This window comes from Lineus longissimus, chromosome 7 (assembly GCF_910592395.1).
Source record: "Lineus longissimus chromosome 7, tnLinLong1.2, whole genome shotgun sequence".
Classification (NCBI taxonomy): Eukaryota; Metazoa; Nemertea; class Pilidiophora; order Heteronemertea; family Lineidae; genus Lineus; species Lineus longissimus.
The window spans coordinates 10590674-10734852 of record NC_088314.1 but is presented as its reverse complement, the minus strand read 5'-3'; the positions used below and the strand labels follow the sequence as shown (position 1 = coordinate 10734852).

General features: G+C 42.2%; 3 protein-coding genes and 2 long non-coding RNA genes across 9 annotated transcripts; 2 read left to right on the top strand and 3 right to left on the bottom strand.

The window, feature by feature from the left end:
• The first annotated feature begins 28647 nt into the window (after nt 1-28647).
• LOC135491405 (uncharacterized) lies at nt 28648-29520 on the top strand. The gene is made up of 3 exons (XR_010447813.1): nt 28648-28825; nt 29089-29164; nt 29385-29520. It is a non-coding gene; the product is annotated as an uncharacterized LOC135491405 (long non-coding RNA).
• Nucleotides 29521-34771: 5251 nt separating this feature from the next.
• Nucleotides 34772-72037, top strand: LOC135490657 (WASH complex subunit 1-like). Of its 5 annotated transcripts, none has more exons than XM_064775971.1 (5): nt 34772-34999; nt 50088-50423; nt 51300-51525; nt 68643-68854; nt 69127-72037. In XM_064775971.1, the coding sequence occupies exons 2-5, from the start codon at nt 50114-50116 to the stop codon at nt 69825-69827; spliced, it is 1449 nt and encodes a 482-aa protein (XP_064632041.1). In that variant the 5' UTR covers nt 34772-34999; nt 50088-50113; the 3' UTR covers nt 69828-72037. The 5 variants fall into 5 exon arrangements, with proteins under 5 accessions (XP_064632041.1, XP_064632040.1, XP_064632044.1 ...); XM_064775970.1 differs by lacking the exon at nt 34772-34999 and adding an exon at nt 40807-40915; XM_064775974.1 differs by lacking the exon at nt 34772-34999 and adding an exon at nt 40818-40911.
• An 844-nt stretch (nt 72038-72881) lies between these two features.
• LOC135490658 (histidine ammonia-lyase-like) lies at nt 72882-96896 on the bottom strand. The gene is made up of 15 exons (XM_064775976.1): nt 96836-96896; nt 96472-96509; nt 96174-96299; nt 95591-95730; nt 93373-93420; nt 92863-92914; nt 91766-91861; nt 90208-90449; nt 88810-88875; nt 85692-85794; nt 84894-84998; nt 84086-84220; nt 83298-83406; nt 75092-75161; nt 72882-74122 (listed from the first exon to the last, which is right to left on the bottom strand). Exons 3-15 carry the CDS (start codon nt 96262-96264, stop codon nt 74069-74071), a joined length of 1311 nt encoding a protein of 436 aa, XP_064632046.1. The 5' UTR covers nt 96265-96299; nt 96472-96509; nt 96836-96896; the 3' UTR covers nt 72882-74068.
• On the bottom strand, nt 96876-101716 carry LOC135490867 (histidine ammonia-lyase-like). Its single transcript, XM_064776428.1, has 5 exons — nt 101482-101716; nt 97807-97873; nt 97516-97546; nt 97078-97152; nt 96876-96902 (listed from the first exon to the last, which is right to left on the bottom strand). Exons 1-5 carry the CDS (start codon nt 101714-101716, stop codon nt 96876-96878), a joined length of 435 nt encoding a protein of 144 aa, XP_064632498.1.
• Nucleotides 101717-113381: 11665 nt separating this feature from the next.
• Nucleotides 113382-114690, bottom strand: LOC135490661 (uncharacterized). Its single transcript, XR_010447750.1, has 5 exons — nt 114585-114690; nt 114426-114485; nt 114268-114312; nt 113865-113956; nt 113382-113573 (listed from the first exon to the last, which is right to left on the bottom strand). It is a non-coding gene; the product is annotated as an uncharacterized LOC135490661 (long non-coding RNA).
• Nucleotides 114691-144179: the final 29489 nt, after the last annotated feature.

Here is a 144179-nt window from a genome sequence, read left to right as displayed (position 1 = left end):
AACGCATGTACGACTTACCTACGACTTTTCTGGGAATTTGGGAAAGAAACTTTGTTTTCATCATTATTTATGGAAATTTGGCAAGAAAACTAAGTTTACACCACAGACACTACCAAAAACCCAACATGGATAATTTCTGTAAACACAGGGGGTAAGCTGATGTCATCATCATTTATGGAAATTTGGTAAAAAAAACTTAGTAATCATGCCAAAACTTACCAAATACGTAACATGGGTAAAGCCTACATGCGTTTCCCTATTACTTACTTAAGTTGGTTAAAGATATCCTCTGTTGGTTAAAGATATCCTCTGCAAATTAAAAAAATACTCTGCTACTTAAATATGAATAAGATTTACTGCCTTAGATGTAAGGGAATTACAGGTAATTCGGGTAAGTTAACTCATCACATCACTTCAAATGGACACAGATATCTACTGGTCAAGTGCGCGAAATGTCACAAAATTAAAAGCAAGTTTACTACTTAATGATTTTTTTTATTCTAAATCATGAGTGAAAGAATGTACAGTTATGTCTCTTTAGAGAAGTATTTTAGTAAAATGAAGTATTTCAATCCAATGAAACAGGTAACACCTATGAAACAAAATGGTTACATTAGACCAAGGGTTGAACCATTATTGACAATCTCTGAAGAATATCCGGACAAAGTGCACAGAGCAGATCTCGATCTTACAGTAACACCTATGAACCAGGTAACACCTATGTACCAGGTAACACCTATGAAACAGTATGATACATTCACAGGAAGTGATGCTCAATTGTGCCGTAACTGCAAACGATGGACACTTTTTGAATGCAAGAAAAAACTGAATTTTGACAGACCGGCCAAGCAACTTTACACGTACTGCAGTAATTGCAATTCTACCACTTACAGTGATGACTTTAAGAATCCAGAAATCACTATTGAGAACAAAACACGTTACTTTGACTACATCATCAGAAACCTTGGCCAGACACGTTTGTCAGATTTATTCGTAAATGATTTGAAACATTTTGTTGAAAGTAGGATTAAGGTTTACTTCTCAAGTCCAAGAAAATGGCTCTGTGCGACCAGCTATGAAAAAACAGTCCTGAATGCCTTGCGATTTGGTATTGTTAAACTCAAACCCAATGATGTCTTACCTGGTCTAGAGTGTGACACTTATTTAGAAATTGAATTCATTAACAGAGCAATTGGTAAACCTCAGTTGACCAAAGACAATTTCACAGATCTCAGAATGGTTTTCTTGGCATTCCTCAAATATCTTCATTACAGGGGAGTTAAAATTACCATAAATTACAAGCTGTTTTTACACCAAGCATTTAAAGCATTGAAAATTGATTATGTAGTATTGAAACCGAATCCAACCGATAAGGACCGACTGGATGATTTGAGATCTCTATGGTCTGGTTTCTTAGGAAGTATTTTCTTCAAAAATTACAGGCTTGAATATGAAAATGAACAAGCGATCGATAATCAAAGTGAAATTTTATTGAAGGCATAAGAGGTGCAAGATATCAGTAAATGTTACCCTTTACCATGTAGTCTAGACCTTGCCAGATCGAGATATCCTCTTTCTAGTAAGTAGGACTTTGTCTGGAAGGGATTTTCCGTTCAAATAAATGAATAATCAGACATCAACGATAATTGAGCAGCAAATGAAACAAATCGGAGTGATCCCAGTTAATGCTAGTTCAAATCCAGCTAATCCCATTGCAACTAATTACCAACAGAATGCAGCTAACTTTCAACAGAACAATGCTAATTACCAACAGAATTACACTACAAAGCAACAAGCTTCTAACAAGGCGTTAAATAGTTCAAATTTAGTCAGTTCTAGTCAAGTTCTAGTTAACCCTAGTCAAGGTCTAGTCAGTTCTAGTCAAGGTCTAGTTAACCCTAGTTGCCAACAAAGCTCGACTAACTGTCAACAAAATTTAACTGAAAATGGCCTTGAAGCTTTAACTGAAACTGGCCTTAAAGCTAAACTAGACCTTGATGTGCTTGTTGCAACAGGTAAAAGCAAGGATTTCCTAAATAAACAGATTACATTTAATGATTTAGACGCAATGAATGAGAAGGAAGTATCGAAACACCATAGAATCTACCAGACAAAGATGGCTGCCAGACTTAACGATTCATTGGGTAAGACAGTCTCTTGCCTGTTGATGACGAAGACCAGCTGTACGAAGACCTAAGAAATGATTACATTGTTACCAATGAATTGGACAGGTGGTTAGGATGGTTGAGTTTGAGAATGGGTGCACTAACTGCTCTTGCCTCATCAACACTGATCACTTTAGGACATTGTCAAGAAACAAAATCTGCTAGTGAACATGAAAATTTCATAAGATTAAATGGAAGTGGATCAGGACAAAGTCCAGGACAAAGTCCAGAGATCAGAGCCCGAGAGCATAGCTCGAGTGACGGACAGTGAAAAGCCCCTTAAGAGAGCAAGATCAGAAAAACAAATTGCATGGTCTCGAGAATTAGGTAAAAGATCTCAGGAATTCAAGAAGTCAAAAAAGGAGAGGTTTACTGGGAAAGATTATGAACCCAGGAAAGAAGATGAACCCAGGAAAGACGATGAACCCGAACAAAGTTCAAATCAACCAGAGCTCGATAAGCCTGAAAATACTGATATCAATTCGGACAAAGTCCAAAGAGCAGAGCTCGATAAGCCTGAAAATACTGGAAGTTTCAGGAGTACAACACTGTATGTCATTTTAGCTGCATTTGGTTTTGCAGTCATCATTTACTGCTATCCTAAGATTAAAACTAACAAGAAAGTACGAGAGGGTAGTAAACCAGAAGTAAGCAAATTAAAAGGTAGTAAACCAGAAGGAAAAGATAACTGTTACACAACTCCTAAAACATGTAATCTTAGTTTAATGGAGTAGAATTTATTCAAGTGATACAACAAGAATTTATTCAAGTGATACAACAAGAATCATTCAAACACACTATTCTTAGTTTCAAGTGAAAAATTTTTAGTAACTGAGCTCCCTCTGAAATTAACTATTTTACCATTCTCATCAGTGATTTCAAATTTGACTTGATTTGAACATTTTTTGTTCACTATTTTCTTACAATTGAGTTCATATCTCTGGTATTGTACCTGATCACCATCTTCAACAGGAACGATACATAAAATGTCAGAAGGTTTATTGTTGTAGAGGGTCTTAGCTTTGTCAACCAAATTTGATCTTAAGAATAGTTCTTTTCTGTAAAAGTTAAGTGGCTTGGTGGAGTAGTATTTTCCTTTCTTGGTGAATTTAGTTTGTTTAAAACCAAAAAATGTGTTTACTATTGTAAAATATTCATCACCGAGATAGTCATCTTTCAACATAAACAACCTGTCTTCAGTAAGTTCAATGATAAGATAATTGTTATTGTCACAGCTGATGTTAACATGTCCTGCAGGATTTTTGATATGCTCATTGATAAAGGAGCAAAGTTAGGACAAACTGAAATGACCATCAAATGGGACATAGAAAGAATCGGATTGTTGTCTTGAGTCATTTTCCATTTTTAACAATTCGGTAATACCCGGAACGTTATCACCAGTCCACCATGAATTGTAAAACGCTACCGTTTTCAAAGTGATCGATTTTATGTTCAATGGGTCTGTTAAGTTAAGCTCAAATATGGCTTCATCGCATTCACCCTCAAAAATTATGAAGTCCATTTTCTATTTAATTAAGGTTAAACATTCATTAGTTAAACATTCATTAAATCACTGTAATCAATGTATTTTTCATAGTACATGCCGAAAGGCAATGTAGAGATGCCATCCTCCAAGATGAAACGCTTGTCATCGAAAGGGCTTAAGCTTTTCTTGTCAATCTCTTCCAGATACATTTGATGCTTTTCTGACCTCAGATGACGCATTTTGTGATTAAAAGTCTTAGTGTTTTCAAGACAATCAACGTAGTCATCAAATGTAATAGACTTCTTCACTACATTATTAGCGATTCCCTTCAATTTCTTTGATTCTGAATTTTTGGTCGAGCCTTGCTCTCCAGACGTAGTCTTAGTTCTGTACGAATACATCTTACTCCTAAGTGCAATGAATTCTATCATTTCGTCTCCTCCCAGCTCATCCTTAAAGTGACCTGGCACTTTCTTCTTGCTAGTGTCGTAAAGGGGATGATCCTTTTGGTAATTACTGAAGTCGAAGTGATCCTTTAACCCTTTGAGGTCTGCTGTTAAATCATCGGTTTTGATCTTCAAAACGAAAGAATCCGTGTCCAAATAAAGAAGTTCTAGGTTTTTCTCACCAAAGTAAGGTTGAAGTATGTTGTAGTAGAATTCATACATCAGCAGCTTGGACAACTCCAGTACTGCAGCTCCTATGTAGATTGGCTTGTTGAACTTCATTGATGTTTTCCTCATGCAAATTGCCGCGCTACTTTCGTCAAAGATGTTAATCGATGAAAACCTGGGACTTGCCATGAAGTTCTTGGCACTTTCTCCATCTGTCACCAGTTCAATTTCTACCCTGTTCCTTACGTGTTCACATGTCTTTCCGTAGAAAGCATTGTTCATTAATTTGAAGTAATCTTTCTCGAAATCAGTAGTAGAAGCCATCCTCTTTTTAGTGTTGAAGTCTATGTATGATTTCAACCACTTTGATTGTTTGAAACTGATGACAGAATGGACCTTTTTTAGTGTCATTCCTTGCTTTAAGTAAAACTGTAAAAGTCTGTAATGCACAATGTAGTTGGTCTTGTCCTTCTGTGTGAGGATCAATTTTTCTACCCTTGACCTCTTCTCGTCACCAAGTAACTCTTTCTGGTAAGGGCTTAATTCGTCGTCGTCTATGAAAAGAGATTCTGGACAGAATGGAAAGTTCTTTGACTTGAACTTGATTTCCTCTGGATAAGCCAAATCTACTTCGAAAAGATATGCTACTTTACTGTCTTTAGGAATTGACATGATCTTCTGATAAGTTATGTTTGCTTTGTTCATGGTATCGTCAAACATTTGAAAACTGCCGTAAGGCTGACTTTCCATCATAGCCCAGCCGTAGAGATTGTTTGTGTCTATGTAGAGTAGTTTGTGGTGTTCATCTGCCTTGACATGTCTTATTCCCATCACACCTGAAATTCCACCTCTTATTGCCTTTTCAAAAGTAAGTAGAATATTGGTATCGGTAAGAAGTTCGAGATTTATGTCTGTGTGTTTCAATCCGGCCAACCAGGTCAAGCCAGGTGCTGAATAGCAGTGACAAGGATCGATCTGAAAATTGTTTATATTAACGTCCCTGAATTTGTCGAATAAATCAGCTAACAAAAGAACATCTGTTTTGAGGTACAGGTCGATGAACTCTTTATGATTTCTGATCTTGAAATGATCCCATATGTCTTTGGATTTTAGGTAAACTGAATCATCCGCCATTTCATTCTTTAATTCATCAAAGAACATAGACTTCTCTAAGTGAGTAACACTGTAACTTTCATGTGACGTGTAAAATGAATAAGGCACCGATCCTTTCTTCCTCAATAGTTTAAAATCGTCAGGATTGGGGTAAGACTGTCTTGTTATCTTAAAGTCACCATCTTCCATCGATTTGGTGATGTTGTCCAAGCCAGACTGTAAGAATCTGTAAGAGTCTAAAAATTTAAAACAACCTAACTCAAATGAAATGTACTCTTCTGCGTTTTTAGCAAGAAGCTTCAGTTTCTTGTGTGATCTAGACATCAAATCTCTGATGAAGAGGTGAGCATCGTAATTACTGAGATTGTGAAAAAACACTGGGACAAACATGGCTTTCTTCTCGCTCAAGTTGCAAGCGTTGTGAGCAGCACCTCTGTATTTTCAATTGTAGTGATTGTGATCTTGAACTCTGTCCTCACTTAAAAATGTATTGCAGTAGTAACAGTTTGTTTCTTGGGGATATCTCACCAAATCTTCGTTTGTCATGATGAGAGGAATGTTGCAGTTCAGTAGAGTTGAGAACGTCTCTTCCATTCTGAGTAACCAGTTACAGAAAACGTCAACTACATCAGCACCCCTGTGACAGAGATACTCACTGGCGTAGATTTGTGGATAGTCAGAGTGAACGTAAACTCCAACTGCTGACGCAATCTGTTTGAATAGTTTTTTAGTGGTATTAGTATCATTTGAGCACTGCTCTCTAAACTCTGTCCGAGTTGCATTATCATTGACTGTTGTGCTTATCGCTTCGAAATCAGCATAGATTACAAAGGGAACTCTGTTCTTGAATGAGTGCTTTTCAAACTTAAGTTGTGACCATTTACTATTCGGTTGAGGCAGACTGATCTTACAGTAATCGTGTTGTCCACATTTCAATTTATGTCTTTCTAGTGTAGATTTCTTGTAAAAGTAATTCATGCATCTCCTACAAATGAATACACTATTCCTGTCAGTCTTGAAGAATAGATTTATGTCTCTTATGTACATGAAATGACCCTTGAAATACAACAGATCGATTACATCATCATCATCGTGGTTCTTAAAGAGGTAGAGTGGTTCCAGCTTTGTGGCATAAATGCTTTTAGCCCATTCGTTCTCTAACTTGAACACATTAATCTTGAGATTGTTGTCTTGTTCGATCTTAGGGATATCCTTTTGAACGCACACAGGAAATGATTTGATCTTCATCGAGCTTTCCTCGTTTTGATTGGGATAGATTTCAGTGACGTTTCTGTCGTTTTTGTATTTGGCAGCCAAAAAGACTCCACAGAAAACATTTCTCATCATTTGATTTCACATTAATTACAGCTTTAGTTCGGAATGGTAAACTAGTGTAGTGACCACCTTTACATTTCTTGTGGGAACATATTGCGAGATCGCACGACTTGATTTCATTTAAACTCAGGCCGCTTCCTTCGAAGTATCGTTCCTCAATCTCGGCCTTTATGTAGTTCAATTGACTGTTTAGGGCATTAATTTTCTGGTTTCTTGAAATTATGCTTTCCATGGGAGATTGAATAGGATAGATAGCCTTTTCGCCAGATCTGTCAAATTCAGCTTTAACTGAAATACTTATTTTATGATGGTAATCAGTTAGCTTGAAGAGAATTTCTTCCAGTTTACCTCTGTACTCGAAAACGTGTTTTGCCGGTTTGCTAATTTTCAGACGAATGGTAACGACTGGCTTACCAAATTCTTTTACCACTTCGATATCCTTCACATTCTTTATGCTCTCCAATTCCTTAGCCTCGAATTCAAGTTTCTTGGTATCTTGTAGTAGAATAGGGTTAGGTAAACGCAGTGAACGAGAACGCAGTGAATGCGAGTCTGACTGGCTTGATAACTCCATTCTTTGATGACCTTTCATTCTTTGATGACCTTTGGTTTTCCTATGTGCTGAAAGATTGCTGAAGGATATCTCCTTGTTACATGTTGAACAATGTATTTTCTCATTTTTATCAACCATTTCTATTTAGAATAAACAAAATTATTAAATTTAATTTTCAACATACATCGGGGGTGCTGATGGCAATAATGCTGATCCCAGTAATGGTGACACCAGTAAATCAGTGGTTGGTAATGGTTGAGGATAGTAGTAGTGGTAATGGACAGAGTCCGAGGAGCGGTGCTCGAAATGGTGGTGGTTGATTACTGTGACTTTAGTTTCTCTATCATCTCTGTTTGTGCCAGTTTTTTCCTTCTTCTAAAAAAGTCTTCTTTAAAGATTCCACATCAACAGCTGAACTTGCCTCCCTCTGTTTTTTTCTGATGGCATTTTTCATGGCAATGTATTTTTCCTTTTCTTTGAGAATCAAGGTAAACTCATCTGTTGAAATGTGTGAATTACTCATGGCCTTACTTACCAGATCATTGATGGAGTTAAGTTTTGAAATTGCCAACATTCCAATCTTCTCATGTTTTTCAATTTTCTTCAGGATATCTTTTTTCTTACAACTTAGGACTGAGGAGATAATGGCGCTCCCAATGGTCACACCACCCAAAGCTAAACCTATTGGTGCGGTGATGACACCAGCTAATGCAGACATACTAACTGAGCCAGCTGCTCGGATCTCCGAACATTAACCAAGAGATTGACATCTGACACATATCATTTGATTCAGTAAGGTAGATTTAGGGAAAAAGCAAGCTCGCATTCAAAGATCGATAAATACGACTTTGTTTACATTTGATTCGGGCGAAACCACGGTCATTTGAATAACTCTAAATTAGCAAATAGGCTGAATAAGTAATGAATGCATTCCAAATCTTCCCTAAATCCTAATGCAAGCGTAAAAATTACGAGAAACAATGGTTTCATGCAGTACAAGACGATTTCATGAGACTTCATAGAAAATTTCCTTGGGTGTATATAAATAATGACCGATCGACTGTATGTGACTGTATGTGACTCTACAACTAGGCTAGACCTAAAGAATAATCCAGAAGTATTAAGGTAGCAGGAAGGGTTGGGCGTTTGTGGTTTCTGAGTCTGAGGGGGTTGGTGTCTGTTGACTGTGCTTTAAGAGAGACTAGGCATGGCGCCAGTCTCTCTTAAAGCACAGTCAACAGGCATTTGGTCTCAGTGTTTGGGTTTTGATTGCCATGACTGTACCCCTGTAAAAGTCAGAGGAGGAGAAGTTTGGAATGATGAAAGCATTGAAGAAGAAGAAATGTTATTATTGAGGAAAGCAAAATTTATTATGAGACGAGAAGGCAGTGTCCTGACTTGATTATTTTGAAAATGGCAGTCTGAACACATTAAAAGGTGGAACATGGCATTTTATCGACTTTGAAGTGTTCCGCAGTTAAAGGGAGACTATAGGCAGCAGCTAGGTAGGCAAGATAAAGTCATACAAATTTGCCAATAGGGGTCAGTCATATCTCTAGGCATGGCGCCAGTCTCTCTTAAAGCACAGTCAAGAGGCATTTGGTCTTAGTATTTGGGTAAGTACAGAATCAAGGCAGCGCAGAGAGCAATGATTGAACGATGATGTGGACAAGTCCAAGGATACTGCATCAGTCACGACCAACTTCTCATCAGAAAGCGTCACCACCAGCATATTCAATGTTCAGTTCCAACCTGTACCAGTCCAATGCACGCCTGTCATGGTCAGCAGTGGTCAGCTTAGCGCGATATGGAACATTCTTCCGAAACTCAAGCGAGGGAAGTCTGCTCATTAGCCTATCTCGCGCACTGCTCCTTCTTGTCAAACATCGTAGTGAAATCGTGGTACAGTGGGGCGTCCTCGAGGATTGCAGCTGGTCGGACAGACGTGAGGTGGAATGTGGGCGGCTGCACTTCTTCGTTGATGTGCGATGGCAGATAGCACAGTTGTTGCGTTGCATGCCAGCTGAAAGTGAATGTGATATCATAGAACTGAGGCGTTTGCAATGAGACTATAGGTGAAGTAGAAGCAAGGAGTGAAATGGGCCATCTTCCAGTGACTAATATACAGAGTAAGGGCACTGGGTGTTGTTAGATTCAGCATTGAATGTATTCCTCGTACAAGCGTGAATAGTGTGGACATACAGTGAGAGGTGAGAGACCCCTATTGACTACTTCTTGTAACTTTATCTTGGATATTATATTAGTATTGAACTTCTAGCCATGGAATAATGAAGAAATTGAAGTTGTAGGCATGGAATATGAAAAATTATTCAACGGTGAAAGATATTATTCCATGAGGCTTTGCCGTGATCGCAAAGGACGCGACGCGATTGGTTCACATGCTAATGAGGTATGATAATGATAATTACCTCTATAATGCTACTTGGATAGCGACTGTGTTGTTGATTGCAACAGTGGTCTATGTCAATGTGTGCCTGTAATGTCAATGAAGTATGATGAGGTGATGACGATAGTGCAATTATTAAATATTGGCAAGAGATCATACTACAACATAGGTCTTGTTTTTGACAGATGACTGTGCGACATTCCCATTGGGTCTTGTTAGAGTCAGCGCTGCATGTATTCCTTGTACAAGCTTGAATAGTTGTGACGACTTTGAGGGGTGAGAGACCCCTATCGGCTACTTCGGCTAACTTTATCTTGCCTACCTAGCTGCTAGCAATAGTGCCCCTTTATCAAGACTGAAACCCACTGTGCGGGGCTAAGAAATTACCTTTATAATCCTAGTTGGATAACCACTAGATGATTTGAAGAGTGCTCTGTGGATGTGTGCCTGTAATGTCAATGAAAGTATGATGAGGTGATGACGATAGCGGAATGACGAAATACTGAAAAGAGATCTATTCCTAGAAGAACATATGTCCTGTTTTGACTAGGTGGCGCATTTTCGAATCAGCAGTGAGCAAGTGATTTTGGGGCTTTGGTTTAGACGCATGCCCCACATGCGCCATGCGGGTTTATACGGTTCATGTGAACTTGTTGACATCTACATGATCCAGAAGTATTAAGGTAGCAGGAAGGGTTGGGCGTTTGTGGTTTCTGAGTCTGAGGGGGTTGGTGTCTGTTGACTGTGCTTTAAGAGAGACTAGGCATGGCGCCAGTCTCTCTTAAAGCACAGTCAACAGGCATTTGGTCTCAGTATTTGGGTTTTGATTGCCATGACTGTACCCCTGTAAAAGTCAGAGGAGGAGAAGTTTGGAATGATGAAAGCATTGAAGAAGAAGAAATGTTATTATTGAGGAAAGCAAAATTTATTATGAGACTAGAAGGCAGTGTCCTGACTTGATTATTTTGAAAATGGCGGTCTGAACACATTAAAAGGTGGAACATGGCATTTTATCGACTTTGAAGTGTTCCGCAGTTAAAGGGAGACTATAGGCAGCAGCTAGGTAGGCAAGATAAAGTCATACAAATTTGCCAATAGGGGTCAGTCATATCTCTAGGCATGGCGCCAGTCTCTCTTAAAGCACAGTCAACAGGCATTTGGTCTTAGTATTTGGGTAAGTACAGAATCAAGGCAGCTCAGAGAGCAATGATTGAACGATGCTGTGGACAAGTCCAACAATACTGCATCAGTCACGACCAACTTCTCATCAGAAAGCGTCACCACCAGCATATTCAATGTTCAGTTCCAACCTGTACCAGTCCAATGCATGCCTGTCATGGTCAGCAGTGGTCAGCTTAGCGCGATATGGAACATTCTTCCGAAACTCAAGCGAGGGAAGTCTGCTCATTAGCCTATCTCGCGCACTGCTCCTTCTTGTCAAACATCGTAGTGAAATCGTGGTACAGTGGGGCGTCCTCGAGGAGTGCAGCTGGTCGGACAGATGTGAGGTGGAATGTGGGCGGCTGCACTTCTTCGTTGATGTGCGATGGCAGATAGCACAGTTGTTGCGTTGCATGACAGCTGAAAGTGAATGTGATATCATGGAACTGAGGCGTATGCAATGAGACTATAGGTGAAGTAGAAGCAAGGAGTGAAATGGGCCATCTTCCAGTGACTATAATATACAGAGTAAGGGCACTGGGTGTTGTTAGATTCAGCATTGAATGTATTCCTCGTACAAGCGTGAATAGTGTGGACATACAGTGAGAGGTGAGAGACCCCTATTGACTACTTCTTGTAACTTTATCTTGGATATTATATTAGTATTGAACTTCTAGCCATGGAATATGAAGAAATTGAAGTTGTAGGCATGGAATATGAAAAATTATTCAACGGTGAAAGACATTATTCCATGAGGCTTTGCCGTGATCGCAAAGGACGCGACGCGATTGGTTCACATGCTAATGAGGTATGATAATGATAATTACCTCTATAATGCTACTTGGATAGCGACTGTGTCGTTCATTGCAACAGTGGTCTATGTCAATGTGTGCCTGCAATGTCAATGAAGTATGATGAGGTGATGACGATAGTGCAATTATTAAATATTGGCAAGAGATCATACTACAACATAGGTCTTGTTTTTGACAGATGACTGTGCGACATTCCCATTGGGTCTTGTTAGAGTCAGCGCTGCATGTATTCCTTGTACAAGCTTGAATAGTTGTGACGGACTTTGAGGGGTGAGAGACCCCTATCGGCTACTTCGTCTAACTTTATCTTGCCTACCTAGCTGCTAGCAATAGTGCCCCTTTATCAAGAGTGAAACCCACTGTGCGGGGCTTAGAAATTACCTTTATAATCCTAGTTGGATAACCACTGTGTAGATGATTTGAAGAGTGCTCTGTGGATGTGTGCCTGTAATGTCAATGAAAGTATCATGAGGTGATGACGATAGTGGAATGACGAAATATTGGAAAGAGATCTATTCCTAGAAGAACATATGTCCTGTTTTGACTAGGTGGTGCATTTTTTAAAATCAGCAGTGAGCACTGCGTGTAACATGGTGGAGGCAGCGGAGATAATAACTGTGTCGAAAGTATTGTTATGGGGCCTTCCCTAGGCCCATGGGGTTAAATTTACAATCCACGATTGAAAAGACGTAGTTTGATCGCATTCAACTATAAATCCATTGAACAGTTGTGTTCCTTTAGTCAACCGATGACCTTTTGTTGGGCCATGATCGGGGATTGTAAACTGTAAATGTATTATGGACTGGGAGACGGGGGAAACACAAGTGAAATAGACCAAAACAAGTGATTTTGGGGCTTTGGTTTAGACGCATGCCCCACATGCGCCATGCGGGATTATACGGTTCATGTGAACTTGTTGACATCTACATGATCTAGTGCTGTTATTGGTCATGTCATGGTACATGGTAGGCCTAATCATCATGGCTATATGTTTCAGGAAAAGCTCGGAGTAAAATGAACTGCCGATGAATAATGATGTTGTTCATGTTTACCATGTTTACTAGAACATAGCCATAGGGTATGCACTGGCCAGTGCACTTTCTGCACGTCGCCATGGTCATGTACGTGATACCTTGCATATTTTGTTTTTTGAATGCACATGCTTTTTGGGCAAAATCACTTGTACCAACACTAATGAATAATGTCTTCTTATCCCTATGACTCCATACACAGTGAGGGCATTGTCCCATTCCCATCAAATGGTAACTTATTGTACCGTATTAGGGTGGAAGTTGGGGAGCAAATACCTACCGTTGCACGCCTGTCATAATCAGCAGTGATGAGCTTAGCGCGATATGGAACATTCTTCAGAAACTCAAGCGAGGGAAGTCTGCTCATTAGCATATCTCGCGCACTGCTCCTTCTTGTCAAACATCGTAGTGAAATCGTAATGGAAAACGTCTGGCTTTGCGCCAGACGTTGAGACTAATAAGTGAAGAACTAATAGGTAAAGAACTTCTACTTGCGCGAGACTGCTCTGATAAAATTATCATTGCAGAGACTACGGTGACGTACACATATATTTTTTACAATCAAAAATGCCCTCAAAAGACGACATGGAATTAATTATTTTATTGATATTTCCTACTATATACCTTCAAATTATCACTTTATACAAATAGATCGGCGTTAGGTCGCATGCTTTTCTTTCCTGGTGACACTATAAAGCAAAATAGTTACAACCCCGTAAATGCGCTATAAGTCCAATAATAAGTGACGGTGACCCGTTATAAATGTTTCGCCAGCTTCGCTTTTTTGCCGCTACGCGGCGCGTTGGGCCAGGCTAGACCTAAAGAATAATCTAGTCCAGGTAACCACGACCCTATCCGCCGCAGAGCGGAGGGTAGAGGAAGCCTCGTTGGTTTACCCGAGGTGAACCATGCATTTTCAGTGCATACAGTGGATGCACTGTCATACGAAACGCTCTGGTATTGCAGATTATTCACTTGGATCGAGGTTACCCATCCTACAGAAAAACACGTGGTCGGACACCGGAATCTTACGCCCCCAAATTGAGTTGATGACGAGTTCATTGCCGTCAAGTACTCGTCTCTGTAATGAGTGAATGGAGGAGACTGGTGAAAGAGTCTAAGAATGCTATAGAGCAAAAGTAAACTGAAATCACAAAGTTTGATGAATATATAGACTTTCCATTATGACCGACAGCCCCAATTCAATCTATCATGTGCCACCTCCAATTCCCCATGGCGCAGTTTGCATCTTTTGATTTCAGTTGCCACTATCAAGACCAACTCATACCAGTTCGCCCACACCAGTCTCCCCGGAAGAAACCTCTCGAAGTGTTTTGCTAACCAACTGGCGTAAACCGCCTTGCGTATTTTATTGTCTCCTTGCTCTGTCCTTTACCCATATCTTTAATTGTCCGTACGAGTGATAATAGAACGCTATTAGGTAGCAGTACTATTCTGCGTTCTTTTCGATATTTACTTTGTTTCGACGTATCCCAATATGCCAATTTCTGACTGGAACATTGGTCACCTTCTTAATCTTTGTAACAATTTTCAAAGGGGCCAGAGGAGAGCATATGTCTCTGATAAATGTTACACTGGAAAGTAAGTTTTTGTTTTTATGTGAAAATAAAAGCGTTGATGCCTTTCGATAGTTCGAAAAGCGGCAAAAATATTTATACGGATCCGAAAAAACTTCCAACCGCATTCTCGGTTTAGGGAAGACACGATAGAGTGCAGGGTATCCATTCTTTAACCTTTTATATAATATGATATGATCTTGTCGACTGACGAAATAACGTCCGTGGGCAATGCGTTCAAATGTGTGCCAATTATTCAGTTCAAAACCACCTCGACCGCATGTTTTTATCAGCAAAACTTGGCTGAATAATTTCTCGATCATGTGTAACCTTCTTGTAAAACCTGCTTTGGGTTGGGACCATTGTCAGTTATTGCCGAAAATATACGAAACCACTATATCAAACACAAGGCATGATCATGACCACTGGGCAGTATTAATAAACCTTCCATTAATTCATCCAACATCTTACCTATTCAATCAAAGATCTGATTGGCTTTTTCAAACAAAACCATTTCAACATGAGAGAGCATCAAAACTAATTCTGTGAAGCCGAAATAGTGCCGATATTGTACAAATACATGTAATTCAATTTTATAACAAGCATTATTGCCGGATGTTACTGTAGAAGAATTATAATAAAACACACCGTGGCAACACCTTGGATACTTTTATTGAATTTCCCGTTTGTAAGCAACATATTGGCGATGATCGCTCGACCGGACAACTGATCCGGGTATTTCCGAGTATGATTAGGACATGCGAACATTGCCGAAAGGAAGAGGACTAAACTGAATAGGAGACTGTCATTTCTTCTTCGTTTTTGCCATATACGTGTAGTCGATCCTATTATCACTTGAATTACCCTGAAACAGCGTGGTAAGTGAAATTACTATACCGGCTACTGGCCGCCGGATATTGTTAATAGACCCGACGAAATTCTTTGTTGGTTGGTGAAATTAAGGGGCGAATGGTTTGAAAGGCGCTGCTGCATAGTTTTTTTGAAAATATTGTTAACGAATTTCAAAATTTCCTGCGTCTTTATATCATGTGGATGAACGAAATCAATTTGCAGAGGTTTAGAGTTTTTCTGACACTTTTTTTTCCATTTTTGGCCCACCCGGTATCATGACGAACATGTTGTAGTATTTCTCAAAACTCGTGAGTGCCAGGAAGGCAGTAGGAATCCAATTCTCCATTCAAAGGTCGGTAAGAAACGGTATTCGCATGGCATTTGGAGCCTACATGCCGTCGACGTAACCGCTCACATACCTATCCCGATGGCCCAGTGGCTCAGGCGACCGCCTCATCAATGGAAGGTCGAGCAGTCGTGGAAGTCGAAGGTACATCGTGCTTTATGAAATTTGGCAATGTATACATATGTCCTTCCGGTAATCACCTATGCGCCGTCGACGTAACCGCAATAGCACACCTACCGATCCCGACGGCCCAGTGGACCAGGCGACCGCTTCATAAATGGAAGGTTGAGCAGTCGCTGGAGTCGAAGGTACACCGTGCTTTATGAAATGTGGCATTCCACTATTAAAACACTCTCCCTGGTTCAGGAAACGAGGCAACGCATCGCTTTATTGATCGACAGAAGCATAATGTGTTTTTCACGATGTTGCATCCGATATCTCACCTGCATCGATCGAGTGCGGATTGAAAATAAGTGCTGTATTGTTGGGAGACAATGCCCTCTAGAAAATTCAATTTTTTTCTCTCTTGTAGTGAGGGAAACAAGAAATACATACATGTAGTCCAAGTTCAATATTGTCATTGCGACGAGTTGTAAATGCTTGTAGATTTACAAACTTTCAAAAAAGCCTTCTTAAAAAAGCTTACACATTTTAAAATAATAATTTGCCATAAGCTACAAAACCTTCATAAATCGTCAGAAAGGTTTTTAATACAAGAAATATGAGTCCTCAAATGAACAACGTTTCCAGGGAAACCGATCGGCTCCACCTGTTCGACCAACTATGATTTGCAAAATGCATGGCCGTACAAATTTCATGTCAACAAGTTCACTAAAAAAACGTTGTAAAATGATGACTTAATCCAATGGCCTCTCTCGGTATGCGGTTAGAAGGGTTAAAACTAATAAGGATAAGGTAGCTGCGGATAAGTTGGCCACAAAAATGCAAGGAAAGAGTGGTAAAGATTTTTGGAATGATGTCAGCTAAATCAATAGAGGAAATAGAGGGAATAACATCCCTAATACAATGGACAACGTAAATGGGCCAGAGGCCATTTGTAAGGTGTTTGCCGATAAATTTAAATACGTGTATAATTCGGTTTCGTATGATGATGATGAAATGGAGGCACTCATGCACGATATTGATACAGGTGTGCGTGATAAGTGTTGCAGAGGGCGTTGCTCTGAAGGACACTCAATTTTATTCGAAGATGTTGATAGGGGCATAAAAAAGCTAAAAAAAGGGAAAAGTGATAGTATCGAAGGTGTCAAATCTGATCATTTTATATATGGGGGGAATAGGTTAAAGGTGATGATATCTCTTCTCTTATCATCAATGGTGAATCATGGGTGTTGTGCTGGAGATTTTGCTAAAACCATTGTTATACCTATACCTAAAGATAAAAGGAAATCATTGACCGCATCGGATAATTATAGGGGCATTTCACTAAGCAGCATTATGGGCAAGATTTTGGATTACGCTTTCCTTCATAAATACAGTAATGTTTTTTCCTCGTCTGACATGCAGTTTGGTTTTAAACAGGGGTTATCTACTGCCACTTGCAGTACGGTAGTGAATGAGGTTATTGATTATTTTAATTCTCAAATTACCAATGTATATTGTGTAATGCTTGATGCCTCTAAGGCCTTTGATAAGGTACATTTTATCAAACTATTTCGACTTCTCCTACGTAAGGGGCTATGCCCCCTTGTCGCTAGGTTCTTGGCTATATTGTATACAAATCAGGGGATAAGAGTTAGGTGGGGGACTCACATGTCAGGCGAGTTTACGGCTAAAAACGGGGTAAAACAGGGTGGAGTGTTGTCTCCGGTTTTATTCAGTATTTACTTCGATGAGCTTTTGTTTGCTCTTGAAAAGTCGGGCGTTGGGTGTTATATCGGTTTACTTTTTGTTGGCGCCTTCGCCTATGCCGATGACGTGGTTCTGTTAGCTCCGACTGTATGTGCTTTGAACAAAATGTTACGTGTAGCTTCTAAGTTTTCAGTTGATTTTATGATAACTTTCAATGCGTCCAAAAGTAAGCTAATTATTTTTGGTGCAACCGTGGGTCTCAACATTGTCATTTGGTTTCAGGGAGTGGCACTTCGACCATCTCCCTATGAGGTACATTTGGGTATGATTTTTGGGCCGGACATTATGAAGAGAAAGTTTCAGGCGGCGATTAATGACTTGTACAAAAGAACAAACATTCTATTATCTCAATTTCGGTTTGCTACTCACGAAGTAAAATACAGGCTTTTCAAATCTTATTGCATGTCTCTTTACGGGTTCCAGGGGTGGGATATATCATTTCAAGGAATTGAGAATGTATACGTGGCATGGAGGGTATGTATTAGAAAACTTCTTAGTTTACCGTCTCGCACTCATAAGTTTTTACTTCCATTAATCATACATGATTCTCCGATTCAGGCTCAAATAGAGAAGCGTTTTGTTAACTTTTTTAAAACTCTTGGAAAATCTAAAAATGTATATATCAAACTATGCAAACGTATCATTGAGGGTGGGAGTCGATCGTCTCTTGGGAAAAGTTTTAATTTTTTGTTAGCAAAGTATGGTTGGGATAGGGGCAATTTGCCAAATGTATTTTTTATGACACGGGACATTGGGAGGTCAAATGTAACAGAGGGGCAGAAAAGATTGGCGGGACAGATTAGGGAATTATTATGTGGCCGGGATAAAGGGATGTGTATACTTACGAGGGGGGAAATTGATGACATATTATTGGTACTGTGCGTTTCTTAATTGCTTATACCTTTGAACGTAGTTTTTGCATGTCTTACATGATGTCGGTTTCTCTTCCTCTTTAATTTCTATTTGTAATATCGCGTTGTAATGCACTAGTGTTTGTAATGCACCCCTTGCACTGTATTGTACCTACGAGTACGAAATAAACATATATATATATATATATATAAAACAACTCCTAACCTCTTGGTAATATCCATGGAAATTAGTTGAGTTAATAGACTTTTGCCGTGCACATCAATCGTGCCGGCTGAATCATATAAATAGATACTATTAACATTGTGGCGGTGTGGTTCCCATTGTTTGCCCTCTCACTTCACAACATGCCAGTAAGTTTTATAAATGCGGGAGGGCGTGCAGTAAGAAAAATGGCCAAACTGACCTCATCACCCCGTTATTCAGATCTCAAAACAGACGGACAACTCCCATTCTGACCAGAGTTGCTGATGCCCGATTTTATATGCACCCAGCGAAGATTTTTTCACAAAGTACCAGAAAATCTCTATAAATGTCAAGAAAGCACCTGACCACGAACGATTAATGACTTCCTTCGGATCACCGAACATTAACCAAGAGGTTGACATCTGACACATATCATTTGATTCAGTAAGGTAGATTTAGGCAAAAAGCAAGCTCGCATTGAAAGATCGATAAAGACCACTTTGTTTACATTTTATTCGGGCAAAACCACGGTCATTTGAATAACTCTAAATAAGCAAATAGGCAAAATAAGTAATGAATGCATTCCAAATCTTCCCTAAATCCGAATGCAAGCATTTAAATTACAAGATACAATGGTTTCATGCAGTACGAGACGATTTCATGAGACTTCATAGAAAATGTTCCATTGGGTGTATATAAATAATGACCCGATCGACTGTATGTGACTGTCTCTGACTCTGCAGACAACTAGGCTAGACCTAAAGAATACTCTAGTCCAGTTAACCTCGACCCTATCCGCCGCAAAGCAGAGGGTCGAGGAAGCTTCGTTGGTTAACCCGAGATGAACCAGACATTTTCAGTGCATACAGTGGATGCACAGTCATAGAAAGCGCTCTGGTATCGCAGATTATTCATTTGAATCGAGGTTACCCGTCAAACAGAAAAACACGTGGCCGGACACCGCACGCTCACCCTCGCGCGATCTCGAGATTGCCGCGCAATTAAACGATCCTAAGAATGCGCAGCGCAATCTTAAGATGGCGCTAATCGGTAATTAGCGCGGAACAGATGCACTGTCATACGAAGTGCTCTGGTATTGCAGATTATTCACCTGGGTCGAAGTTACACATCCTACAGTAAAACACGTCGCCGGACACCGGAATCCTACGCCCCCAAATCAAGTTCATGACGAGTTCATTGCCGTCAAGTACTGGTATCTGTAATGAGTGAATTGAGGAGACTGGTGAAAGAGTCTACGAATAATCTAGAACATAAGAAAACTGAAATCACAAAGTTTGATGAATATTTATAGACTTTCCATTATGACCAACCTCTGAAATTCCTCAATCTATCATGTGCCACCTCCAATTCCCCGTGGCGCAGTTGACATCTTTAGATTTCAGTTGCCACTATCAAGACCATCAGTTCGCCCTCACCAGTCTCGCTTGAGTCATGAATTCACAGCTTGTGAATTCTCAGTTCTAGTTTATGTTGTTGTTTCCCCACGCAATTGATATAGCCTATAGGTCTTCGATGATTCTGTGTGATCTGCTGACTCGGAAATCCTACTCGAATGGTTTTATTAATTTCTGTGATGGCCAAACCTCTCAAAGCGTTTTGTTTACCAACTGGGGTAAACTGCCTAGCCTATTTTATTGTCTCCTTGCTCTGTCCTTTACCAATATCTTTAATAGATGTGTACATGAATATGTACGAAATCGCTCACAGCGAAGAAATTTATTCACATTTTTCATCTCGAAACCCGGCTAAAACCTTCGGTAATAAACCTTCATCTACGTTTCTACGGATAAGTGCCAGCCGGTACTGCATGATGTAGTATCTGTATCACCCTGTTTGATCACACCGCTCCGTAGTTCAAATAGGCCCCGTGTGGTGGCGTAGTAAGCGGAGCGCTGATTGGTCCATATTATGGGTGTGTGGTGGGCGTGTCGTGACGTGCATGCCTATATTTGGGAGATCAGTAATGTACACTGGAGGCGAGGTATGACTGGGTTGTTCTAAAATATAGATTATTGAATCGGATATGCGACTGATTTCTAAACTACCGTCAAATTCCGATCTGATCATGTAAAAATAAGCTCCAAATATTGATTCGTAACCACCTTAGGTTCAAATGGCATTATTTCATGTTTTTATGCATTTTTAGGACTGATTCCAAGGTTTATCACTGGTTTCAAGGTTTCACTGGTTCCAAGCTTTATCACCTACCGTATCCCAATATGCCAATTTCTGACCGAAACAATGGTCACCTTATTACACTTTGGTATAGTTTTCAAAGGAGCTAGAGGAGAGCACGTGCCTCTGATGAATATTACACTGGAAAGTAAGTTTTTGTTTCCTTGTAAAAGTAAAGTCGTTGATGCCTTTCGATGGATCGAAAGGTGAAAAAAATGCGGGAACGAAAACACTTCCAATCGCTTTCTAGGCTTAGGAAAGGCACGATATAATACAAGTAATCCTTTATCTGGCGTTTTATAGAGTAAGATATGACCTTGTAGACTGACGCAATAATATCCCTGGTCAGGCTGTTTTACTGTTTGCCAACTATTCAGTTGATAAGGCGCCTCCTGCCCGCCTATCCAAGTTATATTAGATACGGTGAGAGTCTGACGACGCCAGGTTCGTTTGAGAACACAACCTATCACAATGGTTTTTTTCAAGAGAAGCGGCTCGGTAAACACGGATCCCAAAGTTGAGCATAGGTGATGACGAGGTAGGATTATTGTATCATAACAACCAGATAATATCTCAAGCAACCAAAGGACAACCGATTATATCCTCTTCTCAAGGGAACGTGGTGGAGCAGCCATAATTTCCCGTTGTGAATATCGCTGAACATTATAGTAAAACGAAAGGAAACAGACAGATTATGAACGAGTGCGTAAACATTCCTTTGTTCAGGTTGGTAGACAAGTATATTTCTTAAAGCATGAACATGTCCTCTGTCATCTCGATGAACAAATAGTATCGAATTAGAATAGTCGTCAAACATAAACAGCCTGGCTTCATATTTTCTCAAAATGACTGATACTGCCGGGTTTAGAAACTCTGTACGTCTGGGTGCCTTTCTCCTGAAAGAGCATTTGTTAAAGAGTTGCACTGATTTTCATTTCTGTTAGAACAGTACACTGAACCTTTAAATCGGCACAGGAAAATTTCTCGACGGATATTGGGCCTTTTTGGCTCACCGTATAGGGCAATCTATTCAATACTGCAGTGTCTGGCGTCCGTCTTATAAGTGTCTCGTTTTCGATAAACGTAATGGTAGGTTCTCCTAGCAAGGATACATCACATATCAAACGGGATTTCGATTTGACCTAATTTTCATGGTCACATAGGTCAAATGGCGTAATTGGCGTGAGTGGGGAATATAACTATGTCACTCTCCCTGGTTCAGCTTATTTTTATTCACAATGTGATCTTATTTCTGTTCCTGAAAAGTTGTTTTCAGTGTATTTTCTCCTTGAAATCGATCACTTCAGGTACTATTACTGTGCATACCTAGCTAAATTAGTGTCTAGTTTCGTCTCTGATGACATTTATTTCGTAAAAATCGCTGTTTTTTTCTAAAAAGGTGTTTTTGTGGTCATTTTGGCTGTTTATTTCGAGGGTACGGTAGGAGGTCATCGTTCACTCGATAACTCTTTTTAAAATGAAATAAAAGCGTTTTAAGATACATGATATGAATTGATATTAATATTCGTTAAGTGGGATTGTCGGTGGACGTTCATTGGTGAACAGTTGTGCTGGAATTACGAAAATATATCGATATCGTTGAGAGTTCATTCATTAGGGGCCTGCTCTCAATTTTCCTTACAACGCCTCTAGCACTGGGCAATTGCCACCATCTTGAAAAGCAGTGCCGCGGATGGCTATCGCATCGCCACTACGCATGAGAACACGATGGCTGCCCTGCGCTGCATTGATAGTTCGTAATAAATTCACATAAAAACACACCAGAAGATCTCCGATTTTATTTACAAAGATCATATTTTGTTATTTATTGATAAAACAAGCCATTTTACCACAGCAGGTGACACATATTAGGCCTGAATAAGACTTTAGAATTTGAAGTGGTGGTGACGATGCCGATATCCAAGATGGCGGAATTATACCAGTGGTCAAATCTCATCTATTTTGGGTAATTGCATCATTATTTCTTTTTGTGATTGGTGATTTGTAAAATTGAGAATGATTGAAAAATCAGTATTTTTTCACCCAAAGGCATGAGTGAACATTTGATAAGTTTATTGTGATTTAATTGGTAATTTGGTCGACATTTTGACAATTATATTTAGCAATATTTCGATAAATGCGGACCTGCTTCTTCCTCTTTTCGCAGTGACGGTGTTTCGATAACTCAGGTCAGTTTCACGGCAAAAATAAGTGGTAGTTTTGAAATTCGAATGTGCATTTATTGATGTAACGATAAAGTACATTTCCGAGAATAATTAGTGAAAGTTTCAGTAGGTGTCGATTTTTGTAAAGTAGTGTATAGGCGATGGATTTTTCGGGGACCACGGAACCAGCCCGAAATTGGCGAAACTTGCCGGCTAAATAACGGAAAGAAACCCTCGTGTTTCTATTTTACAAATCTAACTCTTTTATTAGCACCTTTAAAATGTAAAAACAATAGGAGAGCTCCAACAAGTTTAGTGGCGGGAAAGACAAAAAGGGGGTTTGGTTACAAACTACAATCACAAATGGCGACACAGCATTAGGCCTAAGATTAAACTAAGAGGTCAATCTCCAACATTCTCCCCACCTTGGAGGGATCCAATATCACTCCAATTTAACCTAGAGGAAAAAATATTATATTATACATGAAAATCATACTTTCCAAGTGAGAGTTCAATGTAAGCATTACTCAAGAGCAACAAATAACCAACGTCAGAATTAGACAAACGCACTAAGGCACCAAAAACCAACAGCTCAAGACTAATCAATAAATCATGCCTACATTAAAGTCTACACCCAGAGCTACTATTATTAGACTGAAAGAAAAGGTTCAAAGGGGTCTAGTTTTAACCAGCTTCACAGTAAGGAACAAAGTTGCTTCTCTATTATACATAGCTATCTGAGAGAAATCCAAAATACCAGCGGTGCTTAAAACAAGAAATCATAAACACTAAAGATTTTAACTTTACCATACATACATGTAAAAGTGGTATGATTACAACCAACAGTCAACAAATCCTACAACTCAAATTACACAAGTATGAAACATACTACAACCCAATAGTCACAGGCTTACTGTTGCTAATTAGTAGTCAACTTAGACACACATCCAATTCAGAAATTAACCCTAGTTTACCTAAACATTCATCTCTGCATACAAATTACTGTAAACTCCAACAGGTCATGTCTGTCCACTTAGCAAATATTGACAATACTCAAACATGGCAACCTTAATTTAGCACAAATCTTACCAGCTGCCCTTGAACACAATGTAGGGGTAAAGAGACCTTAGCAGCTAACACACTCTTCTACTCCCAATGAGCATACAACTTCTCCCAGTTAGACAAATTACCTAGAAGCAGATACACTCACAAATATCCGGGTACTTACAAATGTTACACACAGTGTCCCTTATCAAACACGTCTCTACATGTATGTCACATTCTAATTTCCTCAGCAAATACAAATCTAGGAACATCCAAATTGGGTGCACAACTGGTACACGGTTTACCTTACAGTATCAAACATTTCAAATCACAATCAGAAGAAATCTTGCTCAAATGGCGCTTCTGAGTAAAACACTGTACACAATACAAAATTACACCTCAATATCACTGATTCTGTGTTGTACATGTAACACATACAGGCGAAACATACTAATAATCATGCAGTTATCATGGAATACACAAATATTCTTCACATTCACCAATAGAAACTGTCTCTGATTGTACCTATACCCAATATTGTGGCAAATTCAGCACATCCTACTAAAATCCTACAATTACTGGTAGAAGAAAGTGTATCAGACAGATAACCAATGCAGACAAATTCAAGTTCAACAGCAAGAGTACGGAATTTACAGAAAGTCACCTTTAGAAACTCAACGCACCTCAAGACAGATAGTTACACTATACCATATCTTCACAGATCCAATCTATCCCGTGGTCTAACGACCCGGCCAGTTCTAGTAGTCTTCGCTACAGCAACGCTATCATCAGATTCACAACTAGGCCTAGAGGGGGTCTCTGTGCTTGTCTCAACGACAGAGACTGCCTCAGTGTCAACATCAGTATCAAGATTTCCTCTCAAGTCAGCGACAAGGTCCTGACTGAAGGATTCATTCAAATCAACATTATTGGTTTCAGAAGCATCAGAATCTTGGTTAGGCAGGGGTGCACTGATTTCAAGGTCATGTAATCTCTGAACAGATCTAGTGAGAAACCCAGTGGCAGTCTTCAGGCGAACACTTCTCACAATGCCATCCCTACCAGGGAAGGTCTCAGTGACCACAGCTAGGGGCCAAGACATCCGAGGGACATGATCCTCTCTGATCAACACTACTGATCCAACCTTCACATTGCAAGAAGCCTGAAATTTCTTAGACACAGGGGGAAGGTTTCTCAAATAGTCATCGCTCCACACCTTCCAGAAATCATCCATATAAATATTATCCTTCAACTCCTGTACAACTTCAGAGGGGGGATAACTATCCAAGTGATGTCTTATCGTCGCATTCAGGAGGAATGGGCTTGCTTTGTTCCCAAAGGGGACCCTGACAAACTTCATGACTCGTACCCTACCACCATCATCCCATAGGAAACGATGTACATCTTGATCTTCGGGTCGGACTCCTATCTGTAGGAAAGCTTTCGTCACATCTGCTGTGATCGCTACAGGCCATCGCCGGAAGCGAATCAGGATATCTACCAGACTAGCAAGCAATGAGGGTCCAGTCTCCAAACAGTCGTTCAAGGACACCCCATTATAACCTGATGCCGAGGCATCAAACACCGGCCTAACCTTGGTAGTCAGGCTGTCTTCACGGACGACTGGCCGATGAGGCAGATAGAATGTGGGGTTGGGATTTTCCATCTCATGAGCCAGCACCTCCACTATGAAACCACTAGATTCATACTCACGGAATACTTGGTCATACCTTTGCTTCAGCTCAGGGTCTCCATCAAATCGCCGGTTCAGCTGCTTCAACCTTTTCCAAGCCATTGCCTCGTTGTTCAGCAGTCTGCCCTTGGCTGTTTCCGATTTCCAAGGCAGCGCCACCTGGTATCGGCTCCCATTCTTCTGGACGTTCTCTGAAAAATGCTTCAAAACAGGATCAATTTTGGGGTTCAAAGTTTCCTGTTCAGTGAGAGAGATCCCAACGGACTCCAAGTCCCAGAATCTACGCAGATCAGAGTCACCGACATTCCCCAAGCACATCAACTGAGGGGAGACTGAACAAGCACCTGATTGAACAGACTGAACTCCACCGCCTGAATCTGACCACGAACCTGATAAGACCCATCCAAAACACGACTCCTGAGCAACCAGCCCACCAACCTGTCTGAACCTCTGTGGCTTCATGAGTTTCCAATAAAGATCTAAACCGACGAGGATATCCACTGTAATCTCTCTGTTCTCTGAGACTGAGTCAGCCAACTGGATGTCAGAGCCGAGAATGTTCAGCAGTTCGCACGGGACCAAGGGCCTCACCAATGGGTTACAAATGACTGGTACCTCGGCGACATTTAGAGAAATGTTCTCACCTGAACCTGTGTGGCTGCCACTCTAATGCACATTGTATATATTACACTGGCGTTCCACACTAGGAGTGTTGCACCCAAAGGCTGCATAAGAAATGGGTTCTGTGCCAACCCACTCCGGTTTCACTCTCTTTACCATTGATGAGGTGATGTATGACCTGTCTGACCCACTGTCAAACATCAATGTTGCCTCAGTGCAGCCCTGCCTGCCCACTATCTTTACCTTGGCTGTCTGTAGCACAGTGTTCACCCTACTACCTGAATTAACACTGCTACCTGCTGAAATAGAATGCATATTAGCTTTCATCGTACCAGTATCCTGACCCTTAGACTTCTCAGGTGTCTTGACCCCAGTATCACTACTACTAGATTTACCTGTCCCCTTACTATCACCACTCTGGGTTTTGCTAACAGAGGGTGAACCACTTTGCCTAGCCTTGTTCACTTTACCACTACCACCACCACCATTGCACAAAATGGCATGGTGTCGACCCTTACACTTTGAACATTGTGCAATACAACCCTTGGCAAAGTGTGACTTACCCAAGCACCTGAAACACAACTTACATGACTGCACCTTCGAATGTCTCTCTGAAACTGGGAGGTTTAACAATCCCCAGCATTTCTCAGTCTGGTGGGTTTTCCCACATACACCACATGAATTACCACCAGAATGTGAGGCTACACTAGGTGACTGCAAGGCGGATGCAGTCGCCACACGTTGCTTGTCCTCAGCCATGTCAGCTGTTGCATCAATCCCATGTCCCTGGGTACCAACATTGTCAGTCTTGGTCAAAACCTTAAAGGTTTCCGATCTCTCTCGTCGATTTATCTCCCTCTTCATGAAGTCTAGTAGGAACTCCAAATCCGCTTCCCTTCCGTCACTCTCCCGTGCCCACTCCATACGTATGTCATTAGGCAAGCGTGACAGAATCAGGGGGGTCAGTAGGAAACCATATTCCGATCCCTCTATACCGAGGGCTTGGAGGCTGCGAATGTGTAGCAATAGTTCGTCCTGCAACCGCCAAAGTGCTGAAACACGATTTCCAACCATCTTTCCACCCTGTCCGTGTCCAGGCATAGACGCATTTAACAAGGCCTGAACATGTGTGAAAATAATCCTTTCACGTCTTCCATACCGATCCGTTAGCAACTTGCTTGCGATGTGATAGTTCTCCTCCGTCACTGGGAGACCCTTTATCACACACTTAGCCTCACCTTCGAGCAGCGAAGAGAGGTACGAGAACTTGCTTATCTCCGGTATACTCTCGTTTTCATCGACAAGTGCGGTGAATTGGTCCCAGAATGACTGCCATTCCGTTATCACCCCTAAAAAGGTTGGCAGTTCCAACTTGGGAAGGCGTACCCTTCCCATCGACGCCATGGAGCTGTTCGAGGCACAACTTGCCCCGTCATCGAAATCGTCATTACTGTCTTTCGATTTTGGACCCTTTGACATACGGGTCACAATCTCTTCCAACATAATCTGTGCCTCGTGCCTAGACTGCTTTGCCTCAGATATGAAAGCAAAGGCCTGATCAATGTCTTGCTCTTGTGCAAGCTCATCTTCGATTGTCATTTCAACTTCCGATTGGGCCTTCTCAAATGACACCAAATATCGATCGAAGTCATTGATACAGCTTTCTATTGCCACTTTACTTACGGCATCCTTCCCAAACGGTTGACGTGCATCCTTACATGCACGCTTCAGTGCATTGGATGCACGCGTCACCCAGCCTTTCGCCGCTGAGCGTGATTTTCGGACCGCATCACGTCCTTCAGGAACTCCGGCCTCGTTCTCCGGCATTTTCGCCAAACAAGTGTTCAAAACCTTCTTAAGTTCTTACTCTCCCGGGTTTACGGCACCACAATTTCGGGGACCACGGAACCAGCCCGAAATTGGCGAAACTTGCCGGCTAAATAACGGAAAGAAACCCTCGTGTTTCTATTTTACAAATCTAACTCTTTTATTAGCACCTTTAAAATGTAAAAACAATAGGAGAGCTCCAACAAGTTTAGTGGCGGGAAAGACAAAAAGGGGGTTTGGTTACAAACTACAATCACAAATGGCGACACAGCATTAGGCCTAAGATTAAACTAAGAGGTCAATCACCAACAGGATTGGCTCAGCCATGTGCTCGTCGTGTCAGCGGGGCGCAAGCCGTCATGGGATGGGGGATGTACACTACTACAATGCACGTGATTGATGGTTGAACATTCATTCTCGTTGACAGTGTATTATTGAAATATTTGATTGTGATGATGGTGTATTGTACTAGGCCTTGCATGCTCCCAACGTGTGGCATATTTCACATTGATACTACCAGTATCAATTACAAAAAAATAGATTGTGAGTAACAATAGGCCTACAAACAATGCTACATGTCATGAGGGTGGGAACGGGGAAGGGGGGGTAACTGTCTCGACGTCCCGTTAGGAAAAAAGGCTTATCCCGTTTCCCAATACGCAATTTTAGCCGAATCGTGACGCAAAACACGGCTTGTCTCGAATCCCACTAAAATAAGGGTGTCTATCCCGAATCCCGAGTTATTTTCGGCCCATCCCAGTGTCCCGAAAATACCCGTTCTCCCCCTCATACATAGTAGACCATATTGTCACATTGATGTTTTCTTTCATTACAGTTAGACTTCGAGATCTACATTTTCGACAAAGGCCTGGTGTAATATTATTACGTACTTGATGAAGGTAATATTAATTTCTTCAAATTTGAAGCATGACGTTAATTTCATACGCTTCTTACGGTTAGTATTGATTCATAATTTCTAGTAAAAAAGTTAATTTTGAAAGTGAAAAATATGTTACAATACAATAGACCTGCAAATACCATATACGCAAGTTTTGAACAAATATCACACATATTCCCCAGTTGACTTGTGATGATATTAATAATGGTGGTGGTGGTGTTATCATGTACATGGCTTCTAACGTAGTAAGTGTTTTCTTTTCAGCAACATTCAATAGATTTATTTACTGTATTATCATTTCGACCAAGGCGAATTCGACACTTCAATTCAATTACACAAGGTTAGTAACTTTTGTTCACAAAATCCAAATGGAGGCAAATACAGAACAATCAAACTTAGTCATTCCAGTCAGTTACTGAAGCACAGTGAAAACTGTCGGGAGCAGTGCAACTGATGGCATGTCAAACTTCCAGTGACTGTCCCTGTCCATATATTTCAAGACAGTACAAATCTTGTAATCATTTTGTTTATGCAATGTACGTTATTATGTATCATTTCAGCACAATCAAACTTAGTCATTCCAGTCAGTTACTGAAGCACAGCGAAAACTGTCTGAATTAGTGCTGCTGATGGCATGTAATTACTCTACTACCACTACCAGTGACAGTCAATGTCCAAATATTTTCAAGTGTGCGAAATTAGTACCGTACTCGTCTACTTCTTAGTGTTATTTGAATGCAATGTATGTTATAAAAATATTTTTTCAACACTATATCAACATTCTCATTCCTGTCAGTTTCTGAAAATCAGCTAAAGCAATCGCTACCAATGCAGCGGATAACAGCAATTCTTTTTGTTCCCAATGCCCATCCATGACAATATATTTCACGCATGTGACAATCATGTAATCATCGTGTTTTTTGTGTTCTATTCATGCAATAAATAAATTCAGTATTTTCAAATCATTGGTGCTACAAAACTATTCTCATTATAGATTATTCATATTTTATAAAATGCTGTCATGTCAAATTTTGTGTCCTATAAATCATAATGAAGTCGGCATTTTATATACAACTTTTGTACTCCTCCTAAATAAACATACAAATCTTGTTTTATGTAAACTTTGTATATGTGACCCGTCACAGCAAAACCAGGCGCATGTCGCTCTGAGCTTGGCAGGTTGAGACGGACTGTTCTAATCTTTCATTAGCGACACCATTTCTTACCAGAGTGCCTCCTTCATTCATACATCTTGTACTTTAACTCAAGATACCCATCTTTGAATATTTTTAATATACCAAGTACTACAATGTCAATGTATTGAAGTCATGTTCTTGTAGTGTTATTGGCTTTCTATTATCTTGTCAAAATACCACTTGGTTCTCGCAAAATCTCAATAAAAACAAATGCTATTGCATGTATTGCATATTCTAACAGCTATCCACTGTATCGATTTATCCATCATCTGTACTATTTGTCACAAAAATGTTATATTATGTAAATCATATTTCATTACATAATGCACACTGCCAATTACTGCTGAACCATTCATATGTCATTTAAATAAATAATTTTCAACTTTTTAAAACCGTCTTATAGTACTGTTCTTGTCACTTAGCTGAACCAATTGCTCTATAGCATGAAATTTCCAGAAATGCCCCAGGGACTGAAAAGTGCTGTTTTAACAGAGAGGTGTCCTAAACTGAGAAGTCGAGTTGAATGGAAACAACCAATTTGGAACCAAAAACTACTGTCCTTATTAAAGAGGTTGTCCTCAATAGAAAGGTGTCCACAAAAAGTAGGTCCACTGTATATGAAAGTACAAACCCTGGTACATGTAGTGACATCATCTACTCCTCGATGTGGACACCTGCAAATGCAGCGACAATGTCACATCAGTTATTTAATTCATCGTCCTTTGTGCAGATGGCACCACCCATCAAACATGTTGGTGACGAATAGTGTCGCAGCATTTCGTCACCGAGCTTTCACGAAAATGCACTGTCATTCATTCAGCCATAAGTGTAAGACTGTAGGATTGTTTCCAACCAAAACATGTTCGAAATGTGTCAAGCATTCGGAACACCCAAAGACTGATTAGAGAAGTCAAAATTGAATGGAAACAACCAATTTGGAACCAAAACTAGTGTCCTTATTGGAAAGGTTGTCTTTAATAGAGAGGTGTCTACTAACGGAGGTTCCACTGTATATAATGTAGGAACCCTGGTTGTGACATTGTCCACTCCTCCAGCTGCACACCACCAAATCCACAACAATGTCACACCAGTTATTTAGTTCATCATGCTTATGGTCATTGTACTTTCATCTTATGTAAAATGTAACTTTTTACACGGTTTCAATAAACGATTTGTAATTTGTAATTTGTAAATTATAAATTTCACTAATAATTTGACGCCGCCAATTCCACTGGTCTTCGAAATACGTAAGCTACACTGTTGACGACTATGACACTCCTCACAAACCACATTGTGAATCAGACGCCGATAGGCTTGTCCAGCTTATTTTCAGTCGAAGCAAACTGGACTGTAACCAGTCTGTGCCATATCTGTGTTCAGAGAATATCTTTAGTATTATGGACAGCCGTACATAATGTACATGGTCAAATAGTTCCGTTTTCAAAAATGATTACTCCAGACCTCTGAAAAAAAGTATTACTCGGAAATTTATACCCTCTAATATGTAAAGTCAAGGACTTAGTGAGCCCCCCTTTAGGTCGGGGGAGCTCCCCCGAACCCCCCTACGAGCATATGTTAAGTGCAAGCTCTAACAACTACAGCTGTTACAATGGGGGGACACCCCCAAACCCCCCTCCGTCGACATAGGTTTTTACCAGTGCGTTGGGGGGAAGCTCCCCCCAAACCCCCCCCCCCCCGGTGGACAGTCAACTAGCCCTTCTGTGTCATACGGCTGGGGGGGGGGGGGGGGTGCGATGGAACCATCCATATAGTTCCTTCCGACACATTTTTGTTTTGGTAATGTAATACATTGTGATTGTCCTTATTCACGGGAATCGGGCGTTTCCAGTGATATACGACACAAATAGGTTGTCCTCATGCATTCACTTTGGAAATGCATTTTAAAATAGATGTTACGTCCTGTTAATGGGGCACGTCATCATCGCGTACATTTGGGAAAAACTCCCTAACGAGACCGGAGCAGACGGCTGAAAGTAGTTTAATTATTGGCCGCTAGGGTGCAGAATGTCGCTCACCCGAATTTTTCACGCAACTTTTGCTAAATAGAGCTAGTTCTAGTTTGTGATTCATTTTGATACTTCAGATTTGGGCAGAAGACCAATATAACTTAGTCGTTAGTGTGGTTTTAAGCTGGAAAAACGTATTTGTTTTTCTTAAAGTGCCTTTTTTGGACGGGTGTGCGCGATTGTTTTGTTTTTATGTCACGTGACCTCGATCATGTCGACACAAAATTGAAATAAACCACCCTTTTCTGTCATTATTTAGGACGGATATTTCTCTAATAAAAATATTAATATAATTGGCCAATTTCTTAGGCATATGATGTAGCGAATTCCCATGAAGATTTAAATTAATTTAAATTAATTTCAATCAATGGGATAGCAACCACCACCGGAAGATCGCGGAGAAATCGGTAAACTCAACGGAGTTAATTCAGAAAAATACCAAAAAAAATTGTTTGTAGGATATACAATATTTACTCTCTTTATTTCTCATCAAATCAGTATATACTCCCACACACACGTGTATCTTAAGAGCCCCTCCTAAAGGGGGGCTTATTACATTCGTCGATATTCAATCTCCTGAACTGGTTGTTGTCAAAGTAACTGAAAGTTTATTTTGTACACAAAACTTTCACTGATAAATGTAGTAATTTTTGTTTAGCATTGAAATCTCTGAAAACCGTTGGTGCAGACTCGTAACAGTTTTTTCAAAATGTAAAAATGTTAAAAAAAAATTTCGAGACTGTGATTTACAGCCTGAATCCTGCGCAAGTCACTTTTCACACCCTACTTGTTAACCATGAAGAATGGACAGGTGAAAAACTTCCCCGCCGCAGCTACGTACCCAGTAGCTGCTTTCATTGAAACCAATCGCTAACTTTACTGGCCATGGCTTCCGAAAATAAACAACTGACCTTTTTAAGTGTTAGTTTTTATTGATACACCCTGTATATGCAGGTACCAGGTGGGTTTGATTATGTTTTACGATAATTGAGTCTGTCTACTACTAGTATCGCACAGTTTCTGTTGTCGTTTGCCACCTTATTGATAGTAACTTTTTAGTCCTTCGATGGTTTTGTCTTCGAAAGGGTTAACCGAACCGCATAATGCCGCAGAAAATTGAATGAACGTTGATTACAAAAAAACGCCAAATGCGACTCGTGATATTACAAAAAAGAAAGGGTAATCTGCTCATCTTTCGCCTCAATGAGTATGTATTATACGCGCCGGTCACCGATCCAAAGGTTTACCGCGCTCAACGTTGCTTAACTTCCACTCTGGGGCAACGCGCCAACCACTGGGCCATAAAGGAATTCCCTCATGGCCGGCGGGTTAAGCCGTGCCATATACCTGGGGGTACTATACAGAGTAATTTGCCAATACCGCACCTCTAGTAGTATTGCTCAAATGAAAGATCAGCATCAAAAAAGGATTTTTGATATCGTTCTTGCCAAAGTTACTCAGGTATAATACCATATCACATTTACCAAAAGATAGTGGTATTGCACAACACTAGATTATCCTGAGGGTAGGCCTAACCAATGCTTTTTCACTGTGTGAACTAATGCCGGTGTGACAGCGAATATAGCCCCCCTGGAGTCATAGTCCGGTAGCATTGTATTTGACCAAATAAGCAGCATGATCTATTGTACCGCTAACCCTAACCAAAACATTTAGCAATGCGGGCTATTGTTACACGGACTATCAGCCCTAGGACTACTATCCCCGCCACACCGGTCAACTTTGACACCGGCTGCCCAGGACAGTGTAACATTGCTCTTTGTAATTAGACTATTACAGTTTAGTGACAAGAGATCAGTCAGGTACATTTGCCCAGGTCTACCTGTACAACAATTTCATTTCCAGCAATGAAAAAAAAAAAAAACCTCATCGGGGCAGAGACATGTATTCATCCACGACCGGAAGTGTGGCACACATAGAGCTTATCAAAATGTCAAGTTGTGGTAAATACATGGCTGGGATGGACCAAAGTGGAATTAATTCTCAATCTGTGGTTGATTCTTAATCTACAGAGTCAGGCCATCACAGAAATATGCTTTTTGATAATATATTTAAGAAAATGTGGTCTCACTGGTCAGTTTAGAACTTGTATTTTGACAGGGCCATATCAATGCGCCAGTGACGTTTTGATGGATATGGTGTACGGAAATCTTTTTTTCTCAGGCAATCGGTATTGGAATGTTTTTAAACTTTATTATGCTATTGGCAAAGGGTTCTTCTTGACACATATAAAATTTTGTGCAGATTGATTGGTCCAAGGTGTACTTTTTTACCAAAACTTATGCACAACAATGTACACGTATTATGTACATAGAGTGGCTCAATAAATAATGTTACACTTACAAAATGGTTAATAAATTTTATCATTTTGGCATTTACCCTCAAACATATATATGTACTTGAAGAACAAGATCTCTCGATTAAGTTGACGCCAGCAAAATCACGATCCTTCCATGGTTGACTGCACAGGACAGATTTTATTGACTCATGTGAAATCTCACTTGCGCCTACATATGTATGTTTGAGGTAAATGCCAAAATTATAATAGATATTAACCATTTTGTAAGTGTAACATATTTATTGAGCCACTCTGAGCAGCCCACGAGTCGGCCCTGTACGCCTAAGCCAATAGTCCGACTAGCGAGGCTTCTAAACACTAGAATGAGACACTGACTGTCATTCGTTCCGCGCATTCAGTTGGCACTGCTCTGGATAGCTCCAATCGCAGAAATTGTATCTTGGATTACTTCTAACTTTGGAATATATCTAATAGGATTGATCAGTTACACTTGGACGATTCTCTGGTCACTTTTTCTGTTTAAAGCAGTTTTGTGACGAATTTCGTAGAATTCCTTTGGAGTGGTTTTAGGACTTTTCAAGGCGACGTATATTTGTGGACACATTTTTGGATCTAAAAACATATGGACATCTGAGGTAGGTCGTTATTTTAGTCACTAATCTGGGTCATGTTTCGAAAGTCACCCTATAAACTGAGTCGTGTTTCGCAAGCCACTTAACCGAGTTATGTTTCGAAAGTCACTAAACCGAGTCATGTTTTGAAAGTCACTTAACTGAGTCATGTTTCGAAAGTCACTAAACTGAGTCATGTTTTGAAAGTCACTTAACCGAGTCATGTTTCGAAAGTCACTTAAAGGAGTCATGTTTCGAAAGTCACTTAAAAGAGTCATGTTTCGAAAGTCACTAAACTGAGTCATGTTTCGAAAGTCACTAAACCGAGTCATGTTTCGAAAGTCACTTAATTGAGTCATGTTTCGAAAGTCACTAAACTGAGTCATGTTTCGAAAGTCACTAAACTGAGTCATGTTTCGAAAGTCACTAAACTGAGTCATGTTTCGAAAGTCACTAAACTGAGTCATGTTTCGAAAGTCACTTAACCGAGTCATGTTTCGAAAGTCACTAAACCGAGTCATGTTTCGAAAGTCACTTAACTGAGTCACGTTTCGAAAGTCACTAAACCGAGTCATGTTTCGAAAGTCACTAAACTGAGTCATGTTTCGAAAGTACTTCATAACTTTATTCCTATTGCTTCCGTCTCAACTTTTTGTATTACTAATTAATAAAACGGAGTTCTAGAGAGAACACTTTATAAAACTGATGGTGTCTGGCCCAGTTTTAGGGACAGTTTTTGAATTTCAGGCAAACGAAAAAGACCACCTCAGTTTTGCCAAGGAAAAGTAAGGTGTAAGTGGAATAAATGCACTGTGTTCCCCCAGAATTAGAAAAACTACTGGCCGAATCAGTCTCGAACTTAACATAGGTAGAGGAGGTACTGGTTTTAGAGAAATAAGTACATGAAGACATTTGGTGTTGTGATCCAGTTTTTTAGAAAGTTGATAATTTTTGACGCTTCAATGAACCTCAGCTGTTGCCTTCCAAGCTAGGCCCTTTGTCAAGCTGCGTCTGGGGTTTGTCACATACCATATTTTCGGCGACGCAAATGACAAAAGGCGAATTGATAATAGGCGAATTAACTTCGGGAAAATATGTAGGTTCAAGGCGAATTTGCATTAGGCAACCATTATGAAAATATGATACATAAGTATGCTTTGTTACCCAGTTTGTAAGTTCATGTTCGGTTTGAATAGGCCTCGATAGAAAATTAGCGTAATGATTCACTGGATACTCGTAATACAAAGATGATGACAGAATGAGAATTGTGATTATATAAAGTGTATTTTATATCGTTCTGGCCAAAGTTGATTAGTGGACTCAGGAATGTGACCAGATCACATTGATCAAAGGATAGTGGAGTTGCACAACATTAGATAACCCTTAAGGTAGGCCTAACCACCCATTGCTCGTCCACGGTGTCAACTAAAACCGGTCAACTGTGACACCGGCTGCCCAGGGCTGTGTAACATTGCTATTTGTGATTTTGTGACAAGAGGTCAGCCAAGTGCCTTTGGCCCGATCTACAGGGTGGCCCAGAAAACCTTCCCTCACACAATGGATACACAATGGAATTATATGTGACCCGTCACAGCAAAACCAGGCGCTTGTCGCACAGAAGAAGAGCCTAAATGACACCAGGAGATAATGGAAGAAATTGATGTGCTCATATTTCACAAAAGGCAGACAATAGTGAAATGAACAGAGAGTCCGTCTCAACCTGCCAAGCTCAGAGCGACATGCGCCTGGTTTTGCTGTGACGGGTCACATATTGTGCGAGGGAAACGTTTTCTGGGTCACCCTACATATAAAAAACACTTTATACATTAATTTAGTTCTGTACCCTTTTCTCGATTTACGAAAGTTTTAGAGTTCCGGGATTTTCACAGGCAGTATAAGGATTGAGGAAAAACTTCTTTTATTAATCATCCCATATTAGACGATGGTTTTCTTAAATTTTTATTCTGCTATATCGGATGACCCCGAATTCAAACCTAAAACCTTTTCCCTACATGTGCATGTACATTGCATATTTTGCACAAGTTAATCCCCACGACAGTGGCAAGACATATTTCTATAGTCCCTTGTTGGATATACTTATAGTAATAAAGTATCTCTCATACCGTTCTGGCCAAGGGTACTGAGGTGAACTTAGCAATGTGACCATGTCACATTACCAAAAACAGTGGTGTTGCACAGACTAGATTATTCTTAGGCTGGCCTTACCAGGCTGAAGAAACAGAGTATAGCTCCTTTCACGGTGTAAACTATGACACTGGCAGCCCAGAGCTGTGTAACATTACTATTTGTGATCACACCATTAGGGTTCAGTGACGAAAAGATCTTCCAAGTACATTTGACCTGATCTATCTGAAAAACACATGTACAGTCTTAACATTGGCTGAATAGCGCAGTTCAACCTAGCAGTGAGCTTCTAATTATTTCTCAAGCCTCGGCATTCCGCCGCATCCAACCTGCAACTTACCAGACAGTTTATCCCGCCTCCCGAAGACGAAACGATCCAGAAATAAACTTAAACGTGAAAGTCTGCATGGTTCAGTTTAGTGAATCCAAACTGATCACCCTCAGAAAGGAAACGGAAAAGGACGAACAACTCGTCCCGCTCAAACAACTAATCGTACGTGGATTTCCCGCCAGGCAAAAGGAGATCGCCCCTCACGTAAAGGACTACTGGCCTTTTCGCGACCAACTCTCAATCGAGGACGGAATCATCCTCAAAGGATCGCAAATAGTGATCCCAGACGCACTACGTTCGGAATATCTTGCCACAATACACGAAGGCCACCAAGGCATCACACGATGCCAACAAAGAGCACGGAGCGCCATCTACTGGCCAGGAATTAACCGTGACATTGAGAACATTGTGAAACATTGCATGCCGTGTCAAACGCACCAGGCGGCACAATCAAAGGAACCGCTTGATCCAATTATACCGGATGTCCCGAACATACCAATGCACACGATTGGTACGGATTACGTACAATATGCAAACAAGGATTACCTCGTAATAGCCGATTATTACTCCAAGTTTCCGTTTGTCGAAGAAATGAAGGACATTTCCAGCAGAGCAACCACGATCGCAACCGAAAAAATCTTCGCAACGTTTGGCATCCCAAACACTATCATATCAGACAACGGTGGACCGTTCATAGGTGGACATTACCAAACAATGGTCCAGAGACTAGGGATAAACCACGTGACCAGTTCACCGAAACATTCTAAGTCACATGGCTTCGTGGAAAGCCAAGTCAAAATCGCCGAAAAAATAATCAAGAAAAATGCCAACCTTCAAACATCACTACTGGCACATCGCACAACGCCCTTAGGTCCGAACCTACCGTCGCCAGCTGAGATGATGTTCAACAGGAAAATACCCAACAGTCTACCGACTCATACGAGATCGACTGCGACCGAGATCGAAATCGAAAGTAGGCAACAATCGCAAGCTAAGACCACAGCTTGGTACAACCAAGACGCAAAAGAGCTACCAGAACTGTCCCTGCAGCAACCAATATTCTATCGCGACGTGGCCAAGCGCACTTGGTCACCAGGAATCATTACCGGTATTGGCCCAGAACCACGGTCGTATACTATTACAATGCAGCATCAACGGCAGATCACTACGTAGGAATAGAAGCCTTTTAAGGTCACGCCAGGTTATTTTTGCCGATCCCCCATCAGTAGACAACAGCAAATTTGACGCATACGAGCCAGGTGGTATGCAACCGCGCAACACGCGAGAACGGAGCAGCGGAAACGGAACTGAGTCAGGTGTGGTCGCAATACCTCAAACACCTGCAACGATCATACCCCAAACACCCGCAAGGATCGTTCCCCAGACACCTTCCAGCTAAAATAATAGTAACGTGACAACTCCAGCAGCTGCGACGCCACAAGAAACTACCCGCCGATCGCAACGTGAAAGGCGACCTCCAAATTGGATGAAGGATTTCCAAATTGGAAAAGAAAATGATAATATCAGGTGATGTGCTGGTAACCTCTCCCTATATTCTTCATTTTGCATACATATACGTGTGAAATAGTTTAGAGACATATAGCCCGACATATAATAGACCCTGTACGAAGTAGAACTGTGAAATCGGACTGATAACTTTTCTTATACAAGAACATTTTGATACAATCGCATAAATGAACAGCTACTGTAAAATTGCTTAGGTACCGTCACATAAATCATTCTTAGTAAAGGGGATGTTATATTATCGAGCGCAGCGCCATCTGCGATTAGCATCATAAACCAGCATCATCGTACCATCACCTATTAGCATACTAATTAGTATATCATTAGTCATATAAGGTGAGCGTCTTCTTTGTCTTCACTTCTTGTATCTCAATGTAATGGTCAACATCTCATGTGTGTTAGATTAAAGTAGATATATACAGAAACCACGACTTCTCTCCTCCATCAAAGAAGCACGAGGAAATACAACAACTAAGTCCTTGACTTTACATATTAAGCCCCCCTCTTAGGAGGGGCTCTTAAGATACACGTGTGTGCGGGAGTATAACATATTAAGCCCCCCCTCTTAGGAGGGGCTCTTAAGATACACGTGTGTGCGGGAGTATATAATGATGAGAAATAATGAGAGTAACTATTGTATATCCCACAAACAATTGTTTTTGGTTTTTTTCTGAATTTACTCCGTTTAGTTTACCGATTTCTCCGCGATCTTCCGGTGGTGGTTGCTATCCCATTGGTTGAAATTAATTTAAATCTTCGATTAGTGACTTATCCAAGCTAAAGGCATCAGTTGGGCCAAGCTAGTCATGAAATTAATGCCTAAAAATTATGAAAATCCAAAATGAATTCATTATTTTTAGTCATGGGTGAACTTTATTCCTTTGTATATTGTAAATAAACATTGGCCTATAATCATGCTTACCAATCATGGCATATTACCAAACCATATGATTACATCACAGGGCCTGTAGTTCACTTGGGTTATTTTTGTTATAGTCTGTTTGTTATAACATCGAGTAGTCTTCCTACTCTTGATTTGAAATGCAACAAGGATTTGACTCCCTTAAATCACCTCTAAAATCCCAACCATAAGGGATCCAAAGATCGGTGAATTTAATCTCTAGGCCTGTTATTGGCTTGTAGCATCATTTAATCAATTTGCCATGATTGGAAAAAATATGAACTACATGTACATGTACTTTTAAAAACTGGAGGGAAGGAATGGTGAAATATCTGCCTGGCCGCAAAGCCAAAATTGGGGGTGCGGGGGGGGGGGGGGGGTCCCCTCCCCCGAATTATAAATATATTACCAAAACAAAAATGTGTCGGAAGGAACTATGGATGGTCCCAACAAGAGGGGTTGGGGGGGGGGGGAGGGGGGGTTCCCCTTCATTACTGTTTACTGTTTACTGTCCAAAGCGACTAATTCTGGCTTTTGTATTGGCGGGGTGAGCGAGAGCGCCCGCTAGTGACTTCCCTCCGTGGTGGGAAGCCTCGGGCGGAATACCTCTGGGGTTTCCGCATTTACCGTTTCTTCGGGTAGCAGGTTCCAGTTAGCTGCGGGTAAAAACGTTACGCTATCTTGGGGGGGAGGGGGTGCTCACCCGACCTAAAGGGGCGCACTAAGTCCTTGACTTTTCATATTATTCTTTATGCCAAAATACATCTTTTTTATCACGGATAATGCTCGGTGCATACTCCAGCGACGTTACATTTTTCACGATGACAGCGGCGCCTCTATCGGGAAAACAAGGAAAGTGGGTGTTCAAAAGTCATTACCTACATTTGTGTGATGTGCGTAAGACTTTTCAGCGCCACGCCACGGTAGGAAAATAAACTGAAATGAGGTGACATTTTCAGGAAGTTGACATCAGTCATCATTCTTTAGATTTTGAAAGCAAACATATTTAGTGAAAATTAAAGTTCTTGTGGCCCTGTAGGTATGTTAACTTCATTCGAGATCTCTTTTCTGTCAGTGCACCTATTGGTTTGATTGAATACTTGGAGCAATTGCAGAATAGCCGGGACACTCTCTGCTAAATGATAGGAATTGTGTACATAATAATGTAAATGTACAGAATCAGAAGGACACTCGAGAGCTATTAGTACTGGCTATTCTCAATCTGTTAGGCCCAAAGTTGTATGCCTGTGGTCTTTCAGTTGCCTTTCGACTCGAGTATGATCAAAATGATGATTTCCTCATGATAAATAAAGCCAAAGGGACCAAGAGTTGGGGTAAGCTGTGACGTCAGCAGATCCATCAGATGTAGGCCTAGACCGAGAATGCAAGATATCTGTTGACATCGCAGCTCATTTGTTAACATCATACGCACGCACTCCTGATCTTTTCAGTTCACGACATGGTTGGTTTTCATCACCGTGATATGATATCTATGACGTCTTAACCATCGTCCTGGGATCTCTCTCGATAACATAATGATGCTTAACCGATGGCGATGATGTACAGCTGTTATTATTGTGACAAAATGGTTTCCAAGTTGTTAGTATACATCTAAAATATCATGCAAGTCACGAGATAGGCGAAAAAAACTAACTCTTATATCACAGTGAGACCAACAACGTGTGGATGTTGATGTTGTTATGTCACGCCATCCCCTCTAGTGAGATACGAGTATGCACACGCAGTCAACAGTTAATTATCACGTCAGAATGGCGTCATTTTGTAAACAGTCATTGAAAGGAAAGGTGCGCCATCGCGCACGCGCACCATCACGTACCTAAAAGTAAAATACGATCCAGGTGCGCAAATACCCGCGCACGCCGTAGTTTTCAAAATACGAACCAGATGTTCTCGTAACCTGTTACAACTGGTCTGATTTATAAGCCCCCCTCTTAGGAGGGGCTCTTAAGATACACGTGTGTGTGGGAGTATATACTGATTTGATGAGAAATAAAGAGAGTAACTATTGTATATCCTACAAACAATTTTTTTTGGTATTTTTCTGAATTAACTCCGTTGAGTTTACCGATTTCTCCGCGATCTTCCGGTGGTGGTTGCTATCCCATTTGTTGAAATTAATTTAAATTAATTTAAATCTTCATGGGAATTCGCTACATATGCCTAAGAAATTGGCCAATTATATTAATATTTTTATTAGAGAAATATCTGTCCTAAATAATGACAGAAAAGGGTGGTTTATTTCAATTTTGTGTCGACATGGTCAAGGTCACGTGACATAAACAAAACAATCGCACACACCCGTCCAAAAAAGGCACTTTAAGAAAAACAAACACGTTTTTCCTGCTTAAAACCACACTGACGACTAAGTTATTTTAGTCTACTACCCAAATCTGAAGTATCAAAATGAATTACAAACTAGAACTAGCTCTATTTAGCAAAAGTTGCGTGAAAAATTCGGGTGAGCGACATTCTGCACCCTAGCGGCCAATAATTAAACTACTTTCAGCCGTCTGCTCCGGTCTCGTTAGGGAGTTTTTCCCAAATGTACGCGATGATGACGTGCCCCATTAACAGGACATAACATCTATTTTAAAATGCATATCCGAAGTGAATGCATGAGGACAATCCATTTAAGTGTCGTATATCACTGGAAACGCCCGATTCCCGTGAATAAGGACAATCACAATGTATTACATTACCAAAACAAAAATGTGTCGGAAGGAACTATATGGATGGTTCCATCGCACCCCCCCCCCCCCTCCAGCAGTATGACACAGAAGGGCTAGTTGACTGTCCACCGGGGGGGTTTGGGGGGAGCTTCCCCCAACGCACTGGTAAAAACCTATGTCGACGGAGGGGGGTTTGGGGGGGTGTCCCCCCATTGTAACAGCTGTAGTTGTTAGAGCTTGCACATAACATATGCTCGTAAGGGGGTTCGGGGGAGCTCCCCCGACCTAAAGGGGGGCTCACTAAGTCCTTGACTTTACATATCAATTCAGCGCTACAACTGGTCTGATTTATTTATTCAGCGCCATTTTGAAAAACCAAAAAAAATTGTTTGTTGGATATACAATAGTTACTCTCTTTATTTCTCTTCATTCATTATGTACTCCCGCACACACGTGTATCTCAAATTTCCCGCGCACCTCGCTACAGACGAGCCGACGAAACATCCCGAACATGTTGAATGTAAAGATGTAACATGATTCGTGATTGGCTGTTGTTTCACCAAATGTATTAGACCAGTGTATCGGTTTGACCAATGAAATTCCGGCTCTCTCTCATCACAACAATGGCGGAAGGGCAGGCAGTCCAGCTCTCCACTTTCCAATCGTGGAAAGTGGAGGATGCTGGCATAGTGCCGTTGATGACAAAGACAAAGAATAACTGGTGGGCCACAACATGTGAACTTCCACTCAAAAAGAGTTTTAACAGTCAAGTCGCCGAACGCCGCGAAAAACCACACACCTAAGCTCCTTTAGATGTGTGGCTACCCCCACACCTGGATTTTTTTCCTTTCAATGACTGAACAAAGATATCCATCTATAGAATGCTGAACAAAAAAGCACAGATGTACACAAAACTCATTTATTTGGAGATATTAAATAACCTAACTATACTAGAAACATATATCCAACACATGATCACCTCAATGGTTCTAAATTATCTGTTTTAGACTCTGGATAAGGAGGAAAAAATCACAAAAAGTTGAGAATATTTGGTCACATGATATGCCATGGTACCAAATATTCTCCACTTTTTGTGATCGACATTTTCCTCCTTATTCCGAGTCTAAAACAGATGAATATGAACTGTTGCTTGAAATATAGTTAAAAACTTGTTTTCATCACTCTAACGAAGTTGTTACTGAATTCCTCCAAATAAGTGAGTTTTGTGTGTATGCTTTTTGGCTCACCGTAGGGGAGTCTATACGATACCGCAGTGTCCGTCGTCCGTCGTCGTCCGTCGTCGTCGTCGTCCGTCGTATCCTAGTTCAAAAACAGTGGCACGTTTTTTAACCGCTAGGCCTATGAACTTAAAACTTTGTACACATGACCCCCTAGGTCAGATGACCGTGACACTAAATTTCTGTCCGATATGATTTTTTACTTGGCCACCAGGGGGCCAAATGTGGATATCTAAAAAGTGTGATATCTCGCTTATTAGTGACTTGTTTTCGATAAAACTTTTGTGGTAGGTACTCATAGCAAGGATACATCATATATCTTACGGGTTTTTAATTTGATCTACTTTTCAAGGTCGCAGAGGTCAAATGGCGTGAATTGGCCGTTTGAGTGTAACTATGGCACGTTTCTCAACCACCAAAGCTATGAGCTTGAAACTTGGTACATATAACCCCCTATATCAGATAACCTCTGGTGCTGAATTTCAGCCTGATCTGATTCTTGACTTTGCCACCAGGGGGCCAAAACAGAAAAAGTAAGAAGTGCAATAGCCTGCTTATTAGCAAATTGTTTTTGATGAAATTTTTATGGCAGGGACCCCTAGCAATGTTACCTCAGATGTTGCACGATTTTTCGGATTTGACCTACTTTTTAAGGTCGCAGAGGTCAAATGGCGTAAATTTGCCGTTTTAGTGTAACTATGGCACGTTTCTCAACCGCAACAGTTATGAACTTGAAACTTTGAACAAGTGACCCCCTAGGTCAGTTGACCTTTTACACTGAATTTTGGTTCGGTCTGATTATTGACTTGGCCACCAGGGGGCCCAAACTCAAAACTCAAAAAGTGTGATTTCTCGCTTATTACTGATTTGTTTTTGATAAAAGTTTCATGGTAGGTACTCCCAGCAAGGATACATCACATATCTTACGGGTTTTTGATTTGACCCACCTTTCAAGTTCACAGAGGTCAAAGTTGAAAACTTTACCGTTCTTGGTACGTTTTGTCGTTGTTCAATGTAAAGAGTTTTAATTTTGTGTAATGATGCATCTAGGAAGCCACTATTTGTATGCCAAGTTTCAGCCAGATCGGAATTCAAATATGGCCGAAATTGCATGTTTTGTGGGTTTTTCCTCGTATTGTGGCAATCCAAAGGTCGTGAGTTCAAACCCCGGTCAAGGACAGCCAAAAATATTTTTATTTTTCATCTTTTCCTTTTTTCTTTTCTGAGTTCTATCTTACATTTTCTTCATTTTTTGATTTATTTGGTGCCATAGATTTAATTAGGCGGCCATCTTGGAAATCGTTTTTTGCCGATTGCTGTAGTGAAACGAGTGATGAAATTGTTATGGTCAGGTGGATGTGTCTACATCACATATCACCCTGGTTTGTTATTTGACCTACCTGTCAGGGTCACTGAGGTCAAAGTTAAAAATATATTCACCATTGTCATGGAGTGGCACAGTTTCTTCACTATCATTTTCACCTAGACTCTACAAGCTTGGAACCACAAGTCTCGGATTCACCACTTGGCCAGGGCCGGCTCTGAACTGGTCACAGATGCATGTATAAATTATGAGAGGCCTACATACTGTAGCACTTTCTGTAACTGTCTACTAAAAATACTTACGGTGAGCACAATGGCCCCTGGCCGTTTCATTTACAGCGTTGTATACCTCTGTTTGTAAACAAACCATTGCCTTGGATTGGATGATTGCTCTACTACATGGTCAGAGTTCTAATAACTAAGTGATGAATCTTCACCGTCTTGACTCTCGAATCGTGAAATTTGAGCAAATTCAACAGGCAGACAGTGCATGTGTTCTGCGCAGTTTATAGAGTGACTGACTCAACCACTCTCTTCATTACATTTAACAGAGAGTGGCCCAGATCTGGCCAATTGAGTTGTTACACACTGGCCACCTGGCGGGAGCTTATACTGGGGACAACATAAAAACATAAACATAGGTTGGTCGTCGATTTTTAAACATGGAATATTTTATTGAATTAAGTCTGCTTGTCCATACACTAACAATCAGATTTGTGTAATTTATGACTGAAACGGACAACTCATATGAAAAACCAACTGTTAGAAAAAATTTGCGTCGTTAAAACACTATAACTTATTCCTAGCTGAAGATCCAGGCATTCCAAAATTCTGGTCAAGGAATACAAAAAGAAAATCGTTTAAGAATTAAAAGGCCACCCGGTAGCAGCCGCCTCAACGCCACCACGCGGGGCCTAATGGTACAGCCAGGTCCACAAGTATGTATCGCATCGTTTGTACCGTATTCTAATCGGTTCCTGGTCGGTCCGTAACGCTATTATTTAGAGTACGACATGACGACGACTGACAAATCGCAGACTGAACAGCGGTCAGTGTCCTAATAATCGTCAGTTCGTAGTTTGCATTTTATCGGTTCGGGTATTGATTGTCTTCAGTCTGTGTATTGCCAGTTCGGTTCGGTTCCTAATCAATACTCTTGCCGGATTCTATTGTGTCGTGACTGCGATGACCGGCATTGGCCAGGGCCCGGTCCCGTCATCGTGCGACAGAATGACAGATGACGTTCGCGGGAAAAGGACGGGTGGCTGATTATCTTACCGTTTTTAAAACATAATCCCCAATCTAACCCCTGCCGGTTTCTATCCTAAACCTCTAGTCCAACCCGGGAGTCCTGGCCACGCCGCCCGTCAAAACAGAATGCGAGGACACAACACATGACACAAATCATGGCATGCGTACATTTGTTTCCAGCAAAATTTGAGTGATCTTTGAAAAGACAAACTCTTCTACCGCAACATATTTTCAATGATGCATTCCAAGGAACACACAGGTACACTTCACTCCAAAGACAAACTGCCCAAAAAAAGGTGCAGTGTATAAGCACAGAGCAACCAAACTATAGGTTGATTACTCAAAGTTACGCATCTTAATGATAAGATACAGGTGTTTATTTGCATATTGGTTAGTTGCATCGTTAAGACCAACGCAGTCTTTGCGCCTTGCAGTTTTCGCTTCTTTTTTGTCAACAGAATTATTTTATCTCAGATATTTGTTTTGAGAGAGTCCGCAAATAAAATTTGGGTGTAATGTTTACTATTTAACTTCTTTTTTTATAAAAATAGATGGGTAATTCCTTCAAAAAAGAAGGAAAGTTGAATTTCATGCGGCCTGTCATTAATTGACAGCTGTCTCCTGACGTCATGATCAGCAGTGACAGCTGATTGGTCAAAGCAGCAGACTGCTCAATCGCCTTCCAAGAATCTAAAGATGAAGAGCACCGGGATCGAGAAAGTTTTGACAAGGATAAATAGCCGTAGATGATTTTTGCGCCGAGACAATGATCAATGTGTTCGCAAGATGTTGTATTTTTGATACGACTGACTCCTAAAATCGGGCTGATTCTAATTGAAATGGGATACCGGTGGGCGACCCTGTATCCAGGTCAAATCAAAAGATAGCATTGTCAATAGCGTAGGGAAAAGCAGATGCAGATTCTAGAGTGAACTGGATGCGAGGATGCATGTTATTTTTGATTAGGCTACCATTGGTGGGTAGTTGCCGGGTTAAGTTTGCAAGAAATTGCGCATTGGATTTTAATGTTGTTTGAAGCTTTGGATTATTATCGTCCAGGTTGTTAATTGCTGCCAATCATGTAGGTCCGGCCAAAATATCCCTGTGTTCTGAATTAAATAAATGTTTGCCCCGCCGGCCCGCCCGGCATCACGTCATTGGTCATCTTCCCCGGTTCGTGTCCATTCGTATTTCGTCACGTCAGGTCGGGTCGGTCGGTCAATGATCATCAGTCAGTATCCAAATGACCTAGGTCCGTAACGTCATTTATTTCGGTTCGTTTACTACAAAACCAAGGTCATCGTGGCTGATAGATTTGAGGTACGAAGCGCGCAATACACGAGGTGACTATCGTCGGTTCCTTATCAGTCCGTAACTGCCAAAACCGATACATACTTCTGGACCTGGCTGCACATATTAGGCTACGCATTTTACCGATCTGCACTATCTGTCATGATAAGATTGTGCTGCACATTTTTAGGATCCTATTATTGCGCGACAATCTCGAGATCGCGCAAGGGAAAAGTCATGTCTTGTCGGGGATCTTGTGTGTGTGTTGCGTGAGTTTGCCCTGTTCTCTCAGTGATTATGCAACATCAAACTGCAGAAATTTATGATAAAACATGAAATAAAATGTGATAACATTTCAACAATAATTTCTGCATGCTGCATCTCGATCATGAATAAGGCAATTGGTTTGAAAAGTCCCAAACTTTTTACATTGGACACAATCAAACATAAGTACTTAGGGAAACTTGGGGTAAAAGAAATTGTTGTCTCCTGTGTGGAATTAGTCATCCCTATTGTTCAATGATTGTTCAGGGATTTATAACTAAAGGGAGGCTATTCGGAATACTACAATGGGGTCTTATCACTCCAGCTCACCTGTAAGCAGTGTACTTTCTTCAGTTTCTTGTGTTTGCTCCTCAGCAGGATTAGATTATGTTCCTCGCCTAAAGACCTAGCGTCATCACTCGCAGCCCTTGCAGAATGCGTCAGACGAAGCGCCCCCTCAAAAGAAGTTACTTCCGGACAGTACTCCACATCCTATTCCAATGAAACATTTTTTTGGCATGCTATTACCCGCAGCACACTGGCCGCCAACTTTGGCGACAAAAAGCGTTCAGCTGACGCCTCTCGACTCCGAAGTTGGCGGCCAGTGGATCCTGGTGAGAGCACACCTGCCCAGAATCGGCGTCCAGTAGCGTCTTTTTCGCCACTTTAGGCTGCCATTTTGAAATCCTGTGACATCAAGACACAAACTGATTTGCCATAGCCTCGCCGCCGATGCCAATTCAGGCGGCAATCCGTAGCACACCTGGCTTCTTCTCGCGTTCAAAAACGGCGACACGCGTCAAAAATCAAACATGTTCGATATTTGGCGTTTAGTTGCGGCAAGTGGCGTCAAGTCGCGTTCGCCGACGCCGTTCGTAGCAGACTAGGGATTTTTCAGGCGTTCAGGACTCTTGCGGCAAAAAAACACTTGTAAACGCCAAAGTTGGCACCTAATGTGCTGCGTGCGTTACTTTTCTTCCTTACCTCACGCAGCATGATCATGGTCTATTGGTCAAAGTGATCACTAGTAATTATTGGTCAATGTGTCATAGAGTAGAGAGACGTGTTCACATTATTAAAGGCATGGCGCCATAGTTAGCACTGCCAATTAGGCTTCTGGGTTGATAGTCAGTAAATATGGGTCAAAAGTGTCATATTGAGATATGTTCACATCATCAAAGGCATGGCAAGGGAAGGCACTGCTAATTAATTGGCATTGCTAATTAGGTTTCTGAGTTGCTGGTCAGTAAAGATTGGGTGACAAAGTGTCAAAGTGATTTCCTTCACCAGTTGGTTGAGTTTTCTGTAGTTGCCCCTGGTGGACGCCTCCTCCATCTGGTTTCCCATATCGTTCATCCATTTTTGGCTCACCGACCTTAGGGGAGTCGATACAACACCGCTGTGTCCGTCATCCGTCGTCGTCATTGTCTGTATCCTGTTTCAAAAACAGTGGCAGGTTTCTTAACTGCTAGAGCTATGAACTTGAAACTTTGTACACAGGACCCCCCAGATCAGGTGACCTCTGACACAGAATTTGGGTCCAATCAGAATCTTGACTTGGCCAGCAGTGGGCCAAAAGTGGAAACCTAAAAAGTGTGATATCTCTCTTATAAGTGGGTGCTTGCTTATTCCTGTCTCAACCTAACTCCAGTGTGCTTGGACATGCCCCTCATTCCTTTCGACACAAGCTTCAGCTCTGGTTCTCATTGCTGTCAATGCATTCCTGATTGCGTCTCTTTGTCCTCTTAAGGTATCAACGATTCTGGCACATAGGTCATTGATATCTCGTGGAGGCAACTTGTTAACTTGGTATTACCAAAACGTCTGTCTGGTGTGAGACCAGTTCTGGCATGGTTGATTGAACTGTTAGGTGTTCAGTCATCTGTGACAGTAAATTGGATTTCTTGGTGTCATAAGAAAGAGGACATCATTGGGTAATGAATGGTGGTTGCCAATTTCCAAAATATTTAGCCATGTCTAGGAAATTAACAAATTAATCTCTGTTTCTTTTTTTTGAAACACCCTGTATACAATCACCAAAACAGGACTATGGCCATATGGACATGTTCAAGTTGTATTTTTTTGCGTGTCACCCAGTGTAGGTATATAATAAGACATATTTACTGATGTACTGTGTGCTAATTTCACATTTCAGCGTTGCTTGTTCATGAGACTTGGAAGATGAAGAACTCACCATCACGTAACACGTACAACGTGCCTCTTATTCCATCTGACCTGCGGCGGGATGAATGTATCATACAGATTGCTGATGCCCTAGATTATCTTAATCTCGTCGCCAACGATGTCTTTTCTCGGATTGGTGGTCGCGTCGAGGATAACAAGAAGCGATTATTGGCAGTCAATGACAGGGTGAACCTGGCCCAGGCGCGTATAGACAAGATAAAGGGAACAAGCAAAGCGACTAAGGTTTTCTCAAGTGCTAAATACCCTGCCACTGAGGAGCTGCAGGGCTATCAAACATTATTCCAAGGTAAGACTAGCCATGTTTGTTCAAATTTCAAAGGAGGGTTTGCCTGGCATATTTTTATCAAGTTATGTACTTAGTTATGCATTAGGGTGTAAATGTCCATTGAAAATAACCAGTTCCATGCCAGAAAATAAAGGGACAGGCAGGACAGGGTCTTTGTTTGGTAGTAATTCGTGATTTCGTTGCCATATAAACATGGCGGTATTGACCAACGTCACCTGGATGAGCGCAGTGCATGGTGGGTACCAATTTGCAAATCACTGTGGGTTGCGGTGAGGGGGCTAGGTAGGTTCTCTTGGGTGGTCAATGGGCTTAAATTCTCCGTGGCATAATGGGGTGGGGTGGGAGATAGAGTGCCCTATCGCTTTTGGCCCCTTTTTATCTTGGTCTCACTTGTAAGAGATGTAGTGTGGTTAAATTCGTAGATGAGAGATGCCAGCGATGCTCTGAACGAGCGGGTTTCATTTTGCCCCTTACTTCAGCCAATGAGGGGAAGGTATTAAGGGTTTGGGTGCAGGGCCCCTGATTTCCTCAGGATGTACTAACAGACAATACCCAGTTGGGGCCATAATCAACCTAGTGAACAGTATCATTTATCTTTATTCAGGGCCGTATTTAGGTGGCAGGGGGCTACTGCCCCTCTCCTCCACTGTCATCTTCGAAAGTGTTCTTCAGGCAGATTTGGGATATTGTTGTTCTGCCCCCCCCCCCCCCCCATAAGACCCTACTCCCAGAACCAAAAAATGAAATACAGCCCTTGTAATATTGTATTATGACCACTATTTGTTCCAGATGAGCAGAGATGACCATTTCAAATGCTTTTGATTAGCTTTTGATTTGTACTCCTAAACAAGAACATATTTCTTTTAACAATTTTAGGTGAAACTGCTTGCACCAATCTGAAAGACATCAAACGAGCACGCCATAAAGTTCAGAGTAAATACACAGACGTAGATGAGAATGTGTTGAAAGACAAGCTGCAGTTTTACAATGTGCAGCAGGGTGGCAAGAAGAAGGATGAAAACGACCAAGAAGGAATTGGGCGACTTCCTCGGAACATTCCCTCTGTTAGCTCATTGCTACTGTTCAATACCTCAGAAAATCCGTAAGTTTACTGATGGTCAGTAGTGCTTGATTTGGTTGCTCTGAGCACGGCACTTTTTAAACGCGTCGCAAACAAGAGATTAAGCAATAGCGATTAGTAATTAGCGAATAGCCAAAAGACAATGGCTCATCTGTTGGTAAAACCGGTAATTGCTTGGTTTGATATTGAATACAAGTGGCAGGGTTTATCAATTATCGTTGCAGACACGATCAATGAAATCTGCAAATGAGAGATTTTTGTTAATCCCATGTTGCAGTGACAAAAATCTCTTGTTTGCGGGGTGCCTTTGAATTGATTATGAATTCCTGAGGCACTTCGGCCAAAGGTTTGTCTCAGAATTTGCATACCACCCAAAGGTCTCAATTTTAGTACAGAGACTCAACAGCGCGGTTTTGCTGAAGAAAAGTTACATATAAAACCTGAAGTTATAACCCTGACAAGTCTAACTACTCCAAGATACAGCGTACAATATGTAATTAAAATTAGAATTCCTGCACCAGGACGCCAGCCATTACTTTATTCTGGGATTGCCTCTTGTTGAAGTCATCCACGTGGAGGAGTGCCCTCAGCGAGTCCACCACCCATAATGCCCACGACCGGACTGCAGGGAGCACGGACCGACCGTGCTGTCTGACCGAATGCCATGGCAGAAGGGGAGCATCTGTATCACAGATGGACTCGCTGAGGGTACCCGCCACAGGGCGATCCCCCACAAATATACTTAGCAAGTAGTGACATATTTAGATCTCTACCAGGTGAGTCCATTTAAAAATATGTTAATATATTTGAATTTTTTAACTGCTCACAATAGGTGTAACTTTCTGAATATGTCTAGGGCAGTAAACTGTTTGGTATGATAATAAGATCGTTTTGGGAAGCCAAAAATACATTTGATGTTGTTGGCCAAAAATACATTTGATGTTGTTGGCCTGAGACGATTCTAATAAAGCAAGGTCACATGACCTTAGAGACATACAATGACAGTCGAAGGTCAACACAAGGCGAACGGCTGCCTTCTGTTGATATGTTTTAGCTTCTGTTTTAAGACCGGGGAAACATAACCCAGAATTGGATAGACTGTACATGTATGCCTTGCGTCTGGCTGCTGATAATCTGTTATTAACATGCGTAGAACTGTTTAGATCAGCACGAAAATTAACCCCCGATACATCAATATTGTCTGCATCGTTAACAGCATGGGGACCCAGCGTCCATCTAGGAGGGGTACGAAAAATTATCTCTTCCGAAAACAATACACTTAGTTTTTGCGAAACCGAAAACAAATCTATTACTATACATGTAACATGTAACATGTAGCAAACCTATATACTATATACTATACATGTAGCATGTTTCTTAAGGCTGACGTTACATAGGCCTCATTCGTTCACTTCCCACATGTCACGTTCCAGCTTTACTTAACGTTCCTCGGTGAATGCACGGCCTTGTGGCATGCATTCAGTGAGGAACGAACGCATTAAGGGGAACGTGGCATGTGGGAAGTGAACGAATGAGGCCTATGTAACGTCAGCCTAACCAGCATGAATTCCTAACCACCAAATATCTATACAGTGAGCACAATCGCCCCTGGCCTTTTTAGCTCACCTTTCAGGGGAGCTTATACAATACTGTGGCGTCCGTCCGTCGTCAGCAGCGTCCGTCGTCGTTACTTTTGACAAAAGAGTGGCACGTTTTTTAACACTTGACCCTGAAGGTTCATACTTGGTGTGTGGGTACCCCTAGGCAAGACCTTCTTTCAAAATGAAAATTAGCGCAATTCAACTGCTTGCCTGCCATATAAGTGGCACTCTTTGAAAACCTATTTTTGGCTGTATCTTATGAACGCTGCTAGCTAGAATCATAATATTTATACCGTAGATGCACCTCATAAGGATGCTCGAAATATAACCCAGGTTTACTTTTCAAGGTCACAAAGGTCAAAGTTTGCTATCGGCATCGCTGTAAGGTAATAGAGGCACGTTTCGTCACCACTGGTGTAACTGACTTGAAATCTTGTAAATATGTACCCCTAGGTCAAATGACCTCCGAGACTAAATTTCCATGTGATTTGATTCATGGATAGGCCACCAGGGCGGCATAACCTGAAACACAAAAGGTGCTATTTCACCTGAACTAAAGGTTGGATCATTTATACATCTAGTAAGGATATATGACATAATACCTGTGTTTTTGATTTGACGAATTTTTCAAGGTCAAAGAGGTCAACTTTGAAAATTTCAACAAACTTACCACGTTTTCTTACTATGTGACCTAGATAATTTCAAACTTGTACAAATATGCCTCTGGGCAATTTTATGTCGTTCATACTCTACCCAGGTCAGACTTTTGCATATGTACTCATATCGGATCTACCCGAGGAATTATTTAACTAATTACATTAGAAAAATAACCAGCCAGTTCACAAGGCTACGTCCAGGCGGCGCCCCTGTACAGCCCATCAACCGTGCAAGCCGCCATATTGCCAGTACTTTTTCCTCGGCACCTTGTACCACAAGCTCCGAGTTTCTGCTGCTGTTTACGTCGAATTCTCCGTGACAGTATCGAGAAGGATCCTTCCCCAGACGTCCGTTTGGAGCTGTCGATCTCAGGAAGCGGGTGAGACCACTCCTTTACTCATCTTTCCCTGATTTCGCCACTTTAGAACGCTTTTTCAGCCGTTCGCCCAAAAAAATTTTCGCTCCAGGCTCCGGTCACGTGACCAAGAATAAATATAAATTCTCTGATCGTTCACTTCTTTTGTGTGGCCTTTCAAGATGCTGGCTCTGCCGCTCTTGTTAGCGTCTTTCTTATCATTATTGGGCTTTCCAGCCCTCTTATTGGGCCTGTTACCCTTCTGGGTATTCAGGTGCCCGGGTGCCGGTGTATCGGGGATTATTAGTCCCCGTCCCGGTTCGTCCCCGGCTCGCCAGTCCGCCCCGTCGGACTCTGCGACTGCGGTTTCGTCCGCTGCCGGGACGCAGCCTTCAGCTTCTCCGGCCCCTCGGCCGTCGAAGAAGCAGTGTGGCCTGGTGTGGCCTCTTCTAAGTCCCCCTCCGCTGTTTCTTCTCAGCGGGGGCGAGGCCCCCGGAGCTCTGGCGCCGTTTCGACGCCCGACTCCGGGGCTCGGGCCGGGCACCCTCCATTCGGAGGTGTGCCCCCCGAGTTTCCTCCTAGGTTGAGCGCCGTTGACCCCTTCAACGGGGCGCCCCCTAGTGAGATTGGCCCCTCCCCCCTTTCACAGGGGGTCGTAGGGAGCGGGACTCTGGACGCTTTGCGTCCCGATCCCCTGGGCGTCGAGCATACCCCGCTGAAGGCAGACCTCCTGATTCAGGAACTCCTCCGGCTTCCGGCCGTGGAGTCCTTAGTTACATCTAAAACCCCACCTGGCCTGATTTCCTCCGCCCTCCCCCGTCGGGACCCCCCTGCTGCGGCATTGGGTCGTCCCCCGTCCTCCTCCGGGTTGGATGTGCCTCCGGCAGTGTCTTCGGTTGTGACTGTGTCTTCAGATTACACCGTCACATCTGACCGTTCTGAGGCGACGGGGCGTATCCCATCGGGTTTTGAGGCCTGGCAGGCGGCTCACCCCAGTTTCCGTCCCCTTCTGGGGACGTCGACCGCCTCCCCGAGGGTTACCGCAGACTCGGGTGTCACCCCCCCTGTTCTGCCGCCCCCTCATGTCTCGCACGGAGGTGACCTTACCCCCCAGGGGTAGGGGTGCGACAATGGGGCATTACGTCCGGTCCAGAGACCCTAGGGTCTGTCCAGACGTCGGGACGGTTCGCCCCACGATTTCGCCGGTGCGACCCCGTCCCTCCCTGTCTGGTTCTGCGGGTCTGAGCTCCACCCCCTTTGTGGTGAGTAGCCCCCCGCCATCCCTGTCTGCCCCAGGTATGCCCAGACAGGATCCCCGGCCTATCGCACTGGGCCTTACGGCCCAGCAGCGTCAGGTCCTGCAGTGTTTGGCCGCCCATCTAGAGACCAAAAATCTCTCAGATAGGGCCCCTCAGCAGCAGGCCGGGAGACCAGTGGCCTTTGAGCTGCCCCAAGTCCCCATGGAGGTCGACTATCAATACGATGAGTCCCAATCTTCCATCGGGCAGGCCTCTCAGGCTGACTGCCCCTCTGGAACAGAGTACCCCACCATTGTGGCTGGGATGCGCGATCTTCGCGCGCTCGTCCGGCAGTTTGTGCCGACCGAGCATTGTCCTCTCCCGCTGGTCAACCCCGCGCTCGGCCGTGCTCCTTTCGATCTTTTCGGGGATGCCGACGAGCCGGACTTGGCTGCCGTGCCGGACCGGGCACTCGATGAGTTGCCCCCCTCCCCTGCCTTGATCAGAGCCTCTCATTGGCTCGATTCAACGCTCAGGGACACGGCGCCGTCCTGCGGGGGCCACCAGCGCTCCCTGGTCTCGACTTTGCCGTCGACTGGACCGGGAGCCTGGACGAGGGCGGGGAAGCGCTTCACGGCCACTTCCCCTCACAGTCCTTCGTATAGGCCGGAATACTACAGAGTATCGCCGTCGGGGACCGACCCGGTCTCACTCATCCCCCTGAAGGATGATGTGCAGCTCGCCGGGTTGGTCGTTCCTAAAGTCCTCACGTCTGCTCCTATGAAAGATGCTAAGAACGATGAGGCCCTGGCTAAGGAGACGCAGTCGGTGTTGTCTTACGCCGACTTGACGCTCTGTGCCCTATCCAGGTCGTTGGCTGCGGACGCCACGGATGAGCAACGCATCCTGGCTATGTCCCTACAGCAGTCACTGCAACATGCCAGTGACTTAGCTGCCAAACAAGCAGCCAATGCGGTGCTGAAGCGCCGGGACCTCCTCATCGAGGGGCTGAGTGTGGTCCGCGCCCAGTTTCTGCGCGGGGCCTTGCGGACCGCCCCTTTGGGCGGTCCCTTCTTATTTCACGATTCGCTGCCTGATACCTTAGGGGCTCAGCGCGAGTCGGATAAGAGTTGTGAGGGGGACCCTCCTCCCCCCAGACAGGCCCCCCACCCGCGTTCCTCTTCATGGTCCGCGGGCCGGGGACGTCGGCCGGAGTTTAGACGCCCCCGGGGTGCGTCGGCCTCTCGTGGGCCCTCGGCCTCGCAGGGCTCCTCCGGGTCTTTTCGTCCCCGAGCGCAGACAGAAGCTGCGGCTCCAGCCCGCCGCTCCGATAAGCGCCACCGTCCCTCAGGTCAGGGCGGAGGCGGCGGGCAGCCCAAGCGCCCCTTCCAGCAACAACAGCGGAAGGGTCGCGGTGGCAGGCGTAGGTGACTTGTCACCTTCTCCTCGGGCGCCAATGGGCGACACTCCCTCGGACTCTGTCGTTGGGGGCAGGCTGCGCCATTTCGCAGCCTTTTGGGACGGATGGTGTCAAAAAGGCTCCCCAGTCCCGGACATGCTCCGGCACGGGGTTCGCCTCGATTTTGCCCATCCTCCCCCAACGACATCGACTCCCCACCCGGTATTACCCCCGTGGACCCGGCCAGGGCCGAAGCCCTTCGGTCCGAGGTCAACTCCCTCCTCCAGAAGGAGGCTGTCACGGTGGTGGAAGACCACTCCTCCCCGGGCTTTTACAGCCACATCTTCTTGGTTCCGAAGAAGTCGGGAAAATGGAGATTGGTCATAGACCTGTCCAGCCTGAACCGGTTCCTCAGGGTACCCAGTTTCAAGATGGAAACAACCAGGTCAGTGGCAACAGCGGTGCAGCCCGACGATTGGGCCGTCTCCATGGACTTACAGGATGCGTATTTTCACATCCCAGTCCACCCAGACTTTCAACATTTCCTTCGCTTTTACTTCGAAGGCAAAATTTATCAGTTTCAGGCCTTGCCTTTCGGCCTGGCTTCCGCCCCGCTTATTTTCACAACCGTCGTCAGGGCGTTCGCCGCCCCGTTTCACGCTTTGGGCTTCAAGCTCCATTGCTACTTAGACGACTGGCTGCTACGTTGCCAATCCCGTCCCCGTCTTCTCAAGCAGACTCGGTTCTTGCTCAAGACGGCGACCCAGGCCGGGTGGATAACAAACTTAGAAAAATCCGAGCTAGACCCGTCTCAGGATTTTGTCTTCGTGGGAGTACGTTTCCGTACCAGAGAGGGCCTCATGTCCCCACCTCAGGACCGGTTCACCAAGATCCGGTCACTGATTCGGGCTTTCCGTCGCCGAGACAGCGCCACAGCCAGACAGTTCCTGTCCCTGCTGGGCCTGCTCAATTCGGCTGTGGACCAGGTTCCTCTCGGTCGCCTGTATATGCGCCCCCTCCAGCTCCTCCTACTCTCGAGTTGGCGCCCCTTCTCGGACCCACTCGATCGAGCAGTAGCACTCCCTTCCATGCTACTGGAGGACGTTTGGAGGTTCTGGAGGACGGAGACGGAGCTCCTCCGCGGGGTGCAGCTCCGTCCGTTACCCCCCAGATGTCCCTCTTCACGGACGCCTCCCTCTTCGGATGGGGGGCTCACCTGAACGAGGGCGACCTGACCACCAAGGGCACGTGGTCAGGGGAGGAGTCTCGCCTTTCGATCAATATTCTCGAAATGCAGGCTGTCATCCTAGCCGTGAAGGCCTTTTCGTCCCGGTTATGGGGTCACAGGGTATCTCTGTTCTCCGACAACTCGACTGTCGTCGCCTATATTCGGAGACAAGGGGGAACGAGGTCCGACACACTGTGTCGTCTGACATGGGACCTCCTACAATTTTGTCGTCGGCTGGATATCCAGCTCTTCCCCCGTCACATCCCCGGCAAGAGGAACAACCTGGCGTATGCTCTCTCCAGAGCCGATCGCTTAGTCCAGACCGAGTGGACCCTCCATCAGGAGATTGTGTCTCGGCTGGCCGGGATGTGGGATGCGCCGATTGTGGACCTTTTCGCCACCCGCCTCAACAAGAGATTCACCCTGTATTACTCCCCTCTCCCGGACGACGAGGCCTTGGGAGTAGACAGCCTGTCGGCCTCCTGGGACGGCCTCAATGCTTATGCATTCCCGCCAACCCCTCTGTTGCTGCCGGTTCTGAACCAAGTGGCCTCATCGCGCATCAGGCTTTGCCTGATCGCCCCTTGCTGGCCGAACCAAGCTTGGTTCCCGGTGTTGCTGGAGCTCCTGACGGACCACCCCCGCAGATTGCCGGAGTGGGACCGCCTGCTATATCACCCGATAGGCCGGGTCTACCATCAGGCCCTTCTTTCTACAGGCTTCACGCCTGGAGACTATCGGGCATTTCCTCCGAGAGAGAGGCTTTTCGGAGGACATTATCCGAAAAGTCGCTCAGCCTCAGAGACAGTCTACCCTTACATCATACGACAGTAAGTGGCTCGTCTTTCGAGACTGGTGCGGGGAGCACGGAGTTTCTCCGATCGCTCCCACTCTTCCCAACTTCCTCAATTTCCTAAACTTTTTGTTTACGGTCCGGAAGTTTTCGGTCCAGGGGGTTAAGGGCTATCGCTCTGCCATTGCCGTCACCCTTAGGCTGACAGGCTCCTGGCAACCGGCTTGGGATGACGCCTTGTCATCGTTGCTTCGCAACATGTCTCTGGAGCGTCCCCGCTCCTTACATTGCGTCCCCAAGTGGGATCTCTCGGTGGTGCTACGGGCTCTTATGAGATTTCCATTCGAGCCCTTGCACCTAGCAGATAGGAAGCATCTTACCTTTAAGACCGTCTTCTTGGTTGCCTTAGCTACGACCCAGAGACGGTCCGAGCTCCATGCCCTAGCTTTTGACAAGCTAGCCTTCAATGAGAGGGGCGCGGTCCTAGAATTTGTCCCAGGCTTTATTGCGAAGAACCAGGCGCCTTCCACCTCCAGGCGCCCGGTTCTTATTCCATCCCTTTCCAGGGTGGTCTCTCGAGACCTCCCGGATAGAACTCTCTGCCCTGTCCGGGCCTTGAGGTTCTATGTCGATAAGACCAAGGACCCTGCCGTCCGTCTCGGCAGAAAGCGTCTTTTTCTGTCTTATCGCGAGGGATTCACACGGGAGATTGCGCCCGCCACGGTCGCCAGATGGTTGGTGGCCACCATCCGGTAGGCCTACTCCATGACTCTTCAGTCTCCGGAGCTTCGCCGCCTGGGTTCCGTGACGGCCCACGGGATTCTTGCCATCTCGACTTCATGGGCCGAATATAGGGGAGTCGCCTTGAACGAGGTCTTGGAGGCGGCGACGTGGAGTTCTCACTCCACTTTCTCCCAACATTATATGCGCGATTGTTCCGTGATGACTGACGGTATGCTGTCTCTCGGTCCAATCGTCGCTGCTCAGCACGTAGTCTAGGTTCTCCCTGCCTAGCCTACCCGCCGGACTCCTCACTCCGGATTCTCCGTCCTTCCCTCTAAAGATGAGGGGGAGGTACGGACATTCATGCCGGGACGTGGTTCCCCTGTGCATGTGCCCCGTCCGGATGTCTTAGGTTGAGCCGCCTAGACTTTGTGGGTTGTCCCCACACGCAGAGGGTGGTTACCCTCTTAAGCCCACACATTCTTTTGGCGAGGTGTGTGCTGAGCAAGTACCATGCGATGTGCTACCTTACTCTAGGGGGTAGTTGATAACCTTAAGGCCCTTTCCATTATTCTTTTATATGGTGGCCTGACCGTTGAGCCATGAGCATCCCCATTTCTCTTTGGTCTGGTTATCCCGGTCTCACCCGTTGGGTTCTGCTATGCGGCTTGGAGACAGTTCACGTCGCTACATGGTAAGTCACGTTTACCCACTTTCCTCAGGTTGTTGGTATTCGATGCAAAAGTCTGACCTGGGTAGAGTATGAACGACATAAAATTCCCATTTCCTGTGGAAATGTGATTTTATTCCCATTTCCTGTGGAAATGTGATTTTATTAGTTCATACCTACCCAGGTCAGACTGCCCACCCGTCCGTCCCCACAGCAACGGGACTTACTTGAGTTGCTTGAGTAAAAAGTACTGGCAATATAGCGGCTTGCACTGTTGATGGGCTGTACAGGGGCGCCGCCTGGACGTAGCCTTGTGAACTGGCTGCTTATTTTTCTAATGTAATTAGTTAAATAATTCCTCGGGTAGGTCTGATATGAGTACATATGCAAAAGTCTGACCTGGGTAGGTATGAACTAATAAAATCACATTTTCACAGGAAATGGGAAGTCCTACCCAAACGACCAACTACAGTCCGGATTCGATTACAAATGTGGCCACCAGGGGGCAAAGTTTTAAAAATCCTGTTATGAATGAATGAATATAAGAATTTCTATAGCGCCTGAATTAAAAGAAAATTTTTAAAAAATTCTCAGGCGCTTTACAAAGCAAAACACTCCCTGAAAAGGTGTTGTTTCAGGAGAGTTTTGAAAATGTCTATGGAACCAGCAAGCCTGATGTTGGAAGGTAGCTGGTTCCATAGAACCGGTGATGACTTGTAAAAAGAACGGTCACCAAAGGTTTTGCACTTAGTGCGAGGGACCACCAAAGTTGGAGCAATAACAGAGCGGAGATGGTAGGTGGAATGGTGCCTCAGTCTGTTCGTCTATTGTTGTCAAAACTGGAGGTCTGATGTTGATCATATGTGGTGTGAAGGTAGCCACATGCATCCTTATTTTATAGTGACCCACTTGATCCCGATCTGATTTTAAGTGTGGCCACCAGGGGGTAAAGTTCATAAATAAACAATGTCCATTTTTAGCTCACCTGGCGATACTGCGGCATCCGTTGTCGTCATATGCAGAACTATTGCATGGATGTCACCTGACATTTTTCATAACAAGTTCTTCTTCAGGTTCTCCCTTCCATGTCAACAGGCCGGGAGAGCACAATGGCCCTTTTTAGCTCACCTCTTAGCAGAGGTGAGCTTATCCCATACCGTTGCGTCCGTCGTCCGTCGTCGTCGTCGTCGTCGTCGTCGTCGTCGTCGTCGTCCGTCGTCCGTTAGCAGGGCACGTTTCGTAACTGTTAGAGCTATTGAGTTGAAACTTGGTACACATGTACCCTTATGTAATGACACCTTGGAGACCAAGTTTCGGTCCGATTCGTTTCATGGTTTGGCCACCAGGGGGCCAAACGTTAAAAGTGAAAATATGCAATATCTCCCTTAATAGTAGTCAGGAAATTTTGAAAAAAATATGGTAGGTACTTCTAGCAAAGGTGCATCATTATATCCTCCGGGTTTTTGATTTGACCTCCTTTTTAAGGTCACAGAGGTCAAATGGTGTAAATTGGCCGTTAGGATGTAACGATGGCACGTTTCTAAACTGCAATGACTATTGATACCAAATTTGGTACACATTTACCCCTTAGTCAGGTGATCTCAGGGACCGAAGTTTGGTCCAATATGATTCACCACTTGACCACCAGGGGGCAAAATCCAAAAACCTTAAAAATGTGATTATTCCTTAACTTCTTGCCCGATTGCCACCAATTTGATATCATGGGTACATCTAACCACCATACAGTATATGTCACACAGGTTTTTAATTTGACCTTCTTGTCAAGGTCACAAAGGTCAAATGGCGTAAATTCGCCGTCGGGCCGTAACGATGGCACGTTCTTAACTGCAATGACTATTGATCAAAAATTAAGTACACATGTACCCCTTGGTCAGGTGATCTCAGGTACCGAAGTTTGGTGCGATCTGATTTGCCGTTTGGCCTCCAGGGAGGGGGCCAAATCCTAAATTCTTCAAAATGCCATTGTTCCTAGTAATGACTTGCCCGATTGGCACCAATTTTATATCATAGGTACATCTAATTCTAACAACCATTCAATGTGTCACCCGGGTCTTCTTTGATTTGACCTACTTTTCAAGGTCACAGAGGTCGAATGTTATGTAAATTGGCCATTTTGGGGAAATTGTAATTGCTTGGACCTACATCAAACCTAACACTACATGACACAATACCATGCTCTTTATCCATCTTTCCTCCACATGAGGTGAGCACAATGGCCCTGGCCATTTCATTATTGTTAGAATCTCTGATTTTTTCAAGATTTTTCCCAGGGGGAGGGGGAATTAGAATAAAAATAAAAATTTGATTTTCACTATTTTTATCTCAGCTGGGGAGCTCATATCATCACGTCTTGACTATTGTCCATCGTCGGTGCGTCCGTCGTCTGTCAACAATGGTGGCACATTTCTGCACTGTTGAGTCTAGAAAGGTGAAACTTAGTGTGTGGATGTCTTATGACGATATGACTCGATACACGAAAAATCAATGCCATTTGGCCTACTTTCTGGACTCCTGGTGGCCATCTTTGAAAACCTTTTTTTTGGCTCACTGTTTGGGTAGATGAGTCTATACAACACCGCAGTGTCTGTTGTCCGTCGTCGTCGTCCGTCGTATCCTGTTTCAAAAACAGTGGCACGTTTCTTAACCACTAGGGCTATGAATTTGAAACGTTGTACACAGGACCCTCCAGGTCAGGTGACCTCTGGGAATGAATTTCGGTCCGATCTGATTCTTGACCTGGCCAGAAGTGGTAACCTAATGAAACGGTCAGGGGCCATTGTGCTCACCGTAAGTATTTTTAGCTCAGCTGACAAAGTCAGCGAAGCTGGTAATATTACTAAGGGAATGGTGTCCATCCTTCCTGCCATCCTTCCATGTCAATTTTGGGCATTTTGTAACCGTAAGACCTAGGCACTTTGTTGACGCTGCTAAATTAGGAGTAGCCCAAGGGGAACTCAGAAACCAAAAATCAGCGCGATCCGACCTACATTCGGCGAATGAGGTCATCGGGAAGTTTAAACTTCTTTCCTTTATACCTCGGGCCACAGAGGAAATATTGTTTTCAAATCTGGCCGAATATTTTTTAATAATTTTTCATTTTGACTTGTAATGGAATTAGTTTAGTTTTCACCGCCAGTTGGCGCTACAGGCACATTTGACAGATTTTTTGACGATTCAAAAGCCCGGGTTATGACGTATAGTTGCGCAGTTGTATTCTGCGCATTGAATTGGCCAGGGAACCAGGCTATATTTCAGCATAGCCACTGTGACCAGTGTATTGAGTGTAAAGATGGAAGATTGATTTTGCAACAAGTAACCAATTTTCTGCTAAAAAGTAGTCAAGTAGGCGATATTATCACTAGTTCCTTTCAGTGGGTAGTCATAAGGTCTTAAGGGAATACTTTCAGAAATTAGTTCTTGAAAATTTGGCCACAATTCTGTGAAAACGATATCGGAAGTGCACGCTCTGTTCGCGATGTATTTTGAAGTGGAGAATTCCCACAGTATGTGCAGTGAATCGGCATGATTCTGTTTGCATATTAGTTTTTAGTACTACGATTCTTACATGAGTAAAAAGTAGACGTTTTAAGCTACACAATAATGTTACTCCCATAAAAATTGATTGCAAATTGACGGAGCTACGGCATTCTGTTCGGCAATTGTCAGCGCTGATAAAATACATTGCATGCTAATGCATGCCAAATGGTACACTTTAAAAAGCGTTCATTGGACAACGTAGGGAATCACCAGAAATGACGTCATCGCTGGTCTAAATCTTCTATATAATAATATTAGAAGGGGGACGAATAAAGTCACACTTAGAGGCGTTGGATACCTTGAAATTTTGCATGAATGGTGGTGACACCTTACCCTGATGCAACGTCTTGGTTTTATTCAAAAATTTACTTCAGCGGAGCAGAAATGAGGGATTTTTAATCGGACACTGTCAATTCTCCTTACCACTCACAGAAGCCAAGCCATTGCTGTTAAGTTATGCAGGGGCTTAATCAATTACCTGCACTCCCTGTGGGGTGAATAACATTACCTTTTGAACAGCTGGCTGTAGGGGGATGATTGGAACAGCCGGTATACCTGCTGACCTGCTGAACCCAGATAAATGTTATTTTCAATCCATGATTGCAGGTCACCTGATTTTCGAGATTTTGCGGGAAATTGTAAACAAACGCATGTGTGCAGTTCAAATGTAAACAAAAATGTATTTTTGGTACTTTTGGTTGCTGGACTTGGGTTTTCTCGCAGTTAGGAGCTGGGGTCAAATTGGTGGTCTATTGTTCATGGATGCTGTTTTAGTCAGAGGTAGCCCTTGATTATGAAGGGATTTTCAAATATGAAAACGACCCTTTGTATTGTAAATTCCAATCACCTGCAGGACAGGTCAATTTCTCTCAATAAAATTAATTTTGTTGACTTCTGTAATCTCTACCTTATAAAAAAAAAGACAGTGGTGTTAGTCCCAAACTGGTCATTTCTATTTATTTTGACCTCTGTTAAATCAGGATACCTCTCAATTACAGACAGCATTTTGTATCCTTGTGCTGTACAACCAAGCCTGGACATACCACAGTTGTCCATGGAGAAGTCTCATCCTCTCTGACACTTCTTTTCTGTAAAGCTACCGATACAACATACTGAACTAGGGATATCTTCCGTTGCCTCCTCAAGCCAATGTTACTGAGAAAGCAATGTTCAGTCATCATGGACAACTGTTTTCAAAGTAGTTTATACCAAGCATGTATCTTCTTCTCTGTTTTCCAAGCATTTCTTTCCTCATCCGTCAGGAATCCCTTCAAACTTGGCAAGATATTGCTCATAGTAAGGTTGTAGTTTGGGGCCTTGTTAACAGTAATATTTGCATACCATGGCTGATTAGTTCAATCATATTTCATCCAGCTGGCAGCTCTGCATTGGAAATCTTAGTAGTATAACGTGTTCTCTTGACCTTCAAACAGTAGTATAAAGCTGATATTTACTACTTTACACCCTCAGTCCTATGTTATTAGGTCATCCAGCTGAGCGCCAGGCCCTTGGGCCTCTTGTTAGTAGACAGTTACAGAAAGTGCTACAGTATGTAGGCCTCTCATAATTTATACATGCATCTGTGACCAGTTCAGAGCCGGCCCTGGCCAAGTGGTGAATCCGAGACTTGTGGTTCCAAGCTTGTAGAGTCTAGGTGAAAATAATAGTGAAGAAACGTGCCACTCCATGACAATGGTGAATATATTTTTAACTTTGACCTCAGTGACCCTGACAGGTAGGTCAAATAACAAACCAGGGTGATATGTGATGTAGACACATCCACCTGACCATAACAATTTCATCACTCGTTACACTACAGCAATCGGCAAAAAACGATTTCCAAGATGGCCGCCTAATTAAATCTATGGCACCAAATAAATCAAAAAATGAAGAAAATGTAAGATAGAACTCAGAAAAGAAAAAAGGAAAAGATGAAAAATAAAAATATTTTTGGCTGTCCTTGACCGGGGTTTGAACTCACGACCTTTGGATTGCCACAATACGAGGAAAAACCCACAAAACATGCAATTTCGGCCATATTTGAATTCCGATCTGGCTGAAACTTGGCATACAAATAGTGGCTTCTTAGATGCATCATTACACAAAATTAAAACTCTTTACATTGAACAACGACAAAACGTACCAAGAACGGTAAAGTTTTCAACTTTGACCTCTGTGAACTTGAAAGGTGGGTCAAATCAAAAACCCGTAAGATATGTGATGTATCCATGCTGGGAGTACCTACCATGAAACTTTTATTAAAAAACAAATCAGTAATAAGCGAGAAATCACACTTTTTGAGTTTTGAGTTTGGGCCCCCTGGTGGCCAAGTCAATAATCAGACCGAACCAAAATTCAGTGTAAAAGGTCAACTGACCTAGGGGGTCATTTGTTCAAAGTTTCAAGTTCATAACTGTTGCGGTTGAGAAACGTGCCATAGTTACACTCAAACGGCAAATTTACGCCATTTGACCTCTGCGACCTTAAAAAGTAGGTCAAATCCGAAAAATTGTGCAACATCTGAGGTAACCTTGCTAGGGGTCCCTGCCATAAAAATTTCATCAAAAACAATTTGCTAATAAGCAGGCTATTGCACTTCTTACTTTTTCTGTTTTGGCCCCCTGGTGGCAAAGTCAAGAATCAGATCAGGCTGAAATTCAGCACCAGAGGTTATCTGATATAGGGGGTTATATGTACCAAGTTTCAAGCTCATAGCTTTGGTGGTTGAGAAACGTGCCATAGTTACACTCAAACGGCCAATTCACGCCATTTGACCTCTGTGACCTTGAAAAGTAGATCAAATTAAAAACCCGTAAGATATATGATGTATCCTTGCTATGAGTACCTACCACAAAAGTTTTATCGAAAACAAGTCACTAATAAGCGAGATATCACACTTTTTAGATATCCACATTTGGCCCCCTGGTGGCCAAGTAGAGAATTAGATCGGACAGAAATTTAGTGTCACGGGTCATCTGACCTAGGGGGTCATGTGTACAAAGTTTTAAGTTCATAGGCCTAGCGGTTAAAAAACGTGCCACTGTTTTTGAACTAGGATACGACGGACGACAACGACGACGACGGACACTGCGGTATCGTATAGACTCCCCTACGGTGAGCCAAAAAGTGTGTTATCTCTCTTATGAGTGACTTGTTTTCATTAATATTTTTCTGGTAGGTTCTTCTAGCAAGGATACATCACATATCATACTGGTTGGCTCACCATAAGGGGAGTCTATTACAATAGCCCTGTGTCCGTCATCATCGTATCCTTTGGCACGTTTCTTAACCACTAGTGCTATGAACTTGAAACTTTGTACACCTGACTCCCTAGGTCAGAGGTACTCTGACACTGATTTTCGGTCCGGTCTGATTCTTGACTTGGCCACTACGGTGCCAAAACTGAAAATATGAATAGTGTGATATCTCACTTATTTGTCATTTGTTTTTGATGAAATTTTTGTGGTAGAAAGGGTATATGACATTTCATACGTGTTTTTGATTTGACATACTTTTCAAGGTCACAGAGGTCAAATGGCGTAAATTGGCCGTTAGGATGTAACTATGGCACGTTTCTAAACTGCAATGACTATTGATCCCAAATTTGGTACACATGTACCCCTTAGTCAGGTGATCTCAGGGACCGAAGTTCGGTCCAATATGATTTCTCCACTTGACCACCAGGGGGCAAAATCCAAAAACCTTAAAAATGTGATTATTCCTCAACTTCCTGCCGGATTGCCACCAATTTTATATCATGGGTACATTTAACCACCTTACAGTATATGTCACACAGGTTTTTAATTTGACCTACTTTTCAAGGTCACAGAGGTCAAATGGCGTAAATTGGTCGTCAGGCCGTAACTATGGCACGTTTCTTAACCGCAATGACTATTGATCACAAATTAAGTACACATGTACCCCTTGGTCAGTTTGGTCCGATCTGATTTGCCGTTTTGCCTCCAGGGAGGGGGCCAAGTCCAAAATTCTTCATAATGCTATTATTCCTTAATTACTTGCACGATTGGCACCAATTTTATAAGTACATCTAATTTTAACAACCATTCAATGTGTCACCTGGGTCTTTTGATTTGACCTACTTTTCAAGGTCACAGAGGTCAAATGTACTGTACATTGGCCATTTTGGGGAAATTGTAATTGCTTGGACCTACATCAAACCTAACACTACATGACACAATACCATGCTCTTCATCCATCTTTCATCCACATGAGGTGAGCACAACAGCCCTGGCCATTTCATTTTTAATTTTTGATTTGACCCAATTTTTAAGGTCACAGAGGTCGAAATGCGTAAATTGGCCGTTTGAGTGTAACTATGGCACGTTTCTTAACCACTAAAGCTATGAACTTGAAATTTGGTACACATTTATTACACACATTTGGTACACGAGGGGTCGGAAGTGGAGTTGTCTCTCGGATCAAATCTGGTCCATCGCTTGCCTACCTCTTCTATATCTCTTCTCATACCACCTTTCCTGGCTTATCCCATTGTTTAGCCCGATAATCCCGCTAACTAGGCTTCAGGGACCTGTGGCGAGAGGGAACATTCTGCAGATAATCCTGATAGGGACAAACTCATGCAGTTGGATCGATGGAGAGTGTTTATGCCTGGAGAGATAGAACTGTGCTGTGTTAGTCAGACCTCGCCCTAGATTAAGAAGGGAAATTAATAAAGTGCATGACCTGGTCTCTGGTATCATCCATAACAGCACTCATATTAACACATCCTTCACAAGTACCCATATTCACTTGACCAGATCCAGTCGGGGACCATTTGTATGGCGCACGCCATCACTGTCATGCGTATTATGGCAGAAGCACAAGCCACATGGCAATGTGGGTAAATGACTATATTCAGCCATGATCAATGTTCTGTATGTATTGTCTCTTTGCAGTTACAAGAAATATGTGATGCTGGATCCATTGGGTGTGGTAACCAAGACACGATCAACAGAAGGTGATGAGGAAGATGCCTTAGCAGCAGCCCCAAGTTCCATAGCCCATGGAGAAGAAATGCAACGAGGGCAGATGGAGAATTATTTCTATGTGCCTGATCTGGGGGAGGTACCAGAAATATCAGTGCCTGATTTTCTTCCTGATCTTGTGGGTAAGTTAAGTCATAACACACAAACGCTTTTCAGTCCTGATGATTTAATACTTAGATCTAGGAAATTCGTCCAGGCAAGAGCTAACAGTGAAGGAAAAGAACTGCTGAATATTCAAATGCGTGCCGCTGCTATTTTTATTCACACAATGAAGTGCGAGGTACAAGCTACATGTATAGACAAACAAGCTGCTGTTTCAAAACCACTGTGAGAAGCCAGTTTTTAAAAGGAACAGACAAGTGTACTTGAGAACTATTTCATTCTTTCATTCCAGGTAGTATTGCCGATGACATTTCTTATGCTGCTGAACGGGGTCCATCCATTGCACCATCTGTGCCTGGAAGCAACATGCCAGATTTACCGACTGTTATTCCCGACATCGACAGCATACCAAGTGGTCCTGCTGGTGGTGCTGGAGCATCTTCAGGGGTTGTTGATCTGCTCACATCAGCACAAAGTTCTGTTCCACCAGCCCCTGGCCCACCACCACCACCACCCCCTGCTGCTGCACCCCCTCCACCACCACCACCACCACCACCTCCAAATGCCCCAGCACCACCTCCAACCTCAGGCACACCTGATGATCCACCGCCAAAGATTTCATCTGTTCCTAAGGAAGTAGCCGATCCAGGTGACAGCCGCTCTAGTCTTCTGGATGCCATTAGGAAGGCTGGTGGGTCACAGGGTGCTGGGTTGAAAAAAGGTGCTGGGGAGGAAAAGCGTAAAGAACGCAAGAAAAAGGAGGCACCTCCACCAGCAAGTGGTGGCGACTTCATGTCAGATTTATTTAGTCGGATCCAACGGCGAAGAGAAGGAATTTCGGGGGCTAAAACTCCTGGCGGTGGGGAGAAGAGTGGCGGTGGCCAAGGGGGAGGATCAGCCATGGACAGTATTTCAAAAATGATACCTTCCACAAAGGAGAGAAGTGAAAGTTTTCCAGCAGACACTGGCGCTGATGAGGATGACTGGGAGTGATTTCTAGCTCACATGGGTGAGCGTATGTCATCACATCTTTTATAGAAATGTGGATGTCTCATCACAACATGATTTAATTTACATACCAAAAATTGTCACAATTTCATGAATGCTGATCCAGAATCATTAAGTTTTTCACTGTGGATACTTCTGGTGAGACTACATGACATAATTCCCTGGTTTTTGATTTGACCTTCTTTTTACCCTTTCCGTGCAGCTGGCGAGATCTTCTCACTTGACCCTATCCACGCCATCTTGGAGCAGGCAAGAAAATCTCTCCAAACTGATATGATCATCAACAGAGGGCAACACTGCATTGATAGCCTATTTACAATGTTGGTGAGATTTTCTTGCCGCCGCACGTAGTAAGGACTCTGTAGCATCGATGGGCGAGAATATCTTGCCAGTTTTATTCAGTTGGGCACTAACAGCCACAAAATTAATTCCGCAAGTTGAGCTGGATAGCATTAGGAAATTCCGCACAGAAAGAGTTCAAGTCACAGAGGTCAAACTCTAAAATTTCAACGAAGATGCTGCGTTTCATCACTAGTTTCTAGCATCTTCAAATTTTATATGTCGACATCTATGAGGCAACTCTACATGTTGACAAAATTTTTGGAGAAAGGGACCTACATCTCAGTAAGTAGACCAGGTTGCTAAAATCCTGTGTTGGTCCAATGTCAAGAAACCTTCACTGTGAGATATACAGATGTTTGTTATTGATTGAGCTGATCATACTTAGCCTGGTGTGTGAAACATTTTGACCTTGCCCTAATTTCTTAAGATCAGAATAGGCCAAACGCTAAAATGTCACCAATTGTGGCACATTTTGTTATTTTTTGTCCAAGACTTCGTCCTTCGTTAAGTGCTGATGTCATTAAGACTGCCCACCACGCAAGTGGGCAGTTTGGTGTGTTGACTGTGTACAAGCACAGTACATTACATGTGTACATTATTTACTTGAATGGACTAGACTTCAATACTATTGTAATTCTTTTGCTCACCGGTAGGGTGCGATGAATTAATGCGATGGTGCAGTGTTCGTCTTCGTTGTCAATAAGGTTCTATTCTAAATAATTGTCCAATGTCTTTATCGCCATGATTGTAGTGTGTGAACAACGTCTATCTCTTCCGATTCTGAGGATAGCCCACTAGGGGATGAATAAACCAGAGTTACCATAGTTTATAGTCAAACTGATACGTTCTACATTTTGCATTACGGCTCTCCTGTTCGGACCTTATAATTCTGCCATCTCAAGAACAACCTCCAGTGTGTCCGCACATTCACAAAGTTTCCTCTGAAGGGAATGGTTTCACAGTGTCCGATAGTCCTAGTAAGTTTGGCCTTATTTAAAAGTGCTGCATGAGAAGCTGTTGATATAAGAGTCTATGTATTATTGTTCTGCTTGCGATAGACAATCTTGCATCATGTGATTTGTTGCTCACATTTCTGCCGCAAATTTGACGAGCTGCCGAACACCTTGGGTCAAAATATGAACAGAACTTAGGCTGAAACATCCGGAGATACAGGTTTTTGATACTCCTATACACCGTATACAAAATATCGAGGGGCGGAGTATATTCAAAACCACTGATTCATCAGGATGAGGCTGACATGGCACTCACCTGATCCAAATGCAGGTCATATATAGGACTTATACTTAATATTGAATACATGTGTTTGAAGGCCCTGCATCTTTGTTAACTAGTAGATCGGAACTTCACTTTTATTACTGTAGTCACTGAGCATTTATGACCCAGGAATTTAAGGCTAATTTGGACCTATTCATGTATAGCCGCCCACGCCCTTAAAAAAGAACCGCATTGGTCCACCAGAGGTGGCCGTTCACATCACACCATCTCTGTTGACCATACATCAGGATGGTTCTATTGACTAAGAGTCATGACATCAGTTGTATAAACTGGCCAGACTAACAATAGAATTGAATCCTGAGTCAGTAAAAATCAGTTGCACTAGACCACAGGTTAATTTAACTGTGTTTATAGTAAAAGTGAAATATTAATCCTGCTGTGCCTAACCATAACGGAAAACCACCGCATTGTTAAGTTAGTGGCTTCCCACTGCAGTTGAATCAGACCTTTGCTACTGAACTGTGTTTTTATTGTGACGACGTAGCCAATGGTCTATGTTGAATTGAATAATATGCCTTTATGAATAATGAAATAAAAAGACAAAATTACCAAAAATATTTTCAGTCTTTATCAAATCTCTGATTTTGTGTTGAACAGTTAAGTATTTCAGCTGTAAATTTCACTTGGAATGAATTTCACTTGGAATGGTTTAGTGAAAATCTAATGATTTAATACGAAAATCAAACGAGCGTGTTTTTTGAGTGGAAATATCACGTGGCTGACTTGGCCCGGAAACCAACGACGCGTGTTGTCACAGAGACATGTCCACCGCATCACAGAGTTCACCCATGTGATCTGTCCATGTGATCCGGGAAAATATCACACGGCTGGGTGGCAATGACAATGCACAGAAACAATCAAATAAAGTTGTTTTGCCAAGTCTGAAGTCGGTTTTAATGGTGTTCAACCGAAAGATCATCAAATGATCTAGGGTTTGGTATGATTTTCTACTGCCACATATTCATATCGGATTTGATTTTGAGACGGGTTTTCTCAAAACCTCGATGACGTCTTGGCATGTGATAAAGAATAGAATGAAACACAATACATGCCAAAGTTGTTTTGCAAAGTCTGAAGTCGGTTTTAATGGTGTTCGACCGAGAGATCATCAAATGATCTTGGGTTTGGTATGATTTTCTGCTGCCACATATTCATATCGGATTTGATTTTGAGACGGGTTTTCTCAAAACCTCGATGACGTCTTGGCATGTGATAAAGAATAGAATGAAACACAATACATGCCAATTTTCATCACATGTGTGTCTAGTTTCTTCACTACTGCAATATGGTATGTATCTTTGCCTTGATTTTTCATGTGTTTCAGGCCAAGCGTTTCAATCATTCCATTGAGTGTTAGGGTGCTAAAAAGGACTCTCGGGAAATTAATGAAAGAAATAAGTGCTTTCGTATTTGTTAAAAAAGCTTTATTCGATCTAAAACAGAAGGCTATATTCATACAGTACTTAGCGAGGCTTTTTTTATAATGTTTCAAAAGTACCCAAAAATAATTGCAAATTCCGTAGTAATGTTCGAATAAAATAGTTTCGCCGAGTCTGAAATCGTCTTTTAAATTAATGGTGTTCAACCTATAGATAAAAATAAAAATAAAAACATCAATTTTAGTCTCGGATCATACAAGGGGACTCCAAAAATAAAAATTGGTTGAAATTTGTCGTCGGGAAAACTTTTCAATTCTCTCTGTTTTATGGTCGGGGAGAAAAAAAAGTGTGTCGAAAACGGTGGTCAGGACTTTAATTTTTTTCCACTTTCAAGAAAATGACCCCCGGCAGATTCGTAATTCAACAAATAAAAAATTGTGGCCTTACTCTAATTTGGCAACCATGTTAGTTTACCAAACTTAACTTTAAGTAAGCTGAATACTAAACTATACATTTAATTTTATAATCACAGTCTATCAGGTACGTAAGGTACAAATAATCCAGGTTTAGGTCTAGACCTGCTCTAGCTTACACAACTGTTAAAATAATACACACCTCACCAAATCTAGATTGCCAATATAAAAACCAAATACATAAAAGCCAACTAACATGAATCTGACAAAACTACTGTGAGATAATGATGTTTATAACTTTGCAATTACGGGAACAACATCAGTAGATTCGCTTAGTGGGATCGTCAATGATTCTTGAAGATGTATTGTCCTTGTAAGCTTACATTTAGATATAAATCACAAATTTTGCACAACTTCAGCAATATCAGTTATAGATCACAAAACTGGGATTAATTTTTGGTGTAAGTTTTCTCAGATTGGAGGGTCAGACCGGAATGTCAGATATATACAATTTGGAAAATTAAATTACCCACTGCATTACATTAATTACTTAAATGTGGTTATTTCGAAAGCTGTTGCAGCAAAGTGTTCAAAGCGTGGACGCCTTTCCAAAAACGTTGTTCCCAATCAGAATTATGGATCTGTATCCTAGTCCTCGAAAACAACTAACAATTTAGCATATGTAGGCCTATATACTTAAACATCTCCCGTTTCGTCATATTCAAGGGTTGTATGGTGTAGACGTTGGGCCGGCTCATCCGCTACCGGTATCTCTCGACAGCAGTTGGCACGAGTTTCAAAGCTGATGTGAACGATAAGTGTCCATGTAAGGCTTTACAGCATGCCAAATCTGAAATATAAGCATTTAGTTGTTTAGGCTTCAAATTTTGAAAGTAAATAAGAAGATTTGATAGCTTAGTTGCTTCATACGTCAAAGCCAACATTTGTCATTGCTTTTCCAGCGCCAACATTTGTCACTGACTTTTCCAGCAACTATCAAATCATATCTTCTTGTCCCTTGTTTTTCCCCGAAGCTGGCTGTCCACTTTTTCCTTGTTAAACATGAGATGACATGTTATTTCAGGGCCATAGCTACATTTCTGGTCTGCGGGGGGGGGGGGGGGGGGGGGGCATGAAAGCCCTCTGGGACAGCCAGGCAAAATGACACTATTTGAAATTTTACAGCCAAAATCACGGTCAAAACACATTTTTTGTGACTTCATGGTGGGGGGGGGGGGGGGGGGGGATTTGCCCCTGCTAGCTGCGTCCCTGTATTAAGCACACAGCATACAAGGAAGCGCATGTGGCATGGATATCCTCGTGACCGATGTAAAAGTGAACTCGGCTTTGTATGTTTCCACTCACGGCAGTGGTAACTTTTCTTCCCAAACATAACATACATACTGGATATACTCGCCAATAAGATCCGAAGTGCGACAATGCCCGATGTCTACTACCACCTCGATGAGTCAAGCCTAAACAACCGGGCATAATAGTAAGCCTTTCGCATCCATAAAAGGGGTGGGATATCTTGTCTTCGTTTCTTCCAATTGGTCTTTAATTGTAATATGAAAAGTTCCGCTGTAGTGTCATGACTTTTCATGACGATTATGTTGTTAACTCTTGAATAGATATCCCACCCCTTTTATGGGTGCGAAATGCCTACTATTGTGTTCGGCTGTTTAGACTCTACCCATCGAGGCGTTGATACAAATCGGGTATTGTCGGGCTTGGGATCTTATTGGTGAGTGGATCTAGTAGTAAAGATCCTGTCAGTGGTCTATAGCTCTGTAGAGTTTTTTTTAATTCTTTTTATCACCTTTTCCTCCTGCAGAAGTTTTGTCACCTCATCAATGTCAGGGGCCATATAACGATCCTTGTCCCATGGTCTGAAACATTAAGATAATTTGATAGCAATTTAAAAACAGCTGCTAGTATTTTCATTGGAGCCTAACATCAAACCGGTCTCACCTTTGGCACTTAATTAGACTCCTGGTCGCTGACAAAATATTGACAAATATACTGCCAGTTATTTGCAAAATATCATATAACACAGTCCTGTATGGTATGTTTTCCATTGCAAAATTTAATATTTCTAATACATTGTATTTATATTCCATGTTCATATCTGTGGTAAATAACCATATACTGTAATTTTTTTCCTAAGATCAACAGTCCATACATCAGGCTTATTTTCTATTCATGTATGTAGGAGTGGCCACACATACCCCATGCATCATCAATTTCCGTGCTCATAACTCAAGGCCTATGGGATGACATCACGTTTGAACAAATTCAGAACTGACCAAACCCCTAACCACACCACATGATATCACAGGCGGGCCTATTCAATGGAAACTACGATCAGTGGGCATAACTGGTAAAAAATAATTCTTGGCGGCCATATTCCAGACTGTTAATCATAGGAAAGAAATTACAGTATTTATGTGTCATATCAAAATTCTTTGCAATGTTGTCAAATCAAAAATATGTTGATCTTCTCATAAATATTTTTGCGACGTATTAGTTTTATATAAACATGTATATTCGATAACGGAATTGTGGGTAAAAACTGATTTTTGAAACAGCGGTTCTGTATGTTTGGCCCTGGATAGAACTATTAGACAAGATAGCAGCACCCATGGGAGATAATGTTGACCTTGACACAGCTTGTTCTTTCCCTTTTCTCCGCCTCCAATCTTATAAACAAGATGTCCGGACTGTTAACATTTAAAGGACCATTGGCATTAACATAGGGCAATACTACCCTGCTGTCGGCTGCGCAGTCACCTCCTATTCTACATAAGTAGTTTCCATCAACAAATTGCACAAAAAAAGGAAAAATTTAAATTCTGACTGAATTATCATGCTTTATCGTTGTTGACTCCAATTTGACCCGTGTTAGCTGTCCACGCATCGCCCCTTCATCCTTTAAGCCGTGTTCACACCTAAAGTGTTTTCGGACCGTTTTCGGTGAATCGTTCCCAGTAAATCACACACTCTCCCAACGGTAAAAATGCATTGCCTTGTATCGGTTTTAACACCTGCGATAATCGTTCATACTGGCGTTGTTATATAAATAGCGCCATCTACGGGCAATAAGGGTAGCTGTTCTAATGGGTCAAGGTCATCCCTTTCATGTTGAAATGGAGAGTGATGAAAACGAAATGGGCAGATTCCTCCTTACCCCTTCTAATTGGGCCTCAGCGTCCTCATCCCTCCAAATTTCTGTGAGAGCGAGTCTTGTTTGTGCCCTAATGCAGCCCCTAGCTCCAGCCATAACTACAAGGGTACAAAATCAAGGAAAACAAACAGAAACTCGGAAAATCAATCGCAAAGGTAAATCTGCCTTAGTCCCAAGCTTGACTTAGGTAGTTCCATTGACCTTCCTACACACCAGGAGATGAGACATTGAGTTAAACACTTTTATTCTTATGGTAAAGAGCTTAAGCAAAATATCCATTTGGTACAAAATGACTTGGCAATGGGCATTTATCTTATGAGGGTGACGATATCTAGTCTATATGAGCTAGAGGCCTACATATATAAATTTCCTTGTAAGCCTCCTGGGTTAAATACTATAGGTTAGAGGCCTAACATCGATAACATACAAAATATTTTCCGGAGGACAGCTCAAAACTGTAGCTCTTGCCTAGGGAACATCATTTTCTATGAATGGATAGTTTTTTAGCTCACCTCTTAGCAGAGGTGAGCTTATCCCATACCGTGGCGTCCGTCGTCCGTCGTCGTCGTCGTCGTCGTCGTCGTCGTCGTCGTCGTCGTCGTCGTCGTCGTCGTCGTCGTCGTCGTCGTCGTCGTCCGTCGTCCGTTAGCAGGGCACGTTTCGTAACTGTTAGAGCTATTGAGTTGAAACTTGGTACACATGTACCCTTATGTAATGACACCTTGGAGACCAAGTTTCGGTCCGATTCGTTTCATGGTTTGGCCACCAGGGGGCCAAACGTTAAAAGTGAAAATATGCAATATCTCCCTTAATAGTAGTCGGGAAATTTTGAAAAAAATATGGTAGGTACTTCTAGCAAAGGTGCATCATATATCCTCCGGGTTTTTGATTTGACCTCCTTTTCAAGGTCACAGAGGTCAAAGTTTGCTGATTCACTGAACAGTAGCATGTTTCCTATCTATTTTAGCTAGAAGGTTTTAAACCAGTGTGGACATGTATCTGGGGATTCTCTATTCCACCCCTAAAATTTCGGCCGTTCGGACATCAAATATGGCTGCCAGGCAGCCATCTTGAAAAATAAACACAGTACTATTACTCCAAAACTAATGATCGGATTGCAACCAAATTTGATCTGGATGTATATCTATGTACTCTCTACTAAATCCTTGATTTTTTATCAAATGTGATAGCCAATATGGGTGCCAGGCGGGCATCTTGAAAAATTCTTGGTTTGGCCACCCGGGGGCCAAATTTAATGTCCAAAGTTAAAATGTTTGATTGCTCGTTTAATGGTGGTCTGATTTTCATAACATTTTTATGGTAGGTACTCCTAGCAAGGATACATTTCATAAATGTGGGTTTTTGATTTGACCTACTTCTCAAGGTCACAGAGGTCAAAGTTTTCCTATGGCACCGCCATTTTACAATGACGGCACGTTTTGTCACTGCTTTAGCTACAGATCCCTAACTTGGTACGAATGTACCCCTATACTCTTAGACTAAACTGCAGTCTTTTTCTGATTCTCAGTTTGGCCAGCAGGGCCCCAAATGTTAATAGTGGACTCTCCCCTCAGGGTGCCTTGAAATGCTGCTAAGTGGGATGTCATAGTCTAAGCCTAGGCAAATGCTGGATAAATTAACCTCTACAGAGCCCTAGGAATATAACTTCAGACAAAACGTGTCCAAAAACACCACCAGCTATCAGTCCAAATTGGACCTTGTATTCACCAATCCTACTCCATCTGCCACTATTGACTTGGTCGATATAATAGACAATTACTGGTCAGATCACAAAATTGTCTACTCTGCTTTGTCATACCTGTAGTAACCTCAATTAAATTCAACTTACGCATTATTTTATCACTCATGTAATTTCATTGTAAAACATTACTTCATTTCTTTCTTACATTTAAAACCATGCTAATGCTTCATCCATCTTCCCTTCACAAGAGGTGAGCACAATGGCCCTGGCCATTTCATTTATTGAACACCTTGTGTGGTGCGCGGATGAGGTCTCAATTCTTCTGACAGTTCATACAGAGACAAGGCTTTATCCAATGTTAATGGTCTTCTACAATGAATTGACTTGAAATATGGGTTTCTATGGTTAAGTCGGGGGCCAGGGTGGGCAGAGAACACATACACCCCGGAACCCGACTTAACCATACTAACCCATACTTTGCGTCACAGAGCTTTAATGTGATCATGAAGTCGGGCATGGCAGTGAAAAGTGGGGTTTCGGCCAACATTTCTAAAATGTGAATACAGATGAAATAAGACTACACACCGATCCTGGCTTCAGTACGCTTATGCTTCTGGGTTCGAGTTTAGTCGTCAAGGGCACCGTTTCAGTCAGATTCGCAAAGGAAAACATTACGCCTATTTCTTGCATAAGGAAACATCATGCCTCCTTCCTGCAATAGGAAACATCGTGAATTTCAGTCCGATCTGATTCTTAACTTGGCCACCAGGGGGCCAGAAGTGGAAACCTGAAAAGTGTGATATCTCTCTTATGAGTGACTCGTTTTCGATAAAATTTTGATGGTAGGTCTCCCAGCAAGGACACATCACGTATCTTATGGGTTTTTGATTTGTCCAAATTCTCAAGGTCACATAGGTCAAATGGCGTAAATTGGCTGTTTCGCAGTGTAACTATGGCAAGTTTCTTAACCCTTAGCTATGAACTTGAAATTTGGTGCACATGACTCTCTCCGCCATGTAACCTCAGACACCGAATTTCGATCTAATTACTCCAAGCAACGATTCATCACATGTGTTACCGACTTTGGTTTGACCTATACATGTATATATATACTACACATGTAGCATGTTTCTTAACCAGGATGAATTTCTAACCACAAAATATCTATACGGTGAGCACAATGGCCCTTGGCCATTTCATTCTTGTATAGGAAAGCTCCTTTTTTAGTTTTCTTATATATAATGGTTGTGACAATATGTTAAATCTATAAATAGATCATCCTTTATGTAGTGCCGTCTGGCGTGTGTTGAGGTAATTAAACGCTTCAGGTCAACTCGAATTATGGCGTCACATTGTTCCAGTTACATGGTACCAGAAGAAACATGAAAATAGCCGATTTTAGAAGCCATCCGAGTAAGTAGAGCCCGCAAGATGTACAGTGGAACCTCCCTTAGCGGACACCTCTCTATTAAGGACAACCTCTCTATTAAGGACACTTGTTTTGGTTGTTTCCATTCAATTTGACCTCTCTAATCAGGACACCTCTCTATTGCGGACAGCACTTGTCAGTCCCGTGGGTGTCCTTAATAGAGAGGTTCTACTGTAAGTCATAAAGCCCCTGTAGCCCCTGAAGTTGAGTTGTGGAAGTGTTTCCGATGCCTGGACCAAATTTAGCGAGCAGTTTGCATGGTGAATTTCGGCCATAGATGCCGAGGCGGCGAATGACGCCAGAAAAATAGGCCTACTCTTGACAGTGGCCTGGCCAGAAGACCAAGAACTCTACCGTGCGTTTGTATATGCTGAAGCAGAGTACAAGACAGTATATCAGACTGTCCATCAAGTTTAAGGCGTTCTGCACTCCCAAAAAGAACGAAACATACAAGCGTTTTGTGTTCCGAGAGAACAGCAAGACGGCGAATCTTTTGAACAATTTTGGACTGATCTTAGAAACAAGGCAGACACATGTGCAGGTGTCCTCAAAGATTCGTTGATTAGTGACCAAATAGTTATTGGGATTCGTGATATGAAGTAAAAAGAGAAAGTTTTGCGTACCACATCCACAGACCTGACCTGAAAATGATAAATGATTGTAGCCGGTGTGGTTATAATCACCCAGCCAACAAGTGTGCAGCATGGGGCAAGATGTGTGCCGTGTGCCAAGTGCAAAGGCACAAATCACTTTGCGTCACATTTTAGGTCAAAGAAAATACACTCGATAGTCGTCGAAGGAGCCACAGGTGGCTTAAGTTATGATTCATACGGCGGGTCAGAAGTTTTTTTCATTGAATCGATGAACCAGTTCACAGACAGAGATCGTTACGAATGGATCGCACCAGTCGAGATAAATAGAACGGTAACGCCACTAAAAGTCGATAGTGGTGCACAGGTTAATGTGTTAAATATATAATGCTAATAAATACCGGATATCATAGTGCCTTGTACATGCTAAGCATGCTCCAAGGCACTTTACAATGGAGTTAGAAGCATATATTTGGATTTAAAACAGTTTGATAGTGGTAAAACAGATTGATTAAAAAATTGAGTCTCCAAAACATAGATGGCACATTCGGAATATAAGTCTATGTAGCTACCAACTAAAGGCTTCGCGGAAAAAATGGGTTTTAAGTGATTGTCTAAAAGTTGACACACGCTCTAAGTCCTTCATGGCATCTAGAATCGCATTACAAAGTCTTGGTCCACTGACTCGAAATGATCAGTCTCCATTGTTCGTTTTGGTCCTTGGGACGATAAGTCTTGTTTTAGCTGACGATTTTAGTGACCGAGCTGGTGTATAGGACCTTATCATATCACGCAAGTATGAAGGTGCACTGTTGTTGAAAGCTTGAAAAACCATATGGATAATTTTGTATTTGATACGAAACCTCACCGGCAACCAGTGCAGCTGCTCCAAGACCGGAGTAATATGTTCTCTGCGTTTGGTACGCGTGATTATTCTGGCAGCCATATTCTGAACACGTTGGAGTCTGCCAATGGTTGCATCTGGGAGACCATAAAAGAGCGAATTTATATTACAGTAGTCCAACCTGGATGTAACCAAACCATGCACAAGAAAGCGATATGCATCTTCTGTCAAGCATCGACGGATTCTACCCACATTGCGCAATTGCATATAGCAACATCTTGTAACACTGTTAATGTGAGCTTCCATAGACAAGGAATGGTCAAACATAACACCAAGGTTTCGAACAGTAGAGGCTGGACTAATTGATACCCCATCAATGCTGAGGCTAAGATCATAATCATGGCATTGGTTTTTAAAGAGGTCCGATTACCTTAAAAACCTTTTTTTGATTTTAAAAGCACGAAATAAACGGACAAATTGACCACAAAAACACCTTTTCTCCAAAAACTAGCAATTTATACCTAATAAATCTGACGGGCGACAAAACTAGATACAAATTTAGCTGGGCTATACAAAATAATAAAACCTGTAGTGATAGATTTCAAGTAGTAAATAACCGAAGAAAAAAAAAGAGAGGCAAAAATAAGGATCACATTGCGAACCAACAAAAAACTTGAGTTACTGGTTGCCATGATCAAGTCAGCAAAACCCTTCAGTGATTCTTACTATGTGGGTGAAATAAGCCGGTGATACATTAAAAGATGAAAACGTTGAAAAGAGTCGTGATTGCTATTCAGAAGGGATGGAACTGTGAAATGTTGAAACCATCATGTGAGAAATATTTGACATTGATTGATGGGGTGATCATCAAAGGTTACAAAGTAGTAGTGCCAGGAACTCTCAGACATGAAATCATTCAAAAAATACACGCAGGACGGCTGGGAATTGACAAATGTCAAGCTAGAGCCCGCCACGTGGTGTATTGGCCAAACATTAGCAGAGACATTGAGAACTTTTGTCAAACACCGTTCGCCGTTATAAACAGTCAAAGGATCCACTACAGCCTTATGAAGTGCCAGTTGAACCGTGGAATAAAATCGTTGTTGATTTGTTCCAACTGTTCGGAAAAGACAATCTAGTAGCCATAGACTATACCTTGAACTATCCAGAAAGCGAAGCTTATGAGGACTTGTCGAGTCATTGTACCATTGGTCATATAAAATCTATAATGGCTGGACATGGAATACCAATAACTGTGGTCACAGACCCAGGTTCGCAATTCTATAAGTGTAAGGAATTCCGCGAATTCTCACGCACATACGGATTTGATCATGTAACGTCCAGTCCGAAACATTCACAAAGCAATGGTAGGGCAGAAAAAGGCATTCAAATTGTGAATAGACTTTTAAAGAAAGCAAAGGAATCCGGACAAGATCCTTATATGACTCTCCTAACCTACAGGAACACTCCACTAACATCATGTGGAAAATCTCCTGCTGAGATTCTTATGAATCGCAAGCTACGTGATCAGTTGCCTGATGCAACAGGTTACCAGGCTGGTAAACTTATGAATCGTTATAAGAGGCCTTGTCTGTGAATAGATATGTCGTTATAACTCGCTGGAATGTTTTCATATCGTTATAAGGCTCTAGTGTGAATACAGCTTTAATAGCTGGGTGACATGAACTCGGATCTGGGGGTGCTCTCACGTGGCAGGAAAGGACTTTCGCACCAGGAATTGTGCGTACTAGAAATAACGAATAACGCGTTTTTCTACTATCTAAGAGCTGAAAAAAATTAGAAAAGCATCAAGCACGTTTAGAAAAATAGTTTTCTGATGAACCAACAGAAGAGCAAACCTACTGCAATAATAATGCCAATGGTCCTTTAAGAGCCACTCAAAGCCGTCTTCATTTTACCCAGAATTCCGTCACTCAACATAATTATTTTTTCTGTTGAACAAACAGTGTTTGAATATCGCCAGAAATATAAAGTTTTGCATATAAATAAATACAAATATATCATTATTGAACATAAATATGAACATTGAATATTTAATTAATATTTGAACTATTGAATTTTGCAACAGATTAAACATGCCATCGTCCTGTCCAGGACTGTATAGTTGGAAGAAAGTCGATGGCTGTCCATGTTCCATTTACTTCAAATATATTGTTCAACTCTCACATCGTGTTTCATCATCCATGGGCTGCCTAAAGGACAGTGACAGAGCCAAAACTACGGTTGTTGCTGAATTGCAGAAGTTTTAAACTCACTTTGCTACTGTCCTGACCAACTCGTACACTTTCTGTAGAGGAGCGGTTGTCTTCCGTTTATTTTGAAATTCCATTGCTTGGCAGGCTGCGAGCAACTCTATGGCAAGTGCTGAAATTGACATATAAAGGGGTTTCAGAATAAATTCAAACTGGTCCTAGTAACACGTTGTAATACATAGGTGTTTGCCTTTGAGCAATAGTGTCATGTATTGTAGAACAGAAAGTTTTCGCAGCAAAAATTTTTCACAATTACCGAAGAATGGTTATATTTGCTGCTATGTGCATAGGCGCCACTGGTGGCTCGGACTCTAGACTGGCAGTCAGACGGAATACATGGGTACTGGTGTAGATTGGGAAGTAGAAAATGTCCCCCCCCCCCCTGGCGATTATTGTATATGGTTCTATAATAGAGACCATGACTGTCAATAGAGCGTAATGGAATCCTTTGTTCCTAAGTGGACCTTCTATCCTGGAACATTATATCCTGGGACATTTTAAACTTCTATACTGATCAGAAATGCTAATGTTCACGCGCTGATTGAGCAGCTCACCTGAGGTCTAGTGAGAAGTTTCGGGGATAGACTGGATACAGTGTGAAGTCAGATGATGACCGAAAGCGTATTTGATATCAGAGTAGGCCTAAAAACAGACAACTAAACCTTTTTTAAACGTTGACTTTTGGGAATCAAAGGTGCTTTTGCAAAAAGTGAAATTTTCAAATAAAAACTTCATACAAATTGACAGAGTTTTGCGACTTTCGATTGGCCACCAAACCCTTTACTACATACCCTGTTCAACATGCTCGACCACTCTAAGTGCTTTCCTGGCGGAGAAGCCTCCCATACTGACATGGTCCTCTTGTCCAGCACTGGTCGATAAGGAGTCCACAGACGCTGGGTGACACAAAACCTTGTTCTCGGAGACTGGAAAATGAGAGAATGGCATAGCTGAGACAAGTCCACCATTATAGGTTGGAGGTTCCAGGCCTATCAATTGGACGCGAGTATGTTTTTAACTCTCAAGTGCATATTTGGAGAGGTATTGAAAAGATATTTGGTGTTGCAAGTCTACAGATATAAAGAAATTATTTGATGAAAAAATTAATCTTGGTAACTTGGCAATAGGGGGCGTGTTTTGAGATTTTTCTCCCAGTTGGCTGAAAAGAGTGGAATTATCAACGTCTGTCCAATTTGTCGATTATCAAAAAAATTCCGTAGTCAACTACCAGTTTACTTTTCACTATTTACTTGCCCGACTGTCCAGAATATCATATCAAAATTTCAGATTCACAACCCCACGCAGTATTTGATGCGACGTGGTCAAACATTGACAATTTAACTGCTAAAATGCTTAAACAGTAAATGGTGGTCTTGTCTCAGCTACAGCGAAACAAAGGTAAAGGTGATTGTGTTTGGTAGACCCTGTTTGAGTGATCACTGATGTCTTGCCATGTTAGAATTAAAAGATTAAAGGGATGAGCTTTATAAGGAATAGTACCTACCACCAGAAGTCAGGGGTTTAAGTTACCAAACTGCCCTGGTGTGTGGCATGAAATCTAGAACACTTTTCCACATTGAGAGGCCCGCCTGTTCTTACCAAGAGCAGCTGACGTGCAATGTGCTATCATAAACCCCGAGTTGAGACCTCCTTTGCTGACCAAGAAAGCTGGCATCTTCGGTGTTTCATCATAGTAAGGGTTTTCTATAAATGAAGAGAGTGAAATGAACACGGTGATTAACAAAAATCAACCATAATTTCTATTTACAATAATGCATGGCATAATATTATATGATTTAAAGGGGAATGCCATTCGCATTTACCGGACAAGTGGGTCAGCATCAAATTTAAATTCAGTTACATGTATACACACTGCCTTGGTGCAGTTATCATTTATATTCAATCATTCATTCGGTACACATTTGGAAAATTTTCAAATTCACTTATTACTTATTACAAAACAGTGTTTTATTTAAGGCTATTTATTGCTGCATACTGTTCTCTCACCTTGAGGAGACCGAGAACAGTTCTAACCAGCCCCTTCAAAATCTAATACTGCAGCGCCTTCATGTTATCCTATTCAGCATGGTTCAAATATTTCTGGGTTTTCAAAGGCCAGTGACAGTGAGATCCATTATATACATGTTGTTCAATGCCCCCCCCCCCCACCCCTCCTGACGTCAACGAAAATATGTTTTTTGAGTAGATTTGGGAGAAAATTGGTGTTCTGCCCCCCCCCCCCCCCGAGAGCCTGCTGCCCCCCAGTTGCTATTCACGGAGTCCGATGCATGGTATGCACCAATGCTAGAGGTAGCAACAACCGTATAACTACACACTTCATAGACTCTGCACGAACTTAAGATTGACTGATAAAATAGGAAATCTTGGATAACTAACCTGGTAAGCTTCTATTGCTGTACGCTGGGTTCATTAGCCTTTCTAGTCTCCTTTCACTGATGTTTGCCAACTCGTGGATTCCAATCGCCAAATAATCCAAGACCTGGCACGAACAAAATCAGTTAAGGTTAGTTGTGTAATACCTCCTTTATTTAATTTCTTTGCTATTGCTAAAATGTTGAATGCATGTACTTTTACTTTTTGTCATTTTGCCCCCTTACTGTACTCCAGGCCATGAAATGATAACAGTTTCTCATGGGGTCAAAAGCAGCCAAGATGAAAGATAAAAGTAAGGCTTTGTATTCAGTTTATGCACCAGTTATATTAGTTCAAATAAAAAGTTACACAGTTATGAATAAATACATTGTTTTTTGTTCTTTTTATAGAGTTTGACAAAAAATATTGGAATTTAGCCAAAAGTCCTAATTCACACAAATGGCCCACAAAATCTGAAAAATGTAATAATAATGTCCCAAACTATTTACTTTCATGAGAAAATACCATATTCTAGAGTATGTAATTGTTTTGTACATGTGCAATTTTTTTTATCTGGAGGACACCTACACCTAAAATAAGGAGATTTGTTTTTCGGTGGCCATCTTGGATCACATGACCTTGAAATTTGAGATAATAAGTGAGGGGCCACAGATACCAAAAGAGGGGCCACAGATAATGAGTGAGGGGTCACAGACTCAGATAATAAGTGAGGAGCCACAGATAATAAGTGAGGAGCCACAGATAATAAGTGAGGAGCCACAGATAATAAGTGAGGAGCCACAGATAATAAGTGTGGGGCCACAGATAATAAGTGAGGAGCCACAGATAATAAGTGAGGAGCCACAGATAATAAGTGAGGAGCCACAGATAATAAGTGAGGTGCCACAGATAATAAGCGATGAGCCACAGATAATAAGTGAGGAGCCACAGATAATAAGTGAGGAGCCACAGATAATAAGTGAGGTGCCACAGATAATAAGTGAGGAGCCACAGATAATAAGTGAGGAGCCACAGATAATAAGTGAGGTGCCACAGATAATAAGTGAGGAGCCACACATAATAAGTGAGGGGCCACAGATAATAAGTGAGGAGCCACAGATAATAAGCGTGGGGCCACAGATAATAAGTGTGGGGCCACAGATAATAAGTGAGGGGTCACAGATAATAAGTGAGGGGTCACAGATAATAAGTGAGGGGTCACAGATAATAAGCGAGGGGTCACAGATAATAAGTGAGGAGCCACAGATAATAAGTGAGGGGTCACAGATAATAAGTGAGGAGCCAGAGATAATAAGTGTGGGGCCACAGATAATAAGTGAGGGGTCACAGATAATAAGAGAGGGGCCTAGGATAATAAGCGTGGGGCCACAGATAATAAGTGAGGGGCCACAGATGATAAGTGAGGGGCCTAGGATAATAAGTGTGGAGCCACAGATAATAAGTGAGGGGTCACAGATACTAAAAGAGGGACCACATATAATAAGTGAGGAGCCGCAGATGATAAGTGTGGGGTCACAGATAATAAGTGAGGAGCCACAGATGATAAGTGATGAGCCACAGATAATAAGTGATGGGCCACAGATAATAAGTGAGGGGTCACAGATAATAAGTGAGGGGTCACAGATAATAAGTGAGGAGCCACAGATAATAAGTGTGGGGGCACAGATAATAAGTGAGGAGCCACAGATAATAAGTGTGGGGCCACAGATAATAAGTGAGGAGCCACAGATAATAAGTGAGGTGCCACAGATAATAAGTGAGGAGCCACACATAATAAGTGAGGGGCCACAGATAATAAGTGAGGAGCCACAGATAATAAGCGTGGGGCCACAGATAATAAGTGTGGGGCCACAGATAATAAGTGAGGGGTCACAGATAATAAGTGAGGGGTCACAGATAATAAGTGAGGGGTCACAGATAATAAGCGAGGGGTCACAGATAATAAGTGAGGAGCCACAGATAATAAGTGAGGGGTCACAGATAATAAGTGAGGAGCCAGAGATAATAAGTGTGGGGCCACAGATAATAAGTGAGGGGTCACAGATAATAAGAGAGGGGCCTAGGATAATAAGCGTGGGGCCACAGATAATAAGTGAGGGGCCACAGATGATAAGTGAGGGGCCTAGGATAATAAGTGTGGAGCCACAGATAATAAGTGAGGGGTCACAGATACTAAAAGAGGGACCACATATAATAAGTGAGGAGCCGCAGATGATAAGTGTGGGGTCACAGATAATAAGTGAGGAGCCACAGATGATAAGTGATGAGCCACAGATAATAAGTGATGGGCCACAGATAATAAGTGAGGGGTCACAGATAATAAGTGAGGGGTCACAGATAATAAGTGAGGAGCCACAGATAATAAGTGTGGGGGCACAGATAATAAGTGAGGAGCCACAGATAATAAGTGTGGGGCCACAGATAATAAGTGAGGAGCCACAGATGATAAGTGATGAGCCACAGATAATAAGTGAGGGGCCACAGATAATAAGTGAGGGGTCACAGATAATAAGTGTGGGGCCACAGATAATAAGTGAGGAGTCACAGATAATAAGTGTGGGGCCACAGATAATAAGTGAGGAGCCACAGATAGTAAGTGTGGGGCCACAGATAATAAGTGAGTGGCCACAGATAATAAGTGAGGGGCTACAGATAATAAGTGAGGGGCCACAGATAATAAGTGAGGGGTCACTGATAATAAGTGAGGGGTCACAGATAATAAATGAGGCGCCACAGATAATAAGTGAGGGGTCACAGATAATAAGTGAGGGGTCACAGATAATAAGTGAGGGGTCACAGATAATAAGTGAGGGGCCACAGATAATATTTGGAAAAAAAAGTTGTTATGTCCCTTCCAAGCCACTGTACAAAGGTGCCTGCAATAGGGTTCCATTTAGAAACTCGCGTATGACTTGATGATGCTTGATACGGACTGGAGGCTCAGGACCAGGCATTTAATATTGCATTGCTCTTAAATGATACCTTGTAACTGTTGTTGTTCATGCATAGTCCCCCAAAATCGATTTAGCTTTCATATTCTTGACAATGATTAGGATCGACTATGGTGATGCTCGTACTGTCAGTGATTACGATGTTACAGTGCTCAACAGTGACAACTTACCTTGGCAGGGTACTCTCCATGGAAGTTTCCAGCCGAAATGATCTCATTGCGATCCGGAAATACTAGCTATACACATGTGTTAGGGAAAGATACGCCGTTATAAAACAAATTCAAAATTCGGCACGTGATATTGTAGGTCAGAGTGTGCAGTCAGAGCTCTCAGTCTCAATCAAATAGGTCAATATCTGGACTCCAGTATACTCCCCTTTGCACACGGTTGTACCGTTTATTACTTTATCTTGCCCAAGTGTTCAGCTGTCATCTAACCTAAATTGCTCTGAGAAAATACCTATCATTTGATACTTAGTTCCCAAAATGTCGTTATAAAGTGGGTTTTTGTGGATTCCAATGCACTGCACTCTGTATGGCTCATGGTTCGAGACTTTGACAGTATTTTATATTGTTAAGTGTCAAATGAAAGGTCTCAGAGCAATTTTAAGTTAGCATTTGATGTCATCTTTGCCTGTACTCGGCGGCAGTGAAAGTTGGGGAAAGCGAGAATAAAGGGTTTACCGCCGTATAATGTGTACGCCATTAGCCGCATCTCGAGCATTTCTCCACGGTGCATTTTATTGTGGGCATATTTTGCACAAACTATGACAACATGAGAGGGATAATAAGGAATATTTCTCTAGTTTTAGGATTGGTAGATGGTAATGATATATGTATCTAAGTATATATACCATTTCTGTATCAAACACTGGGCACCCTTTTTAGACGAAATCTTTTTTGACGACGACCGCTCCCTCTGGTCGAAAACATCATTCGAACATTCCAAAAAGTAACACCAGCAGAGTCGAGATGGGATTTCAAGTATGGCTGAGAGGTCACAAATATAAAAATCGAACGTGACAAAATCGTAACCTCTGCTATGGATAGTGTTTAAGTGAGATAACATCGCAACACCTGCCTTTTGAAATTCGGCAAAATATAAAGAATTAATGCCATTTTTTTTGGCACCTGCTTTTGACCAGATCATAACCTTGTGCAGAGGGGAGTAGACTGAGTCACACCGCACAAGTCACGAGTACCATTGTAGCATTGATTCATTGTTTACAGTTTTCACTAAACCTTTTGAGAAGTTCACAATCAATACCTCTGCCTGGTTAAACCCGAACCTTGATCCTTGTTTCTTCGGAGATGGAATTTTAGATTTTGTCGCGTTAGAATTAGCGGAATCACCCTGAACAAACGCAGATATTCACAGTTGAAAGCTTCCATCTCTACAAGACTTTTGGGGCCCAAAAAGTGACTAAATCATCAACAGCACACAAGAGTAAACAAGCAGACGTTTTATACTTTATGAAGACGTGCATGCACATTTTTATTCGTTGTCAGTCGAAATTGTGTTGTTCATAGACTGAAACGTTCTACTCTATCGGAACAGTAAAAGGATACAGGATTATCTGTGGCGCTGTTCATCTCTGTGGTGAGGGTGCTCCTGACAAACTCAATTGTATCATTAACGATCCCGTGCACCTGGGGGCAGCATCTGATGGTGTACGCATCCTGGGCGAGAAACTTGACCCTTTTCCTATGATCAGTCGCAATTTCTGAGGGATGCATCTCCGATGGGAGTACCGAGCGGAATCGACGGGCTACCTCAATCTGGCCTTTGTGGGGACGGGCCGCGTGGATGGCTGGAATTGCGGAATAGGTTTCATTTGTCATACAACTTTACAAGGCACTGTTAGATACAATAATGGAGTGCTACCAATGGACATGAGCTGTCACACGCAAATGGAATTCGTCTTATTCCCAAGATGGCTTTGGGTTGTTGTGGAACCCCAACTGGCGATCAGGTTCAGTCGACTCTTGGTATCAAATGTTAATGGGAATTCTAATGTGATGTAGGTAGAAAGCGGAACAGCCTGCAATAGACTGAGTGCCCTCTCTAAAACCGGAGGAACTGATCTTACCAGCATCGAACACGTAAACACACAGAGGTGACAACAGAGAAGCGATATTAATTTGAAACAGCCATCTTAGTTTGTGTAAGGTCGAGGGCCATATCCAAAAAGAGGCTTGGCTTTTGAATTTGTGACAATATTGCGGGTGCAGAATAAAAATGCTGTTGTCGTGATCAGTATAAGGTGGCTACACAATTTATATCCCTGAATGCGCGCGTAAGTTGCGCGCAGCCTACATGCTACCCTGCGCACAGGATACGCAAATGCGCAACCTCAGTGCGTGTTGCGCGTATGTTATCTATCTTGTTTAAATTTAACATGCACGCTTTTCAAAAATAAGGCCTACTGGAAACTAATCTTATTTTCACGTTTCATACTAAAACTGCATATCAATGGAATCAATGATCACGGTAGTTCACCATAGTCAGAACAGAAGTGAAGGCCAAAACAGCGAATACTAGTATCATGAAATTGTTGTGTCTCAAACTCATTTGTGCCATATGTTTGTTTCTCTAATAACCGATCTCATATAAGACAGAAAGTTGAATTGAATTAAATTTGCCCCATGTGTTGCACCTACGTCATGAGTGAGGTCGTGTGAATTTTCGCACATTTGGTGTATTCCCAATCGTGAATCGTGAAAGTTGGGATCAAATCGCGGCCATAGATTGCTCATAGTTGACCCAATTTTTTTGAAGTGGACCCATTTATAAATACCCTAACTGTGGTTATTAAAATGTACTCCATCATTGCTTTCGCTTAGCTGTAAGCTTATATGGTCTTTACCATGTTTACCTGAGGGTACATGTAGAGTATATGTGTCAAATCATCGCGATTGCCCCTTGTTGCGTACGTAGCGCATAACATACCCGTAACCAGTACGTTACTGTGATGTGATCACTTAATTCATCACAAAGACATTTTCACACTGCCCCCGAAACGTTGCCACAAAAAACTGCTTTTTTGGATTGGGCCCATGGCCTATTCTCTGTCAAGTCAAGTCTGAAGGGGCATAATTTTATGCTAATTGGACTCTCTACACTCACCACTATCAAAGGCTGTTGGATTGCCTTTCAGGACCTCCATGGTTAACGCAGCTACAATATCTGCCTGTCTTGCAATGGATGATGCCCTTTCAACAGCTATAGAAGGCAATAGAGATGTTAAATTGGTGTGCAGCAACACATATACATGTATATCATCAAATATGTATTAATCTATACCTGATATTGTTGGAATACTATTATTTCATGTTTCATTCAATTTTTTGCCTGGCAATTAACTGTTGTGGAAGAAACGTATACAAGATGCATTTCTATGCTTTGCCGATTCCTTGTTGGGCCACCGATGAAAAGGTCATAGTAACCTATTTTTCAGATATAAGTAGGTCAAATGCTATCTGGGTCATAACTCAAAGAAATCGATTTTTTTTGATTAATTGTTGTCTTAATGCATACTTAGACCTTCTAAACCCACATGTTGGCGCCAAACAGTTATACCTTTAATGTAGAATCATCATAAATGTCATATAATATCATACATTCATCGTCACACTAACAGTGGTACGAACACTTTGGCCGTTCATGAATACACAATGAAACTTTGTATTGATAACTAACTGAAGGTAAGTTTTAATTTATACCTTATTTTACCCTGAACGTTTTTCTTTTTTGACACTATCCCTTGATAATGCTCCATGCTTACTAGCTGAACATTTGGCCTGAAGATTTCTTAGCCAAGTACCATAAGGCATCACGCGGCCACTGCCTTGGGCCTAATTCTTAACGATTTTATTTGTGTTTTCCTCGAAAGGATTCTGCCGTGGCACGATCATCGCCTCGGAATAAACTGATAGGTTTTAATTGTTCTATTAAGTATTAAGTATTAACCACCGATATAGGTGGCCAATGTGTAGCCACTATTAGCCAATCCCGAGGCAGACTCACAAATGCAATGCATGAGTCTCCAGCTCTCCAGTGCTACCAAACTGCAAGCTAAATAACTATAGGCTTGTAGGTCTACCAAATAACCATTCTCCAAAGTAGCGATGATATTCAGCCTCATGACACTATCACTGCGCACGGAGTAGGCCTATGCCAAAAAACCGGGATCGGCGGCCTACTCAAAAACTGTGAATTCCTACCTTCTGCTCCAAGAGTTGTAATGAGTTGAGCACCGTTGATGAGAGCCACACCCTGAAACAATAGCTAATACTACAAACCACTTTTTTGTGGCCGTATATGATACCGAAAACATCATTTTTCAGACTCTTCGTCCATTTATTTCTGCGAATAGGTGCATTTTCCATTAAGTTAAGCATCGCCCTTAAAGTTCGCGATTCTTCCACCTCTTGTGAAAGTCACAAACATATCAGGCTAACGAAAATAATGAAGTCAGTCATTACTATATAGATATCAAATATGTCGTAAAACGCTACTCTGACTCTCTGCATTGACCTCTGATTGTTATGAAACAATTTATGGTCTAACACTCGTTCAATCACCGAAAAAGTAATGAAATATTACATTTCAGCTTTGACATTTCAGTTTCTGAGACTTGGTGCAAAATTCTACTTGCCAATACTGTCATTGACTGACATGAAAATTTTATGTGTCATAACCTTTCTACGACATTGTTTAGTGTAATGATTTACCTCCTTTGCGGTTAGTTGTATTGGTTTCAAGTTGTGAGCTTTAAGGACCTGTAAAGTACGAAAAATCAACACGTTTTACGGGACATCTGATGAGGTTGTCAATTAGATTAGTACTTGATCGTCTCCCACGATGGAAGCACAGAGGACGGATGAAATGATCAGTCATGTCTGCCATGCTTGATTAAATGTCTATATAATAATTTGATTTTTTCTACTTCTCGGACGGTTGATGTCACATTTGCATGTAATACGTCATAGCATGTCATCCTGAGATTCAGCCGTTCTGACGGCCGATCAGGGGGAGTTTATCGGCGGTAAAGGATGGACATACGCACGACGACGGTAGATCGGCATGTTTTCACCAGGAGTTTGAAATATCGAATGAATTGAAAACCACTGGTTATACGAGGATGCACCATGTCCGCATCGTGTCACGAACACCATCCTGGCACCAGTGGTTTTCAATATACTCAGTCTCGCGATATTTTTTGAACATACATGTACATGTATGACGTAGGAGTATCAAAAACCTTAATCTTAGGACGGGTGTAACAGGCGTCTCATCCGTCCTCTGTGCTTCCATCTTGTGAGACGATCGGGTAGATGTCAATATGAAGTACCGAAATATTATCAGTGCAGTGCCCTAGTAAGCGCGCAGCGCCTTTAGGTTGGGGGAAACCCCCCAAACCCCCTGGTTGGGACCCTGCTATAGTTCCTTCCGCCAATTTTTTGTTTTGATAGACAGTTTTCTCCGTGTATCGCATTAGCAGTAACTCAACTCCATCGTCATAATAGCCGGCAAAGAAATGGAAAATGTCCACTCCCCGAAAGGTGTCCAGACTATCGTAGTCTGGGACTCTGGCACATTCTAATGTAAAGAGCAAGCTCTATTGAACTCGCGCAACTGTCGCCATGGTGAGCCCCTCCCCTCCCAACCCCCGTCCTTCTGACATGTTTTAGCCAGTGCATTGGGGGGAAGGCCCCTCAAACCCCCTATTGGCCTCTCAATAAGTCCTTCCGAGCTGCTTACCCTGGGGCGCTCGAGTAGAACCCCCAAACCTTCATGATGGTGCAGCCCTTTGACACGTTTAACCCAGAGCGAGGAAGAGGTACTCCTTTGATGGTACCCTAACTGCAACCCTCAACCATCATTACCCTTCCTTTTCACTGGCATGATATTGGCAAGACTCCCAAGAGGTCGCACTGGTGGCTTCCTTGAGACAATTGCTTGTGGTCGTACCTGGGCAACCAATTCAAGGGGTCAGGGATCTAGGGATCAGATTTTCCCAACCAACATGTTGCCGAATGGTTAATGCATAAAAAATTGGTTTGAAAGGGTTTTTGCTGGCCAAGAGACTTGAAGACACTTTACTCTTGAGGAACACCAGACTGATGAACAAAAAACTCGAGGAACATAGAACCCTCTTCATACCTGGGAGCATAAAAAGCCTGCTAGCGAATATTGATTATTCTTTAGAAAAAAACAGAAGATCTGCAAAACCAATGGTACCCCATAAAAACATACATTCCTCCTTGAGGTGTCTTCGGATCCCACCACGGCCCATGTGGAATTCGTTCAAAAGGTTTATTGAAATCTCAAAATAAATCTCGAAACGCCTGCCCGTCTTTTGCTTCATTAATTCGGGATTATATCCATTTTAAGCATCTTTTGGATATTATTACTAAAGTTTCAAAAATCAAAACAGATATGTCGGGGGGTAAACCCCCTGAAATTGAAGTGTGATTAAAAAACAGTGTGAATATTCATGTGGTTCTCTCTCGGAGCTCAGAATAGTCGAGTTGCTCATTCGCACGTTTATCTCTTCTGGCGGCCATTTTAAGTCAAATTTAAGCCCATGGACTTGAGAAACATTGTTTACATTGGATACGTCGTATGCACGTTAACCATAGTAGCTGCGCGCTTATGAAGTAGAGATTTAGAAAATAAAACTTGTGAGTTCTTGAACTGACACCCGAGTCAGAATGGTTGGCTGATCAATAATTTCAGTACCGGCAAAAACATAGAAGGCTCGCTTATATATTTTTGGTACCGGTAATACAACTTTATCATAAGCTTTCGACACAACCTTTTTCTTGCCTTTACACACGTGGTCCTGATCGCCTTTCCATGTTGGGCTGGACCTCGTTTTTCTCGACACTTTGAATGGTGTAAGACTGTCAATTCTCCATTTCCTTACTATAAAACAACTGAACTTACTTGTCCGGCTTCACCCCATTTAGTCTCAGGACTCCACATTTTTCCCTCCCCCATCATACCAAGAGCAAGGTGAGCCATGGGGGTAAGATCTCCACTGGCACCTACAGTGCCCTTGTATGGAACCCAAGGCAAACAGGATGCTGGAACGGAGAAAGAGAAACGTCCAAATTTAGTTTAATGAATGGATACCGAACTGGAGGCATCTAGTTGTCTCACCAAATACCTTGGGGGTGAAGCTAAATGTGCGGGGTTTTGGCTAAACCCGACCACCTCTAGCTGTTGAGTACTGATTGTAACAAGATGTCTAATAGATCTACGGTACCCATTCAGATAGAAGTAAACACAGCCGCCGCCAACCGTCGTTGTCTATCCAAGTTGTTAACCAACACAAGCCACCCTTCTTTTGATCATTCAGGACCTACTGAAATGCTACATAGAATATGCATGGCGCTTTATTATGATTATGGAAACAAGATCAGAAACAATTAATAATTTCCATTGAGCAATAACATTTACAGAATAAAGTCACCTTCATTCAAACGCTATTCGGACCCTCAGTGGTAAAGAAAGGGAAACAACTTACCATTAAATGCATCAATAAACTGGTGCAAAGTTTCGGGTGAGATGCCGGAATGTCCCTTTGATAGGATATTAATCCGAAGTGCCAACAGCATGCGTGTTCTCTCTGGACTGAGAGGATGTCCGACGCCTGAAACATAATTTACATCAATAATCAAATATTGGGATGTTCGGGAAAAAAACTGCCAGTCTTTGAAAATCACATTTTGAGTACATTTAATTTTAACTGTCTATTAGGCAAGGAAGCCAATCCTCTCATTCCATTTACATAGAAATCAGACCTGAACTCGGATATTGATTACCAGATGCATGAGATCTGATGATATTTTCTTGTAGTTCACTGAAAGTAGAAATTTATACATTCGAATTGCGGGATAACTCTTTCCAAAAGGTCTTGGTTAAATCAAATTGTCCGCATATTATATATATGGTGGTTTCATTAAACAGTTAGTTGAACCCCAAACCATGATGTTTGATTACTCTCAGTTCCACACAGTTTCAATCGTGTTTGGCATTATATAAATAATTAACACACATTTTAAAGAATTCAGTCTAATGGGGAAAAATATCGATCTCAGACAACAAGGCAATCACTTTTAGGCTCACAAAAACAATAAAAACCTGATTTGAGTTTGAAAGATATAGTAAATAAACACGGATACGTACACGAGCTCTCCTGGTTCAAGTGTTACATTGGCAAATTCCCCTATTCCAGTTGTGATGCCGTACACAACTGAAAATTTCAAAGATCATGGTCATAAAGTCAAAGGTCAAGGTCATAACGTAAAACGTCAAGGCTACATGCACCGGCTAATTGCAACCAAACTAACGAACCAATCCCCACCAAACGTGGTATTGGCCCACGGGTACTTTTTTCTAGTTTGTTTTTAAGTACAAGTACGCCATACCTTGATCCGGAATTTGCCTTTTCCGAGACGGATAAGGTCATCTGTGGTCAAGTTATTCCCATCAAGAAACATGTACTGAAAATAAGAACTTATATGGAATTCCGGAAATGTTTGCTTGCCTTATATTTTTCGCATTTGCAGAAAGTCGCAAAAAATATACTTTTTATGGCCGCAAAAAATTAAAATCTGATTGAAATTACTGCTACGGTGTTGTCAGAATGATGCTATAGGAAAAGTACATCAAAAGATGCAATCAGACGAAACTGCCAAATAAAATGGCGACAGATATTTCTAGGTTAACAGTAGAATATGTGTCCCGTATTCTATGCGTCCCGGGTTTCATGCGTCTTGGGATGTGTTCCGGACAGGTGGCGGAACCCTTTTGATTCCGAGACATAATACTACGTGTATTTTGAAAGGAATGAAACAACTACTTACCTGATCTCTTGCAGGGATAACAAATTCAGGTCTGTGGTCTTGGTTAAGGCAGACGCTATAAAAAATCCCATTCCCAATAGATTTATATAGAAGGGCTAAAACAGATGCAAACCGTAAGTGATTTTCTGTGAAGTGCATTGTATGGGACAACGTGGGCACGGGGCATAGGTAAACCGGTAGGATAATGTAGTGGTTTTTACCCTTTGTAAAGGTTACAACAGCCAAAAGGCCTGTTGCTGGTATTAAATCAGAGTGAATCAATCATCATCAGTCATTATTCAAAAAGGATACGCTTCGACTCCTGCGTATGGCCCTTCTGCTGGTCCTGTTGCTGGGCTCAATTGGTCACTCGCCAAGACTAAAAAAGAAGATGATGCAAGAATTATCAATCTGTTGATGAGTTGCCTGGTCCCCCAGCCTCGGTTTAGTTCGAGCTACAGCGACAGAGTGTGACTGTCTCCAGTCTGTTTTTGGGAAAATCCCTGTTTTTTATCGGTTGTATCCGGCCTTTAAGTATTTTCAGATGGCGCCACCTATTTTCTCCTCGTGTGGTCGCTTTTGGCGCCATTGGCATTGCTAAAATTCTGATCTTTTCCGATTATTTGGCTCATCAAATGAGTGCATTTGCCTCATCTTCGAAAGTTTTATAGAGCATTTAAGGGCCTTGCAAAGGTAACTCTATTTACGGAATAGACAAAACTTCTTTTATTGTGATGACAAGAACTTAAGAGAACTGTGTGGCTTGTTTTGTAGATCAAGTTTAGATTTAATTTGCCTGGTGACATTTCTTTTGTCACACCACTTATATCGTCATAATGTATGGTCAATCTTCTGTCTTTCTGAGGTAGCTCTGTATTCCGAGCTCTTCATCTAAATAATTGGGTGTAGTTAACATCAAGTTTCTGGGAAATAAGTGGACTTCAGTAGCATAATCTCTGTCCATTTCATAAATATTTTAGTTCGATTTTTTACCGACAGGTGTCTTTGAGGACGAAAACGAGGCTGGTCAGTTCAAGATGGATGCCATTGTAAGTCGGTAGAGCTCAGAATGAGGTTGCTAAAACTCTAAGTTATAACTAGGAGCCAGGCTGGGGAGGGGGGGGGGGGGTTATTACTCAAGGAGGCATTTGAAATCTTATAAACAGTGAAGCCATCTGAAGGACGACTATGTAACTAAAAGGTTATAAAGGTCACCTCATCCTTAACGTACGGAAAGATGTTTAGCTAGTACAGGTAACCTCGACCCTATCCGCCGCACAGCGGAGGGTCGAGGAAGACTCGTTGACTTGCCCGAGGCGAGCCATGCAGTTTCAGTGCACACAGTGTATGCACTATCATACCGACCGCTCTGGTATTGCAGATTATTCACTTGGATCGAGGTTACCCATCCCACAGAAAAATACATGACCGGACACCAGAAGCTTACGCCCCCAAATCGAGTTCATGACGAGTGAATTGCCGTCAAGTACCAGTCTCTGTGATGAGTGAGACTGGTGAAAGAGTCTAAAGTCAGGCAACCTCTACATCACGGGTCTACTTGATTAGCAATTCAAAATGGCTGCACCTTAGACCCTGGATACTCGCCTATGTCATATGCTGAGTCACCGCCAGAATTGGGGGGGGGGGGGGGGGCGTAGTATGTCTGACCTCTGACCCGTCTAGTTGGCCGTTACGTGTCACTACTGCTTCAACTTGTCGAAAACATTTTTGTGGCCCACCAAATAAGTTTTAATTTGAGAACACGTCCTATGGTAGACATAAATAAAGACACGTACGAACATACTAAAATAAATTCTTTATCGCTTATTGTAATACAATATTTTGCAACCTGCTTAAGATAGTACCACCGTGTAAACAAATCCACGTGGTTGTCATGTAATCTTGATGACAAAGTTTTTGTTGCAGTTAATTCACAATAATCATGCAGCAAATGGTAAATATTTGTCATTGATATTCTAGTTAGTTTAGTGTAAAATATTTGAGTGCAATTTATTGTTTATTTGCCACATTGGGGATATTAACACAGTAATTATCACCAAAGGTCAAGCGCGAGAATTCAACCCATTGGAGGCTTGGATTGCTGTTCATATGATTATCAGAACCAAAATTAAAATTTGATATGTTCATTATCATAAGCTTATGATAAAATGACAGCGAGTGACGTCATCGATACTTATGTAAATTGTCATTAACTAATCACAGAGTTTTGAGTTTAAGATGTGTCCAGGGGTATAAGAGGACCACCGGGCGTGGGGAGTGCATTGACCCCTGGATATAGAGGTTGTAAGTCAGGCGCCTGACCTACTAACTCAGACACCTGAGATAAAAAATAAACGTCGTCATTAAAAGAAAAAATCACCATGTCTTGTCCCAGCCACCGTGCTCCTAGCCTGATACCATTAGGCTCCGCGTGGTGGCGCTGAGGCGGCCGCTGTCGGGGGCCTAATTCTAAATGATTTTATTGGATCACGTAAGTGTCCATTATAATCGGTCAGAAATCTGTGACCTAGTTCCTTTCGTCAACGATAAGTCGTTTTAAATAGAATCACATAATTGTTTTAATTGATGAATGGTTATATCTTATGTTTATGTGTTACTGTATAGTTTGTGGGGTGTATCTGATGAATGTGAATGTGGTTTTAAGGGGGGAAATCCGTTGTTCTTCTTGCAAATCTATTTTTGGCTTGTCGGGGAATCCCCAAATTCCAGGACGGTATGATGAACGAAAAAATGCGTGTCAGATAGAATTATATGCGAATTATATGTATTTTTTTGGTAACGAATTCAGCTAAATAATTGTAACGAATGGTTGTATAGTTTCTGGGCAGTTTTTGAAGAATGCTAAGGCCATTTTAAGGGGGAAATCCGTCATTTCTTACCCATTCTATCTTTAGCCTTTATCGGTTTCCCCAGGCAGTTGATTAGACTGGTTCCCATCTTTTCCGCTACATGGCGCTGACCGTTTCGACTACAAATGCGATGAGTGCGTAGTGTTACAACTTGCGTAAACATGCCATTAGACCCCTCCTTCCCACACCCACAACCAAAGCCACACCCTACGTGATCCTAGTCGCCGCCAGGCTTGTTTTCGTAATCCCTGACCAGAATTTTGGAGTGGCAGGATCTTCGGCTAGGGATAAGTTTTAATGCATACAAAGTTTTGAGTCCATAGCCCTAGCGGTTAAGAAACGTGCCAATGTTTTAGAAATAGGATACGACGACGGGCGACGGACCACGACGGACGACGGACACTGCGGTGTTGTATAGACTCCCCTACGGTGAGCCAAAAAAACCCGCTTGATGACGTAAGCTTTAACCGCGTCCAATCAGCCCTTGCTCAAAATGATGGTCATGTTTTGTTAATCATTTTAAGTGAATGGCAACCTACTTTCAATCCGCCTAAATGTCACAATATTGATGCCATCAGTATTATTTTATTATCTCAGCGTATAGAAAACATTTCAAACATTTCTCTAGCCATCTACGGTATCATTTTCGAATCGATGAAACAGCAGCCGTAATGAATTTCTATCCCCGGCTTCTGTCGATAAAATCGCCAAGAAATGAATGGATTCCTCTTTAATATGTGCAATATTTAGAAGGTCCTATTACTTTATTTGTGCATTTCATTCTTCAAAACGCTGTTTTAATTCATTACCAGCCTGTTGGCATCGAGAGTTGCAACTAATTGTGCGGCTGATGTTGTGCGGCTGATGCGGCTGAGGGGGTTAGTGTCACGAGCACGGTCCACTAAATGCTCACAATCCAAGGAGTCCTCTGGCGACAAGTAGAGATCATTCCAATGAAATTCAAAACCTGGGACCAAGAACTAGAAAATCTTGATATCGGATATCATAAAAATACATGGTGGAACCTTATAGAGTATCTAAGGTGGAACGTAGCAACTATAAAATAAAACAGAGAGTATCTCTGGGATTCTAAATATACACGAAATAAAAGGCTTACCAACGGATACAAAATCGTCATCGTTCAAAACCTGTTTGATATAGTCGAATGGATCCAGGATGGCCCCACTCCTAGTTTTACGAATTTCATAGACCTTCTCATCTTTTTCAACGAGGCTCGACGACTTCTGCTTGTACGTTTTAAGAGCTTTTTCTCCAACCTGTCTGATTGGCTCTTTGTCCTCAAAAGTTAAAGTCGGGAGTACTTCCCCTCGAATAACCACCGAGAGCTTCATTTTGACTTTGGATTGACCACCCCAGGTCTCACACAGGTATATAATACAATTTGCATGACCACGTGACGCGCACGCCTTGACACTTTTGACCAATTGCAATCGAGATTGATAACGCCTTTGTGTTGTGCGATATATCGCGCTCGACGGCGGGCACTGACCATTTTTATATTGTAGTTCGGACGACAAGTGGTAGCGCATGAGGACACGGAAAACTCAAGAACTGAAATCCATGCTGGAAGCAGTACGTATGATATTGCATTTGCAGCTAAATTGAGACTTCTATCATCTTTCCATCGCTATATCATGGTTCGAGAAATATTGTAAATTACGTTGATGATGCAATCGTTGGTGGAGTTTCTTTGGGGAGGGGGGAACTAGAGGCGTTTTCATTACCACGTATCTCTTCGGATTTTTACAAATTGCTCACAAATGAATTATCGATGCTGAAGCTCAATTCATGTCCTACTTACGTCACTACCTGTAGGTGCCATACGTATTTTTCATTACCACGTACCTCTTCAGATTGCTCACAAATGAATTATCGATGCTGAAGCTCATTTTATGTCCTTCTTACGTCACTACCTGTAGGTGTCATACGTACTTTCCAGACGGATATGCCCGTGATACGTTTTGACGGTGCCCAAAGTCACAGCTGATATTGCTGTAGATCTTCGAAGTCACACAACATATAGCATTATACTTGTTCGCGTGCCAAACTCTGAGGCTTCCCTCGTGATTTATTATGCATATCCGTTACCGTGTGTGTTGCAACGTACACGAGTGCGTAGCAATGGTCTATCACTTTTCTCAAGCAGACGAAAATTGAGTTGAAAACAATTTTTCACCAACTCGACACAATCTACTCCATTTTGCGACTTGGAAACTACCTACCATAATGATTTAAGGTAGGTGCATTATTAGCTCATGCCGCGATTGGCTTGGTGAATCGTGTAATGGCCCGCTAGAAATCGTCCCTGTAAGCGAAGTTCGATAATATATGACCATGGAGCCTTCGAAGACCCAAGGCAGGTATCTTTGCTGCACTGTGTGTTGCAAATAGGTATTTCCCCCAATAGGATGATATTCGAATATCAAACTGGCACAACACATCTAGACGTGGACTGATCAACACAGACAAAATACGGATGTACGCCCTTTCGAGTGTACGGATTAACAATGATAAAACGAGCAAATATCATTGGGCACACTTCAAACGTATTTTCCCCATTTCAGACTATGGTGTTTTGTGCGGCTTAAAGAAAAGCCTCTAATTGCGATTTGTAGAAAGTCGTTTTTCATGGTTTATCAGCCCACTAAAGGTTTATCTATTGCAGTACCCTTAGTGATGACCCGTGTGCAGCAGCGAGGCTTCTCTAATGAGCAACTTGCTTTGTGGTTTAGCGTGTTGCCATTTAATAACACCCTTTAGGTTACCTTACCGAGTCATACTCATCCCGAGATTCAGTGTTTATTTCACCCCTACGTCCTCAAGAGGCAGGGTATTGAAAAACAACAAACTACTTGTTAACGTCAATTTACTTTATTAAAAATTTGTCTGATTCTATTTCGTCGTGCAACTAGGTCTATAAAAGACTATTTACGAGTGTCCTGTCAATGATTTAGGACGGGACTTAATGACATGACAAACCTTTGTCATTCCTAAAGGTTAAAAAACTACCTATTGTTACTATTTATTTTCAGTGGTTATTCACCGGCAATTTAGCAACATCATTATTATATATAGTTTACTCCAGGGAAACGATTCCTATTGTCAGAAAAAAAGATAAAAATTCACGACTTGCCCGAATTGAATTTATGATATGGTTAAATACACCTAGAACATTAAATACATCATAGATAAAAAGCGCACAATATCCTTAGGCACTGGGACACCAGTAGTCCAGTTGCGAAACCCCCTTTTTGGGCTTAAGCGTACAATAAGGTCTGAACGCAATTTTTTTGCAGTTTCTATATCTATGACATCTCCGGGTCCAGAATTCGTCGGGTGCCGGGCTGGCAACCTTGGGCAATTTGCCGTTTACACTGTTCTGCGGGTGTCAAGATGATGCCGACTGTTGCAATGAATACACCATCAGAAATCGTGCAGCAAACAATTAAAATTATGACGGTCAGCGAGGGTTTTTTTAGGTAGGTTCGTACCATTGTGTACATTGACAGCCAATCAGAGCGCAGTAACTTCGCCTGACATCAAGTAAGAAACGCACGTGTTGTTAGTCAGTAAACAAGATCAGCGATGCACATTGACAAATGGTGCGAGTTCGAATCTCGGAAGGACCCAAAAAATTACTTTTTGTTTTTTATTATTGCATTTGTCTTCATTTACTTAATTATTTTGATAATAAATTTCTCGGCTGTCAATATACACAATGGTAGGAACCTACCTGTAAAAAAAAAACCTCGCTGACGGTTAGGTGTTTAGAAAATATCGAATAAAAAAGGGCCAGCACCCCTCATACCGCATATTCCATGACAAATGATCATTTCATGCAACACAAAGGCATTTAATGCACTGCCCAAAACTGGGCGCATTCAAATTACAGTATGTTTTACGAGCGCAGACAATAAGATTTGATTGAATGAGATGTACATGTAATGAGATGTACATTGTTTTTATAATAGCCAGTGCCAAGACGATATTTGTGATTGTGTTATATTTATACATATAAAATATATAATAATTATAGCAGTTCATTGAACCTAGGAGTTATTGTCTTTTCTCTAGGTCAACCCGATAAAATTAGCAGATAATGGGAAATTTTAAATCCATCCATCCATCTCGAAACGACTGCCAGTGGCATTTTCTTCACAAAAAGAAAACAATCTTGATGGTAGTCCGTCACGATGGAGGTAGTACAGTTCATCCCCTAGTGATGCTGATCATGCATACATAGATTATTGAGAGAAAAAACACCGATAAAAAATCGGACAGCTTGTAACACGGAATACAGGAGATTTTTAACGAGTTATGACGTCAAATTATACGAAAAACGTTGAATTACGCATGACGTCAACCTCTATCATCTTCACGCCATTTCTTATTACTCGAGAAGTGTTCATTTGCCAGTTATGTGTGATACGTCATTTTAAAGGTCATTATCTACGGATAAAACATATAGGAAAATATTATAATAAAACATGCCAGTAATTAGCAAGAGAAAATTGTTGTTAAGAAAAAAAAACCTTACAAAAGTGCATTTTGCGCAATAAACTTGACTTTTCCCAGTGACCTAGACCTTTAACCATCTTTTTATTGCACTAAAACGGTAGACAGTTTTGATTTAAATATGATTAGTTGTTTCAATTGTGTAAATGCGACTTCTATGTCGGGAGAAAATGCGATTGACAAAAATACACGTTTTTTGTAAGTGGTTGCCATGGAAACGAATATATCTTAAATTGCCTAAGGGTGCCAGCCTGGCACCCGATGGATTCTGGACCAGTACACGTCATAGATATGGAAACTGCAAAAAAATTGCGTTCAGACCTTATTGCACGCTTTTCGGCTCTGCCACTGGGCTACCGCTGCGTCCGTCGTCCGTCGTGCTCCGTCGTCGTCCGTCGTCGTCTGTATCCTGTTTCAAAAACAGTGGCAAGTTTCTCAACTGAATGGGCTATGAACTTGAAACTTTGTACAGAGGAGCCCCCAGGTCAGCTGACCTCAGACAATGAATTTCGATCAGATCTGATTCTTGACTTGGTCACCAGGAGGCGAGAAGTGGAAACCTAAAAAGTGAGATATCTCTATTATGAGTGAATCGTTTTCGATAAATTTTTTATGGTAAGTTCTCCTAGCAAGGATACATCACATATCGTACGGGTTTTTGATTTGACTTAATTTTCAAGGTCACAGAGGTCAAATGCCGTAAAATAACTATGACACGTTTCTTAACCGATAGAGCTATGAACTTGAAATTTAGCACACATGGCTCCCTACGACTAATAACCTCTGACACCGAATTTCGGTACGATTTGATTTTAGACTTGTTCACCAGGGGGCCTAAAGTTAAAACCTAAAAAGTGCGATATCTCGCTTATAAGCAACTCGTTTTCAATTATATTTTTATGGTATGTACTCCGAGCAAGGATACATCATCATATCCTACTAGACCACCAGACATGACCCTGAAAGTTGTCACGGTTTTTTTATTTGAACAAATTTTCAAGGTCACAGATGTCAAATGGTGTGATTTGGCCGTTTGAGTGTAACTATGGCACGTTTCTTAACCGCTAAAGCTACGAGCTTGAAATTTAGCACACATGACTCCCTTTGTCATGTAACCTCTGACAGTGAATTTCGGTCTGATCTGATTCTTTATTTGGCCACCAGGGGGCCAGAAGTGGAAACCTAAAAAGTGTGATATCTCTGTTACAAGTGACTCGTTTTTGATAACATTTTTATGATAGGTTCTCTTAGCAAGGATACATCACAAACCATACAGGTTTTTGATTTGACCTACTCTTCAAGGTCACAGAGGTCAAATGGCGTTAATTGGCCATTTGAGTGTAACTATGGCACGTTTCTTAACCGCTAGAGCCATGAACTTGAAATTTGGTACACATGACTCCTTATGTCATGTAATCTCGGACACCTCTGATTTTTTTCTTCTTTTTTTATTCAAAAAGTAGAGCCTACATATCTCCCGGCCTCTAGGAGTTAGCTGAGTTAGCAAATCTATAACATTGTGACATAATATATAAAACAGTAAATTTTACATGTTGATCTCAAAATACAATATTTATAGATATCTTTCCTTGGTCCAAGGACAAGAAATCATGGTTATCGAGGTACAATTCTTCAAATTCTCCCAGTTGACTTCAGGTTTTATACACCTTATACAAATTTTCCAAATGACTTTTCATCCAGTACTTAAAGTTTAACTTGAAATTATTTATGTCAGGTTTAAGACCTTCCAATTTTGCAACATTTCTTAAGTCCCATATAACCTTTCTGCACATACCCAAGACAAATAATTGCTCTGGGTTGATTGTACCGACCCAATTGGTTTGTAAACCTTGGTCTCCTAAATGACCTCCTATTGTAAATATATTCAAAATATAGTCAAGAAATCTTCTTACAGTTTCACACTTTAGGAAAAGATGAGTCTTATTTTCCTCATTGGCATTACAAAAGACGCATAAACCATTTTCATTTTCAAACCAAACTTTAAGGTTTTTTCCCAAAGACAAAGCATTGTGGTAAGATTTCCATAGCAACTGCTTGGTTTTTGGCTCACCGTAGGGGAGTCTATACGATACCGCAGTGTCCGTCGTCCGTCGTCGTCCGTCGTCGTCGTCGTCGTCGTCGTCGTCGTCGTCGTCGTCGTCGTCCGTCGTATCCTAGTTCAAAAACAGTGGCACGTTTTTTAACCGCTAGGCCTATGAACTTAAAACTTTGTACACATGACCCCCTTGGTCAGATGACCCGTGACACTAAATTTCTGTCCGATCTGATTTTCTACTTGGCCACCAGGGGGCCAAATGTGGATATCTAAAAAGTGTGATATCTCGCTTATTAGTGACTTGTTTTCGATAAAACTTTTGTGGTAGGTACTCATAGCAAGGATACATCATATATCTTACGGGTTTTTAATTTGATCTACTTTTCAAGGTCGCAGAGGTCAAATGGCGTGAATTGGCCGTTTGAGTGTAACTATGGCACGTTTCTCAACCACCAAAGCTATGAGCTTGAAACTTGGTACATATAACCCCCTATATCAGATAACCTCTGGTGCTGAATTTCAGCCTGATCTGATTCTTGACTTTGCCACCAGGGGGCCAAAACAGAAAAAGTAAGAAGTGCAATAGCCTGCTTATTAGCAAATTGTTTTTGATGAAATTTTTATGGCAGGGACCCCTAGCAAGGTTACCTCAGATGTTGCACGACTTTTCGGATTTGACCTACTTTTTAAGGTCGCAGAGGTCAAATGGCGTAAATTTGCCGTTTTAGTGTAACTATGGCACGTTTCTCAACCGCAACAGTTATGAACTTGAAACTTTGAACAAATGACCCCCTAGGTCAGTTGACCTTTTACACTGAATTTTGGTTCGGTCTGATTATTGACTTGGACACCAGGAGGCCCAAACTCAAAACTCAAAAAGTGTGATTTCTCGCTTATTACTGATTTGTTTTTGATAAAAGTTTCATGGTAGGTACTCCCAGCAAGGATACATCACATATCTTACGGGTTTTTGATTTGACCCATCTTTCACGTTCACAGAGGTCAAAGTTGAAAACTTTACCGTTCTTGGTACGTTTTGTCGTTGTTCAATGTAAAGAGTTTTAATTTTGTGTAATGATGCATCTAAGAAGCCACTATTTGTATGCCAAGTTTCAGCCAGATCGGAATTCAAATATGGCCGAAATTGCATGTTTTGTGGGTTTTTCCTCGTATTGTGGCAATCCAAAGGTCGTGAGTTCAAACCCCGGTCAAGGACAGCCAAAAATATTTTTATTTTTCATCTTTTCCTTTTTTCTTTTCTGAGGCCGAAATTGCATGTTTTGTGGGTTTTTCCTCGTATTGTGGCAATCCAAAGGTCGTGAGTTCAAACCCCGGTCAAGGACAGCCAAAAATATTTTTATTTTTCATCTTTTCCTTTTTTCTTTTCTGAGTTCTATCTTACATTTTCTTCATTTTTTGATTTATTTGGTGCCATAGATTTAATTAGGCGGCCATCTTGGAAATCGTTTTTTGCCGATTGCTGTAGTGAAACGAGTGATGAAATTGTTATGGTCAGGTGGATGTATCTACATCACATATCACCCTGGTTTGTTATTTGACCTACCTGTCAGGGTCACTGAGGTCAAAGTTAAAAATATATTCACCATTGTCATGGAGTGGCACAGTTTCTTCACTACCATTTTCACCTAGACTCTACAAGCTTGGAACCACAAGTCTCGGATTCACCACTTGGCCAGGGCCGGCTCTGAACTGGTCACAGATGCATGTATAAATTATGAGAGGCCTACATACTGTAGCACTTTCTGTAACTGTCTACTAAAAATACTTACGGTGAGCACAATGGCCCCTGGCCGTTTCATTCATTCTATCTAAATCTGATAAGCACAGGGTTTTCCATCATTTTGAGGTATTCTCATCGATTTTTTTCACTTGATAAGTTTTACTTTCCATGTACATATCATACATTTTTTTGCTCCTTAATTCCTTACTTTGTTTACCATACCATGTTTGAGAAAGTTTGTCTCATGTTGTAGGCCTACGTCATTTGCATTTCGGAGAAAGTCGACCCATCCTCCTTCAGACAGTCCCCTATGGGTTTTCCGAAACATTTCTCTTATGCCCACTTTGTTATTTCTGAAAATGGTGGGAATTTTGCACATAGTTGTTTGAAATCTACCCATGTTTTTGTCCCGCTGTTCCAGATAGCTTTAATTTTGAGGATCCCTGATTGTATCCAAACTGGGTCATATAATACCTTATTATTGTATTTTAATTCTGCATTTAGCCACAAGTATTCCTCCATTATCGTTTCAGTGGATTCTGGTTTAATCGTTCTCAAGCCCACATGTCTCCATGTGTCTAAAATGTGAACATAAAACTTGGGGACATTTTCATTTTTACAGTTTTTTTTGTTGGGTAGTTATGACTTGATACGAGTTGGAGCTTTTATCGAAGTTCATAATGAAAAAGGAGGCTAGTTTTGAAGCATCGCTTTTTTCTTCTCCCTACAGTAGGTGGACAAGCCACTTTAACTTTAGACATAACATTTTGTCTCTATGTCAATCATCCCTAAACCCCCTTCCTCTCTAGACTTGTAACATTTTCTCTTGATACTGTTTGCCTTTTTTTCCCCAGATAAATTCCCATACATTTTATTTATATCATTAATAATTTTGCAGGACAGTAACTGTTGCTACATACCATAATATAGCCAAAACTAGGGTTTTGACTATTTGTGTTTTACCAAATATGGTGAGATCCCTTTTACTCCATAAGTTTAAAACTTGTTTGACCTTATTTGCTATTGGGTTCCAATTGTCATCGCTGACATCTCTATTACCAACACAGACACCTAAAACTTTGAGTTTTTCTTCTTCTTTTAGACCTAAATTTGGATATCTTGGTTTTTTCCGGTCAACTCCCAACACAGAAGTGCTTTAGATTTGTCCTGGTTGAGTTTTGCTTCTGTTGCTTTGCTGTATACGTCTAGAAGTTTGAAGAGTTCCTCTGTCGAGGTTATACCTCTGAGATGCAGTTTGGTATCGTCAGCGTATGCTTTTATTTTTGATTCAGTACCATCAGGTAGTATCAACCCTTTTATGTTTTGTTACTTTTAACCCTGCCTCACTCCTCTAGTAAGTATAAAAGCCTACGATAGGAAGCCATTTGTACAAATTCTGCTTCTGGTATTGGTATATATAATTTTTATCCAGTTGATTATATCTTTTCCAAATCCAAACTTTTCAAGGCATTAAGTAAATTACTTTAGTTTATTTGAATCTATCTCTCCTGCCTTCTCCTCTTTGGATGGTTCCGGGCCAGGCTGGGGTTCTCTACAGTGACGTTTGAGGTGTCCTTTCTTACCGCATAGGAAACAAGTTTTGGCTTGGCTACATTCAGGGCTTTTATAGCCTACCTGTTTACATATGTAAGTAGTAGGTATAATGTCCCTTTCAACGCCGAGGCCCAAAGTCCAAGGGTCCCGGGGCGTTGAAAGGTGCATCATTCGACGCCCGCGACAAATGCCCTCCCGTGATATTGTGCTTGAAGAATTTTTTCCGCGCTTCGTGTAAGCGCTCAAAAATTCGGCGCTATCCGTCCGCGCTGTCCACGGGAGGGCATTCGTCGCGTAGCAGAGTACAAGCAGCCCGATGCCGCAACGAGCACAGATTAATGTGCACTCTTATTCGCGCTTCTCCTGAGGTTTTACGGGCTGCTGTCACAAGCCGAGCAGAGCGAAGAGTGTGGATCAAATAGGGTCTCCACCATCGGGGAAGTCTGTTCGGGGCAAATGGCCTACTGAAGCATTCTGTTGCTATAACTGGGATGTTACCAGTGTCTAGGCAATCCTTGTCATTGACTATGCATAGAGACTGCTCATCCTAGCTAAAATTATGACGCGAATTATTGCCTCGACTCGTCGCCACATTTTAGGGGCCCCGTTTCCTCAATGTCCGTTTAGCTCCGAAGCAACGAGGTCTGTCCTCTTCGTCTCGCATGGTGGCCGGGTTTGTATAGCGCGGGAAGAGGAGGACAGGACAACTCTCTTGCGCCACCCTTTTCCTGATGGAAGGGTGAATATTTTGACATGCACATGAAGAAAGAACAACTCATATACGACGTATTTGTGATATGAAAAATCACTTTTATTTTATAATTTCCAAGTACACATTTTCAAATCTAGAAGAGAAATAGGGACAGAGCAATTGAACATGACACATTTTGAAGCGCATCATGCATGTTCGTTTTCCCTTTTTATGTCGTTGCTCCTCTCTTGAGTGGGAACTCTTAGTGGCAATCTTTTAACATGATCTTATAAACAACTGAGAAAAAGGGAATTTTAGCAGCGAACGCTTTCTTAATTTCAAAACGTGTCTTCACTTAGCGGCACTGCACCCCTGTGGTTTGTCTATCAATACAATTCAATTCAATTTATTTCAACTGATTTTTAGGCCACCGGCCCTTTACAGCATGAACATATAGACATATACAGATCGACACGATGATACATAGTAATACACATACACTAACGCCTCTGCTCGTTTACTTTTTGCTTACTTTTTGTTTACTTTTGATACATGGCCGATAAATTTCGTAAAATTTCATAACGTTTTGGAGACATGATATTGATAAATAATGATAGAACGGTTGGTGGTACAAATGCAAATACAAAACATATACATGTAAATCTTGTATCAATCGTAACAAGTATTTCAGAACCTTGGCTTTGCAATAGGAAAATACTTACGGCGGCCGCAATCTCCCAAAGCCGCAGTATTATGGGCCTTTGTTGAAACATTCATAAAACGCTTGCATGCATAATAGTGTACTCATTCAATTGACGTGAACTCCTCATGGCCCCATAAGTCAAGATCGGGGATATCTTTGTGTTAAAGATCTTAAAGAATAAACGATTCGACAGCTCACAAAAAATCCCTAATGAGCCAAGACATTGGGCAACTGCTCTCTTGCCTTTCTCTGCTATATGATACAAACAAGAGAATGTACCTTTCTAATAGACAGACAACAGGAGCGATTGCTTTTCACTCATATACCAGTATTCATATGTTCAACGTACAGGCTATATAACTAATTTACAAAATTATATACAACAACAGCAACAGTGATCCCGGCAGTAATCCTTTAAAATTTACGGCACCGCCTATCATTGGGAGCAGGAATATCTGTCAAATGCATGTTACCGCACGGAATGATAAGTAAGTGGGCGATACAGTCTCCTCTTTTTACTATGTATGGTTTTGTCCCCTCGAACTAATATTGTCACTGGTTTTTCAAAATCCGCTTCAATGACGGCGGAAAAAATACAAATGTTATGACTGTAGGTTAAATCTGCCGCCCCCCTGATCATATGAAAATGTCCAGCCGGAATGAAAAGAACAATGTCTGTGGGCACGGGTGTGAAACCGCCCCCTGTTCGACAGAGACCGTCTCGCACGCATACAGCTCCAGTGCGCTTGCATTTGACGAGGGCCACATTGACTCGATCCCTCGTGGGGAATATCACGCGAACTTGATACGAAGAGTCATGTTATTTTGATCCCTACCTATCCTCTCGATGGTCTGAATTTTGTGCACGTGTATTCAAAGTATTCTTCGAAACCAAAATGGTCATATTGCAATAGATGAATTAAAATCGCCCCATTTTGTCGTAGGACATCAAAGTAGCAGAAAGTCTGAGTATTGAATCCCTCTGCCCGCAGTTGACAGATGATGCACTGAGGCATTTTTCTGAAAGAAGCAATAAAAATTCTCTTTCCGTTGTTTGTTTTTGATAGCGAGAAGGGGCTATTAAAAGAGACGTTTAATTGTTCAAAGGCGTGTCAGCTCCAGCAAGCTTCGTTTAACGTGTTTCGTTACAAATGTTGTTTTCTTATCGAAGAGTTAGTTTGTTTTAAGCTGCGCGCGGTTGTTTTATTTTCGTATTTCTTTGCACAATATTTTATGTAAAGGTAAAAAGCGACCAAATATAGTAGCGACTGTACGTCGCGTTGTCTAAAACAGGAAGATAACGCACTGCTTGGAAAATTACCTTGAATATTAACTATTCTCCCTTTAAATTTAAGCTTTCGTCTTGGCGGCCGTGGTGTCAAACAAGAATGTATTTCTTTCAAAATGTGTTCATAAAGTTTCTTGAAATTTTCGCTTTCAAGCCCAGCGCCTATATTTTTTCGCAGATGCAAAGTAATGTGTAATTTCTTACTAACCCAGTAGTAAATGTCTGTAAAACGTCGCGTAACATAACCGTCATTAACAGTTTGGAAATATTTTTTGGAAAAGTGATAGATTTCAAACTTGTATTTTTCAAAAAATGAAGGCTCTATAAGGTCAAAGTGAAATATAACCTGTTTGCTGGAACTAACTATTGTATCATTCATTCAGCTTTATGGGGGTTATGGAAGAAACTTAAGTTTTTTCCAGCGCGTGCACGGGCATACAGTTGTTGTTGTATATACTTTTTATGAATGATTATATACTGTACTTACAAATACTCAGTCTTACATGTAATTCCCTTCAGAATTCCTGAAGTCATAAACACTAGTGAATGAAACAGTTGTAGTACACAGTCACGCTCCAAACGTTGAATGATATATTGAGGCTATACTGTATGTGTATGAGAAAACATCAGGTCGAGCTGTCTGGAAAGAGAAAAACGAGGGTTGACGTTAGGGTGCTGTCAGGGAATATCGCTTACGATCATGTAAAGTAATGTGTAATTTTTTACTAACCCAGTAGGAAATGTCAGTAAAACCTCGCGTAACATAAGCGCTTTTACGGTCTGGAAATAGTTTTTCAAAAATGAAGGCTCTATAAGGTCAAAGTGAAATACAATGTATAACCTGTTTTATGGAACTAAGTATTGTACCGCGTTCACGTGCATACAGTTGCTGTTGTTATACTTTTATGAATGTGAATATATATGTACTTACAAATACTCTTACATGTAATTCTCTTTAGAATATTCCTGTACACTCATGCTTCATCCGTTGAATGATTTTGTGAAAACATCCGGTCGAGCTGTCTGGAAAGAGAAAAACGAGGGTTGACGTAGTCTGCTGTCTGAGAATCATGTATCACACGCTTTTGTTCCAGCGGCGTGCTCTTTGCTTTTTACTTCACATGATCAGGAATTGATGTAATGCGACAGGCTAAGTACAGCGTGTCCTTGTCGCATTGTATAAATAATCAGCCTTAGCGCTTGTCTATTTTGTTGAGATGTTATTCTGGAAAATTAAATAGAAAGGATATGATGAGTTGACAAACAAATAAAAGCCTTTCGTTTAGCAGAGACAGTATTTTTGTGTGTCCTTGTGAGTAAACAAATAGGCCTACCTTTTAATCGGGTGGGCAGCAAGGGCTGTTTGTATCTGCATGGCGCTGGAAGAGAAATATGGGGTCGCATGTTATTTCATTTCCCAAAGGAGAGATGATTATTATTGTTGAATCAAAATCATACTGAGCCGACAGAACTATAAAAATGAAGGCCCTACCTTGATTCACGATAACATAATGTTTCTCGGCTTTGGGGCGCTTGTGTATAAGCCATCCCTCTGAAAGAGAAAATAATGGACGGATGTTACTAAGTCTGTTTCTGAAAACTTTTAGCCGAGCTGCTAACTAAACGGAAAAATAACAATTATAAGGCCTACCTTTTATCCCGATTGCTTCTCATCAAAATGTGTGTGCGTAAGTTGCCCGCACATGCGAAATGGGGGAAGTTTTGCCCTCAGTCTTAATAAAGGTTGAAATATTCCATTTTTGACCAGTCATGGAGGCTAGAAGTGTAGTTTGCCAAGCAAGGAGTCACGATACCATACTAGGATATTTTCGTATTGATTTACAAACGAAATCCTTGACCTAAAACCCTTCGAACTGATCAATACACCTCCAGGCACTTTTGAAATTATTCTCAAGAACAATCTCCCACTGATTATATAGGGCGCTTAATATTTCATCACTGATCCAAGCTCAGATTAGATATATAACTCGGCCAAAATAACAGCCAGTACATGCGAAAATGAATTTTTCCTGTTCAGGATTCATTATAAAACAATTAGGCACTTTAACTTCACCTTTCGGTCACCCAATAGCTCTCATTAGATTGTGCGTATTAGAAATGATACCAAGAGAATAAGTTCATAAGAGTTTTTCGTTGTTGCCAGAACAAAAACAACTGTTATCGCTCGAAGGACGGCTGGAAAAGGGCCTAATTTAACATGCCGGTTAACCAGCCTCTCACTATTACATTCTACCTTTTTGAAATGACGCCAAAAAATCATTTAAACAAGAGTTTGATTTGGCTCATTGACATACTAACTAGCGCGCTGTGTTTTATCAAAGTGATCTTGAACTCACCAACTGAGTGAACATTACAAAGCAGTTCAGAACATTTAGTTCTGCAATCAGATAATGAGTTGGTCTTACCTCTCGTCCACGAAATAACAATGGGAAGATATTGTGGGCCTAAGTATCTTCTTTTTTTCCTGTAGTATTTCGTCGTCACAATGATATTACGAAGAAATTGAATGCTTGTTCTCCTGGTTTTTCTTCGAACCTAGATGTGACACTATCGTTTGTAATGGGTGATTTTACTCGTGCGCAATTTGTCGTGTCAACTTGGCACTAGGACAAGGGTAAAGAAGGCAATTCAATTTCACATTGCGCTAGAAACCTACCTCTCATTAGATTCTTCGTATCAGTAATTTGTTTTTCAATAGCAAACTTGTTCTACTTTGAGGAGAAAATCATTTGAGTAGGCCCAGCATATTCTCGTCACAAGGCTATTATGAGCAAAATGATGTTTGCTGTGGTGGTTTTTCTCTTAACCATGATGTGATACGATAGAATTAAACCAACGCGTTGGCACCGCCGATTGTTGCTTTCAATACGACTGATTTTGTTAGTGCGCATTTCGTCATCATGTCAGACGACCAACTTTTATTCTATAGACCAAAGATTGTGGATGAAAAAAATGATGATGATGAAGCTGAAACACTTATTTTTCACAAATTGAGTGACTTAGCTTCTGCCCCGGAAAGGGCGACGGCACATTCAGTGGGTTTTGACCTGGCTAGCGCCCATGACTACACAATACAATTACAATTTTGGCCGGTTGCTCGCAACTTGTCCGCACAGATTTACAACTCGTTCTTCCAAGAGCGTGTTATGGTCGAATCGCGCTTCGCTCAGGTCCGCTTCGCTCAGGTCTAGCCTTAAACTATATGATAGCCGTAGGCGCAGGTGTAATCGATTCCGATTTTAGAGGCAATTTGGGTATTTTGCTATTTGCTATCATCATCCGCAAAACGAATTTCGTATTCGACGCGGCGATCGTGTGGCCCAACTTATTTGCGAAAGAGCTCTTATGCCACGTATTCGAGAATCCAAAGATGAATTGCCCTCAACCCCGTGCGGCCAAGGCGGTTTTGGATCAACTGGCGGCTTATTCTACGAGAAATTAAGAAGCCGTGAAATGAGCTTGTGATGAAAACGGGCCATCCAAATGTAACGCTCAAAGTACAGTTGTGTTGTTGTCACTATGTGAGCACAATTCTCTTTTGATGTTTTGAAAAAGAAGCCCCATGATTTGGGGTGGAGCCGTTCACTAAAGTCTACTGCGGCATCAGACATGCATTATATTAATAGGCGAAATAAGAGTTGCCGATGTCCAGATTTTGCCTTGACATCGATCGAAGATGTATTAGAACGTGTCTGTCATTTTGGAAAGCTCTGCCCCCTATGTAGAGTCGACTGTCCCTGTTGAAAGACAATGCAAAAAGATTTTGCACTACCTGATCTTTTATTGTTTTCGTTGCAATCATTAGAAAGCAAACAATAATGATAAGAAAGAACGCATCTCCTGATGAAAGAAAGAAAACACAAGAGACGAGTTACTCTATCCTTCGTTCGGGTTTACAAATAGATCTTGTCGCCTATCGCGCCATGCAAGATATATTCTGTTTTGTGCCAGAGGAAGGGTCTAACCACGTCAAAATCTAACTGAGACAATAGCTAGGCGCCTACCATTTACTAAGAATATTTCAAGGATAGCTTACTTTAATCGTGACCAAATGGAGGAGCAGAAACAAGATACGTGTATCGTGTGCCCCTCAAATACGCCCGTACAAAGGGGAAGTCGGCCCAACACTAGTTCGAATTTTAGGATTCCTTTGGCGAAGCCGCTCGATTTCACGATGTCGCCTTTTGCATACGAATGTGGCATAACGGAGGTCTACTACGCACATTCTTGGTCGAGCGAGATCAACGTTAAGAGGTGTACTTACCAGATAGCGCTGGCAGATTTAAACGAACCCGACAAAGCGCCCGTATTGCTTGATGCCTGCGCGCAGAGCGAAAAATGGGTCTCGTCAATTGAAGATTTGATAACGGCGCTAAATAGACAGAAATCTGTTCAGTGGAGCGGTGATTTTCTTCTCACGCGGGGCCAACACGTAGCCGTAAAACTGAGACACGGTGAAGCCATTTTGATGGACACTTACTTAGCAGAAGTGCTCGATTTTGCGAAGGCGAAATATTTTCACGTCGATGGAAAAATTATTATACCCGAGAGTAATTCTGAGGCTAAGAAAACGACAGCAGTACACACTGTTGGCAAAGACAGTATTGGGGGAACATTCGGCCAAGGAAACCCAGTGACGGCAGGCCCTCTTGTGGGCAAAAAAGGTTCCGAAGCGGAGGACACCGATCGCACTTTTACAAGCGATGAATTTGGCAGGTCAGACGAAAGTATGGATGATGATGATGATGATGATGATACGTCTAGTTTACAAGGAGATCAGGCGGCCGTGAATTTACCCCCTCTGTCGAGGCGTTTTTATCGCGTTGTAGCGAAACGAAAATGTGATTTGTTGTCCTCGAAGTATGCACTATTCCTTTACTCGAATTTAATAAAGCCAACACAAGTCGGAAACGATTTTTGTCGCCTTGCTACGAACGATACACACACGCCTGGAAGAACACGGCAAATATCTCTCCAAATCGTTTGAAAGAATACGCTACAGACCCCTGAGTGCAACGATTTTTTAAATTGATAGAAATTAACATTTGCGACGATATGGGAAATCTAATCGATTTTAAATTCGGTAAAGTCATTGTGACATTACACACTCGACGCCAGCGGCGCCACTAGATGAAAGGCAGACAAGAGCTAGATTACCCGTTGGCCTTGTAAATAGCACAAATCATAAAAAAACCAGGACAGAATCATTTTTAAGCGACAGATGGAACGTGAGGGCTCTATCACAGAGGGAGAAGAAATTAACGTTTACACGGGTCGGTTGAGTGTTCGTGTCACCCTCCGCATATCAGCACCCATCAACGCGCGGTTGCAAAAAATATCGCTAATTAACTTCGACGCGGAAAACCGCATCGATCTGACTTCAGAACAAGCCCAAGAGTTGCTGTGCATGAGTGAACAGTTAACAGATGCTTTTTCGCGCCAACACCATTCAGACAAAGATATTCGCTCCGTGCAGTAGGATTGCTTGTTAATTTTACCAGAAGGAATAGGCTAGAAAATACAAAGCTTGGACAAGTGCCGCCGAATTTCACTCAAATTGCGTGAATTTTGAAACTTTTTAAGAGCCTACGGTGAAGTTCAGAGAAAATTGTATTTCGTAGGTGATCATTTGAACCAACAAGAAGCAATCGAATGTCCTTTTTGCACACCAGACGCCTAAATCGGTCGGATTTCATCAAAGCTTTATATTCAAACATCATGCGGTGTGTTATTAATATCTCTTCGCTCAATTTACGTAATATGGGCTTTCGAAATCTTGAAGAGTGGCTGTTAGCATATCGTCGGCACGTGTACATCGGACGAAACTTGACGCATTATCTGAGAGATTCGGAGATGTTGCGCTGTGGCACGAATAATACGAATATGACAGAAGAACAACGCAAACGTCAGAAACGCTTACTTCAAGCCATCAGGGATTCTATTCGCTGGCAGAATCCGTACATAATTGACGAAAATACCAGCCGAGAAAGCTCTTTGACGTTTTATAACGAGTACATACGGCGGAGAAATCTTCTCCGTTACATTCACAAATTGTCGCATGCAGTTCGGGGCTGTTGGTGCAAACCGAGCGCTGCCACGGTGATCTATTGAAAGCATTGCACGAAAACGAATGCCCTATTTGAAGGTTTGTTGCATGCTAAGTCAGAAATAGTTGCCCGAAGTGATCACCAGGCCATCTGCAAACGCAAAATGGAATTAAGATGATCGAGGTTGACGGAGACGATACCTGTTTGCGACAGGACCGGTGCGCATTTGAAATCTTGAAAACGGCTTGAAAATTAGTGATTTTCGAGGTCTATTTTAGGACCTCTTTCTCTCTCTGATAATGGCGCTCGAAGCAGAATTTCGTTTAAAAAGATCATTCCGAGGCAATCTAGGAACGCAATGGGAACACACAAATATACACGTTGCAAATGATTTTTTGAAGTTTTTGCGTAGGGAGGAAAACAGACTTATTCATAAACGCATTTCTCAGGAATTTGATTATAGTCTAACTGACGCGAAGAACGCTCTTAAGTATCACTTTGAAGCTCAATTTCTATTCAGCAAATAAGTCGATGTCGTGGCAGATGATGGATCCATTATCGAGGGACAATATGAGAAACGCACATCGGAACCCTGGTTTTGAACCAATACAAAACAAGTTTTCTATAAGAGCCAATTAAAAGACTTGTTACAGACAGATTTTCAAGAAATCATCTCAAAATGCGAGTCCTATCTACACGAAGGTTCGGGCTGGGTTTTTGAACATGTGAACGCGTTGAGATTAACAGTGGCACAGTTTGAGCCTCTGAGGGGTGGCACTTCGCATCCACACCCTTTCTTACCCTCGGCGGTGAGAAATAAACGCGCTTGTATTCAGACGAACATTGATTACGGAAATGACGATAAATGTTTTTTGTTCTGTATCGCGGCCCACTCAGAACGCCTGGCAGGAGGTCGCATCAGATCGGACAGGCAGTTTGACATGAATTCATGGGAAAGACGTACGAAGCTCGATTTGAGTAATATTTCTTATCCAACTAGCATTGGTCAGATTTCCACCTTCGAACGACGGAACAATCTCTCCATTAACGTTTTTCGTTGGCTTTTGAACGAGAGTCATGAAGTTGCTGGCACAGCAGGACGTCATGCTGTACCGTTGCAAGTACTGCATCTTTCAGCAAACAGGAGATCAATTCCGGAAGAAAAGCATATTGACTTGTTGTACTGACTTTTTTTCTGATCACAATTCTGAGTAGGTTTATCGCCAACAGAGCTAGTGGTCGCCACGGGAAAAAATTCGTTTGCAGGTCGTGTGACCTGCTATTCCTCAACGAGTAAAAAACATGCTCATGAAAGATGTTGTCTAGATATGGGCCAAGTGTACACCTTTCCGAGGAAAGGCCAAATGAAATTCGACAATTTCAAAGCCATGTGCGCGAGACGGCACCTGATAATATATGATTTTGAAACTTGTCTTACGCCATGCGAATCAACTCAGAGTGATGGTTCAAGCCGCCATATGCCCATCGCGGTAGCGGGAAAACGTCCCTGCGTCAATCCCGATTACAATTCTTCCCTCTTCACCTACGTGGGGTCCGATTGTGTAAAGAAATTTCTCGAATGGCTCAATTAACAGATCGAGGAAGCGCACATTATCGATTAGCATTGTTCAAAAGACAGTCTTGAACATATGTCTTCGCGTGATTGGAAGAAGTTTGTCTCGCAGCACCATTGCGAGATGTGTGGCATTGAATTCACAATAGGCGTGAAAAAGTGCATCGACCATGATTGTCACTTGCAAGCGGATCGGATGCGATACGTGCTCTGTAATCGTTGCAACTTGACTTATGCTTCGGAAAGGGAATTACAGATCAGTTGCTTGGCGCATAATGCCACGAGATAAGACAATCACCTTTTTGCAGAAGAATTGACAAAAAAAGATGGAGAATCGAAGAAGTTTCGAGTATTGCCTAAAAACACAGAGCACTACTTTGCCATTTATGGTCAAACGTTAGTCTTCCTGGATAGTTTTCAATTCTTCCCCTCGTCTTTAGCAAATCTAGTGGAATTGATGAAAAACAAGACTAGCACTATTGTAGGCCCGGAAAGTCGGATGAAGCAGAGCCAGAGCGCATTTTCTCTCCTCTCCGAATACGTGAAAGGGTCGAGTGAAATGTACGATCTTTTGTTGCGCAAGGGTGTCTTTTGCTACGAATATCTGGACAGGCCATCAAAACTTCAAGAGAGGCAGCTTCCGCCGGTCGAGGCATTTTTCGATTCGCTAAAAAATAACCCATTTCATCGGAGGATTACGAGCATGCAACAAAGGTATGGCGAACAATGAACTGCAAGACCCTTGGTGATTATCTTGTAGTCTATCACCAAACAGACGTTTTACTACTACTAGCCGATTGTTTTGAGAAATTTCGTGCCATGTCCATGAAACATTTTCAATTACATGTAGTTCCAGTGAAATATATATCGGCCCCTCATATGACATTCGATGCCATGCACAAAATGACAAGACTTCATATAGACTTGATAGAAGACCTGGAGCAATATCTGTTTGTCAATAAGGCATTCGTGGAGGTGTCGCTTCCATTTTCCAAGGACGGGCCCACATATCTGTTGACGATGATGATCATGTTGAAGAGAAGGGGGTATTTTCAGGAGAGGCAGACAAGAAGAGTGGCGCGCAGATATTTGCCCTCGACGCGACGAATCTCTACGGCTACTCCCTCAGTCAAGATTTACCGCACGGAAACTATCGCTGGATCGAGGTTGACGACCTGAACGAATTTGATGTTTTGTCTTTGTCAGACGATAGCACTACAGGATACATACTGGAGGTGGACCTCGAATATCCTACTTGTCTACACGATTCGCACAATGACTTTCCTTTAGCACCAGAGAACTGTGCATATGCCCTTCGCAGTGGAGTCCGCTAATGCATGTTTTGGCGGGAAAACTAATGGATCCCTCACAAATACGAAGTGCCGCCACCGGAGAAAAACTGATTCCTCATCTTGGGCCGAGAACAAATTACATTGCCTATCTGAAAAACCTGCTATATTATCTTCAGCTGGGCATGACGCTGAGCAAAGTGCATAGGATTCTGGCTTTCGATCAGTCGCCTTGGGTGAAAGATTTCGTCAGCTTCTGCACGCAGCAGAGGAAGGCCGCGGCGAACAGTCCGTTCGAGTCTGACTTTTGGAAAAAAGCAATTAATTCTTGCTACGGGAAATTCCTCCAAGACAAAACAAAGCACATCAATATGAGTCTAGTGTCGGACAAGAGAAAATTCCTAACAAAAACGAGCAAACCAAATTTCAAGTCAGGAACCATTTACAATAAGAAACTGGTAGGCATTCAAATGAAACCCCGCAGCATACTTCTGGATCGTCATATCACAGCGCCGAGCGGGAATGGTCTGTCTCGAAACAAGCAAAATGAAATTGTACAAAATGCACTATGACTTCATTAAGCCATTGTACGGGGACCGGTGCCACCTGTTGATGACGGACAAGGATAGCCTGCTGTAATTCTTAGAAGAATATGAGGGGAACGTGGACGAGGCCTTCTTCGCGAACCGACGCTATTTCGATCTGTCTAATTATCCGAAAGACTCGCCCTTCTTCTGCGAAACGAACAAAAAAGTTCGAGGTACTTTCAAGCGAGAGGATGCGTGCGATCCCATTGTGGACGTTGTTGGTTTGCGTGCCAAAATGTACAGCACAAGACATCGGTCTGAGGCAGTCACCAGCAAGGCCAAGCGTTTGCCCAAATGCGTTATGCACAACATTGGCTTTGAGCAGTACGAAGATGCGCTATACATGAACACATCTTCACAAGCGGCACCCAGTACGTGTAATTTTAAATCGATTAGGTCGAAAAAACTAAGCTTTATACATTAACGCAAGAGAAAAAAAGCTTTGTCACCATTGGACACGAAACGTTGGCTGTGCGAAGATAACATTCACACATTCGTCTTTGAACACTACCGCATCAAAAACGAGTAAAGAAGTCAGGGAATCACATTGTGACAAACCAAATATCCATAAGTGTATTAGACGCATCTCGCCGCAACATGAGTTCGACAAAGAATACTAGAAGTACAAAAAACATGCGCTGCACCATAGCAGTCGGCAAACGGTGCAACGTTGATGTGACGAGATTTAAAGGTGACACCTGGTTTCACCTCTATTTGAAGAATAATCGTCAAAAGTGCATCAGTTTACTTGGGGAAGACATCGCAGATTTTTTTATGAACGTGGAGAAATTGAAGAAGGCCAGTTACAAGGTTTTCAAAGCAGAACAGCAAAACGGAGAAGGCGATGGAAGAGGAAAGGGACAACAGCAGAGAGCAGAGCTTCGTAGTAGACAAAACGAAGAACAAAATGTGGAGGATGAGTTTTTTCAGGCCGGCGATGCTAAAAAGCTCCCCAAACGAGAGGAAGAAAAAGAAAATACGAGGAAAGCAGTGAAAGCGAACAGAGCGAAGAGCAGGAATCTCCCCATAGCGAGGGGACTCTCGTTTCGAGTTGGTACTAGTCGGCGCGACACAACGCAAACGATTAGCCCGTCTGTAAAAAGTGACATGGACGACGTTCACTGCACTCTTATTTGTTGCGCTAATGTGGAAAGAAAACACGAGCAATACTTTTTCGACGGGGAAGACAGTGTATCTACGGAGCCACAGGATTTTGTAAAGGAGTTTGAAGCTACACCATCCCCTTGTGAGCCTATTGAAGATTGTGATAAGTAGCATATGGCAAGAGAATTTACTAGAAAAACTTTACATTGTAGAGCAAAGACTGTATCTATAGTCCAGCACACGCATTGTAACATATAGTTCATAAAACCATATATTAAGCATATTATTCATATAAGGATGAGTCGTCCTGCCGAAAATGTCTTTATGTTCACGGTCGAGGGTATAATCGCAGCCGGCAAAACAACCATCATAGATCAAATACAAGAAATGGCTACCTTCCACGGCGACGATCTACCCTTCAATATTTTCAGCATAAGGGAATGCCTGGACGAGTTCACCTCGTTTCCGGGACACATCCCGCTCAAAATGTGTTACGAGAATCCCTTGATGGAGGCTCCCCTAGCCCACATTCATTTTGTCCAGTCGCTCAACAAAGTCGTCCGAAAGACAGTTCCTCAGCTTTTGAACAAGTTAGCGATGGAGAAGAGGGAAAAGAACACTACAATAATCGTCACGGATCGAAGCCTTTTTTCGCCCCTCCCCTTCGTCGAAACCTTATTCGAGCTTGGGAGAATAAGCTGTTTCTCAAGAGATTTCCTCATCGATTTTGCGATGACAGAGGCGGAGAAGACAATGCAAATGCTAGCACTTCAGATGCACGGTATCTACTTGGTGAACACGCCAACAGACATCTGTATGGCACGTCTCGCAATACGTGGTAGAGATTTCGAGTGCAGCGGACCAAATCCGGTAACGTATTCGTATCAAGAAGCCCTGAAAGCCGCTTACCAAAGGCACCTGGCCAAATGGAAAAACCACGAAATTTGCACAGGAGCATGGGGCGAGTGCAACATTGCCCTAAAGGAGAGTGCCAGGGCAAGCCCGAAAGAGCTGCTAGATTTCATACAGGACACTATTAAAATCAGTGAAAAGTAGCATGTGAGAAAAGAAAATTATGTCTATCACTGTACAGGATATAACCTCCCTCAGGACCACCTTAGTTTTAAATACTATTACAAGACAAGATGTCCAAAGGACTGCGCAAAAGCAACGCCACAGGTTGGGAAGCGTAAAGCGAAAGTAAAACACACGGAGACTGATGAGGAACATTTCAATTGCGACACCGATTATGAACACGTAAAAAAGAGGTGTAATTGGTGCTCTTCTTACTCCTTTCTAATGGAGGGCAAACCGTTTTGTTACAAATGTCAGCAGAGATCGTTTCGCGAATGCAAACGCTGTCACCGGCCATACCCACAAGAAAGTTACTTCGAGTTGGACGCCGAACGTTGCAATTCTTTTCATAAGAAATTGGAAAAAGAACGAGAAACACGCCGCGTTAAGAAACAACAAGATCAGGCGGGCTCTTCCGCTTCAAAGAGCTCCTGCATAACGCCTTTCCCTGCGGAAAAACTGATGACCTGGGAGACAAAAGTTAACAAGATGACAAAAATCAACAAAAAACCAACGATTAAGACCAATGGGAGCGAAGACAGCCCCGAAGTGATTCCCTCTACTTCCAAAGGAACTAAGAATCAAACTAAGGGAAAGCAAGTACTAGCCAGAAACACACAAACAAGAAAACGGGAGATGTCCATGGTCAAATTGAACCAAGGCGGCGATAAACTATTTTAATGCAACTCTACATGATGTACGAAGCTGGCGAGGATACGTTAACAAAACCGAAAATGCGGCGGCGTTACTTGGCCTTTCCCGTATTCCCGATCGAGGAAACACCGAGGAAGAAGCTAGGAGCAAAAATAGGAGCGCACAAAACATATCCTTTTAAGTCGGAACCTGATTCGGACGGCGTGGCAGACACAAGTGCTTCCAGCGGAAACGAGAACAATGAAGATGAGGCGGTCATTATCGTAAGCAGTGACTAGAGATCCATCGATAAGTTTTTTACACTATTTAAAAGAGTGATAATGGGTGAAACGGACAAAGACGAAAAAGATCGTATTAATCTTTTATTGACGGAAATTTACACGGAGCCCGCAAATTCGCCGGCGGCCTTTTCCTCGCTAGAGAGACTTTATAGGGAAGCGAAAAAACGTCGACCCTGGATTACAAGAACTCATGTTAAAGATTGGTCGAGGGGACAAGACACTTATACCTTACATCGAAAGGTGAGATGGCGTTTCCCGCGCAGAAAGACTATTGCAAGGGGAATCGATGATCAGTGGCAATTAGACTTAGTTTCGCTCGATAAAATAGCCGCTCGCAATTCGAATTATAAATATCTGTTGACCGGCATCGATGTATTTTCACGTTTTGCTTTTGCGGCACCCTTGAAAACAAAAACTGGCCGCGAGGTAGCTTCGACCCTGGAAGATATTTTCAGAAGACTAAAACACCAACCGCGACTTATTCAAGTGGATCAAGGCGGTGAGTTTTACAATGGTGCTGTACAAAACCTTATCAAAAAGCGTGGGATTAAACTATTTTCCGTCTACAGTCATCCCAAAGCGGCCCTAGTGGAGAGATTCAATCGAACGTTGAAAGACAGAATGTTTCGTTTGTTCACGCAACGCAATACACACCGATGGTTGGAGGCACTGCCCGATTTGCTGGCTGCTTACAATGCAAGCGTTCACAGAGTAATCGGTATGAAACACAAGGATGTGAAGATTGAACACGAATAGTATTTATGGGACAAACTGTACGGAAAGGAATTTCCGAAAAAAGCCATTTTTCGTTTCCAAATCGGGGACGTAGCTCGTATCGCTCGAATTCCCACCAGCCTGTTTGAGAAAGGATCGACTGCCAAATGGACAGAAGAGTATTTTGTAGTCGCACATCGCAGAGCGATAGAGCCACCCACCTATAAGCTGCATGAGTAACAGCAAGAACTGATCAAAGGCTAGTTTTATTAACATCAGATGCAGAAAATTAAGATGCCAACGGATGAGCAAACCTATCACGTCGATATTTTAAAACGCCGGAAACGCAAGGGAAAGCTCCAATTCTTCGTACACTACAGAGGCTGGCCGTCGAGTTTTGACGAATGGGTGGACAAAGGACAAGTGACTCCCCTTACATAACAGAGGAGGGGTCACTCGTCGATACGAAGGAAGGAGGCCTGAAGGCGGTGAGAGATTGCCAGGCCATCTTCGATCATCATCAGAGCTTGCTCGCGTTTCATATTAATTTGACTGTGAAAGAAACTTATTGAGACGGATGTCCACATCATCTCATCGTATACTGTGCAAAAACCCAATTACACTAGATGCCCTCTTTACCATGATGGAAGAAGGGCAAAGTTTCGACGGTAGAATTGCTTTGCCCTTTGGGGCCATAATTCAAGGGGCGCCCTTGAGCGGGAAAACAGAATTTACTATGCGCTTGATCGAAAATGCCAGTCGTATCTTCGATTGACCATTCGACTACATATATCTCTTCTATGGGCAGCGAAGTAAAACCGTGGCTGAAATTGAAAGTGACACGACGAGAAAGCGAATAATGCTAGTTCAAGGACTGCCCGAAAATATGGACGATTACATTCACCCGCAACAGCACAACGGAGAGCAGAAGTTCGGATTGCACATCTACGACGATTTAATGGAGGACGTCTCGAAGAGCAAAGCTATTTCCGATATGGCGACAAGAAAATGTCATCATAATTCACTTTCCTGGATAATTCTGATGCAAAATATGTTCTACCAAGGCTCGGAACGCATTACTCTACAACGCTGCGCCCATATTTACGTGCTATTCCATAGTCCATTAGATAAATCTACAGCCCGTCATCTCGGCTCCAGGATTATGCCGGCAAACCAACGGCTTTTCATGGAAATTTATGAAAAGGCAACTTCAAAACCGAACGGATATCTTTTCGTCGACGGCACTCAAAATAGTCCGGAGGAGATTTGCTTCAGGACAGACCTTTTCGGAGACTATCAAAGAATATTTGTACCACGAAAATTGTACAACAATAGTAAGCGAAATTGGCAAAAAAACCGCTAAGAACAATGTGATAGGCTTCGTTTGGATGCGGTGTGTGAGAAGACAACAATAAACATTGAGTCAAAATATATCGTTTCGTGCAATTACTGTAGTTTCATGAAAATAACACCAATTCATTAACAGCCGGTGTCGCCGCCGCTGACTCATAGGGTGGGGAACAGAGCTGTTGAGAAGGCCGATCATTGGCTGGGATTCCTGAGAGGGTTGTCCAGGCCTCATATCCAACATACTTCAGTTTCGAGTCCAATCCTTATTGTTTGGGTTGTTGAAACCAATTCGTAGGTCTCCTATGAATGGGATAATGGGATCGGGCCTTCGTTCGGCCATTGTACTGAGTGTCCCAGAACATTTTCAACTAATCGTCATTGGTAGTGTAAAGGGTGTCCCAGTGCTAATGGTTGATAGTGTACAGGGTGTCCATGAAAAAAGTCCAACTGACATATTGACTTCTGCTGGTTTTAGGGACTGACCTGCTCTTTCAAAGTGAGGCACTGCTCAGGGAGGTAATGGAGCATGTCTTCGGGTCTTACCATCCCTTACCAGCTTCGGGCTTTCAAAGATACTTTGCAGTGCAAAATTGGTTAGAATGAGAAGTTGTCCGTCACATATCGGGAGACAAAACCGAACATCCCTCTGAATGTACAGTCTTGTCCGAAGTGATCAGTGAAGGAATAAAAAAGAACGATGCAAATCCCGATTCAATTTTTTTTCAAAGCTAAAGATACACATTATTAGATTTTCCAGCTTTCAGAATCGTACCCACAATCATTCACAACACCCACAGTCAATTCAAGTCCATCACAATGTCCTCCTCGACTACATTCACGAACTCTGGTCCATCCACGGCAGTCTCCTCTTCTTCCTCCAAGATAGCATGTGGTCCAGCTTCGATTGGCCTTGGTCGAAACGATGCTTTAAATCAGTTGACGATAACGTCCTCATCAACACCATCCCATGCATCTCTGATGATGTTGGTCACGTCTCTCAGGCCGATGTGAGGGCAGTCTCCTCGTTCGTCCGTGTGGTCCTTCTTCCACGATTTCCATTGTCACCGTACGTGACATTTGAAGGACTTCATGACTGCAACGTCTAACGGTTGTACGAGGGATGTGCAACCAGCAGGTACGTAATCCAGGCTGCCTCTCATGTCGCGGACTCTCGCCCGGAAGTTCTCTGTCCGGTGGACCCGATAATGATCGAAGATTAACAGAAACTGGTCGGTCTCGTTGTCGGTGACGTAGGGTGATAGGACTTCATCTAACCAGTGGTGCGCCGTTTCCTCCCTCATCCAACCAGTTTCCGATTGGGTAATCTTTACATCTGCTGGTGGGTTGTCTTGGATGGCTGCAAACACCCGGACGAAACCTCTTCTGGGGAAGGTGATGTGCGCCGGCAACTTTGCTCCAGAGGCTGCGATGCAGAGGGTGACGGTCTATCCCAGCTTCGTATTGGACCTGGATGATCGGACGTCTATGGCCTTCTCCCCCGTGGTGTTGGCCGTGTACATGGTTCTCATATCAAACAGGACAAAGGTTTGGTCCATGTTAAAGAAGAACCGCATCTGTATATCAAGACGATCGATGCTCCCCGAGGTCCTCGATATTACACCTTCTAAACGTCTCCCAGGGGATGTTATAGTGGGAGGCGAACTCTCTCATACTGCGCACCGTACCGTTCACCAGTGCCTCCTTCTGGTCTCTCAGGTAGGCAAGTTTTTCGTCATGGTGTAGCGCCGGCGTCGTTTTCTCAGCAGCTCTACAGCATCCATTGTCGCATGGGTTGTCTGCAATGTGGGTACCCTCAGTTGGGCTTCATTTATAGGCCTAAAATGGCCCTAGAATTACACAAGAAAACCACAAATCCTAGAAACTTCGATTCTGTTTTCTCCCACGTAGGCCTAGGGAGTCTAAATAAAAAAAATAGGGTTGTAGAAAAACAGGATGAGCTCCTCGTTTTTCTTCGGAATTTCGTGACTACTATCATTGCCTGAATCTCACTTTGCTTTACTGATGCAAGCATTCGTAGATTTTCCTTCAGAGTTTCAATAAGGCCTTTTTTGTTTTGGGGGGTTTGGATCAATCTAAAAGGTGCTTCAGTTTTATGAGACAACCTGTATAAACGGTCGGCGAGTGGCGTTACCATTTACGTCATTCCACATGCGCACTCATCGACCAGTAGGCCCACAACACTTCGAATCAATAGGGCTGCGGTAATAAGTGGTTTAGGGTAACCGTGACAGCTCGGCTGAGCCATCACAAGGGCCAGCGAAGTCACTCATTGGTTACCTCTGGTGAATAGACTGGAGAGAAGAGGCCGGGCCTTGACTACAGTATATATTACCAGTGCCAGTATAGTTTAAGATGCTACCAAATAATAGACACCTCATGGAGCAATTAATTCGGAGTAAACAGAAGGGGAGACGCAAAAGAACGGGGAGGAGACAGTCTTATAATAGGCAGAGGAATCTCCCTCGCGATTCCACTGCCGCCGATCATATCGATTTTTTATCGCTCTTGAGAAAAACTAGCAAAAAGAATCAAGCAAAACTCTTGGAAATCGCCAACGCGGGGCAAATGGACGCTTTGCTCGAATGCATCCACAACGTGGGTAATAGAAATGCGAGCGGCATTTCAGCGGATAAGAACAGGAAATTGCAGAAACACAGCTCTATGGTACAGAACATACTGGCGACCGAAGGCATCAAAGGAGGATTCTTGAGCGCCTTGATTCCACTGGCCGTTTCGGCGATTGGCAGTTTGATCGGTGGAATCGGCAAATAAGTCTTTCCTCCGTTTTCGAAATAGAACTTAAGCCAGCAAAATGGCCAGATATTCAGGACAACAGGATAAAGGGAATTCGAGGAATGTATCTTAATTCTGTTGGAAGTCTACAAGCGTCGTTGTGCGATGGTCGGTGCAGACATGCCGACTAACAGTTACGATTCATCAACGGCGAAAGCCTTTAACTCTATCAGCAACGAGGCAGCATATGACAAGGAGCAGGAGGAGGAGGAGCCTTCATCGGATCGACTGTTAGTGGCGAAAAATATGCCAATCTACCGGCCGATTTAAAAATGAAACTTTTCAGTCAGGCTCGAAGAAGAGAGACAAAAGCTTGATTCGATCGCGTAGTGGATTACGGGGAAAAGAATTTACTGAGTCGTCCGAGAGACAGTTCCTCAGCTTTTGAACAAGTTGGCAATGGAGAAGAGGGAACAGAACACGATCTGATCTGATCGCGCCCACTTTGAAATTACACCACCCCTTTATTAAGGACATTATGAAAAATTACGTAAGACGTCACCGTTCAACGATAGACTGGGATCCGTTCAGCTACGAATTAATAATCTAGGAAACAAAGTTACCCAATACAAATATCGTACGAAACATTGAATTCCTAATGAAGCCGGAGAGCATGAACTACGTTGTCCCGCCGGGGGCCACCGAATTGAGAGATGCCTTCTTGAAGATCGGAGTGCCGCCGGGATGGATAGCCTATACATCGGAAATGAAGAAACCGTCTACAAACACACTCACACTACTATCAGAGGGAAAAAACCGAAACTTGTCGCTGATGAGGACGGTTCCAAATTGACACCAATTCAGAGCGCTATTACGAAGTCAAAATTGTTATCTCCACTCGCGGGGCGCGCCTTGGAGGAGAGCATCGGCACAGAAGAGGGTGTCTTTTCGCCGTTGATGAAGGCGAAAAAAGCAGCCCAAAGGAAGGAAACATCGGTTCTAGGCTTGCCAATACCTCTATCTTTTGCCATGAGTCCACAAGAAAAAGCTACAAGTGCACCAAAATTGTTTAAGGATTCAGAAATATCGAAGCAACGACGCTCGTCACGTCTGAGTAAAACCAGGGAAAAAGCACTTATACTCGGGAGTAAAAAAACAACGCCTGTACAAACTGTGCCCAATTGGTCCCAAAACAAATCATGGAGTCCTCTATTGGAATCAACAGCTAGTCCGGACAGAAGTCATAAAGAAAACGAAAAAGAAGAACAATCGGACCGCATAACCAAGTGGGAAAAACGCACCTAGCTCTTAAAGGGTTTGTGAGGGGAAAATATCGTGTTTTTAAAAACAAGAAACAAACATTCAGCCTGTAAAATCGTTCGAGGACAAATTCATCATGGTGCTGGTTCCTTACCGTCCGGACTTAAACGCATATCGAAGATACTATCAGACTGGTTCTGGGCTTCCCGTTTTTCGAGGAGATAGCTTATACCAGCATGGGCATGGACTCGGAGGCATATTCAGCTCAATATTCAAAACAGTGGTTCCGATGCTGAAAAAAGTCGTGGTTCCTTCCATAAAAAAGGTAGCCGTAAGCGCTGGAAAGAGCCTCTTAAAATCGGGCGCTCAAGCGCTTTCGGAAGTGCTGTCCGGTGAAAAAGATATTAAAACCGCCCTGAAGGAAAGGGGAAAAGAAAGCTTACACGAAATCGGACATAACGTTAAAAAGCAAGTTGTTGGCGGGATCAAGCGTCAAATCTTAGCGCCGGATAATACAGATGAAGAAATTGGGCAGAGTTTAACGGCCAAAAGACACAAAAAACAAGGAAAAGCCCATGTGGGGGCCCAGGAGTCCCAAGGAGGAAAAAGGAAGAGAAAATCGCGTAAAAACCGACGACAACAGCAGGGAGGCACATTTTCTTCAGCTAAAGTATAAGAGCTATCATGTCGCTATTGGATACGGACTCTTGCAATTGCGGACGTAGCGAATTGGAACTCTTTGAAGTTAAGCCCACACAGACGAGTATAGAGGACAGTTCATTCAAAGAGTTCCATCCTATCACTTCCTTGGACAAGGGTGGTCCAATTGAATTTAGGGTCAACGCCGCCGAAGACGAATATTTGAATTTGGGAGACAGCTTCTAAAATTCAGGATACTGGACAAAGATGGTGCAGTACTCACGACAGCGGAGCCATTTCCCGATAAATCGCTGGTGTTTCCCATCAACTATTTTGTCGGAAGCTATTTCAAACAAGTTGAGGTTTACGCCAATGCGGGAAGACAGGTAGGGGGGCACGATCAGATGTACGGCTATCGATCGTATCTCCAGTCCACCCTCTCGTTCTCGAAGGCAGCAAAAAGTGACCAGCTCCAAATTGGTGGATATTACAAGGACACAGCGAACCCCGATTTACAGGGTAATACCGTGAAAACAGGAACAAGTGCAAACAAAGGCGCCAATTAATGCTTGCTTTAAGTGGACAAAAGGCAGTAAAACGGTAGAATGCCAGGGGCAGATTCACAACGAACTCTTTGCGCAGAAAAAAATAATTCTGAGTCAAGTAAAACTGACGGTAAGATTGGTGAGACAAGACCCCAGTTTTGTCTTAATGGCCAAGGATAACACCCAGGAGTGAACGATTAGTTTGGAGGAAGCGATTTGAAAATCAATATCAAAACTATTGCCGAACATTTTCGCCTCAGCCATGAGGAACGTCTTTTGCAAGGACCCGCCAAATATCCCGTAACATCGGTTCAAATGAAGTTTTATACACGTGGCGCCAACCGTTCGGATTTGTCAGAAAATAACTTGTTACAGGGTCGTTTACCAGGAAGAATCGTCGTAGGATTGGTGGAGTCCGACGCTTTCAACGGAACGCTGGACAAGAACCCGTTCAACTTTCAACACTTCAATGTGTCGAGTATTACGTTGCGACAAAATCGAACGCCAGTACCGTTTGAAACGATCAAACTCGATTACGGCAACGATCAGTTCCTGCCCGGTTACTTCACGGTATTACACGGAACTAATGTTTGGGGAACTGACCAGGGAATAGCTATAAACGCGAACGAGGATTATCCGAAAGGATGCGCTCTCTACGTCTTCAACCTGTTAGCAGATGATTCAAACGGTTCCAATTTCAACTTGGTACGTGAAGGAAACATAAGTCTTGACATTTGTTTGAAAGAACCAGCCGATAAGAGTATAACTATTGTAGTTTATATGGAATTCGACGCTATTGTGGAAATTGACAACAATCGCACAGTCACCTTCAATGAATAATAATAAGGAAATCGATCGTCTTCTCAAACGACATTTGGAAACACGAACAACCTTCGTTGAATTTTTTATGCGGCTGATACACTGCCGTTAGAGCCAAGAGACAGAAAACCATGTGCATACGTTGTGAATACGGACATCGCTTCCGGTCCAGGCAAACATTGGATTGGCTTTTACTTTTATCCAAATCAAATACCCGAATATTATGATCCGTACGGCTTTTTGCCAGCTGTATCAACATTCTACGATTTCCTAGGCACAAGAAAACATTACTCAGGGCTCAAATCGACACGCTTGAGAAAAAGAGACCGGTAATTATTTCTCCGAACTGTCCACCATTCAGCTGAACGCACGTAGTGTAATAACTGTTGACAATTTTAAGAATAAGCTCGTCGATTTTCAAAGCCTGGTATTGTGTAATGACTTTGACTGTGTAGCAGTGTCTGAAACGTGGCTAACGTCGAAAGTCTCGGACAGCGAGGTGCTGCCAGATACTTATTGCTTGTTCCGTAGGGATCGACCAAATGAGTATCGGGGAGGGGGTGTTCTTCTGGTTTTGAAAAGTGACATCCAGAGTGCGAGACGGTCAGATTTGGAGGTTGATAACCTAGAATGTATTGTAGTCGAATTAAGTGGTAGTGATGGGAAGAAGCATGGTGTTGTGGTGTGTTATCGCCCACCTGACCGTGATGTTGTTTCAGTTCGTGAGTTTATCGGACAGTTTAGAACGATCCTAGATAGCTGCAAAAATAATTTTTATGATGTGTGTGTTTTGGGTGATTTCAACTTTCCCAGTATTGATTGGTCTATCGTTGCATGCAACTCGGTAAATGACGTTGCGCAAGAGTTTTGTGATCTCTTGTTTGACTTTTCATTGTGGCAGTTTGTATATGAGCCCACGCATAGGGCAGGTAACATTCTTGATCTTGTATTGTCTAACAGACCGGAGCAAATTAGTGATTTAGAAGTTTGGCCAGACAGCTTTTGTTCGGATTACTACCCGGTTGTGTTCACGTTGGGGATGAATGTAAATAGGTCAAAGCAAAGGCCTAGGTCGGTGTTGGATTGGAAGAGTGCTAATATTATTGGATTGCGTGATTTTCTTTGTGAAGAGCTTGGTCATGGTTCAGATTTTAAAGAACGAAATGAAGGTATCGATGTAGAACTTGTATGGCAGGACTGGCTTGGTATTGTTAATAGGGGTGTTGAATTTTTTGTTCCCAAGAAAGTGTTAAAAAGCTCTAAGAGACCACGGTGGGTAACTGGTGAGTTGAAGCACTTGTCAAATAAGGTGAAGACAGCACTGCGTAAGGCCAAGAGGGACGGGCGTGACATCTCCTGGAATAAATATAGGGCACTGAGAAATAGGCTGAGAGATAAGTCGCGCACAAGTTACCAATTGTATATTGAGTCAGTGGGGAGGGATGCGAAGACAAATCCGAAACGCTTTTGGTCTTTCTATCAAAGCAAAGTAAAAGCTGATCGGATACCAACAACGGTTAGTCACAATGGAGTGAAGGCTGGGGAAAACGGGGAAAAAGCGAGCTTGTTCAACAACTATTTTGCGTCAGTCTTCTCTGATGAGGTTATTGATATACCCGAGATTGATGTTGTTATCGAGCCGACCCTTGAGTGTTTTGATTTTACGGCCGATGAGGTTTTGAAATGTCTTTTTGCACTCGATGTAAACAAGGCCTATGGTCCAGATGGAATTTCACCCAGACTATTGAAAGAATGTGCTCGTTCCTTGAGCGACTCATGTGCATTTATATTCAACTGCAGTATGTCATCTGGTGAGCTACCAAGTACGTGGAAGTTGGCTAATGTTACGCCTGTGTATAAGAAAGAGGATAAGGGTAAGGTTGATAATTATCGACCAGTGTCTTTGTTATGCATTATCTCAAAGGTCATGGAGAGGCTGATTCATACAAAATTGACCAACGAGGTTCAACTGAAATTAAATGATGCTCATCATGGTTTTCGGTCAAAGCGTTCAACCAGTACTAAGCTTGTTCAAGTATTGCATGATATTGGTGCCGACTTAGATAAAGGGGATCAAGTTGATGCGATCTATCTCGATTTCAGTAAAGCTTTTGATAGAGTCCCGCATCATCTGTTAGTCCATAAGTTGCAGAGTTTTGGTATCAATGGTAGGCTGTTAAAATGGTTCAAATTTTATCTAACTGACAGGAAGCAAAGAGTGTGCATAACTGGCGAAGTCTCCACGGTTAAAGATGTAACCTCGGGTGTCCCTCAGGGCTCGATTCTAGGGCCACTACTTTTTTTATTGTATGTAAACGACCTCCCTGAAGTTATGGGACAGAATACAACTATGTCTCTATTTGCAGATGACTCAAACATGTATAGGTTGATTAAGTCGTTGGAGGATTGTCTGGCACTACAAGATGATCTTGAAAATGTAGCCCGTTGGTGTAAAACGTGGGGGATGTGCTTAAATGCAATTAAATGTCAATGTATGAGTATCACCAGGAAGCTTAACCCTACAGTATACTATTATGATATTCATGGTCGTGCTTTAACCAAGGTCGACAACGTTCGGGACCTAGGTGTCGTGGTCAGTAGCGATTTGACTTTCAATTCTCATATAAATCTGACTGTTAAAAAGGCAAATCAGACTTGGGCAACGATTAAGCGTGTGTTTGATAGGAAAAGGAGCCCGAAATTAATGCGTCTGTTATTTGAATCCCTTGTCAGGTCAAAATTGGAATATAATTCCGTTTCTTGGGATCATATCACGAGGGAAAACTTGGTCAAGCTAGAAAGGGTTCAACGCAGAGCCACACGGCATATGTTAGGTGGAGAACTAAGTTACAAAGAGAGGCTCTCTGTTATGTCTATGTTACCTTTGTCTTACAGGCGGGAGATGGCTGACCTCAATTTTTTGCACAATTGCTTCATCGGTAAAATCGATTTGGACACTTCAAAATATATATCTTTTAGAGAAAGGAGGGGTGACCCACTTCTTATACGTGGTGCTAGATGTAGGACGGAGACATATTGCCGGTTGTTTTTTAATCGTGTGGAGGGCACGTGGAATGCCCTGCCTATGAGTGTGCGTTGTGCGGCGAGTCCTAACGCCTTTAAGCGATCCGTCAGGGACTTTTATGAAAGCCAGCTGATGGAGCGTTTTGACCCGGACAACGCGTGCTCATGGGTTGGGCGTTGCAGGTGTCCTTTTTGCCGCTATTAAAAGAATGCTTTTACATTTTTATTAAAATTATTATACTCTTTTAGGGGTCCCGTGAATGGGTCTTAATTGACCCTTTGGCGCTCCCTTTTGGGCACCTAGTTTTACTGTTATTTCGACCATATGTTTTATTTGTATTTTCATCACTGTTGTTTTACTATGTATATAATTTTATGTTGGTGCTCAATAAAGTTGTTGAAATTGAAATTGAAATTGAAATTACAGGCGAAATACACGCATGATTCAAAACCCACTCAGTACAGTTTGTGGACAACACGTTATTTACTATATTTTCCAAAAATGTAGAAGCCACACCATGCGGGATATAGTGAACAGTTTTGATAAGAATCGTTTGAACGAAAACGATGAAATGGTGAACAATTTTGTGACAAAAACATTTGCCGCTGATCATAAAGCAGTGTTCGATTCCAGTTTCCTCCATTTCCACATCCCAAAAAGCTCAAAAGAGATATTGTCTGGGGCAGACTGACAGCATATATAACAAGCGCATCATGTATCCATTAATAATGTGTATCTCTTCTTGTAAAATGAATATTAATTTGTAGAACTTGTTGGCTGAATGTATGTAAAGACCATACGCGAGCAAGTATAGATTTTTAAATTGAGTTTTTTTTTCTGACGAACTGATTAGCAATTTCCTAAAAAAAAATAATTAACGAATTAGATAGTTGCACGCGTGTGGTTTTTAACGGTTTATTTAGAGCTCATCTGAAACCCCGATATAGGTTTCATTGCTTACTATGCAACTTATGTAAATGTCAAAAGAGTAAGATCAATGAAGAAAATGAAATGTTTCTTACCTTTGCTGTTGTGAAGGATGCAGTCGATCAGACGCTAAAATTGTCGCGCTAAAGATCAGGAGATTGTTCCCGCAAAACATCGGAGCGTATTAGGAAAAAGCAACGCCGCATCAGACATCCTTCATTGCTGCATTCTAGACTCAGAATAACAGTAGCTTCATCATCAGTTTCATTATAATGGTGCTTATTAAAACACAAAAATATTGAATGCAAATACCCTCTTTAGATCGATGTAAGACCGGTTCATTAGATTTAATGCATACGCCTACCGCGAGCACAGGGCAAAATACCATTTCACTCATTGGTCGAAATTTGAATGAAGTAGGTGTATTACTAGTAGAAGGACAGATTGGCCTAACGAGACACATAGGATATGCAAAGCGCTCGCGTTTATTGTGGTTTGCGGTCTGAGTTTGCGGTTTCAGTGCGGTTTTGCGGTTTGGGTCTGTTTGATAGATCAACGTTAACCCTTTCTCACATAAAACGCGTTGGAGTGGGCATCACAGGCCTTTTGGGGGCTCTACCAGCATCGCTTCAGGACAGCGATGCTTCATGCATTCAGGTTTATTCAGATTGGCTTTCATCCAATCTTTATTCATATTTTTTTGCCTTTATTCATTGTTTTTATTTTTTATTTCTCATTTATGTTTTTTTTCTTTTATTCATTATTTTGGATTTTTATTCTGGTCCGTTGCCGATTTTCTCTGTTGACCCGATTGCTTCCTGCCCTGCTATCTCAGGCTCAAACTCATCAGGCAGATTGAGGAATTCTACCCCCTGTTCGTCGTCATCGTCGTCATCTGGAACTGGGTGTGGACATGCGTCTATGTTCTGTGGGCGTAACGCTTTCTCAAATCCATGCTCGACGACCTCTGGGCTGATCGCTTCCAAGGCACGGCTGTCGATGTTGACAACATATCTGAGTCCAATTGGATCACACTTATGGCAAGCGGAGTTTCCAGTAATTAAAAAAACCTAGATTTATTCAAAAAAACCTGTTTTTTTTACCTAATAAACTAAGTTTATTTGGAAAAAATATAAGTTTTTTTAAAACAACCTTGTTTATTAGCTAATAAACCGAGTTTCTTTAATAAAACCAAGTTTTTTGACTATCTTTCCTAATAAAGTAGGTTTTTTAACAGAAACTAACATTTTATGCTAAAAAACCTAGTTTATTAACTAAAAAAACTTGGTTTTTTACCACATAATCGTATAAAATATAAGTTTCTGCACAGAAATGTCCATTTATTCAATAAAACAAGGTTTATTACCAAAACAACCTAGTTTATTTAAAAAAACTAAGTTTATTACTAATAAACCTAGTTTTTAAAAAAAAACTGGTTTAACTTACTTTTTTAAACCTAGATCCTACCTACATTGAGTTATCTGGGATGAGGTTAGGATCTCACTAACTCGTTTACAGAGTGCAGTGCAGTGCAGCATTCCAAAGCTTTCCCATGTATGAATGCGGTGATCATGATGGCTAGGAACGAGGTTCAATAGTGATACCGGATTGTATGCTACATGTGCTGCCGCTAGCGCAAGAATCGCACTGGCTACAGGGCAGTAGTACCACGTGGTGCCGAGGTTGCCCATCCTCGTCCCGATAACATCGCGGATTTGTGTACATGGGGCAAGGTAGAAAATACAAGTTTCTCGATAGAAAGTAGGTTTTTGCACGCCGTTTGTTCAGTTATTCAAAACAACCTACATTTTTACAATAAAACCAGGTTTTATTGAAAAAAAACTAAGTTGTTTTGTATAAAACCAAGTTTTTTACGTAAAAAGGTAGCCATTTTATTAGCCATTTGTCCAGTTATTGTTAATAAACCAAGATTCTTTTCTATAAAATTAAGTTTATTATCACTGGATGAAAAACTTATATTTTAGGGATTAAAACCAAGTTTATTTGTTAAACTTGCCACTGGATGAAAAACTTATATTTTAGGGATTAAAACCAAGTTTATTTGTTAAACTTGACATTTGTGGATAGAAACAAGGTTTATTAGGTAAAAAAATTGGTTTTATTAAAGAAACTCGGTTTATTAGCTAATTAACAAGGTTGTTTTTTAAAAAACCTATATTTTTTCCAAATAAACTTAGTTTATTAGGTAAAAAACCAGGTTTTTTGAATAAATCTAGGTTTTTTTAATTACTGGACACCCCGCTTGCCATACACACTGGCCTGCTTCGTTGGTGTGTTCGGTCTTTCATGACTTCCATGCTTGTCTGGCGTGACATTTGAAGGATCTCATGACAGCCACATCACAGCCACAGCACAGGGGTTGTGCCAAAGATGTGCATCCGGCCGGTACAAAGTTGAGTCTGCCCCCTTCTGCAGTGAGACGATTCCTGAAGTTCTCCGTTCGATGTACTCTGAACTGATCCACCAAAAGTATGAACTGTTTAGCATGGGCCTCATGGACGTATGGGATGAAGATTTCGTCAAGCCAATGGTGACTCGTCTCCTGTCTGACCCATCCTGTGGCGGACGATGTGACCACAACGTTTTCGGGCAACTCGGCCTCTTCCAGAGCTCGAAGCGCGCGAACAAATCCTCTTCTCGGAAAGGTGATGTGGGCTCGCATCTTATCGCCATTCGCCGCCACGCAAAGTGTAACAGAACATCCCAGCTTTGCATTCTTCCTGGAGGTTCGTACATCAACAGCCTTGGCGCCTTTCTCATTGAGGGTGTACATTAGGCGGAGGTCAAAAAGGAGGAAAGTCTGGTCCATGTTGAAAAACAGGCGCATTGGTATACCAAAATTTTCTATGGTGTTGGTTATTTCATCGCGAAAGTTTCGAACCAGGACAACGGCGTTTTCTGGAATGGTGGTAGTGTTCTTCGTGACTTTTCGCAGGCTGATGTCCTTCCTTTTCATAAAAAGTTCCACCCAACCGTTGGATGCATGAAAATCATGCATTAGTGGTTTTGCCTCTGTGGCGAGTTGTCGGCGCTCTTCTGGGAGGGCATCCCACCATGTCTGGAATAGTTGCACGGCCTCCTCCTGGACATCCTGGATCACAACAGGTAGACGTCTTCGCCGAACATCCCGGAACCAAATTTCTAGTTGGTCTTCAACCTCAGGCCTGTAACCAATCAACCTCTGCTTCACCTTTCGGTCTTTGCCCCGGTTCTGCTCCTCCTTCAATTCCATGTCATGACGGTTCCACCTGCGAAATGTCTCAAAAGGTATGTTGTGGTGGTTGGCAAATTCTGTCATCGTTCGCACAGTGCCATTTCCAATGGCAACCTCAAAGTCTCGCAGGTATCGCAGCTTCTCTGACACGGAATAACTACGCTTTCTTTTAGGCAGTGGCTCATCCATATTTCTACAAGTTGTAGGCAAGGCAAGAAGAGGTTTCCGACATTACCCAAACTTTATATACGCCTGAAACCTCACTGATTACTCAAGAGTGTTTGCCCTTTTAGGCCTACGTGGTGTCCCAACTAAAATGCTAAGGTAATTCGCCCGGATTCCAAACTATGGACCAGACATTGTTGTTCGAAGTTCCTTTCAATCATCCATTACACTTAGCAAACAAGCCTTGATATGCCTTTTTTACACTTTTTAAGGTACTCAAATTTTGAAATTAAACACCCCGTAGAAACCGGTGGAGTATTTTGTAGGACACCCCGTATTATTCCGCCGCGGCACTCGTCCGTACAAATGACGCAACCCTATCAGGTCACCTGCGAAACATACAGCTTAGGCCTGCTGTCCAAGTTGACAGTCTACTGCTATTGTAGTCCTAGTAACTGGTACGTGATGTAAGTCCTCATCAACAACATGACATCTTCTGGACTATACATCAACGTACCAGCTCACAGTAGATCGTAGTGTATAAGACCGGCCGAATACGTTGCAGTTCGCCCCCAAATTAACACCTGACAACGGAACATTGAGCCCAATGCATGGATATGTAGTAATTCTACTGTTACTACGCTTTAAGAACAACACCTTATTACTTTCATCCGAGTGCTTGATATTTTGTAATCCCTCATCTAAATCGGAGATGACATTCAGCTGCCGTGTATCCAACAAATCATGGCCGCTTTTAGCTAGTGTCAATAGCCTCCGAAAGAGGGAACACGCCGAGAAATTACTATGGTGGCCGGGAAGCGTAAGCAAATTCTTTTGTTAGGCGTTCAGGTGATAGCGTCGTTAGGTCCGAGGTAAGTATAATTTATTCCTGTGTTCAAATCAGTAAGGCCTATTTCCCAGGTAGTTGCATATATTTATTGCCGCGTCATTTTTTTCAACCTCGCCACCTTTTTCCGTCGTCCGATGAGCCACCGTAGATTTCCTTTCTGCCCGGTACTTGGGTAGCACTGCCGATCTCGAAATATGAGCAAGGAGCGGCCATGATGTTTTCTTAGTAGCGAGTGCCGTTTCATGTCAACAAACAATCACATGGATTTCATTCCCAATCGTCTTGGAATCCCGATTTTTGGATGTTCAGTTCATAGAACCAACAACATAGAATACATGTAGTATAATTATGAGCCAATACCACTTGTATTTAGCTTGAAAATAGGTGTCCTTTTTCAATGTACATACCTGTTCATGATACACAGGTGACCGACAGCACTTACTAATGCGACCAACAGAAACCCAAATATAGAAGAAAGCGGCTTAGTAAGTGCTGTTTAATAGAACTACTGCTATTGGTCGTTACCATGCGTGTATTGTGATCCTCTGCTACGTACCATCATAAGGTGGGTTTGCCCTGAATATTAGGAACCGGTGGTTTGTCGATGAAAAGACAGTATATATAGGCCATTGTATACTCTTATAGACCTTCATAAGAAAGGTATACTCTTGTATAACAAAGATCAATGGAAAATGCCGACCAACTTTATATTATCAGCATAGCCAACTTGAGACAACTATTTTCATGGCGGGTGAGCACTCCCGAAAAACATAACAAAAATGCGCCATGTACGGCAGGTTTAACACGAAAGCAACGAGGTCTGTACTCTTCGTCTCGCATGGTGACCGGGTTCGTATAGCGCGGGAAGAGCAAGACAGGACAACTCTCCAATCCTAGTCTTTGACTGCTCCTCTTAGCTAAAATTATGACGCGAATTGCCTCGACTCGTCACCACATTTTAGGCCCCCGTCTCCTCAATGTCCGTTTAGCGCCAAAGCAACGAAGTCTGTCCTCTTCGTTTCGCATGGTGACCGGGTTCGTATAGCGCGGGAAGAGGAGGACAGGACCACTCTCTTGCGCCACCCTTTTCCTGATGGAAGGGTGGATATTTTGACATGCACATGAAGAAAGAATAACTCATATACGACGTATTTGTGATATGAAAAAACACTTTTATTTCTGTTGCCTTTTCATCACATCGTTTTGTTAGATTTTTCTTCATGCATAACATTTTTATATGCTTAAAGACCCAGGCGCGTCCGACCTCGTGACAAAAATGCAGTTTTAGGCATGCTTATGCATTTTTATTCTGTTTCCCTGATTGGGTTTTTGATGACGATAGCACATGTACATTGTATGTGTGCCCGGGCTGAGCGTTTGCTTGGCTCACTATATAGAGGAATACATCTTCTTCTTAATGCTCTTGGTCTACGTGCATGTTCACCGCTCGAGTATACGCGTTTTATTTTTATAAACGCCCTATAGAATGCTTAATACATTCCGATTCTAAAATCAACACTCAATGGAAGATGCGGACACTGAAGAGACGGGACCCCTAAAATGTGGCGACGAGTCGAGGCAATTCGCGTCATAATTTTAGCTAGGATGAGCAGTCTCTATGCATAGTCAATGACAAAGATTGCCTAGACACTGATAACATCCCAGTTATAGCAACCGAATGCTTCAGTAGGCTATTTGCCCCGAACAGACTTTCCCGATGGTGGAGACCCTAATTGATCCACACACTTCCCTCCGCTCGGCTTGTGACAGCAGCCCGTAAAACCTCAGGAGGAGCGCGAATAAGAGTGCACATTAATCTGTGCTCGTTGCGGCATCGGGCTGCTTGTACTCTGCTACGCGACGAATGCCCTCCCGTGGACAGCGCGGACGGATAGCGCCGAATTTTTGAGCGCTTACACGAAGCGCGCAAAAAAATCTTCAAGCACAATATCACGGGAGGGCATTTGTCGCGGGCGTCGAATGATGCACCTTTCAACGCCCCGGGACACTCGGACTTTGGGCCTCGGATTTTGGGCGTTTAAAGGGACATTATACCTACTACTAATATAGCTGACATTTGGATATCGATTCGATTGGCACAATATGAAACCTTGTGTTTTTTTAAGGTCCTTTATCAATGATTATGTTATTGAATGCTTAATGGTTTTCTGGCTAGTAATTATTCGACCGTCTGATGATAACGATGTCGAACAATGGAATAAGCGTTGGCGTTGGCGTTTCGGGGGCTTGGCGAAAACTATGTAATAATGAAAATGTTGCCTTTTATCTCGGGCGATATGAATTTGTTCAGTCTATTTTTGACCCATTAATTA

Excerpts from the sequence above, each read along its gene's own strand:
- LOC135490657 (XM_064775971.1), top strand. The coding sequence starts at position 50,114 with ATGAAGAACTCACCATCACGTAACACGTACAACGTGCCTCTTATTCCA. Across the intron at positions 50,424-51,299 it reads CTATCAAACATTATTCCAAG|GTGAAACTGCTTGCACCAAT; the intron begins GTAAGACTAGCC and ends TAACAATTTTAG. Across the intron at positions 51,526-68,642 it reads TTCAATACCTCAGAAAATCC|TTACAAGAAATATGTGATGC; the intron begins GTAAGTTTACTG and ends GTCTCTTTGCAG.
- LOC135490658 (XM_064775976.1), bottom strand. The coding sequence starts at position 96,264 with ATGCTGTTGGCACTTCGGATTAATATCCTATCAAAGGGACATTCCGGC. Across the intron at positions 90,450-91,765 it reads TCCAACAGCCTTTGATAGTG|CCATCCACGCGGCCCGTCCC; the intron begins GTGAGTGTAGAG and ends CCGCAATTCCAG. Across the intron at positions 75,162-83,297 it reads TTGGTCAGGACAGTAGCAAA|ACCATGGGACAAGGATCGTT; the intron begins GTGAGTTTAAAA and ends TTAATGTTTCAG.
- LOC135490867 (XM_064776428.1), bottom strand. The coding sequence starts at position 101,716 with ATGAAGCTCTCGGTGGTTATTCGAGGGGAAGTACTCCCGACTTTAACT. Across the intron at positions 97,547-97,806 it reads CCATACGCAGGAGTCGAAGC|ACCTGAATTTGTTATCCCTG; the intron begins GTATCCTTTTTG and ends CCAAGACCACAG. Across the intron at positions 96,903-97,077 it reads AAGGCAAATTCCGGATCAAG|TTGTGTACGGCATCACAACT; the intron begins GTATGGCGTACT and ends TGAAATTTTCAG.